A 144,179-nucleotide genomic window follows, 5' to 3' on the forward strand; every position below is an offset into this window, starting at 1 on the left:
ATATCTTGCAATCACGCTGAACTGCGACAAATGGCTCACGTCTGTTGACTCATCCAAAGCCAGAGAAAAGAACGGCGCTGCATTTATGTCCTTCACTTGCGTTTCCTCCACTTTGTTTGCCATTACGATGGTACGATCATGAACAGTTCTTGCCGACAGAGGCATGTCTTGTATCCGTTTGATTATCTTGTCTTTGTTCGGAAGATCATCAAAAAGTTCATTGGCTACATCCAGCATGAACGTTTTAGCATACTCGCCATCTTTGAATGGTTTTCCGTTCCTCACTATTGCTAAAGAACCAGCAAAGCTAGCCGAATTATAGTCACCTTGCCGGGTCCATACGCGGAGTTGCTGCTGGCTAGCTTGCACCCTGCTCAGAAGCTCTTGGCACGCTTTCTTTCTGCTGTCTCCCGCAGGGTATTTTGATGCAAAGGTAGCGTGGCGCGTGTCGAAGTGCCGCTTTACATTCGACCGTTTCAACGATGTAATTTTGTCATTGCAAATTAGACACACTGCAGAACCCGCTCTCTCCACAAAGGCGAATTCTTCGGTCCATTCGTCCTGAAATGTACGATACTCGTCGTCTTTTTTTCTTTTCGCCATCTTCGTCGAAGGGTTAGCTTTGAGCTAATGACCGAGCAGACGCAGTCTCAGACTGATTCAAAAGGGGGCGTTTACCTGTTTTACCCAGCAACGGCAAACGTAGGCCAGTATCATCCAATTAAAATAATGGACAATTGCTCCTGCAGCCCTGAACAGGACATGCGCAGTGAAAAATCGATGGATGGATTAAAACAAGTGAGAATATTTTGTTTTATCTGCGAGCCATATGCAATCATCAAAAGAGCCACATCTGGCTTGCGAGCCATAGGTTCCCGACCCCTGCAATAGAAGATCCACAAGGAGTGGAGTCTGAAATCAGCTTGTGAAAGTGAAAGTGCCGCAATGAGCCCATCCCTCATGAAACACGAACCGGATGAAAATCCCAGCTTGGACACTTTTAAAGGTATCGAGGTGACATATGAAGAGGTGAAGGTGAAATGTGAAGAGGTGATGGTGAAGAGGGAAGAAGTGAAGGTAAAATGTGAAGATGAAGATTCAACTCCAAAATGGGACCTTCACATCGTAAAGCAGGAGGAGAATTCTGACTGAGGCAGAGCGAGGCAACTCCCAGCAGTTTGTGGAAGTGGAGGTGTGGGTGGACTTCCTCCTAGACAATACAAAGTCAAGTGGAGACCCGGTAGATGTGTAAGCCAGAGACGATGTCGCTGCAATAGATGCACCTTTGTCACATGCCTTTAATGACAAGAATGTGAAGTTGACCACTTTGTGGGCCCGTGGGTTTGGTAGATCTCTAACCAGGAGCAAGAGCCAATAAGCTCCCAAGCATTCACTATGTTATCATAATAATTGCTTTTACACGGTGCTTGTTTAATCGCCTCAGCAACTCGGAGTTTTGTGTCGTACCTCGTCTGAAACGCTCGAAGAGCATCCCCAAGTAGCAGCTGCCCCTGTGTGGCACAAGGTGGTGGCCCTGCACCAGCCTGCATGTGGACAAGAGCCTTTCAGTAGGGGGCGATGATTGATGCGTCATCTCAGTTGTGTAGTTCGTAGGTAATCTTGATTCGAAGCTTTCGTGACTGCAGGAATCCACACTCTTGAGTTCTTTCGGTAAAGTCACCACGTGGGTAGAAACATAACAGATCACGGCGTTTAGATCACAACACGCACAATCGTCATCAGGTGGGACAACCACAGCAAGAGAAACTGCTGAAGTAGTAGGCGCCTACTCCAGCAGTTTCTTATTGCTGCTGTGCTTGTCCCACCTGATGACGATTGCTTGTGTTGCCATCGAAGCGCCCTCATCTATTTTTTGTAGCGTAATGTTTAGAATTTGATACATTTTGACCCAGACGCCAGCATGCAACGGCCTACTCGTTTTGAATGACGCAACAATAGTATGGTGTACATACACGGTTTAGCAGACGGTGCGTATTTGTAAAATAACTTCTTGTTAATACGATGTAACATGATGCAGTCAATTTCGCTGCAGTAATTCAATGTTGTTAATATGCCCGTCAATATGCCCGTCAATAATTTAGAATTAATACTTGTCTGATTGTGCGCGTACATGTAACATTTTGTCTGAGGGTCAAATATTGAATAAGTGATGTTAGGACAAAGTGTGTGTGTGTGTTTGGAAGTAACCTGTACAGAGAACTCGGGTGAGACCCGTTGTTCTTGTGATACAGGTCAAAGGGTGTTTTGTGTTTCACGAAGCGTCTGCCTCTGGAGCAACTCATTGTCTTTGAAATAGGGAGCACGCTCGGATCATTCATCAGTTACAAGGCATACCACTTGAAAGTTACACGTATAGGAGGAGGTACATTCTCTACAACACGAATTGTAGTTTGGCATACGTGTTGACGTAGATTTTGTCTAACTGAGACTAGAAAGGCACCTTGCTGATTGACGTCTGGATGTTCGTACCTATCGCTTGAAGCAAACCCCACTGCTGTTGTTGAGACGCTGTGCACCAATAAGGGTCCAACACATTGACGGCCTTCAGGCCAGGAAAGTCACAACATTTGCACACGAAGGACGCATTCACGCAAGCACCCCATGCTCCGTTTTGAAGTTTTAAAATGAAACATCTTTGAATTGTGTGGTGTTTTGAATTAGATGATTTTATTTCTTCATTAAAAGCTTGTATCAATTTACATCTGGAAGACTTCATTGCAAAGGACATTTCGTGTGAACTTTCTCTCGTCATTAAGTAGATGGCCTTGCCGGGGGTTTGGACACAAACAGTGTACACACAGTGTATACACACAGTGTACAAACACGCAGTGTGCACACACAGTGTACACACAATGTACACACAGTGCGCACACACACAGTGTACACTGTGTGTGTGCACACAGAGTGTACACACACTGTACACACAGTGTACACACAGTATACACACAGTGTACACACAATGTACACACACATTGTACACCCACAGTGTACACACACACAGTGTACACACAGTTTATACACAGTGTACACACACAATGTACACACACAATGTACACACACAGTGTACACACAAACAGTGTACACAGTGTACACACACAATGTATACACATAGTGTACACACACAATGTACACACACAGTGACACAACAACAACCGCCATTCGCCACTAAGTGGCGGTGACGTCACCACGACGCTTGTGCCAGGCACAGTGACACACAAAGACAAAGATCCCCCGTATAGCCTTAACAGACTGTAGGGGCAAGTGCTGTTAGCGAGCACCTATGAAGGCCGGAACGGTACACGAGGAGGTGGGTGGCCAGCACCACGCCCGACCGCCTGTGTCTCCCTAGTGGCGATGTTTACACCACACTAGGTACTCAGTGACACAGCGACACACAGTGACACACAGTGACACACACAGTGACACATGGTGTACACACACACAGTGTACACACACACGGTGTATACACAATAATGTCCACGTTGTTGCTGAGCTCACACACCCAAGGGAGGGAGCAATGGAGAATGAATCGAAATCAACTTAAACTCCAACTCTGTGACGTCACCACTCTGCATTACCTCATCGGCGTGAATCGCCAGTGGGAGGTGTACCTCGCTAGTGACGTCATGTCACCAAGGTATTCACCCCTCCCCCGTCCACCGCGCCCTTGTGCGTGACGTCACCTCCGCTTGGGTCACTGCCGATATCGTTCCAGTGGCAATCCTTATTTGGGCAAAGCTACGCCCAGTGACTGGCGAGTTGCGACGGGTTCAGCGCCGACGCCCCCATCCCTCGACGTGTGGGCCGGCCTCGTTAACATAATTTATTCAAATTTTGATTTAAAGCTTTCGTGACTGCAGTAATTCATATTCTTAGTTTTTTCGGTAAAGTCACGTTGAAGAGAAACAACAAAATAATAAAATATATATAAAACAATAAATAATTCTCACGACGTTTCGACCATAACTCAAACGGTCATCTTCAGTTGTGTTGGTTTGCATAAATTAATTTTTAAACGGCGCATTTATTTATTTATAAAAACGTTAGCGTCACGCGCAGCGATTTGGCAGTTTACCCAGGACTAGTCCATCTATATTTTGAAAAGAGGAGGGGGGAGACGAAATTTTTTTTTTATATATAATGTATGCTGTCTGAAAGCCAATGTAAGCATGAACAATCAATTAATAACTTAAATGTTTATCAAATCTTTCCAATGATTGCTAAGATAGAATCCATCTTCTCGGTTGAAATTGTCTCTGTGCTTGTATATGTGGTTAGCCTCATGAACCAATCTCTCATGGAAGCCAGATGGCTTACAAAGAACCTCTGTCTTGGAAAAGTCAATGGCATGTGAGCCTACTGAATTAGAACAATGATCTGCTACGGCCGAGATGTTGGTCCTACCGTGTTTAAGGTCTGCTTTGTGTTCACGAATGCGGTCCGAGACATGGCGTTTGGTTTCTCCAATGTAACTACTACCACAGAGGCAACTTAGTTTGTAGACACCAGGGTATTGTATGTCCGGAATCACATCTTTTACAGACGGAACCAGATCACGGATTTTATGTAATGTGTTGAAACGGACCTGGATCTTGTGTTTATTCAAGATTTTGGAGATCTTTTTTGTGATCCCAGCAATGTAGGGTAAAGTGATGGTTTTGAAAGGCTCCTCAAGAGGGTTCTTCTTCATGGTTTGAGTGATTGCTTTGCGAATTGTATAGTCGGAGTAACCATTAGCCCTAAGAGCTTGGTGTACGGCTTGAGTTCACTGCTTATGTGTTCCTGGTCGGATATGCATTGGGCTCTATGATACAGAGTCTTGATGAGAGAATTCTTCTGTGATGGATGGTGGTGGGAATCCGATTTCAGATAAGCATCCGTATGGGTAGCTTTCCTGTAAACAGAGTGGCTCATTGAACCATCAGGTCTCTTTTTAATTAGGACATCCAAGATACCTTTTTTGGATGTCCTAATTAAAAAGAGACCTGATGGTTCAATGAGCCACTCTGTCTACAGGAAAGCTACCCATACGGATGCTTATCTGAAACCGGATTCCCACCACCATCCATCACAGAAGAATTCTCTCATCAAGACTCTCTATCATAGAGCCCAATGCATATCCGACCAGGAACACATAAGCAGTGAACTCAAGCACGTACACCAAGCTCTTAGGGCTAATGGTTACTCCGACTATACAATCCGCAAAGCTATCACTCAAACCATGAAGAAGAACCCTCTTGAGGAGCCTTTCAAAACCATCACTTTACCCTACATTGCTGGGATCACAAAAAAGATCTCCAAAATCTTGAATAAACACAAGATCCAGGTCCGTTTCAACACATTACATAAAATCCGTGATCTGGTTCCGTCTGTAAAAGATGTGATTCCGGACATACAATACCCTGGTGTCTACAAACTAAGTTGCCTCTGTGGTAGTAGTTACATTGGAGAAACCAAACACCATGTCTCGGACCGCATTCGTGAACACAAAGCAGACCTTAAACACGGTAGGACCAACACCTCGGCCGTAGCAAATCATTGTTCTAATTCAGTAGGCTCACATGCCATTGACTTTTCCAAGACAGAGGTTTTTTGTAAGCCATCTGGCTTCCATGAGAGATTCGTTCATGAGGCTATCCACATATACAAGCACAGAGACAATTTCAACCGAGAAGATGGATTCTATCTTAGCAATCATTGGAAAGATTTGATAAACCATTTCAGTTCTTAATTGATTGTTCACGCTTACATTGGCTTTCAGACAGCATACATTATAAAAAAAAATTTCGTCTCCCCCCTCCTCTTTTCAAAATATAGATGGACTAGTCCTGGGTAAACTGCCAAATCGCTGCGCGTGACGCTAACGTTTTTATAAATAAATAAATGTGCCGTTTAAAAATAAATTTATGCAAACCAACACACCTGAAGATGACCGTTTGAGTTATGGTCGAAACGTCGTGAGAATTTTTATTGTTTTATATATATTTTATTATTTTGTTGTTTCTCTTCAACGTGACTTTACCGAAAAAACTAAGATTATAATTTATTCAGTTGGAGAGCCGCTCGTAGGAGGGAAGGGATGTCATACTACTTCCTGCTGTCGCGAGGTAACAGGAAGCTGCCGTGAGCGCGCTTGCACTGAAATCCGAGGTGAGAAATTCTCATCGTTGTGGTGGTGGTGGTTGTGGTGGTTGTTGTTGTTTACCAAGGTAGAGCCTCGCTCTCTCTCGTAGGGATGTCAGTTGAGTAGCAGCGAGCATGGGAATCGATGTCCAGGTTGGATCTTTACAACGCGGGGCCTAGCCACGTGGGGCCTTGCCTCCTGCCCTCGCCTGATTTGCATTCACTTTAATTTTCTCGCTTAAGTTTTATTTGTCTTCACCCGGCTCGCCACTTTGTAACTTTGTTTTATTGTAAATATTCACGCAGTTTTTATTTTAGTTCTTTTGTTAGCAGGCCAAGCCCGCTTGAGCTGCTATATCGCTCTTGTTATCAGAAGCGACCTGCCCACAACAACACAAGGTGAGGCTTTGTCAACGTGTGTGAATGTTTTGACTTAAAACTTTGGTGACTGCAGGAATTAATATTTTTGGTTCTTTCGGTAAAGTCACGTAGATAGAAAATAAAAAATAAAATAAAAATAAATTGTAAATAAAGCAAAAAAACTCACGTTTTGATCGCAACACAAGTGGTCTTTATTTAATGTAATTGTATTATCTGTTATTGTTATTTTCTATCTACGTAACTTTACTGAAATCAACAAGAATACGTGTGTCAATGTCTATCGGTCAAAGACACTCAGCGGAGAGACGCGTAAACTCCAAATATACAGCAGGCGTCAGGGTCGGGATCGAACCCACGACTTCCTGTATACCAGGTGAGGTAGTTAACATCTCACCACGGAGAGAGACACGCAAACTCCAGTTAGCCTCGGTTATGTTCGTTGATCCTCAATTAATTACTTGGTGAAGTGAGGAAGCATTCATGCCAAGCAGATGAAGGTGGCCAGGCGTGATTCTAGACACGCCACCGCCTGTTTACCCAGTGACAGTGTACAGTTTGTGTTTGCAGTAACGTCTATTAACTCTGTTGAACACGGAGGTTATATCATAACAATAGTTTACTTTTGTTTTCCTCTGGAACTCTTTATATGAATGGAAACAGGATGTGAACACAGCACACACATGCAGCTGAAGTCGGAACTGTTCATCCCAGCATTTAAGGAGATCTGAGCCTGGATTCACACCTCTAAGTTGCGATTGAACATTAATTTATGAATTAATTTATGAATTAACACAGATAGCATTGTTTTTAACACCCTTTGCTATGTCAGCTGAATTTAGCACTCATAAATATTCCTTTTGTAGCCTGACAGCCGAAATTGTGTGCTCGGAGTTTTGGGTGAACATTAATTTTGAAGATACGAGGGCTTCCAGGCATGTTTATAACCATTTGCCCTCTCATTGTGTGCCATAACAGCCCTGTGATGAATTTGGGAAAGTTTTTACTACATCATGAATATAGGCGTGTAAGTCACATGTGACTATATATGCATTCCTCTGTGCCTCGATACTGACGTGTAGATGGTGTGGATATTATTTTTTTCTGTCTGCAGCTGACACTTCCTCTGACGCTTCCTCCGCAGAATTGGTCTGATGGAGCAAATGCACTCAGCGCAGCTCGGTAGGACAAGGCTCCAATGCGACCGGTGTGCATACAGCACGGATCGGACTGGAGATTTGACACGGCACCAGAGAACTCACACAGGAGAGAAACCCTTCAAATGTACTGTGTGTAACAAGGCATTTGCATGGCCATCAGTTTTTCAGAACCACCAGAGAACACACACAGGAGAGAAACCCTTCAAGTGCAGTGTGTGTGCGAAGGCATTTTCAGATTTATCTACTCTTAAAAAACACCAGAGAACACACACAGGAGAGAAACCCTTCAGGTGCAGTGTGTGTGGGAAGGCGTTTGCACATTCATCTGCTCTTGTAATACACCAGAGAACACACACGGGAGAGAAACCCTTCAAGTGCACTCTGTGTGGGAAGGCGTTTGCACAGCAACATCTTCAAGTACACCAGAGAACACAGAAGCATCAGAAGATCCACAAGGAGTGGAGTCTGAAATCATCTCGTGAAAGTCAAAGTGCCACCATGAGCCCATCCCTCATGAAACACGAACCTGAAGAAAATCCCAGCTTGGACACTTTTAAAGTTATCGGGGTGAAATATGAAGAGGTGATGGTGAAGAGGGAAGAAGTGATGGTGAAGAGGGAAGAAGTGATGGTGAAATATGAAGAAGTGATGGTGAAGAGGGAAGAAGTGAAGAGGGAAGAAGTGAAGGTGAAATGTGAAGATGAAGATTCAACTCCAAAATGGGACCTTCACATCGACGGAGGCAACGTGAAGCAGGAGGAGAATTCTGACTGTGAGGCAGAGCGAGGCAACTCCCAGCAGTTTGTGGAAGTGTAGGTGTGGGTGGACTTCCTCCGAGACAATACAAAGTCAAGTCGAGACCCGGTAGATGTGTAAACTTCGCGTTTTAATAATTGTGTTTTTTTTATTTTATTTTGGGCACCTTTATAATACATGCCACAGGACCTGCACGAGCTTAATCCGGCACTGTCCAGTGCCCAACCAGGCTGTTGAAAACACCGTGAGTGGATATTCTTAGCTCTTTCGGTAAAGTCACGTTGAAGGGAAACAATAAAATAATAAAATACATATAAAACAATAAAAATTATCACGACGTTTTGACCATAACACAAACGGTCGTCATCAGGTGTGTCGAAACGTCGTGATAATTTTTATTGTGTTATATTTATTTTATTATTTTATTGTTTCCCTTCAACGTGACTTTACCGAAAGAGCTAAGAATATGAATTACTGCAGTCACGAAAGCTTTAAATCAAAATTTAACCGCGGGTGGAGTTGAGGGTGACGGTGGAGGGCGCGAAGGGGGCGAGTGATGCCGATGGGCGGTGAGGGGGTCATCCGAGATGATGCCCAGTGGGGAGACGAAGCAATGAAATCGCTCCCCGTGTCAGGCGCTGGGTGGATCACCGCACAGCGGCATCGTGGGAGGTGGCGACGGCACGTGGAGGTCTCTACCCGCCAGTGGATTGACCGTGGCTGTTGGTGATGACGACGACGATGGATGTTGCTCACTCAACTCTGCGACGTACGAAACGCCGGAGACGCACGGCGATGTGCGGGGTGTTCAGCGGCACGGTGGAGCCTATGGCCTCCTTGCAGCCGCTGTACAGCTGACGCACGACGTGGAGCAGGGCAGGGAGCACGCTGTCCACTATGTCCTGTCAGCTGCCGCTCAGCTGACCCATAGCCTGCAGTAGGGCAGGGAGCACGCTGTCCACTATGTCCTCACTGTGGCTACTGCACAGCTGACCCATAGCCTGCACTAGGGCAGGGAGCACGCTGTTCACTATGTCCTCACTGTGGCTACTGCACAGCTGACCCGCAGCGTGCAGGAGAGGAGTCGGCGCGCTGTCCATGAGCCAGGACATCCCGGGGGGCCAGGCTGGGCCGTCCCTCTCCTGTCCGTCTGCATGGCCGCTGGTGAACATCGGTCCCCAGGTGGCGACCGCTGCCGGTGGAGAGACGTCCTTCACGAGTCCCGAGTAGTTGTTGATCGTGGTGGTGGTGGCGGTGGAGCCGTTGATGTTCGAACCCCCACGCCGAGATCCTCCGAGGAGTCCCACCACCGGCTGCGTGAGCAGCAGAACCACAGTGAGCACAGCCGTGAAGATCGCCACGCTGGTGGTGGTGGTGGCGAAGTTCTCCGCAGACCTCGAAGTGGAGGAGCAGCGTGGGGCGAGGTGGTTGCCTCTCCCGGAGCCGACTCCACTCTGGTCGCTCCAATGGATGCAGCTTAGTCACAGGCCTTTAATGACAAGAATGTGAAGTTGAACACTCAGTTTCTAGGTGCAACCTGCATGGTTAGAGCGGCCAGTCTTTGTGGACCTGTGGGTTGGGTAGATCTCTAACCAGGAGCGAGAGCCAATAAGCTCCCAAGCATTCACTCAGTTTTAATGATTCCATTCTAGATTTGATGCTTTCGTGACTGCAATGATCCATACTCTTTTGTTCTATTCGGTAAAGTCACGTAGGTTAAAAGATAAAATAACAAAAATCACGATGTTTCGGCCACAACACAAGTGGCCTTCATCATGACAGCACGGTCCCTTCACCTGATGAAGGCCACTTGTGTTGTGGCCGAAACGTCGTGATTTTTGTTATTTAATTATTCCACTTATATGGTGCTTGCTTAATCGCCTCTGGCAATTCGGAGTTTTGTGTCTCGTCTCAGACACACGAAGAGCATCCCCAAGTAGCAGCTGCCCCTGTGTGGCACAAGGTGGTGGCCCTGCACCGGCCTGCATGTGGACAAGAGCCTGTCAGTAGGGGGCGATGATTTATGCGTCATCTCAGTTGCGTAGTTTGTAGGTAATCTTGATTCAAAGCTTTTGTGACTGCAGGAATCCACACTCTTTAGTTATTTCGGTAAAGTCACCACGTGGGTAGAAACATAACAGATCACGGCGTTTAGATCACAACACAAGCAATCGTCATCAGGTGGGACAACCACAGCAAGAAGAAGATGCTGAAGTAGTAGGCGCCTACTCCAGCAGTTTCTTCTTCTTGCTGCTGTGCTTGTCCCACCTGATGACGATTGCTTGTGTTGCCATCGAAACGCCGTGATCTATTATTTGTAGCGTAATGTTTAGAATTTGCTACATTTTGACCCAGACGCCAGCATGCAACGGCCTACTCGTTTTGAATGACGCAACAATAGTACGGTGTACATACACTGTTAAGCTGACGGTGCGTATTTGTAAAATAACTTCTTGTTAATACGATGTAACGCGATGCAGTCAATTTCGCTGCAGTAATTCAATGTTAATATGCCCGTCAATGATAATTTAGAATGAATACTTGTCTGATTGTGTGCGTACGTGTAACATTTTGTATGAGGAACAAACATTGAATAAGTGATGTTAGGACAAAGTGTGTGTGTGTGTTTTGGAAGTAACCTGTACAGAGAACTCGGGTGAGACCCGTTGTTCTTGTGATACAGGTCAAAGGGTACTTTTGTGTTTCACGAAGCGTCTGCCTCTGGAGCAACTAATTCTCTTTGAAGTAGGAAGCATGCTCGGATCATTCATCAGTTACAAGGCATACCACTTGAAAGTTACACGTATAGGAGGAGGTACATTCTCTACAACACGAATTGTAGATTTGTCTTACGTGTTGACGTAGATTTTGTCTAACTGGGACTAGAAATGCTCCTTGCTGATTCACGTCTGGATGTTCGTACCTATTGGTTGAAGCAAACCCCACTGCTGTTGTTGAGACGCTGTGCACCAATAAGGGTCCAACACATTGACGGCCTTCAGGCCAGGAAAGTCACAACATTTGCACACGAAGGACGCATTCACGCAAGTACCCCATGCTCCGTTTTGAAGTTTTAAAATGAAACATCTTTGAATTGTGTTGTGTTTTGAATTAGATGATTTTATTTCTTCATTAAAAGCTTGTATCAATTTACATCTGGAAGACTTCATTGAAAAGGACATTTCGTGTGAATTTTCTCTCGTCATTAAGTAGATGGCCTTGCCGGGGGTTCGGTTCAATGCGGACACAAACAGTGTACACACACAGTGTACACACACAGTGTATACACACAGTGTACACACTGTGTACACAGTGTACACACACACATAGTGTATACACACATTGTACACACACACAGTGTACACACACAGTGTACACACACAGTGTACACACAGTGTACACACACAGTGTACACACACACAGTGCACACACACAGTGTACACACAGTGTACACACACACAGTGTATACACATAGTGTACACACACACAGTGTACACACCCAGTGTACACACACAGTGTATACACATAGTATACACAGTGTATACACACCGTGTACACACACAGTGTACACACACGGAGTGTACACACACAGTGTACACACACTGACACACACAGTGACACAGTGACACAACAACAACCGCCATTCGCCACTAAGTGGCGGTGACGTCGCCACGACGCTTGTGCCAGGCACAGTGACACATACAGTGACACACAGCGACACACAGTGACACACAGTAACACACACAGTGTATACACATAGTGTACACACACAAGTGTACACGCACAGTGTAGACCAGGGGTCGGGAACCTTTTTGACTAAGAGAGCCATGAAAGCAAAAAATTTGGAAATTTATTTCAGTGAGAGCCATATAATATATTTTAAAAGTGAATTCAACTAAATGTCAGTATAATAAGCCTCTGAATTTATTCTTTTAAATAATGTTGTTATAACACTCACCATTAATGCGACTTCTGGTGCTGCATGGATTTGCTGATGTCTTTGTAGTCGGGTTGGTACTTGGTGAGGTTAAGCTTCATGCAAGCGTTGAGGCTTTCATCCGTTAAACGTGATCGTAGGTTGGACTTGATGTTTTTAAGATGTGAGAATGACTGCTCACATGCATACGTAGATCCAAACATGGTCAATACAGCAATACTCACACGCTGCAGTGTGTGGTATGTGACAGGAAGCGCGTTCCAAGTTTTGAGAATCAGCTGGTCTTCGGGTTGGAGTTTTTTCATTTCTGTCCACATGTGCTTGCTCGCCAACTCCGCTTTCTGTCGTGTGATTCTTTCCAAATCTTCATTCAGTGACTTGAACTTATTCACCCACATGTCTGAGGCCTTCAGGTCAGCCACTTCTGCTTCAAAATCTCTGACGGAGACACCAGGGATGTAATTCAGGTCGGCTGTGTTCAGTGAACACTCGTTTGGATGGGTGATGAACTTAAAAAGACGAGTGTGCTCACGAAATTCTCCAAAGCGTGCTTTGAAGGACTGTAGGAGACTGGATGTGCAGCCAGCTAGCTGGTGGAGATCAAGGTTTTGAATGGGCTCACTTGCTGTGCATGCATCTTTAAATTGGCTCAGTTTTTCAAAATGTAGTAAACGACCTGTTTCAAGATCCGTGATGAAAAGCTCCAGCTTGTTTTCAAAAGCAAATACAGCTTGTTGAAGGGATAACACTGTATTTCCAATGCCTTGCATTTTCACGTTGAGCTGGTTCAGATGTTCAGTCAGATCTACGAGATAGTAAAACTTGAGGAGCCACTCGGTGTCTGCTAGCTCAGGATGCCCGACGCCTTTCATTTCAAGGAAAGTCCGGATTTCGTTCAGGCAAGCCGCAAAACGGCTAAGCACCTTCCCTCTTGACAACCAACGCACATTGCTGTGCAAAAGCAGACCAGGATAGTTATTTACAACTTCATCCAACAGTGTTTTAAACTGGCGATCATTTAAGGCTCGGGCAACAATAAAGTTGATCACACGAATGACCAGCGACATCACTTCGCCAAACTGCCTGTCACACATCTGAGCACAAAGTGCCTCCTGGTGTATAATGCAATGGAAACTTAGGATGGGTCTATTTTCATGTTCACGGAGAAGCGCCACAAATCCTTTGTTTTTCCCCACCATACACGGAGCACCATCAGTACACACTGAGAGAAGTTTATCCATAGGTAGACTTTTTTCTTGAGCAAACTCCATGAAAGACTTGAATAAATCCTCACCTCTTGTGGACCCTTTTAATGGCAGAACAGCAAGACTTTCTTCGCGCAGTGTGTCACCAACAGCATATCTTGCAATCACGCTGAACTGCGACAAATGGCTCACGTCTGTTGACTCATCCAAAGCCAGAGAAAAGAACGGCGCTGCATTTATGTCCTTCACTTGCGTTTCCTCCACTTTGTTTGCCATTACGATGGTACGATCATGAACAGTTCTTGCCGACAGAGGCATGTCTTGTATCCGTTTGATTATCTTGTCTTTGTTCGGAAGATCATCAAAAAGTTCATTGGCTACATCCAGCATGAACGTTTTAGCATACTCGCCATCTTTGAATGGTTTTCCGTTCCTCACTATTGCTAAAGAACCAGCAAAGCTAGCCGAATTATAGTCACCTTGCCGGGTCCATACGCGGAGTTGCTGCTGGCTAGCTTGCACCCTGCTCAGAAGCTCTTGGCACGCTTTCTTTCTGCTGTCTCCCGCAGGGTATTTTGATGCAAAGGTAGCGTGGCGCGTGTCGAAGTGCCGCTTTACATTCGACCGTTTCAACGATGTAATTTTGTCATTGCAAATTAGACACACTGCAGAACCCGCTCTCTCCACAAAGGCGAATTCTTCGGTCCATTCGTCCTGAAATGTACGATACTCGTCGTCTTTTTTTCTTTTCGCCATCTTCTTCGTCGAAGGGTTAGCTTTGAGCTAATGACCGAGCAGACGCAGTCTCAGACTGATTCAAAAGGGGGCGTTTACCTGTTTTACCCAGCAACGGCAAACGTAGGCCAGTATCATCCAATTAAAATAATGGACAATTGCTCCTGCAGCCCTGAACAGGACATGCGCAGTGAAAAATCGATGGATGGATTAAAACAAGTGAGAATATTTTGTTTTATCTGCGAGCCATATGCAATCATCAAAAGAGCCACATCTGGCTTGCGAGCCATAGGTTCCCGACCCCTGCAATAGAAGATCCACAAGGAGTGGAGTCTGAAATCAGCTTGTGAAAGTGAAAGTGCCGCAATGAGCCCATCCCTCATGAAACACGAACCGGATGAAAATCCCAGCTTGGACACTTTTAAAGGTATCGAGGTGACATATGAAGAGGTGAAGGTGAAATGTGAAGAGGTGATGGTGAAGAGGGAAGAAGTGAAGGTAAAATGTGAAGATGAAGATTCAACTCCAAAATGGGACCTTCACATCGTAAAGCAGGAGGAGAATTCTGACTGAGGCAGAGCGAGGCAACTCCCAGCAGTTTGTGGAAGTGGAGGTGTGGGTGGACTTCCTCCTAGACAATACAAAGTCAAGTGGAGACCCGGTAGATGTGTAAGCCAGAGACGATGTCGCTGCAATAGATGCACCTTTGTCACATGCCTTTAATGACAAGAATGTGAAGTTGACCACTTTGTGGGCCCGTGGGTTTGGTAGATCTCTAACCAGGAGCAAGAGCCAATAAGCTCCCAAGCATTCACTATGTTATCATAATAATTGCTTTTACACGGTGCTTGTTTAATCGCCTCAGCAACTCGGAGTTTTGTGTCGTACCTCGTCTGAAACGCTCGAAGAGCATCCCCAAGTAGCAGCTGCCCCTGTGTGGCACAAGGTGGTGGCCCTGCACCAGCCTGCATGTGGACAAGAGCCTTTCAGTAGGGGGCGATGATTGATGCGTCATCTCAGTTGTGTAGTTCGTAGGTAATCTTGATTCGAAGCTTTCGTGACTGCAGGAATCCACACTCTTGAGTTCTTTCGGTAAAGTCACCACGTGGGTAGAAACATAACAGATCACGGCGTTTAGATCACAACACGCACAATCGTCATCAGGTGGGACAACCACAGCAAGAGAAACTGCTGAAGTAGTAGGCGCCTACTCCAGCAGTTTCTTATTGCTGCTGTGCTTGTCCCACCTGATGACGATTGCTTGTGTTGCCATCGAAGCGCCCTCATCTATTTTTTGTAGCGTAATGTTTAGAATTTGATACATTTTGACCCAGACGCCAGCATGCAACGGCCTACTCGTTTTGAATGACGCAACAATAGTATGGTGTACATACACGGTTTAGCAGACGGTGCGTATTTGTAAAATAACTTCTTGTTAATACGATGTAACATGATGCAGTCAATTTCGCTGCAGTAATTCAATGTTGTTAATATGCCCGTCAATATGCCCGTCAATAATTTAGAATTAATACTTGTCTGATTGTGCGCGTACATGTAACATTTTGTCTGAGGGTCAAATATTGAATAAGTGATGTTAGGACAAAGTGTGTGTGTGTGTTTGGAAGTAACCTGTACAGAGAACTCGGGTGAGACCCGTTGTTCTTGTGATACAGGTCAAAGGGTGTTTTGTGTTTCACGAAGCGTCTGCCTCTGGAGCAACTCATTGTCTTTGAAATAGGGAGCACGCTCGGATCATTCATCAGTTACAAGGCATACCACTTGAAAGTTACACGTATAGGAGGAGGTACATTCTCTACAACACGAATTGTAGTTTGGCATACGTGTTGACGTAGATTTTGTCTAACTGAGACTAGAAAGGCACCTTGCTGATTGACGTCTGGATGTTCGTACCTATCGCTTGAAGCAAACCCCACTGCTGTTGTTGAGACGCTGTGCACCAATAAGGGTCCAACACATTGACGGCCTTCAGGCCAGGAAAGTCACAACATTTGCACACGAAGGACGCATTCACGCAAGCACCCCATGCTCCGTTTTGAAGTTTTAAAATGAAACATCTTTGAATTGTGTGGTGTTTTGAATTAGATGATTTTATTTCTTCATTAAAAGCTTGTATCAATTTACATCTGGAAGACTTCATTGCAAAGGACATTTCGTGTGAACTTTCTCTCGTCATTAAGTAGATGGCCTTGCCGGGGGTTTGGACACAAACAGTGTACACACAGTATACACACAGTGTACACACAATGTACACACACATTGTACACCCACAGTGTACACACACACAGTGTACACACAGTTTATACACAGTGTACACACACAATGTACACACACAATGTACACACACAGTGTACACACAAACAGTGTACACAGTGTACACACACAATGTATACACATAGTGTACACACACAATGTACACACACAGTGACACAACAACAACCGCCATTCGCCACTAAGTGGCGGTGACGTCACCACGACGCTTGTGCCAGGCACAGTGACACACAAAGACAAAGATCCCCCGTATAGCCTTAACAGACTGTAGGGGCAAGTGCTGTTAGCGAGCACCTATGAAGGCCGGAACGGTACACGAGGAGGTGGGTGGCCAGCACCACGCCCGACCGCCTGTGTCTCCCTAGTGGCGATGTTTACACCACACTAGGTACTCAGTGACACAGCGACACACAGTGACACACAGTGACACACACAGTGACACATGGTGTACACACACACAGTGTACACACACACGGTGTATACACAATAATGTCCACGTTGTTGCTGAGCTCACACACCCAAGGGAGGGAGCAATGGAGAATGAATCGAAATCAACTTAAACTCCAACTCTGTGACGTCACCACTCTGCATTACCTCATCGGCGTGAATCGCCAGTGGGAGGTGTACCTCGCTAGTGACGTCATGTCACCAAGGTATTCACCCCTCCCCCGTCCACCGCGCCCTTGTGCGTGACGTCACCTCCGCTTGGGTCACTGCCGATATCGTTCCAGTGGCAATCCTTATTTGGGCAAAGCTACGCCCAGTGACTGGCGAGTTGCGACGGGTTCAGCGCCGACGCCCCCATCCCTCGACGTGTGGGCCGGCCTCGTTAACATAATTTATTCAAATTTTGATTTAAAGCTTTCGTGACTGCAGTAATTCATATTCTTAGTTTTTTCGGTAAAGTCACGTTGAAGAGAAACAACAAAATAATAAAATATATATAAAACAATAAATAATTCTCACGACGTTTCGACCATAACTCAAACGGTCATCTTCAGTTGTGTTGGTTTGCATAAATTAATTTTTAAACGGCGCATTTATTTATTTATAAAAACGTTAGCGTCACGCGCAGCGATTTGGCAGTTTACCCAGGACTAGTCCATCTATATTTTGAAAAGAGGAGGGGGGAGACGAAAATTTTTTTTTTTATATAATGTATGCTGTCTGAAAGCCAATGTAAGCATGAACAATCAATTAATAACTTAAATGTTTATCAAATCTTTCCAATGATTGCTAAGATAGAATCCATCTTCTCGGTTGAAATTGTCTCTGTGCTTGTATATGTGGTTAGCCTCATGAACCAATCTCTCATGGAAGCCAGATGGCTTACAAAGAACCTCTGTCTTGGAAAAGTCAATGGCATGTGAGCCTACTGAATTAGAACAATGATCTGCTACGGCCGAGATGTTGGTCCTACCGTGTTTAAGGTCTGCTTTGTGTTCACGAATGCGGTCCGAGACATGGCGTTTGGTTTCTCCAATGTAACTACTACCACAGAGGCAACTTAGTTTGTAGACACCAGGGTATTGTATGTCCGGAATCACATCTTTTACAGACGGAACCAGATCACGGATTTTATGTAATGTGTTGAAACGGACCTGGATCTTGTGTTTATTCAAGATTTTGGAGATCTTTTTTGTGATCCCAGCAATGTAGGGTAAAGTGATGGTTTTGAAAGGCTCCTCAAGAGGGTTCTTCTTCATGGTTTGAGTGATTGCTTTGCGAATTGTATAGTCGGAGTAACCATTAGCCCTAAGAGCTTGGTGTACGGCTTGAGTTCACTGCTTATGTGTTCCTGGTCGGATATGCATTGGGCTCTATGATACAGAGTCTTGATGAGAGAATTCTTCTGTGATGGATGGTGGTGGGAATCCGATTTCAGATAAGCATCCGTATGGGTAGCTTTCCTGTAAACAGAGTGGCTCATTGAACCATCAGGTCTCTTTTTAATTAGGACATCCAAGATACCTTTTTTGGATGTCCTAATTAAAAAGAGACCTGATGGTTCAATGAGCCACTCTGTCTACAGGAAAGCTACCCATACGGATGCTTATCTGAAACCGGATTCCCACCACCATCCATCACAGAAGAATTCTCTCATCAAGACTCTCTATCATAGAGCCCAATGCATATCCGACCAGGAACACATAAGCAGTGAACTCAAGCACGTACACCAAGCTCTTAGGGCTAATGGTTACTCCGACTATACAATCCGCAAAGCTATCACTCAAACCATGAAGAAGAACCCTCTTGAGGAGCCTTTCAAAACCATCACTTTACCCTACATTGCTGGGATCACAAAAAAGATCTCCAAAATCTTGAATAAACACAAGATCCAGGTCCGTTTCAACACATTACATAAAATCCGTGATCTGGTTCCGTCTGTAAAAGATGTGATTCCGGACATACAATACCCTGGTGTCTACAAACTAAGTTGCCTCTGTGGTAGTAGTTACATTGGAGAAACCAAACACCATGTCTCGGACCGCATTCGTGAACACAAAGCAGACCTTAAACACGGTAGGACCAACACCTCGGCCGTAGCAAATCATTGTTCTAATTCAGTAGGCTCACATGCCATTGACTTTTCCAAGACAGAGGTTTTTTGTAAGCCATCTGGCTTCCATGAGAGATTCGTTCATGAGGCTATCCACATATACAAGCACAGAGACAATTTCAACCGAGAAGATGGATTCTATCTTAGCAATCATTGGAAAGATTTGATAAACCATTTCAGTTCTTAATTGATTGTTCACGCTTACATTGGCTTTCAGACAGCATACATTATAAAAAAAAATTTCGTCTCCCCCCTCCTCTTTTCAAAATATAGATGGACTAGTCCTGGGTAAACTGCCAAATCGCTGCGCGTGACGCTAACGTTTTTATAAATAAATAAATGTGCCGTTTAAAAATAAATTTATGCAAACCAACACACCTGAAGATGACCGTTTGAGTTATGGTCGAAACGTCGTGAGAATTTTTATTGTTTTATATATATTTTATTATTTTGTTGTTTCTCTTCAACGTGACTTTACCGAAAAAACTAAGATTATAATTTATTCAGTTGGAGAGCCGCTCGTAGGAGGGAAGGGATGTCATACTACTTCCTGCTGTCGCGAGGTAACAGGAAGCTGCCGTGAGCGCGCTTGCACTGAAATCCGAGGTGAGAAATTCTCATCGTTGTGGTGGTGGTGGTTGTGGTGGTTGTTGTTGTTTACCAAGGTAGAGCCTCGCTCTCTCTCGTAGGGATGTCAGTTGAGTAGCAGCGAGCATGGGAATCGATGTCCAGGTTGGATCTTTACAACGCGGGGCCTAGCCACGTGGGGCCTTGCCTCCTGCCCTCGCCTGATTTGCATTCACTTTAATTTTCTCGCTTAAGTTTTATTTGTCTTCACCCGGCTCGCCACTTTGTAACTTTGTTTTATTGTAAATATTCACGCAGTTTTTATTTTAGTTCTTTTGTTAGCAGGCCAAGCCCGCTTGAGCTGCTATATCGCTCTTGTTATCAGAAGCGACCTGCCCACAACAACACAAGGTGAGGCTTTGTCAACGTGTGTGAATGTTTTGACTTAAAACTTTGGTGACTGCAGGAATTAATATTTTTGGTTCTTTCGGTAAAGTCACGTAGATAGAAAATAAAAAATAAAATAAAAATAAATTGTAAATAAAGCAAAAAAACTCACGTTTTGATCGCAACACAAGTGGTCTTTATTTAATGTAATTGTATTATCTGTTATTGTTATTTTCTATCTACGTAACTTTACTGAAATCAACAAGAATACGTGTGTCAATGTCTATCGGTCAAAGACACTCAGCGGAGAGACGCGTAAACTCCAAATATACAGCAGGCGTCAGGGTCGGGATCGAACCCACGACTTCCTGTATACCAGGTGAGGTAGTTAACATCTCACCACGGAGAGAGACACGCAAACTCCAGTTAGCCTCGGTTATGTTCGTTGATCCTCAATTAATTACTTGGTGAAGTGAGGAAGCATTCATGCCAAGCAGATGAAGGTGGCCAGGCGTGATTCTAGACACGCCACCGCCTGTTTACCCAGTGACAGTGTACAGTTTGTGTTTGCAGTAACGTCTATTAACTCTGTTGAACACGGAGGTTATATCATAACAATAGTTTACTTTTGTTTTCCTCTGGAACTCTTTATATGAATGGAAACAGGATGTGAACACAGCACACACATGCAGCTGAAGTCGGAACTGTTCATCCCAGCATTTAAGGAGATCTGAGCCTGGATTCACACCTCTAAGTTGCGATTGAACATTAATTTATGAATTAATTTATGAATTAACACAGATAGCATTGTTTTTAACACCCTTTGCTATGTCAGCTGAATTTAGCACTCATAAATATTCCTTTTGTAGCCTGACAGCCGAAATTGTGTGCTCGGAGTTTTGGGTGAACATTAATTTTGAAGATACGAGGGCTTCCAGGCATGTTTATAACCATTTGCCCTCTCATTGTGTGCCATAACAGCCCTGTGATGAATTTGGGAAAGTTTTTACTACATCATGAATATAGGCGTGTAAGTCACATGTGACTATATATGCATTCCTCTGTGCCTCGATACTGACGTGTAGATGGTGTGGATATTATTTTTTTCTGTCTGCAGCTGACACTTCCTCTGACGCTTCCTCCGCAGAATTGGTCTGATGGAGCAAATGCACTCAGCGCAGCTCGGTAGGACAAGGCTCCAATGCGACCGGTGTGCATACAGCACGGATCGGACTGGAGATTTGACACGGCACCAGAGAACTCACACAGGAGAGAAACCCTTCAAATGTACTGTGTGTAACAAGGCATTTGCATGGCCATCAGTTTTTCAGAACCACCAGAGAACACACACAGGAGAGAAACCCTTCAAGTGCAGTGTGTGTGCGAAGGCATTTTCAGATTTATCTACTCTTAAAAAACACCAGAGAACACACACAGGAGAGAAACCCTTCAGGTGCAGTGTGTGTGGGAAGGCGTTTGCACATTCATCTGCTCTTGTAATACACCAGAGAACACACACGGGAGAGAAACCCTTCAAGTGCACTGTGTGTGGGAAGGCGTTTGCACGTTCATTTGCTCTTGTAATACACCAGAGGACACACACGGGAGAGAAACCCTTCAAGTGCACTCTGTGTGGGAAGGCGTTTGCACAGCAACATCTTCAAGTACACCAGAGAACACAGAAGCATCAGAAGATCCACAAGGAGTGGAGTCTGAAATCATCTCGTGAAAGTCAAAGTGCCACCATGAGCCCATCCCTCATGAAACACGAACCTGAAGAAAATCCCAGCTTGGACACTTTTAAAGTTATCGGGGTGAAATATGAAGAGGTGATGGTGAAGAGGGAAGAAGTGATGGTGAAGAGGGAAGAAGTGATGGTGAAATATGAAGAAGTGATGGTGAAGAGGGAAGAAGTGAAGAGGGAAGAAGTGAAGGTGAAATGTGAAGATGAAGATTCAACTCCAAAATGGGACCTTCACATCGACGGAGGCAACGTGAAGCAGGAGGAGAATTCTGACTGTGAGGCAGAGCGAGGCAACTCCCAGCAGTTTGTGGAAGTGTAGGTGTGGGTGGACTTCCTCCGAGACAATACAAAGTCAAGTCGAGACCCGGTAGATGTGTAAACTTCGCGTTTTAATAATTGTGTTTTTTTTATTTTATTTTGGGCACCTTTATAATACATGCCACAGGACCTGCACGAGCTTAATCCGGCACTGTCCAGTGCCCAACCAGGCTGTTGAAAACACCGTGAGTGGATATTCTTAGCTCTTTCGGTAAAGTCACGTTGAAGGGAAACAATAAAATAATAAAATACATATAAAACAATAAAAATTATCACGACGTTTTGACCATAACACAAACGGTCGTCATCAGGTGTGTCGAAACGTCGTGATAATTTTTATTGTTTTATATTTATTTTATTATTTTATTGTTTCCCTTCAACGTGACTTTACCGAAAGAGCTAAGAATATGAATTACTGCAGTCACGAAAGCTTTAAATCAAAATTTAACCGCGGGTGGAGTTGAGGGTGACGGTGGAGGGCGCGAAGGGGGCGAGTGATGCCGATGGGCGGTGAGGGGGTCATCCGAGATGATGCCCAGTGGGGAGACGAAGCAATGAAATCGCTCCCCGTGTCAGGCGCTGGGTGGATCACCGCACAGCGGCATCGTGGGAGGTGGCGACGGCACGTGGAGGTCTCTACCCGCCAGTGGATTGACCGTGGCTGTTGGTGATGACGACGACGATGGATGTTGCTCACTCAACTCTGCGACGTACGAAACGCCGGAGACGCACGGCGATGTGCGGGGTGTTCAGCGGCACGGTGGAGCCTATGGCCTCCTTGCAGCCGCTGTACAGCTGACGCACGACGTGGAGCAGGGCAGGGAGCACGCTGTCCACTATGTCCTGTCAGCTGCCGCTCAGCTGACCCATAGCCTGCAGTAGGGCAGGGAGCACGCTGTCCACTATGTCCTCACTGTGGCTACTGCACAGCTGACCCATAGCCTGCACTAGGGCAGGGAGCACGCTGTTCACTATGTCCTCACTGTGGCTACTGCACAGCTGACCCGCAGCGTGCAGGAGAGGAGTCGGCGCGCTGTCCATGAGCCAGGACATCCCGGGGGGCCAGGCTGGGCCGTCCCTCTCCTGTCCGTCTGCATGGCCGCTGGTGAACATCGGTCCCCAGGTGGCGACCGCTGCCGGTGGAGAGACGTCCTTCACGAGTCCCGAGTAGTTGTTGATCGTGGTGGTGGTGGCGGTGGAGCCGTTGATGTTCGAACCCCCACGCCGAGATCCTCCGAGGAGTCCCACCACCGGCTGCGTGAGCAGCAGAACCACAGTGAGCACAGCCGTGAAGATCGCCACGCTGGTGGTGGTGGTGGCGAAGTTCTCCGCAGACCTCGAAGTGGAGGAGCAGCGTGGGGCGAGGTGGTTGCCTCTCCCGGAGCCGACTCCACTCTGGTCGCTCCAATGGATGCAGCTTAGTCACAGGCCTTTAATGACAAGAATGTGAAGTTGAACACTCAGTTTCTAGGTGCAACCTGCATGGTTAGAGCGGCCAGTCTTTGTGGACCTGTGGGTTGGGTAGATCTCTAACCAGGAGCGAGAGCCAATAAGCTCCCAAGCATTCACTCAGTTTTAATGATTCCATTCTAGATTTGATGCTTTCGTGACTGCAATGATCCATACTCTTTTGTTCTATTCGGTAAAGTCACGTAGGTTAAAAGATAAAATAACAAAAATCACGATGTTTCGGCCACAACACAAGTGGCCTTCATCATGACAGCACGGTCCCTTCACCTGATGAAGGCCACTTGTGTTGTGGCCGAAACGTCGTGATTTTTGTTATTTAATTATTCCACTTATATGGTGCTTGCTTAATCGCCTCTGGCAATTCGGAGTTTTGTGTCTCGTCTCAGACACACGAAGAGCATCCCCAAGTAGCAGCTGCCCCTGTGTGGCACAAGGTGGTGGCCCTGCACCGGCCTGCATGTGGACAAGAGCCTGTCAGTAGGGGGCGATGATTTATGCGTCATCTCAGTTGCGTAGTTTGTAGGTAATCTTGATTCAAAGCTTTTGTGACTGCAGGAATCCACACTCTTTAGTTATTTCGGTAAAGTCACCACGTGGGTAGAAACATAACAGATCACGGCGTTTAGATCACAACACAAGCAATCGTCATCAGGTGGGACAACCACAGCAAGAAGAAGATGCTGAAGTAGTAGGCGCCTACTCCAGCAGTTTCTTCTTCTTGCTGCTGTGCTTGTCCCACCTGATGACGATTGCTTGTGTTGCCATCGAAACGCCGTGATCTATTATTTGTAGCGTAATGTTTAGAATTTGCTACATTTTGACCCAGACGCCAGCATGCAACGGCCTACTCGTTTTGAATGACGCAACAATAGTACGGTGTACATACACTGTTAAGCTGACGGTGCGTATTTGTAAAATAACTTCTTGTTAATACGATGTAACGCGATGCAGTCAATTTCGCTGCAGTAATTCAATGTTAATATGCCCGTCAATGATAATTTAGAATGAATACTTGTCTGATTGTGTGCGTACGTGTAACATTTTGTATGAGGAACAAACATTGAATAAGTGATGTTAGGACAAAGTGTGTGTGTGTGTTTTGGAAGTAACCTGTACAGAGAACTCGGGTGAGACCCGTTGTTCTTGTGATACAGGTCAAAGGGTACTTTTGTGTTTCACGAAGCGTCTGCCTCTGGAGCAACTAATTCTCTTTGAAGTAGGAAGCATGCTCGGATCATTCATCAGTTACAAGGCATACCACTTGAAAGTTACACGTATAGGAGGAGGTACATTCTCTACAACACGAATTGTAGATTTGTCTTACGTGTTGACGTAGATTTTGTCTAACTGGGACTAGAAATGCTCCTTGCTGATTCACGTCTGGATGTTCGTACCTATTGGTTGAAGCAAACCCCACTGCTGTTGTTGAGACGCTGTGCACCAATAAGGGTCCAACACATTGACGGCCTTCAGGCCAGGAAAGTCACAACATTTGCACACGAAGGACGCATTCACGCAAGTACCCCATGCTCCGTTTTGAAGTTTTAAAATGAAACATCTTTGAATTGTGTTGTGTTTTGAAATAGATGATTTTATTTCTTCATTAAAAGCTTGTATCAATTTACATCTGGAAGACTTCATTGAAAAGGACATTTCGTGTGAATTTTCTCTCGTCATTAAGTAGATGGCCTTGCCGGGGGTTCGGTTCAATGCGGACACAAACAGTGTACACACACAGTGTACACACACAGTGTATACACACAGTGTACACACTGTGTACACAGTGTACACACACACATAGTGTATACACACATTGTACACACACACAGTGTACACACACAGTGTATACACACAGTGTACACACTGTGTACACAGTGTACACACACACATAGTGTATACACACATTGTACACACACACAGTGTACACACACAGTGTACACACACAGTGTACACACAGTGTACACACACAGTGTACACACACACAGTGCACACACACAGTGTACACACACAGTGTACACACACAGTGTACACACACATAGTGCACACACACAGTGTACACACAGTGTACACACACACAGTGTATACACATAGTGTACACACACACAGTGTACACACCCAGTGTACACACACAGTGTATACACATAGTATACACAGTGTATACACACCGTGTACACACACAGTGTACACACACGGAGTGTACACACACAGTGTACACACACTGACACACACACAGTGACACAGTGACACAACAACAACCGCCATTCGCCACTAAGTGGCGGTGACGTCGCCACGACGCTTGTGCCAGGCACAGTGACACATACAGTGACACACAGCGACACACAGTGACACACAGTAACACACACAGTGTATACACATAGTGTACACACACAAGTGTACACGCACAGTGTAGACCAGGGGTCGGGAACCTTTTTGACTAAGAGAGCCATGAAAGCAAAAAATTTGGAAATTTATTTCAGTGAGAGCCATATAATATATTTTAAAAGTGAATTCAACTAAATGTCAGTATAATAAGCCTCTGAATTTATTCTTTTAAATAATGTTGTTATAACACTCACCATTAATGCGACTTCTGGTGCTGCATGGATTTGCTGATGTCTTTGTAGTCGGGTTGGTACTTGGTGAGGTTAAGCTTCATGCAAGCGTTGAGGCTTTCATCCGTTAAACGTGATCGTAGGTTGGACTTGATGTTTTTAAGATGTGAGAATGACTGCTCACATGCATACGTAGATCCAAACATGGTCAATACAGCAATACTCACACGCTGCAGTGTGTGGTATGTGACAGGAAGCGCGTTCCAAGTTTTGAGAATCAGCTGGTCTTCGGGTTGGAGTTTTTTCATTTCTGTCCACATGTGCTTGCTCGCCAACTCCGCTTTCTGTCGTGTGATTCTTTCCAAATCTTCATTCAGTGACTTGAACTTATTCACCCACATGTCTGAGGCCTTCAGGTCAGCCACTTCTGCTTCAAAATCTCTGACGGAGACACCAGGGATGTAATTCAGGTCGGCTGTGTTCAGTGAACACTCGTTTGGATGGGTGATGAACTTAAAAAGACGAGTGTGCTCACGAAATTCTCCAAAGCGTGCTTTGAAGGACTGTAGGAGACTGGATGTGCAGCCAGCTAGCTGGTGGAGATCAAGGTTTTGAATGGGCTCACTTGCTGTGCATGCATCTTTAAATTGGCTCAGTTTTTCAAAATGTAGTAAACGACCTGTTTCAAGATCCGTGATGAAAAGCTCCAGCTTGTTTTCAAAAGCAAATACAGCTTGTTGAAGGGATAACACTGTATTTCCAATGCCTTGCATTTTCACGTTGAGCTGGTTCAGATGTTCAGTCAGATCTACGAGATAGTAAAACTTGAGGAGCCACTCGGTGTCGGCTAGCTCAGGATGCCCGACGCCTTTCATTTCAAGGAAAGTCCGGATTTCGTTCAGGCAAGCCGCAAAACGGCTAAGCACCTTCCCTCTTGACAACCAACGCACATTGCTGTGCAAAAGCAGACCAGGATAGTTATTTACAACTTCATCCAGCAGTGTTTTAAACTGGCGATCATTTAAGGCTCGGGCAACAATAAAGTTGATCACACGAATGACCAGCGACATCACTTCGCCAAACTGCCTGTCACACATCTGAGCACAAAGTGCCTCCTGGTGTATAATGCAATGGAAACTTAGGATGGGTCTATTTTCATGTTCACGGAGAAGCGCCACAAATCCTTTGTTTTTCCCCACCATACACGGAGCACCATCAGTACACACTGAGAGAAGTTTATCCATAGGTAGACTTTTTTCTTGAGCAAACTCCATGAAAGACTTGAATAAATCCTCACCTCTTGTGGACCCTTTTAATGGCAGAACAGCAAGACTTTCTTCGCGCAGTGTGTCACCAACAGCATATCTTGCAATCACGCTGAACTGCGACAAATGGCTCACGTCTGTTGACTCATCCAAAGCCAGAGAAAAGAACGGCGCTGCATTTATGTCCTTCACTTGCGTTTCCTCCACTTTGTTTGCCATTACGATGGTACGATCATGAACAGTTCTTGCCGACAGAGGCATGTCTTGTATCCGTTTGATTATCTTGTCTTTGTTCGGAAGATCATCAAAAAGTTCATTGGCTACATCCAGCATGAACGTTTTAGCATACTCGCCATCTGTGAATGGTTTTCCGTTCCTCACTATTGCTAAAGAACCAGCAAAGCTAGCCGAATTATAGTCACCTTGCCGGGTCCATACGCGGAGTTGCTGCTGGCTAGCTTGCACCCTGCTCAGAAGCTCTTGGCACGCTTTCTTTCTGCTGTCTCCCGCAGGGTATTTTGATGCAAAGGTAGCGTGGCGCGTGTCGAAGTGCCGCTTTACATTCGACCGTTTCAACGATGTAATTTTGTCATTGCAAATTAGACACACCGCAGAACCCGCTCTCTCCACAAAGGCGAATTCTTCGGTCCATTCGTCCTGAAATGTACGATACTCGTCGTCTTTTTTTCTTTTCGCCATCTTCTTCGTCGAAGGGTTAGCTTTGAGCTAATGACCGAGCAGACGCAGTCTCAGACTGAATCAAAAGGGGGCGTTTACCTGTTTTACCCAGCAACGGCAAACGTAGGCCAGTATCATCCAATTAAAATAATGGACAATTGCTCCTGCAGCCCTGAACAGGACATGCGCAGTGAAAAATCGATGGATGGATTAAAACAAGTGAGAATATTTTGTTTTATCTGCGAGCCATATGCAATCATCAAAAGAGCCACATCTGGCTCGCGAGCCATAGGTTCCCGACCCCTGCAATAGAAGATCCACAAGGAGTGGAGTCTGAAATCAGCTTGTGAAAGTGAAAGTTCCGCAATGAGCCCATCCCTCATGAAACACGAACCGGATGAAAATCCCAGCTTGGACACTTTTAAAGGTATCGAGGTGACATATGAAGAGGTGAAGGTGAAATGTGAAGAGGTGATGGTGAAGAGGGAAGAAGTGAAGGTAAAATGTGAAGATGAAGATTCAACTCCAAAATGGGACCTTCACATCGTAAAGCAGGAGGAGAATTCTGACTGAGGCAGAGCGAGGCAACTCCCAGCAGTTTGTGGAAGTGGAGGTGTGGGTGGACTTCCTCCGAGACAATACAAAGTCAAGTGGAGACCCGGTAGATGTGTAAACTTTGCGTTTTAATAATTGTTTTTTTATTTTATTTTGGGCACCTTTATAATACATGCCACAGGACCCGCACGAGCTTAATCCGGCACTGTCTGGGATACCGTTCCAGTGCCCAACCAGGCAGTGTTGAAAACACCGCGGGTGGAGTTGAGGGTGACGGTGGAGGGCGCGACGGGGGCGAGTGATGCCGATGGGCGGCGAGGTGGTCATCCGAGAGGATGCCCAGTAGGGAGATGAAACAATTAAATCGCTCCACATGTCAGGTGATGTTGATATCGAAAACTGACACGTAACTGGCATGCCATAAATAGGAAATTAACTCTGCTTATTAGAATAAATGTATTCATATATGTTGATAAACTGTTTTCAAGCATATTTTGTGTCTCTAACGGCGACTACAGGGACCACGTGATTGTTTAAAAATGTCTTTGATTATAACTATAATTGCCTACAATTCGTCATGTGTAGCTTATTTAGACTATAATTTATTCACTACCCAAACTGTATTGACTTGAAAACATAGAGCTGATAGTTTTAAGCAGTTTTTTTATTTATACGTTTGAAAAAATATATTTGCACAAATTGAACTTGTTCAGATACAAGGTGAATTCACAAGGCTTTGTAAAAAATCCAATATTTCATAATTTTGACTTAAGGGAGAATATTTTTTTAAATGTTGGTAAAAATAAAGATTCAGAAATATATATTGTGCCGTGTCTACAATTTTACTGTAAAGTGGAATTGGTAAAAAAAAATAGATGGTTCAATGAGCCACTCTGTCTAGGGGAAAGCTACCCATATGGATGCTTACCTGAAACAGGATTCCCACCACCATCCATCCCAGAAGAATTCCCTCATCAAGACTCTGCACCATAGAGCCCAATGCATATCCGACCAGGAACACATAGCCAGTGAACTAAAGCACGTACACCAAGCTCTTAAGGCTAATGGTTACTCTGACTACACAATCCGCAAAGCTATCACTGCAACCATGAAGAAGGACCCTCTTGAGGAGCCTTTCAAAACCATCACTTTGCCCTACATTGCGGGGATCACAAAAAAGATCTCCAAAATCTTGAATGAACACAAGATCCAGGTCCGTTTCAACACATAACATAAAATCCGTGATCTGGTTCCGTCTGTAAAAGATGTGATTCCGGACATACAGTATCCTGGTGTCTATAAACTAAGTTGCCTCTGTGGTAGTAGTTACATTGGAGAAACCATACGACATGTCTCGGACCTCATTCGTGAACAGAATGCAGACCTAAAACACGGTAGGACCAACACCTCGGCCGTGGCAGATGACTTATAATTCAGTAGGCTCACATGACATTGACTTCTCCAAGACGGAGGTTATTTGCAATCCATCTGGCTACCATGAGAGATTCGTTCATGAGGCTATCCACATATACAGAGACAATTTCAACCGAGAGGAAGGAATTCTGGCTTAGGAATCATTGGAAGGATTTGATAAACCATTTCGGGTCTTAAATGATTGTTCACACTTATGGTGGCTTCCAGACTGCATCCATTATTTTCGTCTCCCCCCTCCTCTATCCCCAACATATATGGACTCGTCCATCTGAATGACTGTCAAATCGCTCTCCGTGGTGCTAACGTTAAAAAAACGCCACTTTTTTATTTTCTTGCTGTGGTTTTCACACCTGATGATGATTGCTTGTGTTGCAGTCGAAACGTCGTGAGAATTTTATTGTTTTATATTTTTATTATTTGATTGTTTCCCTTCTACGTGGTGACTTTACCAAAAGAACCAAGAATAGTTCATAGTTCCATTTATTTGGTATAGCCCTGTGAGCCATTCGGCTCTTGAATTGGGTGCAACCGCAACATACAAAAACATGAACAAGAAAACATCTTAAAGTGATTACGTGACTGTGCAAACAGAAAATCCAGGAAAAAAACATCAAAATATTCCTGAAATAGCACCGTACACCAACGCTGTGTGCAAAAATCCCAGTGGGATGCAAGTCAAACAACAACAACAACAACAACCACAAGACAACTAAGATTAAGGCCATCAGTCTAACTCCGTGCTACAATAAACAAAAACATGGCCAAACCAAAAAAACGTTTTCGAAATCACCAAAATAGAGCCATAAATGCAATGTAACCGTGATCATAGGGACTGTGACCGAACTTTTAACAATAAACTACATAAATAACATGTAACACCAAACCCTAGAGCCATAGCTGGCTGCAAATATGAATCCCTGCAGTCACGAAAGCTTTAAATCAACATTTATTATTACTCCGCTAACACCTTTCACTTTCACACGCCGCTATTTTTTTGCGACAAGAGGTTTCATTACCACAGGTTACACGTGCAGTGGGCCCAAGACGAGGCGAGACGGTTCGCTAGAGGCAACACGTTTATTCAACAAGGGAACCACAGCACAGAGGGGTGACGACCCCTCACAGCCGATAACCTCAGGAGGCAGTCCCTCCACACTACGGTGCCCTTACTCTGGTTCTAGCGCTAACCCTACACTGGTTATGTCTGAACCCGACCCTAGCCAGGGTCACTGGGCTCTTCGCTTCAGGGTCTTCAGAGTCTTCAGGGTAGTGCTCAGAGTCTTCTTCAGAGCTTCAGGTGGACAAGGACCGCCAAACCCGTTCAGGGGTCCGGCTTTTATCCCCGTTCCAGGGTCTCTCTGCCCCTGGCCAAGCCTTCTGGAACTCTCTAGGGGGCCCTGGAACATCCCTCAGCCCCCCCCCCCCTCCCCTCTTGGGGTCTGGGGGCCCTGTTCGTCCCACCTGGTCTGTACACCACCCCCTGTTGACGCATGTCCGCTTTACAGGTCAGCTCCCGTGGTAATACGCATACAGCCCAACATGGCGCTACATCATCCCCCCCCCCCCCCCCCCCGTAGCATCCAGGCGTCTGCTACGTTCACAGGAAGCCCTAGACGCATGCACGAATATGCTCAAGGTGCCATGTCATACGTTCGAGCGTATGGATGTCCCCGACTTATTTATTACCTTTACATGTAATCCAACTTGGCCTCAGATAAAACAAAAAAAGTAATAACTTTCATTCGGCCAGACACCCAGCCGTCGATACGACTTCACAGCCAGGGTGTTCAGACAAAAGCAAGTCAAATTCATCGAGAGCATTCACTGAGAGTCGTGTTTTTTGGAGAAACAAGATGCTGGATGTACTCAACTGAGTGGCAGAAACTAGGACTTCCACATCATAGGGGTTTCCCCTTTTTTTCTGGCAACAAAACTGAAACCTTTTGGCGTCCTCTGGTCGAGCACCAATTGGGTCGAGGCTCTAAAGAAAGCCGTCCCTTGGTCTGGACCAATCGGTTTCAAGGACAATGCCACATATATTATCATAGTGCGTGTGTTTTGTTTGCATTTTGACTGCAGGTATTGTGGTTAATGCAGTAGACATGAATCCTTGTAAAAAGGTTTCAGTTTTGTTGCCAGAAAAAAGGGGAAAAACCCCTATTATTATATTTTGGTACTGGCAAAGGAGGTCTAATGATGTAGATGACTTCCCCACGCTCATATTTTAATCCGGCTGAAAGAAAAAAATCATCCAATCCAAATCGATGTTATATCTGCCGAGTTTCCAAATCCAGAGGAAGACCCAAAATCTGTTTGCAGTAGTGACCGCAAATATGATTCATGGGCCATGCAGAAACCTTAATGTCAATGTAGCAGCATGTATGAAGGATATAGAGAGCAGCAAGAAATATCCGAGACAATTTATTAAAGACACACAAACTGGAGATGATGGATATCCTCGCTATAGAAGGTGAGCTCCAGCAGACGGTGGATACACAGCAAGACTGAAGATTAGAGGCAACGCGGAAATCGAAATGGACAACAGGTGGGTTGTTCCGTATTCTCCGCTTCTTTCTAAAATGTTTCAGGCGTAGATGTGTTGACCACGCTCCACCTCCTCCAGTCAGTGTGTGTATCATGGTGTGTGTGTCAGTGTGTGTGTCAGTGTGTGTCTGAGTGGCTGGGTCATGTAGCCCGCATGCCCAGCCACCGCTTGCCGAAACAGCTTTTGTTTGGCCGGATTGAGGGGGCTAAGCGGGCGCGGCACGGGCTAGAGAAGAGATGGAGTGATGTGGTACAGGAGGACGTGGAGCTGAGTGGACTTGCCGATGACTGGTACCAGCGGTGTCAAGATCGGCCTCTGTGGAGGAGGCTCGTGAAGGATGCTACTGGGCAGTTGGAGGCAGTCGCCCTCCAACAACAACGGAGGGCGGAGGAGCGACGCTCACAACAGCGAGCGGAGCGCCGGGTGGCTAAAGCACAGCAGGTTGGCACAGTAGGGGGCACAGGTGGTGCATCAGCCAGTCATCTCAGTCAGTCGACCCGTGGCACCTGGGTCTGCCCCGTGACCTCCTGCCAGCGGGCGTTCGACACTTCACGTGGCCTCAGGGTGCACATAGCCTGGCACAAGCGTCGTGGTGACGTCACCGCCACTTAGTGGCGAATGGCGGTTGTTGTTGTTGTCTGAGTGTGTGTGTGTCAGTGTGTGTGTCAGTGTGTGATTAACTCTCTGCTTTATTGACCTGGTCAAGGCCTATGATACCATCAGTAGGCCTGGGCTCTGGGTTGTTCTTCGTGCTTTTGGAGTACCTGACCCTCTGCTCACGATCATTAAGGACCTTCATGATGGTGAGCGGGCCCGGGTAAAACTACGTGGCCGGGAGTCAGAGCCATTCCCTGTACACCTTGGGGTGCGACAGAGATGTCCTCTGGCTCCCATATTATTTAACATCTATTTTGACCACGTAGTTCGTGAAGCCTTCAATAGCTGTACCGGGGGAATCTCCATATGGTACAGATATAATGGGAGGCTGATCAATGCCCGGGTGCGGTCAAGGGATGGCTCCCTATTGCTCAACCACGTTATGTATGCTGATGATTTGGTAATAGCTGCTCAGTCAGAGGAGGAGTTGGAGACGCTGCTGCTGAGACTGGAGCGTGCCACTAAGAAGTGGGGCCTTACCATCAGCCCCACCAAAACTAAGCACCTGCCTGGGTATTTTGTACCATCGGACACTCCACCCCCACAACTCCCAATCGTTGATGGGGCAGTTGTGGAGAGAGTGGAGAGTTTCCCATATCTGGGCAGTGTGCTTATGACTGGCTCCAGTTTAACAGCAGAGGTCTCACTCCGAATCAGTCGAGCGGCAATATCTTTTCATCGGTTGCGTAACGCTGTGTGGAAGCTACCTGGTCTGTCGCTCCGCACTAAGGTTCAGGTCTTCTTGGCCATGGTCATTCCCTCCCTTCTCTACGCTTGCGAAACGTGGACCCCCCTAATGGAACATCTTCGCCGGTTAGAAACATTTAGTCTGGCCTGCCTACGATCCATCCTGGGTTTAAGCAGACTGGATTGTGTGAAAGATCTGGGCAAGGTCCCATCAGTGAGCTCCTCCGGCGGGCAAGGCTGCGATGGCTGGGTCATGTAGCGCGCATGCCCAGCCACCGCATGCCGAAACAGCTTTTGTTCGGCCGGATTGAGGGGGCTAGGCGGGCGCGGCACGGGCTAGAGAAGAGATGGAGTGATGTGGTACAGGAGGACGTGGAGCTGAGTGGACTTGCCGATGACTGGTACCAGCGGTGTCAAGATCGGCCTCTGTGGAGGAGGCTCGTGAAGGATGCTACTGGGCAGTTGGAGGCAGTCGCCCTCCAACAACAACGGAGGGCGGAGGAGCGACGCTCAGAAAAACGAGCGGAGCGCCGGGTGGCTAAAGCACAGCAGGTTGGCACAGTAGGGGGCACAGGTGGTGCATCAGCCAGTCATCTCAGTCAGTCGACCCGTGGCACCTGGGTCTGCCCCATGACCTCCTGCCAGCGGGCATTCGACACTTCACGTGGCCTCAGGGTGCACATAGCCTGGCACAAGCGTCGTGGTGACGTCACCGCCACTTAGTGGCGAATGGCGGTTGTTGTTGTTGTTGTCAGTGTGTGTGTCAGTGTGTGTGTGTCAGTGTGTGTCTGAGTGACTGAGTGTATGAGTGAGTGACTGAGTGACTGTCTGAGTGAGTGACTGAGTGTCTGAGTACGTGTCTGAGTGACTGAGTGTCTGAGTGTCTGAGTGAGTGTCTGAATGAGTGACTGAGTGTCTGAGTGAGTGACTGAGCGAGTGACTGAATGAGTGTCTGAGTGAGTAACTGAGTGACTGAGTGAGTGTCTGAGTGAGTAACTGACTGACTGTGTCCGAGCGAGCGAGTGAACCACTCCCAACGCCCTCACCCGCTGGCCTGGAGTCTCCTCACCCTCCTCCTCACCACCCTACACCTCACCACCCAGCCCCTCCTCACCACCCTACACCTCACCACCCAGCCCCTCCTCACCACCCTACACCTCACCACCCAGCCCCTCCTCACCACCCTACACCTCATCTGCTCCTCCTCACCCTGCATCTCCCCTCCAGCTGGTGTATCTCAGCCATGATGTCGTCTATCTGCTTGAGAATCCGGCACTCCTCCACCCTCTTGAGACTCGCCACCCTCTCCTCCTCCTCCACCTCCTCCTCGTCGCCCGACTTGCAGTCGCCATCATCGGCTGCACTGCGTGATCTCCGTAGTCCCCTCCTCCTCCTCCTCGTCCTCTTCTTCTTCTTCCTCCTCCTCCTCCTTCTCCTCGTCCGCCACCTCCTCATCGTCTCGTGCTATGTCGACACTCGGCTGCAGGCGGCTGGCGTAAAATTTCAGCAGCAGCCTGCGGACGCCCCCCGTAGACTCCACCACCTCCTCCTCCTCCTCCTCGTTCCTCTGCTCCTTCACCTCGTCACCCTCCACCACTACCTCCCCCTCCTCCTCCTCGTCGTCCCTCCGCTCCTTCACCTCGTCACCCTCCACCACCACCTCCCCCTCCTCCTCCTCGTCGTCCCTCCGCTCCTTCACCTCGTCACCCTCCACCACCTCCTCCGGCGTTGAAGACGACGACGACGACGACGATGCGTCCGAGAACGACCAACAGTTGGACGACGATGACGACGCTCTCTGCTGCCGGTATTGTTGCTGAATTTGTTTCCGTCGCTGCCGCTGCTTCTCCAGGGCGCGACCCCGGCGCCTCTCGGTGGGTGGCGGCGGCTCAGCCAGCGGCCGCGGCATCAGCGAGGAGAAGTGGAACGTCGCCCCACGCGGGGCCGAGCGCCGCTTGCCCGCGACCGCCGGCGCCAGCAGCGTCGGAGGAGGAGCCGGCGGCGTCGGAGGAGACGGAGGAGGCGGAGGAGGCGGAGGAGCGTGGCAGGTAGAGGAGCCCGGGCAGGGATTGGGATTCGGTCCCGCCGGGCAATCCGCCGCCGCCGCTGCCTCCCGCCGCTTGCTTAGCGGTGACCGCCCGGCCAAAACCTCCTCCTCCTCTTCCTCCGCCGCCGCCTCGGCCTCCTCTTCCCCTCCTCCTCTCGCTCCTCCTCCTCCGCCCCTCCTGCTGCTCCCCCTCCTGCCCACGCCCTGCCACCAAAAGTCGAAGTGTCTCTTCCGCGCCGCACGCGGTCCAACCGCGGCCTCCCTGCGTCTCTCCGCCTCCTCCGCCTCCTCCTTGCCCGCCGCCTCGTCAGCGCCGAGCGCCGGCCCCGACTCTCCGCCGCCGTCTCCACGCTCCGGGGCGACCCTCGGGCCGATTCCCGGCGTCGGCGTCGTCCGGGCGCCGCCGCTGCCGCCGCTGCCGCCGCGGGAGCTCTCCTGGGGGGGCGCCGCCGCCGCCGCCGCCGGAGTCTCCCGGCAGCGGCGCCCCCCCTCGAGAGCCCGGAACGTCACGGGGCGACGAAGATGACGGTCGCGGCGGGGAGGCCCCGGCGCGGGCCCCGGCCCCCTGGCGTCGTCATCGTGGAGCGGGCGAGCGACCTTGAAGGGCGCCGCGTGGGACTCGGCTCCTCCTCCTCCGGCGTCGTCCGCGGAGCGCTTGGGCACCCGGATGGGCCAGGAGGAGCGAGCCCTCACGGAGGGGGCGGCCGTGGCCGTGGCCGGGGCCGGGGCCCGGGCCGGGGGAGGCCGTCTGGGAGGCCACTGGTGAGGGGGGAGGGCCGGAGGAGAGGGAGGAGACGCGGGATCAGATTCCAGCATTCAGCACGCAAACGTCCTGGTAGTGGTGGTGGTATTGGTGGTAGTGGTGGTGGTCAGTGATTGTAGTGATGTTGGTAATGGTGGTGGTGATGGTAGTGATTGTAGTGTACGGTAGTAGTGGTGGTGGTGGTATTGGTGGTAGTGATGGTAGTGTATGGTAGTAGTGGTGGTGGTGGTGGTAATGGTGGAAGTGGCGGTAGAAGTGGTGGTGGTGATGGTGCTAGTGGTGGTGGTAGTAGTGGTGGTGTAATGGTGGTGGTAGTGTTGCTGGTAGTAGTGGTGGTAATGGTGGTGGTGGTAGTGATGGTAGTGTATGGTAGTAGTGGTGGTAATGGTGGAAGTGGTGGAAGTGGTGGTGGTGCTAGTGGTGGTGGTAGTAGTGTTGGTGTAATGGTGGTGGTAGTGTTGGTGGTAGTAGTGGTGGTAATGGTGGTGGTGTCCGGCAAAACAACCCCCTACCTCCTTGTGGTGCCGGACGGGCAATGCTGCCGTGGGCAGTGCCGGGGGGGAGGGCCAATTCGGATTGGCCTTTCCCCTCATGGCGTTTGTAACCACCACAGTGGCTAAGTGGGAGCTCTGGACAGGTGTGAAGGGCTGGAAACCCCTCCACCTCCAATTAATTACCACTAAACCACGACCACAACATTTTATAAATAAGCTTGTGCCGGAGGCCCCGGGGGGACAGGCGTCTATGACGTCTCCTGACCAAACCCCATTTGGCGGAGCCAGGAGACTGAATCCTTCCTCTCGGGGCTCCTCCAAAAACAACAAAAAAAACACTACGTGTGGCCACGTGGAATGTTCGAATGCTCACTGCGGAGGAGAGGCTGCCACTCCTCTGTCAAGAGCTGGACCGGTACCGCCTGGATCTCTGTGGTAATAAGGAGGTCCTGTGGACCGGCTCTGGCTCCTGCCACCATGAGGGGTGGACAGTCCTCTATACGGGGCAGGAGACTGCCAAACAACAGGGTGTGGCTCTTTTTCTGAATAAAAGAATGAAGGGCTGTGGGAGCGTGGTGATGAGGTGTGGGAAGCTGTAAGCTCCAGGCTACTTTGGGCTCGCCTTCCCATCAACCACAGGCGAGGAGTGGTGGTCATGGTAACTTATGCCCCCACCAAAGACGAACATCCGTGGAGGGATGCAAGCAAGGCCAATGAGTCAAATGCCTTCTATGACCTCCTGTCACAGGTGCTGGCTAAAGTGGCCCCTCGGGATAGTCATCTTGTTGGGTGACTTCAATGCCCAAGTTAGTCATGATGCTGGCACCTGGTCTGGAGTAATTGGAAGGCATCGGGCAGATCAGCTCAATAACAACGGCAGGAGGCTGCTAAATTTTTGTGCAGCCCATGGGCTTGTAATTACCAACACACTGTTCCGGCATCGGAGCATCCACACCACATCATGGATGCATGCCGGGTCCAAGCAAGAACATCTGCTGGACTACATAGTGACTGAACAGCGAATGCGAGCCCATGTCCTTGACACCAGGACCGACCGCGGAGCTGATCTGCCCACTGACCATCGACTTGTCATCTGTAAGATGCACCTGCAATTCTTCCACTCCGGTGGTGGGTGTACACCCAGGACCCCATTCAAACCCATAGTGGCATGGTCTCAGCTAGCTGATGAAAGTTACAAACGAGAATTTCATCATCGCTTGCGGCTGGGATTGGCATCGTCTCCCACTCCTCTTGATGTCGAGGGGAAATGGGCGAGGTTTAGGACTGTCGCTCATGTAGTTGCAATGGCTGCTTTGGGTACACGGTCCAGACCTCCCCAGAGACCCTGGCTGACAAGAGGAGGTGTTCAAGCTGGCTGAGAAAAATCGACAGGCCCACTCTCATTGGCTACAGCGTCCCACGTCGGAGAATGAGGAGGCTTACCGCAGCCTTCGCTCGGAGGTTCGGGGAGCCGTGAGGCGCTGCAAGGATGGGTGGTGGTCGCGGGTTGCTGAGGAGATGGAGTCTGCCTCAGTGGCCCGCGATCACAAATCTCTATTTAACTCCATCAAAAAAGTAACCTGCAGCGCCACACCTATTACCGTCATTAGGGGAAAGAACGGTGATCCAATATCCGACCCCGAGGAACAGGTTTGCAGATTTTCTGAGCATTCCTGAGGTCCTAGTAAAGGGGAAATCCCTCAGCCAGGAAAACGTGGGACAAAGTGGGGATGACCCTGCTGAGGTTGCGGTGCCTCAAATATTGGAGGAAGTCACCCACTGTGATTGGCTGGCTGAGGTGCCATCCGTTGACGACAGCAAGTTGGCACAGTAGGGGGCACAGGTGGTGCATCAGCCAGTCGTCTCAGTCAGTCGACCCGTGGCACCTGGGTCTGCCCCGTGACCTCCTGCCAGCGGGCGTTCGACATTTCACGTGGCCTCAAGGTGCACATGGCCTGGCACAAGCATCGTGGTGACGTCACCGCCACTTGGTGGCGAACTGCGGTTGTTGTTGTTGACAGTGGAGCTGCTGGTAGTATATTTGGAGTGTGAGTGTCTCTCGCCTCGTGGTCACGTGGATTTGTTTCTGGTTCCTCCGGTTTCCCCCCCTCCAGATTTAGAATTAACATCACGCATTTAAAATATTTAACTGCAATACATTTCCACACGATGAAGTCACTTTGTGTTGAGCTTTCATTTGTGATGGGCAGGTCGCTTGTGACATTAAAGACTATCAGTACACAGTACACATTAAAGACTATCAGTACACTCACCATACTTAATAACCATTACTACAGTCTACATTATAGACTGTCAGTACACTCACCATACAAAATAACCATTACTACAGTCTACATTATAGACTGCCAGTACACTCACCATACTTAATAACCATTACAACAGTCTACATTATAGACTGTCAGTACACTCATTCAGCTTAATAACCATTACTACAGTCTACATTATAGGCTGTCAGTACACTCACCATACTTAATAACCAGGCTACAGTCTACATTATAGACTGTCAGTACACTCACCATACTTAATAACCAGGCTACAGTCTACATTATAGACTGTCAGTACACTCACCATACTTAATAACCATTACTACAGTCTACATTATAGACTGTCAGTACACTCACCCAGCTGAATAACCAGGCTACAGTCTACATTCTAGACTGTCAGTACACTCACCATACTTAATAACCATTACTACAGTCTACATTGTAGACTGTCAGTACACTCACCATACTTAATAACTATTACTACAGTCTACATTATAGACTGTCAGTACACTCACCATTCTTAATAACCAGGCTACAGTCTACATTATAGACTGTCAGTACACTCACCCAGCTGAATAACCAGGCTACAGTCTACATTATAGACTGTCAGTACACTCACTCAGGTTAATAACCATTACTACAGTCTACATTATAGACTGTAAGTAAACTCACCATACTTAATAACCAGGATACCGTCTACATTGTAGACTGTCAGTACACTCACCATACTTAATAACTATTACTACAGTCTACATTATAGACTGTCAGTACACTCACCATTCTTAATAACCAGGCTACAGTCTACATTATAGACTGTCAGTACACTCACCCAGCTGAATAACCAGGCTACAGTCTACATTATAGACTGTAAGTAAACTCACCATACTTAATAACCAGGATACCGTCTACATTATAGACTGTCAGTACACTCACCATACTTAATAACCATTACTACAGTCTACATTATAGACTGTCAGTACACTCACCCAGCTGAATAACCAGGCTACAGTCTACATTCTAGACTGTCAGTACACTCACCATACTTAATAACCATTACTACAGTCTACATTATAGACTGTCAGTACACTCACCATACTTAATAACCATTACTACAGTCTACATTATAGACTGTCAGTACACTCACCCAGCTGAATAACCAGGCTACAGTCTACATTCTAGACTGTCAGTACACTCACCATACTTAATAACCATTACTACAGTCTACATTATAGACTGTCAGTACACTCACCATTCTTAATAACCAGGCTACAGTCTACATTATAGACTGTCAGTACACTCACCATACTTAATAACCAGGATACCGTCTACATTATAGACTGTCAGTACACTCACCATACTTAATAACCATTACTACAGTCTACATTATAGACTGTCAGTACACTCACCCAGCTGAATAACCAGGCTACAGTCTACATTCTAGACTGTCAGTACACTCACCATACTTAATAACCATTACTACAGTCTACATTATAGACTGTCAGTACACTCACCATACTTAATAACCATTACTACAGTCTACATTATAGACTGTCAGTACACTCACCCAGCTGAATAACCATTACTACAGTCTACATTATAGACTGTCAGTACACTCACCATACTTAATAACCATTACTACAGTCTACATTATAGACTGTCAGTACACTCACCATACTTAATAACCATTACTACAGTCTACATTATAGACTGTCAGTACACTCACCATACTTAATAACCATTACTACAGTCTACATTATAGACTGTCAGTAAACTCACTCAGGTTAATAACCATTACTACAGTCTACATTATAGACTGTCAGTACACTCACCATACTTAACCATTACTACAGTCTACATTATAGACTGTAAGTACACTCACTCAGGTTAATAACCATTACTACAGTCTACATTATAGACTGTCAGTACACTCACCATACTTAACCATTACTACAGTCTACATTATAGACTGTCAGTAAACTCACTCAGGTTAATAACCATTACTACAGTCTACATTATAGACTGTCAGTACACTCACCATACTTAATAACCATTACTACAGTCTACATTATAGACTGTCAGTACACTCACCATACTTAATAACCAGGCTACAGTTTACATTATAGACTGTCATTACACTCACCATACTTAATAACCAGGCTACAGTCTACATTATAGACTCTCAGTACACTCACCATACTTAATAACCATTACTACAGTCTACATTATAGACTGTCAGTACACTCACCATACTTAATAACCATTACTACAGTCTACATTATAGACTGTCAGTACACTCACCATACTTAATAACCATTACTACAGTCTACATTATAGACTGTCAGTAAACTCACTCAGGTTAATAACCATTACTACAGTCTACATTATAGACTGTCAGTACACTCACCATACTTAACCATTACTACAGTCTACATTATAGACTGTAAGTACACTCACCATACTTAATAACCATTACTACAGTCTACATTATAGACTGTCAGTACACTCACCATACTTAATAACCATTACTACAGTCTACATTATAGACTGTCAGTAAACTCACTCACCATACTTAACCATTACTACAGTCTACATTATAGACTGTCAGTACACTCACCATACTTAATAACCATTACTACAGTCTACATTATAGACTGTCAGTACACTCACCATACTTAATAACCAGGCTACAGTTTACATTATAGACTGTCATTACACTCACCATACTTAATAACCAGGCTACAGTCTACATTATAGACTGTCATTACACTCACCATACTTAATAACCATTACTACAGTCTACATTATAAACTGTCAGTACACTCACTCAGCTTAATAACCATTACTACAGTCTACATTATAGACTGTCAGTACACTCACCATACTTAATAACCAGGCTACAGTCTACATTATAGACTGTCAGTACACTCACAATACTTAATAACCATTACTACAGTCTACAATATAGACTGTCAGTAAACTCACCATACTTAATAACCATTACTACAGTCTACATTATAGACTGTCAGTACACTCACCATAATAAATAACCATTACTACAGTCTACATTATAGACTGTCAGTACACTCAGCTTAATAACCAGGCTACAGTCTACATTATAGACTGTCAGTACACTCACTCAGCTTAATAACCATTACTACAGTCTACATTATAGACTGTCAGTACACTCACCATACTTAATAACCAGGCTACCGTCTACATTATAGACTGTCAGTACACTCAGCTTAATAACCAGGCTACAGTCTACATTATAGACTGTCAGTACACTCACTCAGCTTAATAACCATTACTACAGTCTACATTATAGACTGTCAGTACACTCACCATACTTAATAACCAGGCTACCGTCTACATTATAGACTGTCAGTACACTCACCATACTTAATAACCATTACTACAGTCTACATTATAGACTGTCAGTACACTCACCCAGCTGAATAACCAGGCTACAGTCTACATTCTAGACTGTCAGTACACTCACCATACTTAATAACCATTACTACAGTCTACATTATAGACTGTCAGTACACTCACCATACTTAATAACCAGGCTACAGTCTACATTATAGACTGTCAGTACACTCAGCTTAATAACCAGGCTACAGTCTACATTATAGACTGTCAGTACACTCACTCAGCTTAATAACCATTACTACAGTCTACATTATAGACTGTCAGTACACTCACCATACTTAATAACCAGGCTACCGTCTACATTATAGACTGTCAGTACACTCACCATACTTAATAACCATTACTACAGTCTACATTATAGACTGTCAGTACACTCACCCAGCTGAATAACCAGGCTACAGTCTACATTCTAGACTGTCAGTACACTCACCATACTTAATAACCATTACTACAGTCTACATTATAGACTGTCAGTACACTCACCATACTTAATAACCAGGCTACAGTCTACATTATAGACTGTCAGTACACTCACCCAGCTAAATAACCAGGCTACAGTCTACATTATAGACTGTCAGTACACTCACTCATCTTAATAACCATTACTACAGTCTACATTATAGACTGTCAGTACACTCACTCAGGTTAATAACCATTACTAGTCTACATTATAGACTGTCAGTACACTCACCAAGGTTAAGAACAAGGCTACAGTCTACATTATAGACTGTCAGTACACTCACTCAGGTTAATAACCATTACTACAGTCTACATTATAGACTGTCAGTAAACTCACCATACTTAATAACCATTACTACAGTCTACATTATAGACTGTCAGTACACTCACCATAATAAATAACCATTACTAGAGTCTACATTATAGACTGTCAGTACACTCAGCTTAATAACCAGGCTACAGTCTACATTATAGACTGTCAGTACACTCACTCAGCTTAATAACCATTACTACAGTCTACATTATAGACTGTCAGTACACTCACCATACTTAATAACCATTACTACAGTCTACATTATAGACTGTCAGTACACTCACCATACTTAATAACCATTACTACAGTCTACATTATAGACTGTCAGTAAACTCACTCAGGTTAATAACCATTACTACAGTCTACATTATAGACTGTCAGTACACTCACCATACTTAACCATTACTACAGTCTACATTATAGACTGTCAGTACACTCACCATACTTAATAACCATTACTACAGTCTACATTATAGACTGTCAGTACACTCACCATACTTAATAACCATTACTACAGTCTACATTATAGACTGTCAGTACACTCACTCACTATACTTAACCATTACTACAGTCTACATTATAGACTGTCAGTACACTCACCATACTTAATAACCATTAATACAGTCTACATTATAGACTGTCAGTACACTCACCATACTTAATAACCAGGCTACAGTTTACATTATAGACTGTCATTACACTCACCATACTTAATAACCAGGCTACAGTCTACATTATAGACTCTCAGTACACTCACCATACTTAATAACCATTACTACAGTCTACATTATAAACTGTCAGTACACTCACTCAGCTTAATAACCATTACTACAGTCTACATTATAGACTGTCAGTACACTCACCATACTTAATAACCAGGCTACAGTCTACATTATAGACTGTCAGTACACTCACAATACTTAATAACCATTACTACAGTCTACATTATAGACTGTCAGTACACTCACCATACTTAATAACCAGGCTACAGTCTACATTATAGACTGTCAGTACACTCACAATACTTAATAACCATTACTACAGTCTACATTATAGACTGTCAGCACACTCACCATACTTAATAACCATTACAACAGTCTACATTATAGACTGTCAGTGCACTCACCATACTTAATAACCATTACTACAGTCTACATTATAGACTGTCAGTACACTCACCATACTTAATAACCATTACTACAGTCTACATTATAGACTTTCAGTACACTCACCCAGCTTAATAACCAGGTTACAGTCTACATTATAGACTGCTAGTACACTCACTCAGCTTAATAACCATTACTACAGTCTACATTATAGACTGCCAGTACACTCACCATACTTAATAACCATTACTACAGTCTACATTAAAGACTATCAGTACACTCACCATACTTAATAACCATTACTACAGTCTACATTATAGACTGTCATTACACTCACCATACTTAATAACCAGGCTACAGTCTACATTATAGACTCTCAGTACACTCACCATACTTAATAACCATTACTACAGTCTACATTATAAACTGTCAGTACACTCACTCAGCTTAATAACCATTACTACAGTCTACATTATAGACTGTCAGTACACTCACCATACTTAATAACCAGGCTACAGTCTACATTATAGACTGTCAGTACACTCACTCAGCTTAATAACCATTACTACAGTCTACATTATAGACTGTCAGTACACTCACCATACTTAATAACCAGGCTACAGTCTACATTATAGACTGTCAGTACACTCACAATACTTAATAACCATTACTACAGTCTACATTATAGACTGTCAGCACACTCACCATACTTAATAACCATTACAACAGTCTACATTATAGACTGTCAGTGCACTCACCATACTTAATAACCATTACTACAGTCTACATTATAGACTGTCAGTACACTCACCATATTTAATAACCATTACTACAGTCTACATTATAGACTTTCAGTACACTCACCCAGCTTAATAACCAGGTTACAGTCTACATTATAGACTGCTAGTACACTCACTCAGCTTAATAACCATTACTACAGTCTACATTATAGACTGCCAGTACACTCACCATACTTAATAACCATTACTACAGTCTACATTAAAGACTATCAGTACACTCCCCATACTTAATAACCATTACTACAGTCTACATTATAGACTGTCAGTACACTCACCATACTTAATAACCAGGCTACAGTCTACATTATAGACTCTCAGTACACTTACCATACTTAATAACCATTACTACAGTCTACATTAAAGACTATCAGTACACTCACTCAGCTTAATAACCATTACTACAGTCTACATTATAGACTGTCAGTACACTCACTCAGGTTAATAACCATTACTAGTCTACATTATAGACTGTCAGTACACTCACCAAGGTTAAGAACAAGGCTACAGTCTACATTATAGACTGTCAGTACACTCACTCAGGTTAATAACCATTACTACAGTCTACATTATAGACTGTCAGTAAACTCACCATACTTAATAACCATTACTACAGTCTACATTATAGACTGTCAGTACACTCACCATAATAAATAACCATTACTACAGTCTACATTATAGACTGTCAGTACACTCAGCTTAATAACCAGGCTACAGTCTACATTATAGACTGTCAGTACACTCACTCAGCTTAATAACCATTACTACAGTCTACATTATAGACTGTCAGTACACTCACCATACTTAATAACCATTACTACAGTCTACATTATAGACTGTCAGTACACTCACCATACTTAATAACCATTACTACAGTCTACATTATAGACTGTCAGTAAACTCACTCAGGTTAATAACCATTACTACAGTCTACATTATAGACTGTCAGTACACTCACCATACTTAACCATTACTACAGTCTACATTATAGACTGTCAGTACACTCACCATACTTAATAACCATTACTACAGTCTACATTATAGACTGTCAGTACACTCACCATACTTAATAACCATTACTACAGTCTACATTATAGACTGTCAGTAAACTCACTCACCATACTTAACCATTACTACAGTCTACATTATAGACTGTCAGTACACTCACCATACTTAATAACCATTAATACAGTCTACATTATAGACTGTCAGTACACTCACCATACTTAATAACCAGGCTACAGTTTACATTATAGACTGTCATTACACTCACCATACTTAATAACCAGGCTACAGTCTACATTATAGACTCTCAGTACACTCACCATACTTAATAACCATTACTACAGTCTACATTATAAACTGTCAGTACACTCACTCAGCTTAATAACCATTACTACAGTCTACATTATAGACTGTCAGTACACTCACCATACTTAATAACCAGGCTACAGTCTACATTATAGACTGTCAGTACACTCACAATACTTAATAACCATTACTACAGTCTACATTATAGACTGTCAGTACACTCACCATACTTAATAACCAGGCTACAGTCTACATTATAGACTGTCAGTACACTCACAATACTTAATAACCATTACTACAGTCTACATTATAGACTGTCAGCACACTCACCATACTTAATAACCATTACAACAGTCTACATTATAGACTGTCAGTGCACTCACCATACTTAATAACCATTACTACAGTCTACATTATAGACTGTCAGTACACTCACCATACTTAATAACCATTACTACAGTCTACATTATAGACTTTCAGTACACTCACCCAGCTTAATAACCAGGTTACAGTCTACATTATAGACTGCTAGTACACTCACTCAGCTTAATAACCATTACTACAGTCTACATTATAGACTGCCAGTACACTCACCATACTTAATAACCATTACTACAGTCTACATTAAAGACTATCAGTACACTCACCATACTTAATAACCATTACTACAGTCTACATTATAGACTGTCAGTACACTCACCCAGAATTAATAACCATTACTACAGTCTACATTATAGACTGTCAGTACACTCACCATACTTAATAACCAGGCTACAGTCTACATTATAGACTGTCAGTACACTCACCATACTTAATAACCAGGCTACAGTCTACATTATAGACTGTCAGTACACTCACCATACTTAATAACCAGGCTACAGTTTACATTATAGACTGTCATTTCACTCACCATACTTAATAACCAGGCTACAGTCTACATTATAGACTCTCAGTACACTCACCATACTTAATAACCATTACTACAGTCTACATTATAAACTGTCAGTACACTCACTCAGCTTAATAACCATTACTACAGTCTACATTATAGACTGTCAGTACACTCACCATACTTAATAACCAGGCTACAGTCTACATTATAGACTGTCAGTACACTCACAATACTTAATAACCATTACTACAGTCTACATTATAGACTGTCAGTACACTCACCATACTTAATAACCAGGCTACAGACTACATTATAGACTGTCAGTACACTCACCATACTTAATAACCATTACTACAGTCTACATTATAGACTGTCAGTACACTCACCATACTTAACCATTACTACAGTCTACATTATAGACTGTCAGTACACTCACCATACTTAATAACCAGGCTACAGTCTACATTATAGACTGTCAGCACACTCACCATACTTAATAACCATTACAACAGTCTACATTATAGACTGTCAGTGCACTCACCATACTTAATAACCATTACTACAGTCTACATTATAGACTGTCAGTACACTCACCATACTTAATAACCATTACTACAGTCTACATTATAGACTTTCAGTACACTCACCCAGCTTAATAACCAGGTTACAGTCTACATTATAGACTGCTAGTACACTCACTCAGCTTAATAACCATTACTACAGTCTACATTATAGACTGCCAGTACACTCACCATACTTAATAACCATTACTACAGTCTACATTAAAGACTATCAGTACACTCACCATACTTAATAACCATTACTACAGTCTACATTATAGACTGTCAGTACACTCACCCAGAATTAATAACCATTACTACAGTCTACATTATAGACTGTCAGTACACTCACCATACTTAATAACCAGGCTACAGTCTACATTATAGACTCTCAGTACACTTACCATACTTAATAACCATTACTACAGTCTACATTAAAGACTATCAGTACACTCACTCAGCTTAATAACCATTACTACAGTCTACATTATAGACTGTCAGTACACTCACCATACTTAATAACCATTACTACAGTCTACATTATAGACTTTCAGTACACTCACCCAGCTTAATAACCAGGCTACAGTCTACATTATAGACTGCTAGTACACTCACTCAGCTTAATAACCATTACTACAGTCTACATTATAGACTGCCAGTACACTCACAATACTTAATAACCATTACTACAGTCTACATTATAGAGTGTCAGTACACTCACCCAGAATTAATAACCATTACTACAGTCTACATTATAGACTCTCAGTACACTCACCATACTTAATAACCAGGCTACAGTCTACATTATAGACTGTCAGTACACTCACCATACTTAATAACCATTACTACAGTCTACATTATAGACTTTCTGTACACTCACCCAGCCTAATAACCAGGCTACAGTCTACATTATAGACTGCTAGTACACTCACTCAGCTTAATAACCATTACTACAGTCTACATTATAGACTGCCAGTACACTCACTATACTTAATAACCATTACTACAGTCTACATTAAAGACTATCAGTACACTCACCATACTTAATAACCATTACTACAGTCTACATTATAGACTGTCAGTACACTCACCCAGAATTAATAACCATTACTACAGTCTACATTATAGACTCTCAGTACACTCACCATGCTTAATAACCAGGCTACAGTTTACATTATAGACTGTCATTACACTCACCATACTTAATAACCAGGCTACAGTCTACATTATAGACTCTCAGTACACTCACCATACTTAATAACCATTACTACAGTCTACATTATAAACTGTCAGTACACTCACTCAGCTTAATAACCATTACTACAGTCTACATTATAGACTGTCAGTACACTCACCATACTTAATAACCATTACTACAGTCTACATTATAGACTGTCAGTACACTCACCCAGAATTAATAACCATTACTACAGTCTACATTATAGACTCTCAGTACACTCACCATGCTTAATAACCAGGCTACAGTTTACATTATAGACTGTCATTACACTCACCATACTTAATAACCAGGCTACAGTCTACATTATAGACTCTCAGTACACTCACCATACTTAATAACCATTACTACAGTCTACATTATAAACTGTCAGTACACTCACTCAGCTTAATAACCATTACTACAGTCTACATTATAGACTGTCAGTACACTCACCATACTTAATAACCAGGCTACAGTCTACATTATAGACTGTCAGTACACTCACAATACTTAATAACCATTACTACAGTCTACATTATAGACTGTCAGTACCCTCACCATACTTAATAACCAGGCTACAGACTACATTATAGACTGTCAGTACACTCACCATACTTAATAACCATTACTACAGTCTACATTATAGACTGTCAGTACACTCACCATACTTAATAACCAGGCTACAGTCTACATTATAGACTGTCAGTACACTCACAATACTTAATAACCATTACTACAGTCTACATTATAGACTGTCAGTACCCTCACCATACTTAATAACCAGGCTACAGACTACATTATAGACTGTCAGTACACTCACCATACTTAATAACCAGGCTACAGTCTACATTATAGACTGTCAGCACACTTACCATACTTAATAACCATTACAACAGTCTACATTATAGACTGTCAGTACACTCACCATACTTAATAACCATTACTACAGTCTACATTATAGACTGTCAGTACACTCACCATACTTAATAACCATTACTACAGTCTACATTATAGACTTTCAGTACACTCACCCAGCTTAATAACCAGGCTACAGTCTACATTATAGACTGCTAGTACACTCACTCAGCTTAATAACCATTACTACAGTCTACATTATAGACTGCCAGTACACTCACCATACTTAATAACCATTACTACAGTCTACATTAAAGACTATCAGTACACTCACCATACTTAATAACCATTACTACAGTCTACATTATAGACTGTCAGTACACTCACCCAGAATTAATAACCATTACTACAGTCTACATTATAGACTGTCAGTACACTCACCATACTTAATAACCAGGCTACAGTCTACATTATAGACTCTCAGTACACTTACCATACTTAATAACCATTACTACAGTCTACATTAAAGACTATCAGTACACTCACTCAGCTTAATAACCATTACTACAGTCTACATTATAGACTGTCAGTACACTCACCATACTTAATAACCATTACTACAGTCTACATTATAGACTTTCAGTACACTCACCCAGCTTAATAACCAGGCTACAGTCTACATTATAGACTGCTAGTACACTCACTCAGCTTAATAACCATTACTACAGTCTACATTATAGACTGCCAGTACACTCACAATACTTAATAACCATTACTACAGTCTACATTATAGACTGTCAGTACACTCACCCAGAATTAATAACCATTACTACAGTCTACATTATAGACTCTCAGTACACTCACCATACTTAATAACCAGGCTACAGTCTACATTATAGACTGTCAGTACACTCACCATACTTAATAACCATTACTACAGTCTACATTATAGACTTTCTGTACACTCACCCAGCCTAATAACCAGGCTACAGTCTACATTATAGACTGCTAGTACACTCACTCAGCTTAATAACCATTACTACAGTCTACATTATAGACTGCCAGTACACTCACCATACTTAATAACCATTACTACAGTCTACATTAAAGACTATCAGTACACTCACCATACTTAATAACCATTACTACAGTCTACATTATAGACTGTCAGTACACTCACCCAGAATTAATAACCATTACTACAGTCTACATTATAGACTCTCAGTACACTCACCATGCTTAATAACCAGGCTACAGTTTACATTATAGACTGTCATTACACTCACCATACTTAATAACCAGGCTACAGTCTACATTATAGACTCTCAGTACACTCACCATACTTAATAACCATTACTACAGTCTACATTATAAACTGTCAGTACACTCACTCAGCTTAATAACCATTACTACAGTCTACATTATAGACTGTCAGCACACTCACCATACTTAATAACCATTACAACAGTCTACATTATAGACTGTCAGTGCACTCACCATACTTAATAACCATTACTACAGTCTACATTATAGACTGTCAGTACACTCACCATACTTAATAACCATTACTACAGTCTACATTATAGACTTTCAGTACACTCACCCAGCTTAATAACCAGGTTACAGTCTACATTATAGACTGCTAGTACACTCACTCAGCTTAATAACCATTACTACAGTCTACATTATAGACTGCCAGTACACTCACCATACTTAATAACCATTACTACAGTCTACATTAAAGACTATCAGTACACTCACCATACTTAATAACCATTACTACAGTCTACATTATAGACTGTCAGTACACTCACCCAGAATTAATAACCATTACTACAGTCTACATTATAGACTGTCAGTACACTCACAATACTTAATAACCATTACTACAGTCTACATTATAGACTGTCAGTACACTCACCATACTTAATAACCAGGCTACAGACTACATTATAGACTGTCAGTACACTCACCATACTTAATAACCATTACTACAGTCTACATTATAGACTGTCAGTACACTCACCATACTTAACCATTACTACAGTCTACATTATAGACTGTCAGTACACTCACCATACTTAATAACCAGGCTACAGTCTACATTATAGACTGTCAGCACACTCACCATACTTAATAACCATTACAACAGTCTACATTATAGACTGTCAGTGCACTCACCATACTTAATAACCATTACTACAGTCTACATTATAGACTGTCAGTACACTCACCATACTTAATAACCATTACTACAGTCTACATTATAGACTTTCAGTACACTCACCCAGCTTAATAACCAGGTTACAGTCTACATTATAGACTGCTAGTACACTCACTCAGCTTAATAACCATTACTACAGTCTACATTATAGACTGCCAGTACACTCACCATACTAAATAACCATTACTACAGTCTACATTAAAGACTATCAGTACACTCACCATACTTAATAACCATTACTACAGTCTACATTATAGACTGTCAGTACACTCACCCAGAATTAATAACCATTACTACAGTCTACATTATAGACTGTCAGTACACTCACCATACTTAATAACCAGGCTACAGTCTACATTATAGACTCTCAGTACACTTACCATACTTAATAACCATTACTACAGTCTACATTAAAGACTATCAGTACACTCACTCAGCTTAATAACCATTACTACAGTCTACATTATAGACTGTCAGTACACTCACCATACTTAATAACCATTACTACAGTCTACATTATAGACTTTCAGTACACTCACCCAGCTTAATAACCAGGCTACAGTCTACATTATAGACTGCTAGTACACTCACTCAGCTTAATAACCATTACTACAGTCTACATTATAGACTGCCAGTACACTCACAATACTTAATAACCATTACTACAGTCTACATTATAGAGTGTCAGTACACTCACCCAGAATTAATAACCATTACTACAGTCTACATTATAGACTCTCAGTACACTCACCATACTTAATAACCAGGCTACAGTCTACATTATAGACTGTCAGTACACTCACCATACTTAATAACCATTACTACAGTCTACATTATAGACTTTCTGTACACTCACCCAGCCTAATAACCAGGCTACAGTCTACATTATAGACTGCTAGTACACTCACTCAGCTTAATAACCATTACTACAGTCTACATTATAGACTGCCAGTACACTCACTATACTTAATAACCATTACTACAGTCTACATTAAAGACTATCAGTACACTCACCATACTTAATAACCATTACTACAGTCTACATTATAGACTGTCAGTACACTCACCCAGAATTAATAACCATTACTACAGTCTACATTATAGACTCTCAGTACACTCACCATGCTTAATAACCAGGCTACAGTTTACATTATAGACTGTCATTACACTCACCATACTTAATAACCAGGCTACAGTCTACATTATAGACTCTCAGTACACTCACCATACTTAATAACCATTACTACAGTCTACATTATAAACTGTCAGTACACTCACTCAGCTTAATAACCATTACTACAGTCTACATTATAGACTGTCAGTACACTCACCATACTTAATAACCATTACTACAGTCTACATTATAGACTGTCAGTACACTCACCCAGAATTAATAACCATTACTACAGTCTACATTATAGACTCTCAGTACACTCACCATGCTTAATAACCAGGCTACAGTTTACATTATAGACTGTCATTACACTCACCATACTTAATAACCAGGCTACAGTCTACATTATAGACTCTCAGTACACTCACCATACTTAATAACCATTACTACAGTCTACATTATAAACTGTCAGTACACTCACTCAGCTTAATAACCATTACTACAGTCTACATTATAGACTGTCAGTACACTCACCATACTTAATAACCAGGCTACAGTCTACATTATAGACTGTCAGTACACTCACCATACTTAATAACCATTACTACAGTCTACATTATAGACTTTCAGTACACTCACCCAGCTTAATAACCAGGCTACAGTCTACATTATAGACTGCTAGTACACTCACTCAGCTTAATAACCATTACTACAGTCTACATTATAGACTGCCAGTACACTCACCATACTTAATAACCATTACTACAGTCTACATTAAAGACTATCAGTACACTCACCATACTTAATAACCATTACTACAGTCTACATTATAGACTGTCAGTACACTCACCCAGAATTAATAACCATGACTACAGTCTACATTATAGACTGTCAGTACACTCACCATACTTAATAACCAGGCTACAGTCTACATTATAGACTCTCAATACACTTACCATACTTAATAACCATTACTACAGTCTACATTATAGACTCTCAGTACACTCACCATACTTAATAACCAGGCTACAGTTTACATTATAGACTGTCAGTACACTCACCATACTTAATAACCAGGCTACAGTCTACATTATAGACTCTCAGTACACTCACCATACTTAATAACCATTACTACAGTCTACATTATAAACTGTCAGTACACTCACTCAGCTTAATAACCATTACTACAGTCTACATTATAGACTGTCAGTACACTCACCATACTTAATAACCAGGCTACAGTCTACATTATAGACTGTCAGTACACTCACAATACTTAATAACCATTACTACAGTCTACATTATAGACTGTCAGTACACTCACCATACTTAATAACCAGGCTACAGACTACATTATAGACTGTCAGTACACTCACCATACTTAATAACCATTACTACAGTCTACATTATAGACTGTCAGTACACTCACCCAGAATTAATAACCATTACTACAGTCTACATTATAGACTGTCAGTACACTCACCATACTTAATAACCAGGCTACAGTCTACATTATAGACTCTCAGTACACTTACCATACTTAATAACCATTACTACAGTCTACATTAAAGACTATCAGTACACTCACTCAGCTTAATAACCATTACTACAGTCTACATTATAGACTGTCAGTACACTCACCATACTTAATAACCATTACTACAGTCTACATTATAGACTTTCAGTACACTCACCCAGCTTAATAACCAGGCTACAGTCTACATTATAGACTGCTAGTACACTCACTCAGCTTAATAACCATTACTACAGTCTACATTATAGACTGCCAGTACACTCACCATACTTAATAACCATTACTACAGTCTACATTAAAGACTATCAGTACACTCACCATACTTAATAACCATTACTACAGTCTACATTATAGACTGTCAGTACACTCACCCAGAATTAATAACCATGACTACAGTCTACATTATAGACTGTCAGTACACTCACCATACTTAATAACCAGGCTACAGTCTACATTATAGACTCTCAATACACTTACCATACTTAATAACCATTACTACAGTCTACATTATAGACTCTCAGTACACTCACCATACTTAATAACCAGGCTACAGTTTACATTATAGACTGTCAGTACACTCACCATACTTAATAACCAGGCTACAGTCTACATTATAGACTCTCAGTACACTCACCATACTTAATAACCATTACTACAGTCTACATTATAAACTGTCAGTACACTCACTCAGCTTAATAACCATTACTACAGTCTACATTATAGACTGTCAGTACACTCACCATACTTAATAACCATTACTACAGTCTACATTATAGACTGTCAGTACACTCACCCAGAATTAATAACCATTACTACAGTCTACATTATAGACTGTCAGTACACTCACCATACTTAATAACCAGGCTACAGTCTACATTATAGACTCTCAGTACACTCACCATACTTAATAACCATTACTACAGTCTACATTATAGACTATCAGTACACTCACTCAGCTTAATAACCATTACTACAGTCTACATTATAGACTGCCAGTACACTCACAATACTTAATAACCATTACTACAGTCTACATTATAAACTGTCAGTACACTCACTCAGCTTAATAACCATTACTACAGTCTACATTATAGACTGTCAGTACACTCACCATACTTAATAACCATTACTACAGTCTACATTATAGACTGTCAGTACACTCACCCAGAATTAATAACCATTACTACAGTCTACATTATAGACTCTCAGTACACTCACCATGCTTAATAACCAGGCTACAGTTTACATTATAGACTGTCATTACACTCACCATACTTAATAACCAGGCTACAGTCTACATTATAGACTCTCAGTACACTCACCATACTTAATAACCATTACTACAGTCTACATTATAAACTGTCAGTACACTCACTCAGCTTAATAACCATTACTACAGTCTACATTATAGACTGTCAGTACACTCACCATACTTAATAACCATTACTACAGTCTACATTATAGACTGTCAGTACCCTCACCATACTTAATAACCAGGCTACAGACTACATTATAGACTGTCAGTACACTCACCATACTTAATAACCATTACTACAGTCTACATTATAGACTGTCAGTACACTCACCATACTTAACCATTACTACAGTCTACATTATAGACTGTCAGTACACTCACCATACTTAATAACCAGGCTACAGTCTACATTATAGACTGTCAGTACCCTCACCATACTTAATAACCAGGCTACAGACTACATTATAGACTGTCAGTACACTCACCATACTTAATAACCATTACTACAGTCTACATTATAGACTGTCAGTACACTCACCATACTTAATAACCATTACTACAGTCTACATTATAGACTGTCAGTACCCTCACCATACTTAATAACCAGGCTACAGACTACATTATAGACTGTCAGTACACTCACCATACTTAATAACCATTACTACAGTCTACATTATAGACTGTCAGTACACTCACCATACTTAACCATTACTACAGTCTACATTATAGACTGTCAGTACACTCACCATACTTAATAACCAGGCTACAGTCTACATTATAGACTGTCAGCACACTCACCATACTTAATAACCATTACAACAGTCTACATTATAGACTGTCAGTACACTCACCATACTTAATAACCATTACTACAGTCTACATTATAGACTGTCAGTACACTCACCATACTTAATAACCATTACTACAGTCTACTTTATAGACTTTCAGTACACTCACCCAGCTTAATAACCAGGCTACAGTCTACATTATAGACTGCTAGTACACTCACTCAGCTTAATAACCATTACTACAGTCTACATTATAGACTGCCAGTACACTCACCATACTTAATAACCATTACTACAGTCTACATTAAAGACTATCAGTACACTCACCATACTTAATAACCATTACTACAGTCTACATTATAGACTGTCAGTACACTCACCCAGAATTAATAACCATTACTACAGTCTACATTATAGACTGTCAGTACACTCACAATACTTAATAACCATTACTACAGTCTACATTATAGACTGTCAGTACACTCACCCAGAATTAATAACCATTACTACAGTCTACATTATAGACTCTCAGTACACTCACCATACTTAATAACCAGGCTACAGTCTACATTATAGACTGTCAGTACACTCACCATACTTAATAACCATTACTACAGTCTACATTATAGACTTTCTGTACACTCACCCAGCCTAATAACCAGGCTACAGTCTACATTATAGACTGCTAGTACACTCACTCAGCTTAATAACCATTACTACAGTCTACATTATAGACTGCCAGTACACTCACCATACTTAATAACCATTACTACAGTCTACATTAAAGACTATCAGTACACTCACCATACTTAATAACCATTACTACAGTCTACATTATAGACTGTCAGTACACTCACCCAGAATTAATAACCATTACTACAGTCTACATTATAGACTCTCAGTACACTCACCATGCTTAATAACCAGGCTACAGTTTACATTATAGACTGTCATTACACTCACCATACTTAATAACCAGGCTACAGTCTACATTATAGACTCTCAGTACACTCACCATACTTAATAACCATTACTACAGTCTACATTATAAACTGTCAGTACACTCACTCAGCTTAATAACCATTACTACAGTCTACATTATAGACTGTCAGTACACTCACCATACTTAATAACCAGGCTACAGTCTACATTATAGACTGTCAGTACACTCACAATACTTAATAACCATTACTACAGTCTACATTATAGACTGTCAGTACCCTCACCATACTTAATAACCAGGCTACAGACTACATTATAGACTGTCAGTACACTCACCATACTTAATAACCATTACTACAGTCTACATTATAGACTGTCAGTACCCTCACCATACTTAATAACCAGGCTACAGACTACATTATAGACTGTCAGTACACTCACCATACTTAATAACCATTACTACAGTCTACATTATAGACTGTCAGTACACTCACCATACTTAACCATTACTACAGTCTACATTATAGACTGTCAGTACACTCACCATACTTAATAACCAGGCTACAGTCTACATTATAGACTGTCAGCACACTCACCATACTTAATAACCATTACAACAGTCTACATTATAGACTGTCAGTACACTCACCATACTTAATAACCATTACTACAGTCTACATTATAGACTGTCAGTACACTCACCATACTTAATAACCATTACTACAGTCTACATTATAGACTTTCAGTACACTCACCCAGCTTAATAACCAGGCTACAGTCTACATTATAGACTGCTAGTACACTCACTCAGCTTAATAACCATTACTACAGTCTACATTATAGACTGCCAGTACACTCACCATACTTAATAACCATTACTACAGTCTACATTAAAGACTATCAGTACACTCACCATACTTAATAACCATTACTACAGTCTACATTATAGACTGTCAGTACACTCACCCAGAATTAATAACCATTACTACAGTCTACATTATAGACTGTCAGTACACTCACCATACTTAATAACCAGGCTACAGTCTACATTATAGACTCTCAGTACACTTACCATACTTAATAACCATTACTACAGTCTACATTAAAGACTATCAGTACACTCACTCAGCTTAATAACCATTACTACAGTCTACATTATAGACTGTCAGTACACTCACAATACTTAATAACCATTACTACAGTCTACATTATAGACTGTCAGTACACTCACCCAGAATTAATAACCATTACTACAGTCTACATTATAGACTCTCAGTACACTCACCATACTTAATAACCAGGCTACAGTCTACATTATAGACTGTCAGTACACTCACCATACTTAATAACCATTACTACAGTCTACATTATAGACTTTCTGTACACTCACCCAGCCTAATAACCAGGCTACAGTCTACATTATAGACTGCTAGTACACTCACTCAGCTTAATAACCATTACTACAGTCTACATTATAGACTGCCAGTACACTCACCATACTTAATAACCATTACTACAGTCTACATTAAAGACTATCAGTACACTCACCATACTTAATAACCATTACTACAGTCTACATTATAGACTGTCAGTACACTCACCCAGAATTAATAACCATTACTACAGTCTACATTATAGACTCTCAGTACACTCACCATGCTTAATAACCAGGCTACAGTTTACATTATAGACTGTCATTACACTCACCATACTTAATAACCAGGCTACAGTCTACATTATAGACTCTCAGTACACTCACCATACTTAATAACCATTACTACAGTCTACATTATAAACTGTCAGTACACTCACTCAGCTTAATAACCATTACTACAGTCTACATTATAGACTGTCAGTACACTCACCATACTTAATAACCAGGCTACAGTCTACATTATAGACTGTCAGTACACTCACAATACTTAATAACCATTACTACAGTCTACATTATAGACTGTCAGTACCCTCACCATACTTAATAACCAGGCTACAGACTACATTATAGACTGTCAGTACACTCACCATACTTAATAACCATTACTACAGTCTACATTATAGACTGTCAGTACCCTCACCATACTTAATAACCAGGCTACAGACTACATTATAGACTGTCAGTACACTCACCATACTTAATAACCATTACAACAGTCTACATTATAGACTGTCAGTACACTCACCATACTTAATAACCATTACTACAGTCTACATTATAGACTGTCAGTACACTCACCATACTTAATAACCATTACTACAGTCTACATTATAGACTTTCAGTACACTCACCCAGCTTAATAACCAGGCTACAGTCTACATTATAGACTGCTAGTACACTCACTCAGCTTAATAACCATTACTACAGTCTACATTATAGACTGCCAGTACACTCACCATACTTAATAACCATTACTACAGTCTACATTAAAGACTATCAGTACACTCACCATACTTAATAACCATTACTACAGTCTACATTATAGACTGTCAGTACACTCACCCAGAATTAATAACCATGACTACAGTCTACATTATAGACTGTCAGTACACTCACCATACTTAATAACCAGGCTACAGTCTACATTATAGACTCTCAATACACTTACCATACTTAATAACCATTACTACAGTCTACATTATAGACTCTCAGTACACTCACCATACTTAATAACCAGGCTACAGTTTACATTATAGACTGTCAGTACACTCACCATACTTAATAACCAGGCTACAGTCTACATTATAGACTCTCAGTACACTCACCATACTTAATAACCATTACTACAGTCTACATTATAAACTGTCAGTACACTCACTCAGCTTAATAACCATTACTACAGTCTACATTATAGACTGTCAGTACACTCACCATACTTAATAACCAGGCTACAGTCTACATTATAGACTGTCAGTACACTCACAATACTTAATAACCATTACTACAGTCTACATTATAGACTGTCAGTACACTCACCATACTTAATAACCAGGCTACAGACTACATTATAGACTGTCAGTACACTCACCATACTTAATAACCATTACTACAGTCTACATTATAGACTGTCAGTACACTCACCCAGAATTAATAACCATTACTACAGTCTACATTATAGACTGTCAGTACACTCACCATACTTAATAACCAGGCTACAGTCTACATTATAGACTCTCAGTACACTTACCATACTTAATAACCATTACTACAGTCTACATTAAAGACTATCAGTACACTCACTCAGCTTAATAACCATTACTACAGTCTACATTATAGACTGTCAGTACACTCACCATACTTAATAACCATTACTACAGTCTACATTATAGACTTTCAGTACACTCACCCAGCTTAATAACCAGGCTACAGTCTACATTATAGACTGCTAGTACACTCACTCAGCTTAATAACCATTACTACAGTCTACATTATAGACTGCCAGTACACTCACAATACTTAATAACCATTACTACAGTCTACATTATAGACTGTCAGTACACTCACCCAGAATTAATAACCATTACTACAGTCTACATTATAGACTCTCAGTACACTCACCATACTTAATAACCAGGCTACAGTCTACATTATAGACTGTCAGTACACTCACCATACTTAATAACCATTACTACAGTCTACATTATAGACTTTCTGTACACTCACGCAGCCTAATAACCAGGCTACAGTCTACATTATAGACTGCTAGTACACTCACTCAGCTTAATAACCATTACTACAGTCTACATTATAGACTCTCAGTACACTCACCATGCTTAATAACCAGGCTACAGTTTACATTATAGACTGTCATTACACTCACCATACTTAATAACCAGGCTACAGTCTACATTATAGACTCTCAGTACACTCACCATACTTAATAACCATTACTACAGTCTACATTATAAACTGTCAGTACACTCACTCAGCTTAATAACCATTACTACAGTCTACATTATAGACTGTCAGTACACTCACCATACTTAATAACCATTACTACAGTCTACATTATAGACTGTCAGTACACTCACCCAGAATTAATAACCATTACTACAGTCTACATTATAGACTCTCAGTACACTCACCATGCTTAATAACCAGGCTACAGTTTACATTATAGACTGTCATTACACTCACCATACTTAATAACCAGGCTACAGTCTACATTATAGACTCTCAGTACACTCACCATACTTAATAACCATTACTACAGTCTACATTATAAACTGTCAGTACACTCACTCAGCTTAATAACCATTACTACAGTCTACATTATAGACTGTCAGTACACTCACCATACTTAATAACCAGGCTACAGTCTACATTATAGACTGTCAGTACACTCACAATACTTAATAACCATTACTACAGTCTACATTATAGACTGTCAGTACCCTCACCATACTTAATAACCAGGCTACAGACTACATTATAGACTGTCAGTACACTCACCATACTTAATAACCAGGCTACAGTCTACATTATAGACTGTCAGCACACTCACCATACTTAATAACCATTACAACAGTCTACATTATAGACTGTCAGTACACTCACCATACTTAATAACCAGGCTACAGTCTACATTATAGACTGTCAGCACACTCACCATACTTAATAACCATTACTACAGTCTACATTATAGACTTTCAGTACACTCACCCAGCTTAATAACCAGGCTACAGTCTACATTATAGACTGCTAGTACACTCACTCAGCTTAATAACCATTACTACAGTCTACATTGTAGACTGCCAGTACACTCACCATACTTAATAACCATTACTACAGTCTACATTAAAGACTATCAGTACACTCACCATACTTAATAACCATTACTACAGTCTACATTATAGACTGTCAGTACACTCACCCAGAATTAATAACCATTACTACAGTCTACATTATAGACTGCCAGTACACTCACCATACTTAATAACCATTACTACAGTCTACATTAAAGACTATCAGTACACTCACCATACTTAATAACCATTACTACAGTCTACATTATAGACTGTCAGTACACTCACCCAGAATTAATAACCATTACTACAGTCTACATTATAGACTGTCAGTACACTCACCATACTTAATAACCAGGCTACAGTCTACATTATAGACTCTCAGTACACTTACCATACTTAATAACCATTACTACAGTCTACATTAAAGACTATCAGTACACTCACTCAGCTTAATAACCATTACTACAGTCTACATTATAGACTGTCAGTACACTCACCATACTTAATAACCATTACTACAGTCTACATTATAGACTTTCAGTACACTCACCCAGCTTAATAACCAGGCTACAGTCTACATTATAGACTGCTAGTACACTCACTCAGCTTAATAACCATTACTACAGTCTACATTATAGACTGCCAGTACACTCACAATACTTAATAACCATTACTACAGTCTACATTATAGACTGTCAGTACACTCACCCAGAATTAATAACCATTACTACAGTCTACATTATAGACTCTCAGTACACTCACCATACTTAATAACCAGGCTACAGTCTACATTATAGACTGTCAGTACACTCAGTATACTTAATAACCATTACTACAGTCTACATTATAGACTTTCTGTACACTCACCCAGCCTAATAACCAGGCTACAGTCTACATTATAGACTGCTAGTACACTCACTCAGCTTAATAACCATTACTACAGTCTACATTATAGACTGCCAGTACACTCACCATACTTAATAACCATTACTACAGTCTACATTATAGACTCTCAGTACACTCACCATACTTAATAACCATTACTACAGTCTACATTATAAACTGTCAGTACACTCACTCAGCTTAATAACCATTACTACAGTCTACATTATAGACTGTCAGTACACTCACCATACTTAATAACCAGGCTACAGTCTACATTATAGACTGTCAGTACACTCACAATACTTAATAACCATTACTACAGTCTACATTATAGACTGTCAGTACCCTCACCATACTTAATAACCAGGCTACAGACTACATTATAGACTGTCAGTACACTCACCATACTTAATAACCATTACTACAGTCTACATTATAGACTGTCAGTACACTCACCATACTTAACCATTACTACAGTCTACATTATAGACTGTCAGTACACTCACCATACTTAATAACCAGGCTACAGTCTACATTATAGACTGTCAGCACACTCACCATACTTAATAACCATTACAACAGTCTACATTATAGACTGTCAGTACACTCACCATACTTAATAACCATTACTACAGTCTACATTATAGACTGTCAGTACACTCACCATACTTAATAACCATTACTACAGTCTACATTATAGACTTTCAGTACACTCACCCAGCTTAATAACCAGGCTACAGTCTACATTATAGACTGCTAGTACACTCACTCAGCTTAATAACCATTACTACAGTCTACATTATAGACTGCCAGTACACTCACCATACTTAATAACCATTACTACAGTCTACATTAAAGACTATCAGTACACTCACCATACTTAATAACCATTACTACAGTCTACATTATAGACTGTCAGTACACTCACCCAGAATTAATAACCATGACTACAGTCTACATTATAGACTGTCAGTACACTCACCATACTTAATAACCAGGCTACAGTCTACATTATAGACTCTCAATACACTTACCATACTTAATAACCATTACTACAGTCTACATTATAGACTCTCATTACACTCACCATACTTAATAACCAGGCTACAGTTTACATTATAGACTGTCAGTACACTCACCATACTTAATAACCAGGCTACAGTCTACATTATAGACTCTCAGTACACTCACCATACTTAATAACCAGGCTACAGTCTACATTATAGACTGTCAGTACACTCACAATACTTTATAACCATTACTACAGTCTACATTATAGACTGTCAGTACACTCACCATACTTAATAACCAGGCTACAGACTACATTATAGACTGTCAGTACACTCACCATACTTAATAACCATTACTACAGTCTACATTATAGACTGTCAGTACACTCTGGTTAATAACCATTACTACAGTCTACATTATAGACTGTCAGTACACTCACCATACTTAATAACCATTACTACAGTCTACATTATAGACTGTCAGTACACTCACCATACTTAATAACCATTACTACAGTCTACATTATAGACTGTCAGTACACTCACCATACTTAATAACCAGGCTACAGTCTACATTATAGACTGTTAGTACACTCACCATACTTAATAACCATTACCACAGTCTACATTATAGACTGTCAGTACACTCACCATACTTAATAACCATTACTACAGTCTACATTATAGACTGTCAGTACACTCACCATACTTAATAACCAGGCTACAGTCTACATTATAGACTGTCAGTACACTCTGGTTAATAACCATTACTACAGTCTACATTCGTGTAGGAACAACCACAAAGCACACAGATGTAGTTTTATATCACTCCCATTGTTTCCCTCCACGATGTCTCCTTTAAGCAATAAATTACTCGCGGGGTGTAAAGAAAACAGTCATCTCGACGAATACTGGCACATCTTATGCCCCTCACGAGGTAAACTATTCACAAATTAAATCGTTTGTATTTTGTCAATGACCATAGCCTCAGCACTGCCCCATAGACTCAGCACTGTCCCATAGACTCAACACTGTGCCATAGACTCAGCACTGCCCCATAGACTCAGCACTGTCCCATAGACTCAGCACTGCACCATAGACTCAACACTGCCCATAGACTCAACACTGCACCATAAACTCAGCACTGCCCCATAGACTCAGCACTGCCCATAGACTCAGCACTGTCCCATAGACTCAGCACTGCCCCATAGACTCAGCACTGCCCCATATACTCAGCACTGCCCCATAGACTCAGCACTGCCCCATAGACTCAGCACTGCCCCATAGACTCAGCACTGCACCATAGACTCAACACTGCCCCATAGACTCAGCACTGCCCATAGACTCAACACTGCCCCATAGACTCAACACTGCACCATAGACTCAGCACTGCCCCATAGACTCAGCACTGCCCATAGACTCAACACTGCCCCATAGACTCAACACTGCACCATAGACTCAACACTGCCCCATAGACTCAGCACTGCCCCATAGACTCAGCACTGCCCATAGACTCAACACTGCCCCATAGATTCAGCACCGCCCCATAGACCCAACACTGCCCATAAATTCAACAGTGCATATTTAAACTATCTGCGAATCACGGGCTGGACATTTGAGGCCACTTTTTACCTCATGTTTTCCCTCACGAGAGGCGATCTCGCACCCCTGGGGGGTCGTCATCGTCGTTAATTTCTGCTCCGAAAAAAATCAAATCCGCACCTCACGACTCTCAAAATGGCGCCTGGCCGAGGAGGAGCCTCAAAAATTTTGCGGGAAAAAAAAAATCCCGCGTCACGTGGCTAGGGAGGAACCAAATCTGATTGGCTCCAAGTCGCCGCTTGGACCAATCAGAGAGCTCCAAGCGCCTCGCCTCACAGCAGCTCCGCTCCTGCACTGACAGATCACTGCAGAAGGTCTCTCGTCTGTAGTTGAATAGTGTAATAGTGTGTGTATCTGTGTGTCTGTGTGTATGTGTATTTATCTCTGTGTGTGTATGTGTATCTGTGTGTATGTGTGTGTATCTGTGTGTATGTGAGTATGTATCTGTGTATGTCTCTGTGTGTCTCCGTGTGTGTCCGTGTGTGTACGTGTGTGTGTCTCTGTGTGTGGTGTGTGTCTCTGTGTGTGATGTGTGTGTGTGTCTCTGTGTGTGTCTCTGTGTGTGTCTCTGTGTGTGTGTCTCTGTGTGTGGTGTGTGTCTCTGTGTGTGTGTCTCTGTGTGTGTCTCTGTGTGTGATGTGTGTGTCTCCGTGTGTGATGTGTGTGTCTCTGTGTGTGTGTCTCTGGGTGTGTCTCTGTGTGTGATGTGTGTGTGTCTCTGTGTGTGATGTGTGTGTCTCTGTGTGTGTGTCTGTGTGTGTGTATGTGGGGAGCGGTAGTGTAGTGATTAGCGCTACGCCGCGCTACGATTCTCTGAACCGGTCCTGGGCCTCCCCTAGGTCGACTCAGCCTCAAATGAGTACCTGGTGTGGTGGTGTGTAGTAAACATCACCACTGGGGGAGACAAAGGCGGTCGGGCGTGGTACTGGCCACCCACCCCCTTGTGTACCACAGTGCCGGCCCTTATAGGTGCTGCTACTCTCTTACAGCACTTGCCCCTACAGATTGTTAAGGCTGTACGGGGGATCTTTGTGTGTGATGTCTGTGTGTGTCTTGTGTGTGTGTGATGTCTGTGTGTGTGTGATGTCTGTGTGTGTGTGATGTGTGTGTGATGTCTGTGTGTGTGATGTCTGTGTGTGTGTGATGTCTGTGTGTGTGTGTGATGTCTGTGTGTGATGTCTGTGTGTGTGTCGTGTGTGTGTGATGTCTTTGTATGTGTGATGTCTGTGTGTGTCTTGTGTGTGTGTTGTGTGTGTGATGTCTGTGTGTGTCTTGTGTGTGTGTGATGGCTGTGTGTGTGATGTCTGTGTGTGTCTTATGTGTGTCTGTGTGTGTGTGATGTGTGTGTGATGTCTGTGTGTGTCTTGTGTGTGTGTGTGTGATGGCTGTGTGTGTGTGATGTCTGTGTGTGTCTTGTGTGTGTGTGATGGCTGTGTGTATGTGATGTCTGTGTGTGTCTTGTGTGTGTCTGTGTGTGTGTGATGTCTGTGTGTATGATGTGTGTGTGATGTCTGTGTGTGACTTGTGTGATGTCTGTGTGTGTGTCTGTGTGTCTTGTGTGTGTGATGTCTGTGTGTGTGATGTCTGTGTGTGTGTCTTGTGTGTTTGTGATGTCTGTGTGTGTCTTGTGTGTGTGATGGCTGTGTGCGTGTGATGTCTGTGTGTGTCTTGTGTGTGTGATGTGTGTGTGATGTCTGTGTGAGTCTTTTGTGTGTGTGTGTGATGTCTGTGTGTGTATTGTGTGTGTGTGTGATGGCTGTGTGTGTTATGTCTGTGTGTGTCTTGTGTGTGTCTGTGTGTGTGATGTCTGTGTGTGTCTTGTGTGATGTGTGTGTGATGTCTGTGTGTGTGTGATGTCTGTGTGTGTGTCGTGTGTGTGTGATGTCTGTGTGTGTGTGTGATGTCTGTGTGTGATGTCTGTGTGTGTCGTGTGTGTGTCTTGTGTGTGTGTGTGTGATGGCTGTGTGTGCGTGATGTCTGTGTGTGTCTTGTGTGTGTGTGTGATGGCTGTGTGTGTGTGATGTCTGTGTGTGTCTTATGTGTGTCTTGTGTGTGTGTGATGGCTGTGTGTGTGTGATGTCTGTGTGTGTCTTGTGTGTGTGTGATGGCTGTGTGTATGTGATGTCTGTGTGTGTCTTGTGTGTGTCTGTGTGTGTGTGATGTCTGTGTGTATGATGTGTGTGTGATGTCTGTGTGTGTCTTGTGTGATGTCTGTGTGTGTGTCTGTGTGTCTTGTGTGTGTGATGTCTGTGTGTGTGTCTTGTGTGTTTGTGATGTCTGTGTGTGTCTTGTGTGTGTGATGGCTGTGTGCGTGTGATGTCTGTGTGTGTCTTGTGTGTGTGATGTGTGTGTGATGTCTGTGTGAGTCTTTTGTGTGTGTGTGTGTGATGGCTGTGTGTGTATTGTGTGTGTGTGTGATGGCTGTGTGTGTGTGATGTCTGTGTGTGTCTTGTGTGTGTCTGTGTGTGTGATGTCTGTGTGTGTCTTGTGTGATGTGTGTGTGATGTCTGTGTGTGTGTGATGTCTGTGTGTGTGTCGTGTGTGTGTGATGTCTGTGTGTGTGTGTGTGATGTCTGTGTGTGATGTCTGTGTGTGTCGTGTGTGTGTGATGTCTTTGTGTGTGTGATGTCTGTGTGTGTCTTGTGTGTGTGTTGTGTGTGTGATGTCTGTGTGTGTCTTGTGTGTGTGTGTGATGGCTGTGTGTGTGTGATGTCTGTGTGTGTCTTATGTGTGTCTGTGTGTGTGTGATGTGTGTGTGATGTCTGTGTGTGTCTTGTGCGTGTGTGTGTGTGATGGCTGTGTGTGTGTGATGTCTGTGTGTGTCTTGTGTGTGTCTGTGTGTGTGTGATGTGTGTGTGATGTCTGTGTGTGTCTTGTGTGTGTGTGATGGCTGTGTGTATGTGATGTCTGTGTGTGTCTTGTGTGTGTCTGTGTGTGTGTGATGTCTGTGTGTATGATGTGTGTGTGATGTCTGTGTGTGTCTTGTGTGATGTCTGTGTGTGTGATGTCTGTGTGTGTGATGTCTGTGTGTGTGATGTCTGTGTGTGTCTTGTGTGTTTGTGATGTCTGTGTGTGTCTTGTGTGTGTGTGTGTGATGGCTGTGTGCGTGTGATGTCTGTGTGTGTCTTGTGTGTGTGATGTGTGTGTGATGTCTGTGTGAGTCTTTTGTGATGTGTGTGTGATGTCTGTGTGTGTCTTGTGTGTGTGTGTGATGGCTGTGTGTGTGTGATGTCTGTGTGTGTCTTGTGTGTGTCTGTGTGTGTGTGATGTGTGTGTGTGTGATGGCTGTGTGTGTCTTGTGTGTGTGTGATGGCTGTGTGTATGTGATGTCTGTGTGTGTCTTGTGTGTGTCTGTGTGTGTGTGATGTCTGTGTGTATGATGTGTGTGTGATGTGTGTGTGTCTTGTGTGATGTCTGTGTGTGTGTGTGTCTTGTGTGTGTGATGTCTGTGTGTGTGATGTCTGTGTGTGTGTCTTGTGTGTGTGTGTCTTGTGTGTTTGTGATGTCTGTGTGTGTCTTGTGTGTGTGTGTGATGGCTGTGTGCGTGTGATGTCTGTGTGTGTCTTGTGTGTGTCTGTGTGTGTGTGATGTCTGTGTGTGTCTTGTGTGATGTGTGTGTGTGTGATGTCTGTGTGTGTGTCTTGTGTGTGTGATGTCTGTGTGTGTCTTGTGTGTGTGTGTGATGTCTGTGTGTGTCTTGTGTGTGTGTGTGATGTCTGTGTGTGTGTCTGACAGGTGATCCGCTCTTTTGAAATCGGATGAGGTAATCTCGCAGATCCTCATCGTTTGAGCAGCGTTAAGCCCCTCGCACAGATTTGAATATTCCCCAAGCTTCCTAATCACTGCCAGGCTCAGACGTTAACATCTCCTAGCCACCGTGATGATGATGGTGGTGGTGGAACCCACGACCTCCTGCTGTATACCAGGCGAGGTAGTTAACATCACCTAGCCACCGTGATGATGATGATGGTGGTGGTGGAACCCACGACCTGCTGTATACCAGGTGAGGTAGTCAACATCTCCTAGCCACCGTGATGATGATGTTGGTGGTGGAACCCACGACCTCCTGCTGTATACCAGGCGAGGTAGTCAACATCTCCTAGCCACCGTGATGATGATGATGGTGGAACCCACAACCTCCTGCTGTATACCAGGCGAGGTAGTCAACATCTCCTAGCCACCGTGATGATGATGGTGGTGGAACACACGACGTCTTGCTGTATACCAGGTGAGGTAGTCAACATCTCGCTCACCCCCAGGCTTGGTTGCAGGATGTCCACGAAGGGTCCCAAGTACTCGTTTGGCCTACTGCTGGATTCTCCTCCCCGGCGCACAAAGACCAGAGCCAAGCTACACAGCACCACCACCTCCTCCGCCTCCTCGTCTTTGCTCAGCTCCACGCCCGCGGCACGCCACTCCAGGATGCAAGGTCGGAGAGAGTGCAGGAGGGCAATCAGCGGCGGAGCCAGGGGGCGGGGGGGTGACAGGGTTAGACAATTGTCACCCCTGAAAAAAAATCGAAAAATCTGAAACATTGTGCGTGTAAGTGCACGACACTTGGTCTGGCGGACTTCGTGTAACTGCACCGTCAGAGCGTGTCGCCAAACCGATGGCGTCTGGTTCAACAAGCCTGACTCTCTAATCATCTTCTTTGGTTCTTTCGGTAAAGTCACCACCACGTAGAATGAGAATAAAATAATAAAATAAAACAATAAAATTCTCACGACATTTCGGCCGCAACGCAGGTGGCCTTCTTCAGGCCACCTGTCGTCCAAACAGGTCTGTCCCTTTAAACCTGAAGAAAGCCACTTGTGTTGTGGCCGAAACTTCGTGAGAATTTTATTGTTTTATTATTTTATTCTCATTCTACGTGGTGACTTTACCGCAAGAACCAAAGAAGATGAATCCTTGCAGTCACGAAAGCTTTAAATCGAAATCTCTAATCATTTTTGAAGTTAACATTTGTTGAATGTCACCCCGGGCTGAAAATCCTGGCTCCGCCCCTGAGGGGGATGACGCCTCTCCGCGGATTATTTTGATGTTGACGGATTACCGTACTTTGGATCCTCTTGCTCCTTATCCTTTGGTTCTTTCGGTGAGGTCACGTGGACTGCTCCTACGTCAGCTCCTACGTCGGCGGTCCACCTTCTGTGTTCGTTTCACACCTGGTGACGGTTGCTTGTGTCGCGATCCAAACGTCGTGATCCATTAAAATGTTTTCGTACCTACGTGAGTTTTTGCCGAAATAACTCAACAACACGAATTCCTGCGGTCACGGCAGTTTTAAGGAACAGATTGCATCTCGCTGCTCTCCGCTCCCTGCGGAGCGTTAAGGCCCCAACAAGCCCACGGCTTTCCATTCCGGGCACCGTTCTGTGATATTGCGTCGAGCGAATGTGTGGCCCTACGCAGCCTCTCCACCCCCCCCCCCCCCCTTTCAAAAATCAGCTCGCACCCTCCGCTAGGGTCTTGTCAAAGGGGAGCACCGTTAATCCTGCCGAACAGGATTTTTGCAGAAGACCTCGCTGGGGTTGGTGGGTGGGAGACGAGAGGGAGGCGTCGTTCCTCGCCAGCTGTCGAAGTATGCAAGCTCTCTCGCTTCTGTTTTTGGTGAAGCCTCTCTCTTGAACGATGTCGGTCTTCTGGTGCCCGCGTCCACTGGGGACGCCATCGCACTCCCCACGTGCCACGTTAGAACAGGGCCGAGAGCGTGAGAAGCCTCAAAGAAAACGGATCGCTTTAATTAAGTCTCCGTCCGCCGCCCCCCCGTTTCTCTTGTTCCCAGAGTCGGGTTGGGCCGACCGGAGCGGCAACGCCGACACCGCCACAACCACCAGCGGCGGCGGCAGGGCCCGCGGCGGCGGTGGTGGCGGTGGCGGCTGCGGTGATGCTCCCACCGTGGTGATGCCAGGCTTCTCCTCCTGGGCCCCGCGGGTGCCCCTCCCCGCTTCCCGGTTCCGTGCAGCGCCGGGCAGCTCGCGGCGGCAACGCCAGAGGCATGCGCCCGGCAGCAGCAGCAGGGCCACCACGTCCACCGGTAGACTCACACAGAGTCCCGTAGACTCACACAGAGACCCGTAGACTCACACAGAAACCCATAGACTCACACAGAGACCCACAGACTCACACAGAAACCCATAGACTCACCACCCTTCATAGACTCACACAGAGACCCGTAGACTCGCACAGAGACCCATAGACTCACACAGAGACACATAGACTCACACAGAGACCCGTAAACTCACACAGAGACCCATAGACTCACACAGAGACCCATAGACTCACCACCCTTCATAGACTCACACAGAGACCCGTAGACTCGCACAGAGACCCATAGACTCACACAGAGACCCATAGACTCACACAGAAACCCATAGACTCACACAGAGACCTGTAGACTCACACAGAGACCCATAGACTCACACAGAAACCCATAGACTCACACAGAGACCCACAGACTCACACAGAAACCCATAGACTCACCACCCTTCATAGACTCACACAGAGACCCGTAGACTCGCACAGAGACCCATAGACTCACACAGAGACACATAGACTCACACAGAGACCCGTAAACTCACACAGAGACCCATATACTCACACAGAGACCCATAGACTCACCACCCTTCATAGACTCACACAGAGACCCGTAGACTCGCACAGAGACCCATAGACTCACACAGAGACACATAGACTCACACAGAGACCCGTAAACTCACACAGAGACCCATAGACTCACACAGAGACCCATAGACTCACCACCCTTCATAGACTCACACAGAGACCCGTAGACTCACACAGAGACCCATAGACTCACACAGAGACCCGTAGACTCACACAGAGACCCATAGACTCACACAGAGACCCGTAGACTCACACAGAGACCCATAGACTCACACAGAGACCCGTAGAATCACACAGAGACCCATAGACTCACACAGAGACCCATAGACTGACACAAAAACCCATAGACTCAGACAGAGACCCGTAGACTCACACACAGAGACCCATAGACTCACACAGAGACCCGTAGACTCACACACAGAGCCCCGTAGACTCACACAGAGACCCGTAGACTCACACAGAGACCCATAGACTCACACAGAGACCCGTAGACTCACACACAGAGCCCCGTAGACTCACACAGAGACCCGTAGACTCACACAGAGACCCGTAGACTCACCACCGTTCATCGACTCACGACAGGAGGCAGCACCCCGTCTCTCTTGTGGCCCCGCAGCGACCTCGTTCTCCACGACTGACGACGCCGACGCCGGCGACGACGACGAGGAGGAGGAGGTGGAGGCGAGGTCGGTGGTGGTGGCGTTGGCAGAGGGCCGAGGTATCGCTCGGGGCGAGGTCGGCCTGGCCAGCATCGACCTGCGCTGCCCCGAGCTGGTCCTGTGTCAGTTCCCCGACAGCCAGCCCTACGTCAAGGTCAGCCTCCTTCTCTCTCCGTGCATGAACATAAAGGGCCCCCCCCCCCCGTGCAGTGCGTGTTATGAAGCGGGCCCTGAATTAAAAACTAAAACACGCACATTCTTCACCTGTGCGGTATAGCGATTGTCATTTTTGTCACTTGCCGTACGGCCGGATAATGCGACGCATTTCTAACCTAAGTTTGCTTGTGGCTGTGGTTGTTTTGATTTAAAGCTTTCGTGACTGCAGTAATTAATATTCCTAGCTCTTTCGGTAAAGTCGCGTTGAAGGGAAACAATAAAATAATAAAATATATATAAAACAATAAAAATTCTCACGACGTTTCGACCATAACACAAACAGTCGTCATCAGGTGTGTCGGTTTGCATTTATGTATTTATTTTTAAAGGGTGCATTTATTTATTTATAAAACGTTAGCACCACGGGCAGCGATTTGACAGTTTATTTAGAAGGACGAGTCCATCTATGTTCTGAAAAGAGGAGGGGGGAGACGAAAAATTAATGTATGCTGTCTAAATGCCACCGTAAGCGTGAACAATCAATTAAGACCTGAAATGGTTTATCAAATCCTTCCAATGATTGCTAAGCCAGAATCCATCTTCTCGGTTTAAATTGTCTCTGTGCTTATTATTTTATTATTTCCCTTTAACGTGACTTTACCGAAAGAGCTAAGAATATGAACCACTGCAGTCACGGAAGCTTTAAGTCAAAATTTGATGCTTTTCTTGCTCGTGTTTTTGTTGGTTTGTTGCGGTTGCACTCCGATTCAAGAGCCGGATGGCTCACAGGACTATACCCAAAATAAACTGAAAACTGAAACTGAACCTTCAACACACTCGGCCGTTCGTAAAAGCTGAAGGGCGGTTTCGTACTCTGGTAAGAGAGCGGAATCACCGAACCGGAATTGATCGCTTGAAAGCGTTTAGCGCGGGGCCCTTGAAAGTGCGGGGCCCCGTAGCCACGTAAGTAGCTACGTGCCAATGTGTGCGTGTCGTTATTCTGACGGTATGCAGTATATATACATTGACAGGTTAGGTTAGTCTTAAACTATTAAACACTAGTTTTTTTTATTTTATCTTACCTCATGCACCTAGCTTGGCACAGCAGTCAACCCACTGCACCTGTGTCTGTCCCGTGACCTCCTCCTGGTGCACCTAGCCTGGCACAGCAGTCAACCCACTGCACCTGGGTCTGTCCCGTTACCTCCTCCTGGTGCACCTAGCCTGGCACAGCAGTCAACCCACTGCACCTGGGTCTGTCCCGTGACCTCCTCCTGGTGCACCTAGCCTGGCACAGGAGTCAACGCACTGCACCTGGGTCTGTCCCGTGAGCTCCTCCTGGTGCACCTAGCCTGGCACAGCAGTCAACCCACTGCACCTGGGTCTGTCCCGTGACCTCCTCCTGGTGCACCTAGCCTGGCACAGCAGTCAACCCACTGCACCTGGGTCTGTCCCGTGACCTCCTCCTGGTGCACCTAGCCTGGCACAGCAGTCAACCCACTGCACCTGGGTCTGTCCCGTGACCTCCTCCTGGTGCACCTAGCCTGGCACAGGAGTCAACGCACTGCACCTGGGTCTGTCCCGTGAGCTCCTCCTGGTGCACCTAGCCTGGCACAGCAGTCAATCCACTGCACCTGGGTCTGTCCCGTGACCTCCTGCTGGTGCACCTAGCCTGGCACAGGAGTCAACGCACTGCACCTGGATCTGTCCCGTGACCTCCTCCTGGTGCACCTAGCCTGGCACAGGAGTCAACGCACTGCACCTGGGTCTGTCCCGTGACCTCCTCCTGGTGCACCTAGCCTGGCACAGCAGTCAACCCACTGCACCTGGGTCTGTCCCGTGACCTCCTCCTGGTGCACCTAGCCTGGCACAGCAGTCAACCCACTGCACCTGGGCCTGTCCCGTGACCTCCTCCTGGTGCACCTAGCCTGGCACAGCAGTCAACCCACTGCACCTGGGCCTGCCCCGTGACCTCCTCCTGGTGCACCTAGCCTGGCACAGCAGTCAACCCACTGCACCTGGGTCTGTCCCGTGACCTCCTCCTGGCGCACCTAGCCTGGCACAGCAGTCAACCCACTGCACCTGGGTCTGTCCCGTGACTTCCTCCTGCTGCACCTCAGCCTGTTGTTCTCGTTGCTGGCGCTGCTGCTGCTGCTGCTTGTTCAGGCGATCACCAAGCTGCAGGTGCTACGCCCACTGGAGGTGGTGATGCCCCACACGGCCTGCAACCCAAACGCCAGCAAAATGTTCACCCTGCTGAGGGACTACTTCCCTGTGAGCACGCACGGACGGCATCGCCACTACTCACCACGCGGAGACTCCTAGACTCATCACACAGAGACTCCTAGACTCATCAGACAGAGAGCCATAGACTCATCACACAGAGACCCATAGACTCATCACACAGAGAGCCATAGACTCATCACACAGAGAGCCATAGACTCATCACACAGAGACCCATAGACTCATCACACAGAGACCCATAGACTCATCACACAGAGACCTATAGACTCAGCACACGGAGACTCCTAGACTCATCACGCAGAGACCCATAGACTCATCACATACAGACCCATAGACTCATCACACAGAGACCCATAGACTCATCACACAGAGAGCCATAGACTCACCACACAGAGACCCATAGACTCACCACACAGAGACCCATAGACTCATCACGCAGAGACCCATAGACTCATCACACAGAGAGCCATAGACTCACCACACAGAGACCCATAGACTCACCACACAGAGACCCATAGACTCATCCTGCAGAGACCCATAGACTCATCACAAAGAGACCTATAGACTCATCACACAGAGACCCATAGACTCATCACACAGAGAGCCATAGACTCATCACACAGAGACTCCTAGACTCACCACACAGAGACCCATAGACTCACCACACAGAGACCCATAGACTCACCACATAGAGTCCCATAGACTCACCACGCAGAGACCCATAGACTCATCACATACAGACCCATAGACTCACCACACAGAGACCCACAGACGCATCACACAGAGACCCATAGACTCACCACGCAGAGACCCATAGACTCATCACATACAGACCTATAGACTCACCACACAGAGACCCACAGACCACACAGAGACCTATAGACTCATCACGCAGAGACCCATAGACTCATCACGCAGAGACCCATAGACTCATCACACAGAGACCCATAGACTCATCACACAGAGACCCACAGACTCACCACACAGAGACCCATAGACTCACCACACAGAGACCGATAGACTCATCACACAGAGACCCACAGACGCACCACAGTGGGTGCTGCCACCTCGTGGTGAGTGCGTGTGCAGGAGGCCCACGTGACCACGGTGCTGAGGAAATACTTCAACGAGGAGCGGGGCATGGACGCCGTGCGAAGGCTCTGCGTGCCCCACATGGCCACCGTGCTCATGGACGTGCAGGGGAAGTGAGTGGGTGTGTGTGGGTGAGTGTGTGGGTGTGTGTGGGTGAGTGGGTGGGTGAGTGAGTGTGTGGGTCTATGGGTGTGTGTGTGGGTGGGTGAGTGGGTGGGTGAGTGGGTGAGTGAGTGTGTGGGTGAGTGTGTGGGTATGTGGGTGAGTGGGTGAGTTTGTGGGTGATTGTGTGGGTGAGTGTGTGGGTGAGTGTGTGGGTGAGTGTGTGGGTGAGTGTGTGGGTCTATGGGTGAGTGTGTGGGTGAGTGGGTGAGGAGCTCACCGGTGAGCTCCTCCGGCAGGTAAGGCTGCGTTGGCTGGGCCATGTAGCCCGCATGCCCAGCCACCGCATGCCCAAACAGCTTTTGTTCGGCCGCATCGAGGGGGCTAAACGGGCACGGTACGGGCTAGAGAAGAGATGGAGTGGTTAGGGTTAGGGTTACCCACTCACTCACCCACCCACCCATCCACTCACCCATCCACTCATCCACCCACTCACCCATCCACTCACCCACCCCCCTCTCACCCTCCCACTCACCCTCGCCCCTGCCCACCACCCCCAGATACTACTGCCTGGCTTCGCTGGCGGCGCTGCTGCAGTATGTGGAGTTCATCCAGGGCGTGGTGCTCGCCCCGGCCTCCGTGCGCGTCTCCTTCTGCGGCAGTGAGCGCACCGCCATGATCGACGGCACCACGGCCGCCAACCTGGAGCTGCTGCGCAACTCCCACGACCCTCGGTAGACGATGCCTCCTCCTCCTCCTCCCTCGCTAGCGGGGATAGCCACTCCCCCTTCTGTGTGTTGGTGTGTGTGTGTTGGTGTGTGTGGTGTGTGTGTGTGGGTGTTGGTGTGGTGTGGGTGTGTGGGTGTGTGTGGTGTGTGTGGTTGTGTGTGGAGCCAGGAGATTGAATATCTACCCTCGGGGCTCCTCCAGAAACAACGAAAAACCACTACGGGTGGCCACGTGGAATGTTCGAACGCTCACTGCGGAGGAGAGCCTGCCACTCCTCTGTCGGGAGCTGGACCGGTACCGCCTGGATCTATGTGGCATTTAGGAGGTCCGGTGGACCGGCTCTGGCTCCTGCCACTATGAGGGGTGGACAGTCCTCTACTCGGGGCAGCAAACTGCCAAACAACAGGGAGTGGTTCTTCTTTTGAACAAAAGAATGAAGGGGGCGTGGGAGCGTGGCGGTGAGGTGTGGGAAGCTGTAAGCCCCAGGCTACTTTGGGCTCGCCTTCCCATCAACCCGAGGCGAGGAATGGTGGTCGTGGTTACTTATGCCCCCACCGAAGATGAACATCCGTGGAGGGATGCAGGCAAAGCCGATGAGTCAGATGCCTTCTATGACCTCCTGTCACAGGTGCTGGCTAAAGTGGCCCCTCGGGATAGAGTGGCCCCTCGGATAGGTCATGCAACCCGCATGCCCAGCCACCGCATGCCGAAACAGCTTTTGTTCGGCCGGATTGAGGGGGCTAAATGGGTGCGGCACGGGCTAGAGAAGAGATGGAGTGATGTGGTACAGGAGGACGTGGAGCTGAGTGGACTTGCCGATGACTGGTACCAGCGGTGTCAAGATCGGCCTCTGTGTAGGAGGCTCGTGAAGGACGCTACTGGGCAGTTGGAGGCAGTCGGCCTCCAACAACAACGGAGGGCGGAGGAGCGACGCTCACAACAACGAGCGGAGCGCCGGGTGGCTAAAGCACAGCAGGTTGCCACAGTAGGGGGCACAGGTGGTGCATCAGCCAGTCATCTCAGTCAGTCGACCTGTGGCACCTGGGTCTGCCCCGTGACCTCCTGCCAGCGGGTGTTCGACACTTCACGTGGCCTCAGGGTGCACATAGCCTGGCACAAGCGTCGTGGTGATGTCACCGCCACTTAGTGGCGAATGGCGGTTGTTGTTGTTGTTTTGTGGTTTGTGTTGGTGTGTGTGTGTTAGTGTGTGTGTTGGTGTGTGTTGGTGTGTGTGGGGGTGTGTGTGGGTGCGAGTGTGGTAGTGTGTGTGTGTGTTGGTGTGTGTGCGTGTATGTGTGGGTGCGAGTGTGGTATGAGTGTGTGTGGGTGTGTGTTGGTGTGTGTGTGTGTGTGACCCTCCTCCACCCGTGTGTGTGCATGTGTGTGTGTGTGTGCGTGCGAGCGTGCACCCAGGAGCTCCCACTCGCTATTCGGGGTGCTCAACTACACGAGGACGCGTGGAGGAGCGCGCCGGCTCAGAGCCAACATCCACGAGCCGCTGGTGGACGAAGAGACGCTCAGAGGCCGTCTCGACTGTGTGGATGAGCTGATGCAGGAAGACAACTTCTATAGAGTGCAGGCCGGTGGGTGGGTGGGTTGGTGGGTGGGTGGCTGAGTGGGTGGGTGGGTATGTGGGTGGGCGGGTGAGTGGGTGCGTGAGTGGGTGAGTGAGTGCGTGAGTGGGTGAGTGAGTGGGTGGGTGGTTGAGTGGGTGAGTGAGTGGTTGCGTGGGTGGGTGAGTGGGTATGTGGGTGGGTGAGTGGGTGGGTGGGTGATGGGGCAGTTGTGGAGCGAGTGGAGAGTTTCCCATACCTGGGCAGTGCGCTCATGACCGGCTCTGGTTTAACAGCAAAGATCGCACTCCGAATCAGTCGAGCGGCAATGTCTTTTCATCGGTTGCGTAACGCTGTGTGGAAGTTACCTGGTCTGTCGCTCCGCACGAAGCTTTGGGTCTTCCCTCCCTTCTCTACGCTTGTGAAACGTGGACCCCCCAAATGGAACATCTTCGCCGGTTAGAAATATTTAGGCTGGCCTGCCTACGATCAATCCTGGGTTTAACCAGGCTGGATTGTGTAAGGAGCTCACAAATCCTCGAAAAATCTGGACAAAGTCCCATCGGTGAGCTCCTCCGGCAGGCAAGACTGCGTTGGCTGGGCCATGTAGCCCGCATGCCCAATCACCACATGCCCAAACAGATTTTGTTCGGCCGGATCGAGGGGGCTAAACGGATGCTGCTTGTGCTAGATAAGAGATGGAGTGATGTGGTACAGGAGGACGTGGAGCTGAGTGGACTTGCCGATGACTGGTACCAGCGGTGTCAAGATCGGCCTCTGTGGAGGAGGCTCGTGAAGGACGCTACTGGGCAGTTGGAGGCAGTCGCCCTCCAACAACAACGGAGGGCGGAGGAGCGACGCTCACAACAATGAGCGGAGCGCCGGGTGGCTAAAGCACAGCAGGTTGGCACAGTAGGGGGCACAGGTGGTGCATCAGCCAGTCATCTCAGTCAGTCGACCCGTGGCACCTGGGTCTGCCCCGTGACCTCCTGCCGGTGGGCGTTCGACACTTCACGTGGCCTCAAGGTGCACATGGCCTGGCACAAGCGTCGTGGTGACGTCACCGCCACTTAGTGGCGAATGGCGGTTGTTGTTGTTGTGTATGTCTGTGTGTGTGTGTCTGTGTGTATATGTGTGATGTCTGTGTGTATGTGTGTGCAGCTATCAGTCAGTTTCTGGATGTAGACCACCTGCTCTCAATGCTGATTCAAATCCCTAAGACAGAGACGGTGAGATGATCACTTTAATCATCATCAGCATCACCTCGCTCAGCACCACACAGTACCCCTTCATCACGTTAAACAGGGGTGGGGAACGTCCAGCCTCTGGCCCTGCCAAGGCAACCGCAGGCGGGACTCGAAATTCAATAAATCTAGGTAGAGCAATCCTGGAAGAGCAGTTGTGAGTAGCAACAACATCATCAATACCGGCTAACATCACCAAACGCCTCGCCAAAGAGAAGCAGTTCCAGGCCATCACATTAGGGGCGAGTTAATTAAACGTTTGACCAGATATAACGGGCTAATTTTTAAGTTGATCAATTTTGTATGGCCCGCGAATGATGTTGTAAATATCCAAATGGCCCTTGGTAGAAAAAAGGTTCCCCACCCGTGATGTAGAGAGAGAGGCTATTTAGTGATCTATTTATTTGTCTATATTTATCTCTACATGTATCTATCTATATTCGGTAAAGTCACGTAGAAGGGAAATAATATAAATATAAAAGAATAACATTTTCTTGCTGTGGTTTTCACACCTTGATGATGATTGCTCGTGTTGCAGTCGAAACTTCGTGATAATTTTATTGTTTTATATTTTTATTATTTTATAGTTTCCCTTTCTACGTGGTGACTTTACCGAAAGAACCAAGAATATTAATCCCTGCAGTCACGAAAGCTTTAAATCAAAATGTATCTATCTATGTATCTGTCTATCCATCTACCCTGTTCCAGTTGAGAACTGCTGAGTCTAAGATCAACTACGCCATCCACCTCAAGCATGTCCTGGAGTTGGTGTCTCCACTGCAGGTTACATCGCCTGCCCAAGATCACTGTCATCACTAATTATTGTTCATCGCTATGATCACTAGTTATCATTAATCACTGTCATCACTAATTATTGTTAATCACTATCATCACTAATTATTGTTAATCACTATCATCACTAATTATTGTTAATCACTATCATCGCTAATTATTGTTGATCACTGTCATCACTAATTATTATTGATCACTGTCATCACTAATTATTGTTGATCACCCATCATCACTAATTATCGCTAATCACTATCATCACTAATTATTGTTAATCACTATCATCACTAATTATTGTTAATCACTATCATCACTAATTATTATTAATCACTATCATCACTAATTATTGTTAATCACTATCATCACAAATTATTATTGATCACTGTCATCACTAATTATTGTTAATCACTATCATCACCAATTATTATTAATCACTATCATCACTAATTATTGTTAATCACTATCATCACTAATTATTGTTAATCACTATCATCACTAATTATTGTTAATCACTATCATTACTAATTATTGTTGATCACTATCATCACTAATTATTATTAATCACTATCATCCCTAATTATTATTGATCACTGTCATCACTAATTATTGTTAATCACTATCATCACTAATTATTATTAATCACTATCATCACTAATCGTTAATCACTGTCATCACAAATTATTATTAATCACTATCATCACTAATTATTATTAATCACTGTCATCACTAATTATTGTTAATCACTATCATCACTAATTATTGTTAATCACTGTCATCACTAATTATCGTTAATCACTATCATCACTAATTATCATTAATCACTATCATCACTAATGATTGTTAATCACTATCATCACTAATTATTATTGATCACTATCACCACTAATTATTGTTGATCACTATCATCACTAATTATCATTAATCACTATCATCACTAATTATTGTTAATCACTATCATCACTAATTATTATTGATCACTGTCATCACTAATTATTGTTGATCACCATCATCACTAATTATTATTAATCACTATCATCACTAATTATTGTTGATCACCATCATCACTAATTATTATTAATCACTATCATCACTAATTATTATTAATCACTATCATCACTAATTATTGTTAATCACTATCATCACTAATTATTATTAATCACTATCATCACTAATTATTGTTAATCACTATCATCACTAATTATTGTTAATCACTATCATCACTAATTATTGTTGATCACTGTCATCACTAATTATTGTTGATCACTATCATCACTAATTATTATTGATCACTGTCATCACTAATTATTGTTAATCACTATCATCACGAATTATTGTTAATCACTATCATCACTAATTATTGTTGATCACTATCATCACTAATTATTGTTGATCACTATCATCACTAATTATTATTATTAATCACTGTCATCACAAATTATTGTTAATCACTATCATCACTAATTATTGTTAATCACTATCATCACTAATTATTGTTAATCACTATCATCACTAATTATTATTAATCACTGTCATCACTAATTATCGTTAATCCCTATCATCACTATCATCACTATCATTATCATTAAGCTGCCACTGGGGGTGCCCCTGGCAACAGCAGACTCACACACACAGACAGCTGCCACTGGGGGTGCCCCTAAGCCACAGCAGACTCACACACAGAGACAGCTGCCACTGGGGGTGCCCCTAGGCAGCAGCAGACTCACACACAGAGACAGCTGCCACTGGGGGTGCCCCTAGGCCACAGCAGACACACACAGAGACAGCTGCCACTGGGGGTGCCCCTAGGCAACAGCAGACTCACACACAGAGACAGCTGCCACTGGGGGTGCCTCCACAACACCCACAGGTAGGGTGAGTGGCAGGTGAGGTGAGTGGTGCGGTGAGGGGTTGGTGAGGGGTGGGTGAGTGTTGAGTGAAGGGTGAGGTGAGTTGAGTGGTCAGGTGGTGCGTGGTGAGTTGGGTGGTGAGGTGGTGCGTGGTGAGTTGGGTGGTGAGGTGAGTGGTGAGGTGGTGCGTGGTGAGTTGGGTGGTGAGGTGAGTGGTGAGGTGAGTAGTGAGGTGAGTGGTGAGGTGGGTGGTGAGGTGAGTGGTGAGGTGAGTGGTGAGGTGAGTGGTGAGGTGCGTGGTGAGGTGAGTGGTGAGGTGGGTGGTGAGGTGAGTGGTGAGGTGGTGAGTGGTGAGGTGAGGGGTTGGTGAGGGGTGGGTGAGTGTTGAGTGAAGGGTGAGGTGAGTTGAGTGGTGAGGAGAGTGGTGAGGTGGTGCGTGGTGAGGTGGGTGGTGGGGTGAGTGGTGAGGTGGTGAGTGGTGAGGTGGTGAGTGGTGAGGTGGTGAGTGGTGAGGTGAGGGGTTGGTGAGGGGTGGGTGAGTGTTGAGTGAAGGGTGAGGTGAGTTGAGTGGTGAGGTGGTGAGTGGTGAGTGACAGGTGCAGGTGTCACCCTCACCTATCTCTCCCCTGCTGTGTTCCCAGCGAGCGCTTAGCCCCTGCAAGACTCCACTGCTGACAGCCTACCAGAGCTCCCTGTTGGACTGCAGGTGACGAGGAGACCAGGCTGGTGGTGGTGGTGGGGGTGGTGGTGGTGGTGATGGTGGTGACTGTGGTGACGGTGGTGGGGGTGTGGGTGGTGGTGGGGGTGGTGGTGGTTTGTGATGGTGGTGGAGGAAGAGGTGGTGGTGGTGGTGTGGGTGGGGGTGGTGGAGGAGGTGGTGGTGATGGTGGGGGTGGTGACAGTGGTGGTGGTGGTGGGGGTGGAGGTGGGGGTGGTGGTGTGGGTGGTGGTGGGGGTGGTGGTGGTGGTGGGGGTGATGGTGGTGACGGTGGTAGTGGTGGTGCTGGTGGTGGGGGTGGTGGTGGGGGTGGTGGTGACGGTGGTGACGGTGGTGACGGTGGTGGTAGTGGGGGTGGTGGTGTGGGTGGTGGTGGGGGTGGTGGTGATGGTGGTGGTGGTGACGGTAGTGAGGGTGATGGTGGTGATGGTGGGGGTTGTGACGGTGGCAAAAACAACCCCCTACCTCCTCTTTGGTGCTGGATGGCAACGCTGTGGTGGGCAGTGCCATGGGGGGAGGTGCCTATTTAGATTTTTGGCTTTTCCCTTCATGACGTTTGTAGCCACCACAGCGGCCAATTGGGGGCTCTGGATGGGTGCGAGGGGCTGGTAACCCATCCACGTTCAATTAATTATCACCAAACCATGAATGAAAAATGTAATTAATAAGCTTGTGCCAGAGGCCCCGGGGGGATAGGCATCTATGACGTCTCCTGGCCAAACACTATTTGGCGGAGTCAGGAGACTGAATCCTTCCCCTCGGGGCTCCTCCTTTAACAACGAAAAGCCACTACGGATGGCCTCGTAGAATGTTCGAATGCTCACTGCGGAGGAGAGGTTGCCACTTCTCTGTTGGGAGCTGGACCGGTACCGCCTGGATCTCTGTTGTAATCAGGAGGTCCGGTGGACCGGCTCTGGCTCCTGCCACTGTGAGGGGTGGACAGTCTTCTACTCAGGGGAGGAGACTGCCAAACAACAGGGAGTGGCTCTTCTTCTAAACAAAAGAATGAAGGGGGCGTGGGAGCGTGGTGGTAAGGTGTGGGAAGCTGTAGTCCCCAGGCTACTTTGGGCTCGCCTTCCCATCAACCGGAGGTGAGGAGTAGTGGTCGTGGTTACTTATGCCCCCACCGAAGATGAACATCCGTGGAGGGATGTAGGCAAGGCCGATGAGTCAGATGCCTCCTATAACCTCCTGTCACAGGTGCTAGCTAAAGTGGACCCTCGGGATAGAGTCATCTTGTTGGGTGACTTCAATGCCCGAGTTGGTCATGATGCTGGCACCTGGTCTGGAGTGATTGGAAGGCATGAGCCAGATCCGTTCAATAACAACGGCAGGAGGCAGCTAGATTTTTGTGCAGCCCATGGGCTTATAATTACCAACACGCTGTTCCGGCATCGGCGCATCCACACAACATCATGGATGCATGCCAGGTCTAAGCAAGGCCATCTACTGGATGTTATAGTGACGGAACAGCGGATGCGGGCCCATGTCCTTGACACCAGGACCTTCCATGGTACTGATCTGCCCACTGACCATTGACTAGTCATCTGTAAGATGCGCCTGCCATTCTTCCACTCCGGTAGTGGGTGTACACCCAGGACCCCATTCAAACTCATAGTGGCCTGGTCTCAGTGCGGCTGGGGTTGGCATCGTCCCCCACTCCTCCTGATGTCGAGGGACAATGGGCGAGATTTAGGACTGTGGCTCATGCAGCTGCAATGGCTGCTTTGGGTACACGGTCCAGACCTCCCCAGAGACCTTGGCTGACAGAGGAGGTGTTCAGGCTGGCTGAGAAAAAGCGACAGGCCCACTCTCATAGCCTACAGCATCCCACGTCGGAGAATGAGGAGGCTTACCGCAACCTTCGCTCGGAGGTTTGGAGAGCCGTGAGGCGCTGCAAGGATGGGTGGTGGTCGCGGGTTGCTGAGGAGATGGAGTCTGCCTCAATGGCCCGCGATCACAAATCGCTCTTTAACTCCATAAAAAATATAACCAGCAGCGCCACACCTATTACCATCATTAGGGGAAAGAACAGTGATCCGATCTCCGACCCCGAGGAACAGGTTTGCATATCTGCTGAGCATTTCTGTGAGGTCCTGGGGGAGGGAAAATCCCTCAACCTGGAAAACATCGTGGGCCAAAGTGGGGATGACACTACTGAGGCTGCGGTGCCTCAAATATTGGAAGAAGTCACCCCCTGTGAGTAGCTGGCTGAGGTGCCATCTGTTGAGGAAGTACTGAAGGCGATCCAGAGTCTGAGACCAGGAAAGGCACCGGGCAGAGACGATCTCCCAAGCAAAATGCTGAGGGAGGGTGGCGTTTGTTCACAAACTGCCCTACATGACATCATAACAACAGTCTGGACCACTGGATGGGTTCCGCAGGATTGGAAGAATGCCCTGGTGGTCCCCCTCTTTGTAGTAAGGGGACCGCACAGACTGTAACAACTACAGGGGTATCTCACTCCTCAGTGTGCCGGGAAAGGTCCTGGCAAGGATTATTCAACATCGCCTTTCAAGGCACGCTTAGGAGAGGCATGCGGAACCCCAATGCGGTTTCAGGAAAAGGCGTTCCTGCAACATGTCATATTTTCTGTCTACAGTATAGTATAGGTGTAGGGAATTCCAACAAGACCTACATCTCCGCTTTATTGACCTGGTCAAGGCCTATGACACCATCAGTAGGCCTGGGCTCTGGGTTGTTCTTCGTGCTTTCGAAGTCCCTGACCCTCTGCTCATGATCATTAAGGACCTTCATGATAGTGAGCGGGCCCAGGCAAAACTACGTGGCCGGGAGTCGGAGCCATTCCCTGTACACCTTGGGGTGCGACAGGGATGACCTCTGGCTCCCACATTATTAAACATCTATTTTGACCACGTAGTTCGTGAAGCCTTCAGTAGCTGTACCGGAGGAATTCCCATCTGGTACAGATAGAATGGGAGGCTGATCGATGCCCGGGTGCGGTCAAGGGATGGCTCCCGATTGTTCAACCATGTAATGTATGCCGATGATCTGGGAATTGCTGCTCACTCAGAGGAGGAGTTGGAGGCGCTGCTGCTGAACCTGGAGCTTGCCACTAAGAAGTGGAGCCTTACCCACTGAAACTAAGCACTTGCCTGGGTATTTTCTGCCATCGGACACTCCACCCCCACAACTTCCAATTGGTGATGGGATAGTTGTGGGGAGAGTGGAGAGTTACCCATACCTGGGCAGTGTGCTCATGACCGGCTCCGGTTTAACAGCACTCGGAATCGGTCAAGCGGCATTATATTTTCATCGGTTGCGTAACGCTGTGTGGAAGCTACCTGGTCTGTCGCTCCGCACTAAGCTTCAGGTCTTCTCGGCCACAGTCATTCCCTCCCTTCTCTATGCTTGTGAAACGTGGACCCCCCTAATGGAACATCTTTGCTGGTTAGAAACATTTAGGCTGGCCTGTCTACGATCCATCCTGGGTTTAACCAGGCTGGATTGTGTGAGGAGCTCACAAATCCTTGAAAGATCTGGACAAAGTCCCATCAGTGAGCTCCTCCGGCAGGCAACACTGCGTTGGCTGGGTCATGCAGCCCGCATGCCCAGCGATCACATGCCGAAACAGCTTTTGTTCAGCCGGATCAAGGGGGCTAGAGAAGAGATGGAGTGGTGTGGTACAGGAGGCACGGGCTAGAGAAGAGATGGAGTGACGTGGTACAGGAGTACGTAGAGCTGAGTGGACTTGCCGATGACTGGTACCAGCGGTGTCAGGATCGGCCTCTGTGGAGGAGGCTCGTGAAGGACGCTACTGGGCAGTTGGAGGCAGTCGCCCTCCAACAACAACGGAGGGCGGAGGAGCGATGCTCACAACAACGAGCGGAGCGCCGGGTGGCTAAAGCACAGCGGGTTGGCACAGTAGGAGGCACAGGTGGTGCATCAGCCACTCATCTCACTCAGTCCCCCCCTGGCACCTGGGTCTGCCCCGTGACCTTCGTGCCAGCGTGCGTTCAACACTTCACGTGGCCTCGAAGTGCACATGGCCTGGCACAAGCGTCGTGGTGACGTCACCGCCACTTAGTGGTGAACGGCGGTTGCCGTCGTCGTTGTTGTTGTCGGCGACGGTGGCGGCGTCGATGGCGGCGGCGACACCACAACCCCCACCGCGTCTCCTCCCCCGCTGTCCCCGTGCCAGGTTCCCTGCGATCCTGGGCAAGCTGCGCACGGTGCTGACCGACGATTTGCCCTTCCGCAAGGGCAACCTCCTCTCGGCCAGGACACGGCGCTGCCACGTCGTGCGCCCCGGCCTCAACGGCTTCCTGGACCTCGCTCGGCGCATCCTCTCCGAGGCCGTCGGAGACATCGAAGGCACGGCACGGCTGACCCACCCGTAGCCCTCCCCGGCCGTCTTTGTATCTCTCTTTTCCTCTCTCTCTCTCTACCGCCTGCTGCTGTACGTTTGGAGTTTGCGTGTCTCTCTCATCATCGTCATCATCACGGTGGCTGCGAGATGTCAACTACCTCGCCTGGTACGCAGGAGGTCGTGGGTTCCACCATCATCTCCCCCCCCCTCTCCTCCTTTCTCCCCCACTCTTCCCCCTCTCTCCCCTGCCCAATCTCTCTCTCTCAGAGACCAACAAACAGCTCTCCGTGATTCACAACCTGCCCACTCTCTCTCTCCCAGAGATCATCAAACAGCTCTCTGTGATTCACAACCTGCCCATTCTCTCTCTCCCAGAGATCAACAAACAGCTCTCCGTGATTCACAACCTGCCCATTCTCTCTCTCCCAGAGATCATCAAACAGCTCTCCGAGATTCACAACCTGCCCATTCTCTCTCTCAGAGATCATCAAACAGCTCTCCGAGATTCACAACCTGCCTATTCTCTCTCTCAGAGATCATCAAACAGCTCTCCGAGATTCACAACCTGCCCATTCTCTCTCTCCCAGATATCATCAAACAGCTCTCCGAGATTCACAACCTGCCCATTCTCTCTCTCCCAGAGATCATCAAACAGCTCTCCGTGATTCACAACCTGCCCATTCTGTCTCTCAGAGATCATCAAACAGCTCTCCGTGATTCACAACCTGCCCATTCTCTCTCCCAGAGATCATCAAACAGCTCTCCGTGATTCACAACCTGCCCACTCTCTCTCTCCCAGAGATCATCAAACAGCTCTCTGTGATTCACAACCTGCCCATTCTCTCTCTCCCAGAGATCAACAAACAGCTCTCCGTGATTCACAACCTGCCCATTCTCTCTCTCCCAGAGATCATCAAACAGCTCTCCGAGATTCACAACCTGCCCATTCTCTCTCTCAGAGATCATCAAACAGCTCTCCGAGATTCACAACCTGCCCATTCTCTCTCTCAGAGATCATCAAACAGCTCTCCGAGATTCACAACCTGCCCATTCTCTCTCTCCCAGATATCATCAAACAGCTCTCCGAGATTCACAACCTGCCCATTCTCTCTCTCCCAGAGATCATCAAACAGCTCTCCGTGATTCACAACCTGCCCATTCTGTCTCTCAGAGATCATCAAACAGCTCTCCGTGATTCACAACCTGCCCATTCTCTCTCCCAGAGATCATCAAACAGCTCTCCGTGATTCACATCCTGCCCATTCTCTCTCTCAGAGATCATCAAACAGCTCTCCGTGATTCACAACCTGCCCATTCTCTCTCTCCCAGAGATCATCAAACAGCTCTCCGTGATTCACAACCTGCCCATTCTCTCTCTCCCAGAGATCATTAAACAGCTCTCCGAGATTCACAACCTGCCCATTCTCTCTCTCCCAGAGATCATCAAACAGCTCTCCGAGATTCACAACCTGCCCATGTCCATGAGCTACAGCGCCGTGCGTGGCTTTTACATCCAGACGTCCGCTCACTCCCTGCAGCCCGAACAGCGTCTGCCAGAGGTCTTCATCAAGGTCAACGCACAGAGACTCACAGATTCACCACACAGAGACTCACAGACTCACCACACAGACTCATAGACTCATCGCACAGAGACCCATAGACTCATCGCACAGAAACCATAGACTCATCGCACAGAGCCCACAGACTCACCGCACAGAGACTCATAGACTCATCACATAGAGACCCATAGACTCATCACACAAAGACCCATAGACTCATCACACAGAGACCCATAGACTCATCACACAGAGACCCATAGACTCATTGCACAGAGACCCATAGACTCATCGCACAGAGACCCACAGACTCACCACACAGAGACTCATAGACTCACACAGAGACCCATAGACTCATCACACAGAGACCCATAGACTCATCACACAGAGACCCAGAGACTCATCACACAGAGACCCATAGACTCACCACGCAGAGACCCATAAACTCATCACATAGAGACCCACAGACTCACCACGCAGAGACCCATAGACTCATCACACAGAGACTCAGACTCACCACTCATAGACTCACCACTCACAGACTCACCACTCATAGACCCAGAGTCTATGTGTGAGTCTATGTGTATAGGTGTGAGTCTGTGTCTAGGTGTGAGTCTATGTGTATAGGTGTGAGTCTGTGTCTATGTGTGAGTCTATGTGTCTAAGTGTGAGTCTGTATCTATGTGTGAGTCTGTGTCTATGTGTGAGTCTATGTGTGAGTCTATGTGTCTAGGTGTGAGACTATGTGTGAGTCTGTGTCTACGTGTGAGTCTATGTGTCTAGGTGTGAGGCTATGTGTGAGTCTATGTGTCTACGTGTGGGTCTGTGTCTATGTGTGAGTCTATGTGTCTATGTGTGAGTCTATGTGTCTATGTGTGTGTCTATGTGTGAGTCTATGTGTCTACGTGTGAGTCTATGTGTGAGTCTATGAGTCTATGTTTGAGTCTATGTGTCTACGTGTGAGTCTATATGTGAGTCTATGTGTGAGTCTATGTGTCTATGTGTGAGTCTATGTGTCTATGTGTGGGTCTATGTGTTTATGTGTGAGTCTATGTGTATCTGTGTGTGAGTCTATCTGTGAGTCTATGTGTCTATGTGTGAGTCTATGTGTCTATGTGTGTGTCTACGTGTGAGTCTATGTGTGAGTCTATGTGTCTATGTGTGAGTCTATGAGTCTATGTGTGAGTCTATGTGTCTATGTGTGAGTCTATGTGTGTGTCTACGTGTGAGTCTATGTGTGAGTCTATGTGTCTATGTGTGAGTCTATGAGTCTATGTGTGAGTCTATGTGTCTATGTGTGAGTCTATGTGTTTATGTGTGAGTCTATGTGTGAGTCTATGTGTCTACGTGTGAGTCTCACCCCTCACCCCACCACTCACCACACCCCTCACTCACCCCTCACCACCCCTCACTCACCACTCACCACCCCTCACTCACCACTCACCACCCTCACTCACCACTCACCACACCCCTCACTCACCACTCACCACCCCTCACTCACCACTCACCACCCCTCACTCACCACTCACTCATCACTCACCACTCACCACCCCTCACTCACCACTCACCACCACTCACTCATCACTCACCACCCCCCACTCACCAATCACCACCACTCACCCCACCACTCACCACTCACCACCCTCACTCACCACTCACCACCCTCACTCACCACTCACCACTCACCACCCCTCACTCACCACTCACCACCCCTCACTCACCACTCACCACCCCTCACTCACCACTCACCACCCTCACTCACCACTCACCACTCACCACCCCTCACTCACCACTCACCACCCCTCACTCACCACTCACCACCCCTCACTCACCACTCACCACCCCTCACTCACCACTCACCACCCCTCACTCACCACTCACCACCCCTCACCACCCCTCACTCACCACTCACCACACCCCTCACTCACCACTCACCACCCCTCACTCATCACTCAACACCCCTCACTCACCAGGTGAGCAAACGTGGGAACCTTCTCAGCTACACCACCATGGACCTCATGAGGCTGAACTGCCGCAGCCAAGAGGCCGTGGAGGAGATCTACCTCATGTCCAACGTGTGAGGGAACACCCCTGCCCCAGGCAGAGTGTGGTGGACTAATCTCCATCTGTTCCTTGACTCACTGCCGCTTCTACCTGTGGGGGTTGCAGAGGAACCCCCTGGCTATGCCCTGCACTACTATACACTACACTATACACTACACTATACACTACACTACACACTACACTATACACTACACTATACACTACTATACACTACACTATACACTACACTATACTACTATACACTACACTATACACTACATTATACACTACTATACACTACACTATACACTACACTATACATTACTATACACTACACTATACACTACTATACACTACACTATACACTACACTATACACTACACTATACTCTACACTACTACACACTACAATATACACTGCAATATACACTACACTACTATACACTACACTATACACTACACTTCTATACACTACACTATACACTACACCATACACTACACTATACACTACACTACTATACACTACACTATACACTACAATATACACTACACTATACACTACACTATACACTACACTATACACTACTATACACTACACTATGCACTACACTATACACTACACTATACACTACATTATACACTACTATACACTACACTATACACTACACTATACACTACACTATACACTACTGTACACTACTACACTACACTATACACTACACTATACATTACACTATGCACTACACTATACACTACACTATACACTACTATACACTACACTATACATTACACTATGCACTACACTATACACTACTATACACTACTGTACACTACTACACTACACTATACACTACACTATACACTACACTATACACTACTATACACTACACTATACACTACACTATACACTACACTCTACACTACACTATACCCTACATTATACTCTACTGTACACTACACTATGCACTACACTATACACTACACTATACACTACTGTACACTACACTATACACTACACTATGCACTACACTATACACGATACACTACAGTATACACTACACTATACACTACACTATACTACTATACACTACACTATACAGTACTGTACACTACTACACTACACTATACATTACACTATACACTACACTATACACTACTGTACACTACTACACTACACTATGCACTACACTATACACTACACTATACTCTACTGTACACTACACTATGCACACTATACACTACTGTACACTACTCTTTACACAACACCCTTTGGGGGGGGGGGGGAGGGTGACCCCCGCTCTGTCTCCGTGCCCAGGGTGTTGTCTAAGCTGTTTGCGGAGATCCGGGAGGACATTGTGTGTCTCTACAAGCTTGCTGACGCAGTGTCCATGGTGGACATGCTGCTGGCATTTGCTCACCGCACCACGCTCACCAAGTCCGGTACGCGGTGGGTGGGTGGGTGAGTGAGTGGGTGAGTGAGTGGGTGAGTGGATGGGTGGGTGAGTGAGTCGGTGGGTGAGTGAGTGGGTGAGTGGGTGAGTAGGTGGGTGGGTGAGTGAGTGAGTGAGTGGGTGGGTGGGTGAGTGAGTGAGTGGGTGGGTGGGTGAGTGAGTGAGTGGGTGGGTGGGTGGGTGAGTGAGTGGGTAAGTGGGTGAGTGAGGGAGTGAGTGAGTGGGTGGGTGGGTGGGTGAGTGAGTGAGTGAGTGGGTGAGTGGGTGAGTGAGGGAGTGAGTGAGTGGGTGGGTGGGTGAGTGAGTGGGTGGGTGAGTGAGTGAGGGAGTGAGTGAGTGGGTGAGTGGATGAGTGAGTGAGTGAGTGGCCTTCACCCCCCGTGACCTCCCCCCGTGACCTCCGCCCCCGTGACCTCCGCCCCCGTGACCTTCACCCCTGTGACCTCCCCATGTGACCTCCGCCACCATGACCTCCGCCCCCGTGACCTCCGCCCTGTGACCTCTACCCCGCGACCTCCCCCCTTGACTCCTCCCCCCCATGACCTCCCCCCCGTGACCTCCCCCCCTTGACCTCCACCCCCATGACCTTCACCCCCGTGACCTCCCGTGACCTCCCCCCCACTGTCTGTGGTGAGCTGCAGTCCGTCCGGAATTCTCTGACACGCTGGCCCTCAAAGGGGCTCGCCACCCCATCCTGGAGCGGGTGCTGGGCTGGCCGCTGGTGCCTAACGACGTCTTCCTGTCGGACGCCTCCAACTTCCTCATTGTCACGGGGCCCAACAACAGCGGCAAGTCCACGCTGCTGAGACAGGTGGCACTCTGCCAGGTGATGGCACAGATCGGTGAGTGGGTGGGGGGGTGAGTTGGTGAGTGAGTGAGTGGGTGGGTGAGTGAGTGAGTGAGTTGGTGAGTGGGTGGGTGAGTTGGTGAGTGAGTTGGTTGGTGAGTGAGTGGGTGAGTTGGTGAGTGAGTGGGTGGGTGAGTGAGTGAGTGAGTTGGTGAGTGAGTAGGTGAGTAAGTAAGTGAGTGAGTGTTTGAGTGAGTGAGTAGGTGAGTAAGTGAGTGAGTGAGTGTTTGAGTGATTGAGTGAGTAGGTGAGTAAGTAAGTGAGTGAGTGTTTGAGTGAGTGAGTGAGTAGGTGAGTAAGTAAGTGAGTGTTTGAGTGAGTGAGTAGGTGAGTAAGTGAGTGAGTGAGTGTTTGAGTGAGTGAGTAGGTGAGTAAGTAAGTGAGTGAGTGTTTGGGTGCTACCACTGCTTCAGGTTGCTTCGTGCCAGCCGACTTTGCCTGCGTGAGGATCGCTGATCAGATCTTCACTCGCATCGGTGTGGACGACGACATCCAGCCACTCTCCTCCACCTTCACCATCGAGATGAGAGAGGTGGGTGGGGAGTGAGAGGGTGGGTGGGTGAGTGGGTGGGTGGGTGGGTGAGTGGGTGGGTGAGTGGTTGGTTGGGTGTGTGAGTGGGTGGGTGTGTGAGTGGGTGGGTGAGTGGTTGGTTGGGTGTGTGAGAGAGTGAGTGGGTGGTTGAGTGAGAGGGTGGGTGAGTGGGTGGGTGGGTGTGTGAGTGGGTGGGTGAGTGAGTGGGTGGGTGAGTGGTTGGGTGGGTGAGTGGGTGGGTGTGTGAGTGGGTGGGTGAGTGGTTGGTTGGGTGTGTGAGAGAGTGAGTGGGTGGTTGAGTGAGAGGGTGGGTGAGTGGGTGGGTGGGTGTGTGAGTGGGTGGGTGAGTGAGTGAGTGGGTGGGTGAGTGGTTGGGTGGGTGAGTGGGTGGGTGAGTGGTTGGGTAGGTGGGTGAGTGGGTTGGTGAGTGGGTGGGTGAGTGGGTGGGTTAGTGGGTGTGTGAGTGGGTGGGTGAGTGGGTGGGTGAGTGAGAGGGTGGGTGAGTGGGTGGGTGGGCTGGTGTGTGAGTGGGTGGGTGAGTGGGTGGGTGGGTGTGTGATTGAGTGGGTGAGTGGGTGTGTGAGTGAGTGGGTGGGTGAGTGGGTGGGTGAGTGGTTGGGTGGGTGAGTGGGTGGGTGAGTGGTTGGGTAGGTGGGTGAGTGTGTTGGTGAGTGGGTGTGTGAGTGGGTGGGTGAGTGGGTGGGTGGGTGAGTGGTTGGGTGGGTGAGTGAGTGGGTGAGTGGGTGGTTGAGTGAGAGGGTGGGTGAGTGGGTGGGTGGGTGAGTGAGTGGGTGGGTGAGTGAGTGAGTGGGTGAGTGGTTTGGGTGGGTGAGTGGGTGGGTGAGTGGGTGGGTGGGTGAGTGAGTGGGTGGGTGAGTGGTTGGGTGGGTGAGTGGGTGGGTGAGTGGGTGGGTGAGTGAGTGGGTGGGTGAGTGGTTGGGTGGGTGAGTGGGTGGGTGAGTGGTTGGGTAGGTGGGTGAGTGGGTTGGTGAGTGGGTGTGTGAGTGGGTGGGTGAGTGAGTGAGTTGGTGAGTGGGTGGGTGTGTGAGTGGGTGGGTGAGTGGGTGGGTGAGTGAGTGGGTTGGTGAGTGAGTGAGTTGGTGAGTGAGTGAGTTGGTGAGTGGGTGGGTGTGTGTGTGGGTGAGTGGGTGGGTGACCCCCGGTGACCCCCATGACCCCAGGTGAACTACATAGTTCGCACAGCCACCGACCGCTCTCTGGTGATCATCGACGAGCTCGGGAGGGGCACCGGGGTCCACGAGGCCCTGGGGATCTGTCACTCGGTCTGTGAGTGTCTCCTGCAGCGCAAGGTGGTGACCACTCACACTCACCACTCACACTCACCACTCACACTCACCACCCTCACCACCCTCACCACCCCTGTGTGTCTCCCCCCCCCCCCCCCCAGACGTTCACCATCTTCGCCACCCACCACCTGGAGCTGAGCCACCTCTCTACCCTCTACCCCAACGTCTCCAACAGCCACTTCCTGGTGGAGTCGCGCAATCAGCAGCAGCAGCAGCAGCAGCTGCCCTGGGCCGGCCGTCGTGACGGTAAAGCCGCTGGTGCCGACGACTCGCGGACGGTGCCACGTGTGACGTGCACGTACAAGCTGGTGCAGGGGCACACGCCGGACACGCACTACGGTACTACGCGTGTGTGTGTGTACGTGTGTGTATGTGTACGTGTGTGTGTTCTTCGTGCTTTTGGAGTACCTGACCCTCTGCTCACGATCATTAAGGACCTTCATGATGGTGAGCGGGCCCGGGTAAAACTACGTGGCTGGGAGTCAGAGCCATTCCCTGTACACCTTGGGGTGCGACAGGGATGTCCTCTGGCTCCCACATTATTTAACATCTATTTTGACCACGTAGTTCATGAAGCCTTCAATAGCTGTACCGGGGGAATCTCCATATGGTACAGATATAATGGGAGGCTAATCGATGCCCGGGTGCGGTCAAGGGATGGCTCCCTATTGCTCAACCACGTTATGTATGCTGATGATTTGGTAATAGCTGCTCAGTCAGAGGAGGAGTTGGAGACGCTGCTGCTGAGACTGGAGCGTGCCACTAAGAGGTGGGGCCTTACCATCAGCCCCACCAAAACTAAGCACCTGCCTGGGTATTTTGTACCATCGGACACTACACCCCCACAACTCCCAATCGGTGATGGGGCAGTTGTGGAGAGAGTGGAGAGTTTCCCATACCTGGGCAGTGTGCTTATGACTGGCTCCAGTTTAACAGCAGAGGTCTCACTCCGAATCAGTCGAGCGGCAATATATTTTCATCGGTTGCGTAACGCTGTGTGGAAGCTACCTGGTCTGTCGCTCCGCACTAAGCTTCAGGTCTTCTCGGCCACGGTCATTCCCTCCCTTCTCTACGCTTGCGAAACGTGGACCCCCCTAGTGGAACATCTTCGCCGGTTAGAAACATTTAGGCTGGCCTGCCTACGATCCATCCTGGGTTTAACCAGACTGGATTGTGTGAGGAGCTCACAAATCCTTGAAAGATCTGGGCAGGGTCCCATCGGTGAGCTCCTCCGGCAGGCAAGGCTGCGATGGCTGGGTCATGTAGCCCGCATGCCGAAACAGCTTTTGTTTGGCCGGATTGAGGGGGCTAAGCAGGCGCGGCACGGGCTAGAGAAGAGATGGAGTGATGTGGTACAGGAGTACGTGGAGCTGAGTGGACTTGCCGATGACTGGTACCAGCGGTGTCAAGATCGGCCTCTGTGGAGGAGGCTCATGAAGGATGCTACTGGGCAGTTGGAGGCAGTCGCCCTCCAACAACAACGGAGGGCGGAGGAGCGATGCTCAGAACAACGAGCGGAGCGCCGGGTGGCTAAAGCACAGCAGGTTGGCACAGTAGGGGGCACAGGTGGTGCATCAGCCAGTCATCTCAGTCAGTTGACCCGTGGCACCTGGGTCTGCCCAGTGACCTCCTGCCAGCGGGCGTTCGACACTTCACGTGGCCTCACGGTGCACATAGCCTGGCACAAGCGTCGTGGTGACGTCACCGCCACTTAGTGGCGAATGGCGGTTGTTGTTGTTGTTGTTGTGTACGTGTGTGTGTGTGTACGTGTGTGTGTGTGTGTACATGTGTGTGTGTGTGGTCCGGCAAAACAACCCCCTACCTCCTCGCGGTGCCGGACAGGCAACTCTGTTGTGGACAGTGCTTTGGGGGGAGATCCAATTTTGATTGGCTCCTCCCCTCATGGCAAATGTGTCTACCACAGGGGCTAAACGGGGGCTCTGGACAGGTGCGAGGGGCTGGTAACCCTTCCACCTTCAATTAATTACCACGAAACCACGAGTTAAACCGAAATATGTAACTAATAAGCTTGTGCCGGAGGCCCCGGGGGGACAGGCGTCTATGACGTCTCCTGACCAAACCCCATTTGGCAGAGCCAGGAGACTGAATATCTACCCTCGGGGCTCCTCCAGAAACAACGAAAAACCACTACGGGTGGCCACGTGGAATGTTCGAACGCTCACTGCGGAGGAGAGGCTGCCACTCCTCTGTCGGGAGCTGGACCGGTACCGCCTGGATCTCTGTGGTATTCAGGAGGTCCGGTGGACCGGCTCTGGCTCCTACCACCATGAGGGGTGGACAGTCCTCTTCTCACGGCAGGAGACTGCCAAACAACAGGGAGTGGCTCTTCTTCTAAACAAAAGAATGAAGGGGGCGTGGGAGCGTGGTGGTGAGGTGTGGGAAGCTGTAAGCCCCAGGCTACTTTGGGCTCGCCTTCCCAACAACCGGATGTGAGGAGTGGTGGTCGTGGTTACTTATTCCCCCACCGAAGACGAACATCCGTGGAGGGATCCAGGCAAGGCCGATGAGTCGGATGCCTTCTATGACCTCCTGTCACAGGTGCGAGCTAAAGTGGCCCCTCGGGATAGTCATCTTGTTGGGTGAATGCCCGAGTTGGTCATGATGCACCTGGTCTGGAGTGATTGGAAGGAATGGGCCAGACCAGCTCAATAACAACGGCAGGAGGCTGCTACATTTTTGTGCAGCCCATGGGCTTGTAAATACCAACACGTTGTTCCGGCATCGGTGCATCCACACAACATCATGGATGCATGCCGGGTCCAAGCAAGAACATCTGCTGGACTACATAGTGACGGACCAGCGGATGCGAGCCCATGTCCCTGACACCAGGACCTACCGTGGAGCTGATCTGCCCTCTGACCATCGACTTGTAATCTGTAAGATGCACCTGCAATTCTTCCACTCCGGTGGTGGGTGTACATCCAGGACCCCATTCAAACCCTTAGTGGCATGCTCTGCCGGCTGGGATTGGCATCGTCCCCCACTCCTCCTGATGTCGAGGGTAAATGGGCGAGGTTTAGGACTGTGACTCATGCAGCTGAAATGGCTGCTTTGGGTACGCGGTCCAGACCTCCCCAGAGACCCTGGCTGACAGAGGAGGTGTTCAGGATGGCGACAGGCCCACTATCATCGGCTACAGAATCCCACGGCGGAGAATGAGGAGGCTTACCGCAGCCCTCGCTCGGAGGTTCGGAGAGCCGCGAGGCGCCGCAAGGATGGGTGGCGGTCGCGGGTTGCCGAGGAGATGGAGTCTGCATCAGTGGCCCGCGATCACAAATCGCTCTTTAACTCCCATCAAGAAAGTAACCTGCGGCGCCACAACCAATTACCATCATTGGGGGAAAGAACGGTGACCCGATCTCCGACCCCCAGGGAACAGGTTTTCAGATTTGCCGAGCATTTCCGCGAGGTCCCGGTAGTGGGAGGGGGGAAACCCCTCGGCCCGGAAAAACTCATCGCGGCACAAAGTGGGGACGGCCCTGCCGAGGCCGCCGGCGCCTCAAACATCGTGAAGAAGAAGCCGTCGCCTTCCGCGACGCGGTCGGCGTCTCACGGCCACCTCCCCCTCCCACCCCCCCTCCCCCTCCCCCTCCGCGTGCCCCGCGTCCAGGTCTGGAGATGGCCACGCTGTCATCGCTGCCGCCCTCCCTGCTGCGCGACGCCACGGGGCTGCTGGCTCGGATCGGCGGCAAGAGCTGGGTAACAACGCTGACCCCCGCCGACACCCCCGCCGCGACCCCCCCGCGACCCGCCCGTGACCCCCCCCCCCGTGACCCCTCCGCGACCCCCCCCAGATGGAGCGTCAGGCCGACTCCGCGCCCGTGCTGCGCCGAGCGGCCGTCCACCGCCTCGCGACGCGGCTGGGCCAGGCGGCGCGACACTCGCGGCTGGACGGAGCCAGCCTGGCCACGTACCTGGGGTCGCTGAGACAGCGGTACCTCGACGAGCTGGAGCACATCGCTGACGCCACCGCTAACACCCACTGAACAACACCACCACCAACACCACCACCGCTAACACCCACTGAACGACACCACCACCAACACCACTAACACCCACTGAACGACGCCGCCACCACCACTACCACCGCTAACATCCACTGAACGACACCAACACCACCACCGCTAACACCCACTGAGCGACACCGCCACCAACACCACCACCACTAACACCCACTGAACGACACCACCACCAACACCACCGCTAACACCCACTGAACGACACCACCACCACCACTACCACCGCTAACACACACTGAACGACACCACCACCAACACCACCACCGCTAACACCGCTAACACCCACTGAACGACACCACCACCACCACCGCTAACACCCACTGAACGACACCACCACCACCACCGCTAACACCCACTGAAGGACACGACCACCAACACCACCACCACCGCTAACACCCACTGAACGACACCACCACCACCACCACCGCTAACACCCACTGAACGACACCACCACCACCACCGCTAACACCCACTGAAGGACACGACCACCAACACCACCACCACCGCTAACACCCACTGAACGACACCACCACCAACACCACCACCACCGCTAACACACACTGAACGACACCACCACCAACACCACCACCACCGCTAACCCCCACTGAACGACACCACCACCAACACCACCACCGCTAACACCCACTGAACAACACCACCACCAACACCACCACCACCGCTAACACCCACTGAACGACACCACCACCACCACCGCTAACACCCACTGAACGACACCACCAACACCACCACCACCGCTAACACCCATTGAACGACACCACCACCAACACCACCACCAACACCACCGCTAACACCCACTGAACGACACCACCACCGCTAACACCCACTGAACGACACCACCAACACCACCACCACCGCTAACACCCACTGAACGACACCACCAACACCACCACCACCGCTAACACCCACTGAACGACACCACCACCAACACCACCATAAACACCACCACCACCGCTAACACCCACTGAACGACACCACCACCACCACCGCTAACACCCACTGAACGACACCACCACCAACACCGCTAACACCCACTGAACGACACCACCACCAACACCACCACCGCTAACACCCACTGAACGACACCACCACCAACACCACCACCGCTAACACCCACTGAACGACACCACCACCAACACCACCACCGCTAACACCCACTGAACGACACCACCACCAACACCACCACCGCTAACACCCACTGAACGACACCACCACCAACACCACCACCGCTAACACCCACTGAACGACACCACCAACACCACCACGATCCAACACCACCAATGCTAGCACCACCACCACCAATTCCAGCACCACCACCACCACGGTGGAGGGGTAAGCATGTGGGTACCATTGTGTGGTGTGGGGTAGGCTGACGGAGGTCCTGATTAGCCAGACGATGATGTTATTTCGTGCTGTGTTGTTGGATATATAAACATAAAGTTTACTGTCAAACTGGCTCAGTGATTGAGTAATTTCGTGAGCAAGCGACTGAGTAAGCAGCTGAGCTCCTGAGTGAGTCACTGGCTGAGTGAGTGAGTCACTGGCTGAGTGAGTGAGTGACTGGCTGAGTGAGTGACTGGCTGAGTGAGTGAGTGAGTGGTTGAGTGAGTGAGTGAGTGATTGGCTGAGTGAGTGAGTGGCTGAGTGAGTGACTGGCAGAGTGACTGGCTAAGTGACTGGCTGAGTGAGTGAGTGACTGGCTGAGTGAGTCACTGGCTGAGTGAGTGAGTGACTGGCTGAGTGGGTGACTGGCTGAGTGAGTGAGTGACTGGCTGAGTGAATGACTGGCTGAGTGAGTCACTGGCTGAGTGGGTGACTGGCTGAGTGAGTGACTGGCTGAGTGAGTGACTGGCTGAGTGAGTGAGTGCCGAGTGAGTGATTGAGTCCGTAATAGAGGTTTTGTTGGTTTAGATGGCGTAAATATATAAATGTTGTGTCGTTAAAATCAGCCAGCCTAGATGCATGAGGTCACTGAGACAGACCCAGCAGGTGCCGGGGTTGTACTGCTGTGCCAGGCTAGGTGCATGAGGTCACAGATACAGACCCAGCAGGTGCCATGGGTTGTACTGCTGTGCCAGGCTAGGTGTATGAGGTCACTGAGACAGACCCAGCAGGTGCCGTGGGTTGTAGTGCTGTGCCAGGCTAGGTGCATGAGGAGGTCACAGAGACAGACCCAGCAGGTGTCATGGGTTGTACTGCTGTGCCAGGCGAGGTGCATGAGGTCACAGAGACAGACCCAGCAGGTGCCATGGGTTGTACTGCTGTGCCAGGCTAGGTGCATGAGGTCACAGAGACAGACCCAGCAGGTGCCATGTGTTGTACTGCTGTGCCAGGCTAGGTGCATGAGGTCACAGAGACAGACCCAGCAGGTGACGTGGGTTGTACTGCTGTGCCAGGCTAGGTGCACGAGGAAGTCACGTGACAGACCCAGCAGGTGGCGTGTGTGTTGTACTGCTGTGCCAGGCTAGGTGCACCAGGAGGTGACAGAGACAGACCCAGCAGGTGCCGTGTGTTGTACTGCTGTGCCAGGCTAGTTGCATGAAGTCACGTGACAGACCCAGCAGGTGACGTGTGTGTGTTGTACTGCTGTGCCAGGCTAGGTGCATGAGGAGGAAGTCACGTGTGTGTGGTGTTGAACAAGGCGTGGTCGTCAACAGCTGTGGTGGAATTGCTGTGGCTCCGTGCCGTGCCCTCTGTGCTGGTCACCAGGGGTCAGCGCCACACACACACAGCTCGGACAAAGCGCCCTGACGAGTATTTATTAACTCTGGGCTTGCACAGTATCACAGAAACAAGTTGGGTTATTAAATGCATTCTAGATTTAAAGCTTTCGTGACTGCTAGGATCCATACTCTTGGTTCTATTGGGTAAAGTCACGTAGTTGAAAATAAAATAACAAAAAATCACGACGTTTCGGCCACAACACAAGCGGCCTTCATCAGGTGAAGGGACGAGACTGTCTGGAGGACAGCGCTGGAGTGGAAGAAGCCACGCTTAGATCACGACCTTTAAGCTGTGTGAGAAGAAAAACACCAAGCGCCTTGACAAAGGAATTAGCATATAATTTAGCATTGAAATGGCTCATTGAAATAGCTAAGTTAAAGTATACACATCCGCAGAGGTACCCCTTGACAAAGGAATTTGCATGGAATTTAGCATTGAAATAGCTGAGTGATTAGCTTGTAACTGGTCACAGAAATAGCTATGTTAAAGTTAGAGCATATACATTCACCGAGGCACCTAGTACTCATCAAACAGGAGAATTTAGCGAAACACAACCACGCTCAGACAGCGGACCTTTAAACTGTGTGCGAGCAAACAAGGTGTTCTGACAAAGAAATTAGCATAAAAATTAGCATTTGATTGGCGGATTTTCGGAAAGAGGTGGTGTACGTGCCGGTGGACTTGCCGTTTGGCGCGGGGGGGGGGGGGAGTTTACCTATTGATGGTGTGAGAAGGGAATTTATAAGAGCTGCAAAAGTTTGGTGTACCACTATTTGAAAAAGTATACTGTACCATTGAAATTAGTTTAATGTTTAGTTCGATTTAGAAAATCTTTCCAATGGTTGCTTAATTTGAAACCATCCTCTCGGTTGAAATTGTGTCTGTGTTTGTAGATCTGAATTGCTTCATGAACAAATCTCTGATAAAAGCCCGTGGGTTTGCAAAGAACCTTGGTATCGGAGAAAATTATATTGTGATCCCCCACAGCGTTGTAACAGTGATCAGCCACGGCAGAAGAATTCGTTTTACCGTGTTTCAAATCTGATTTGTGCTCGCGAATTCGGTCAGAGGCATGTCGCTTTGTCTCACCGATATAGCAATCACCGCAGGTACAACTCAATTTGTAAACCCCGGGGTACTGTAAATCAGGAATGACATCCTTCACGGATGGGATCAGATCACGAATTTTGTGTACTGTATTGAACCGGACCTGGATCTTGTGTTTGTTTAGAATTTTGGAAATCTTTTTAGTAACGCCTGCTATATATGGAAGTGTGATGGTTTTGACCGGAGTATCAAGTGGTTGTTTCTGTATGGAGGGAGAGACAGCTTGGCGGATGGTACGGTCAGACTAACCATTCCTTTTGAGGGCCAGGTGTACGTGTTTTAATTCACTGGTCAGGTGGTGTTGGTCCGAAATGCAATGAGCCCTATGGTATAAAGTTTTGATGAGAGAATTCTTTTGGGCTGGGTGGTGGTGGGAATCAGGTTTCAAGTAGGAATCTGTGTGGGTGGGTTTCCTGTAGACAGAATGCCCCAATGAGCCATCAGGTCTCCTCTCAAACAGAACATCTAAGAATGGTAGCTTGCCATCTTTCTCCAAAGTGTCATCCACATATCTCTTCCACAGAGAAGGTCTGAGGGTGGAAGTCTGGATGGCGTCTGATTCAAATTTCTCCATGAAAATATTGGCTATCACTGGTGATAAGGGGGATCCCATGGGGGTACCCTCATTTTGTTTGTAGAAGGAGCCATTCCAAGTAAAGTAGGTATTGTTGAGGCAGTGCCTAACCAGTGCAGGTGTGTCGGGTCTAGTCCATGTTGGACTAAATTTTCAATTATTTCAATGGTGTCAGGTACTGGGACCTTGGTGAACAAAGAGACCACATCGAAGCTGACAAGGATATCGTCAGGGGACAGTACAACGTCTTTGACCATAGAGACCAATTGGGCTGAGTTAAGTACTGCTGAGGTGGTCTTGCCAGTGAAAGGCAGCAAGGTATCTGACAGAAAACGGGCTAGTCTATAGGTAGGGGAGTTGATCGTGGATACGATGGGTCGAAGTGGGGTGCCTTCTTTATGAATCATGGGAAGACCACAGAATCTAGGGGGTCTTGCAGCAGAAGGTTTTAGGGAGGGACGTTTAGTTGGGTCGATTAGGGAGGTCGAACTTGTGATGATCTTGTTGGTTTTTATCGCTAGGCTATTAGTAGGGTCATTTTTTTATTTTTGAGTAACTTCCATCGTTGAGCAGATTCTGGATTTTGTTGTTGTATGAATCTTTATCCATAATAACAGTAGCGTTGCCTTTATCGGCTGAGAGGATGACTATATCACTTCTGTTTTTTTTAAATTCGCGAGTTCAGAGCGTTCATTTTTGCTGATAACACAGAGACACACAGAGAGAGATACACACATACAGTGAAGGAAAAAAGTATTTGATCCCCTGCTGATTTTGTACGTTTGCCCACTGACAAAGAAATGATCAGTCTATAATTTTAATGGAAGGTTTATTTGAACAGTGAGAGACAGAATAACAACAAAAAAATCCAGATAAACGCATGTCAAAAATGTTATAAATTTATTTGCATTTTAATGAGGGAAAAAAGTATTTGACCCCTCTGCAAAACATGACTTAGTACTTGGGGGCAAAACCCTTGTTGGCAATCACAGAGGTCAGACGTTTCTTGTAGTTGGCCACCAGGTTTGCACACATCTCAGGAGGGATTTTGTCCCACTCCTCTTTGCAGATCTTCTCCAAGTCATTAAGGTTTCGAGGCTGACGTTTGTCAACTTGAACTTTCAGCTCCCTCCAGATTTCCTATGGGATTAAGGTCTGGAGACTGGCTAGGCCACCCCAGGACCTTAATGTGCTTCTTCTTGAGCCACTCCTTTGTTGCCTTGGCCATGTGTTTTGGGTCATTGTCATGCTGGAATACCCATCCACCATCCATTTTCAATGCCCTGGCTGAGGGAAGGAGGTTCTCACCCAAGATTTGACGGTACATGGCCCCGTCCATCGTCCCTTTGATGCGGTGAAGTTGTCCTGTCCCCTTAGCAGAAAAACACCCCAAAGCATGTTTCCACCTCCATGTTTGACGGTGGGGATGGTATTCTTGGGGTCATAGGCAGCATTCCTCCTCCTCCAAACACGGCGAGTTGAGTTGATGCCAAAGAGCTCCATTTTGGTCTAATCCGACCAAAACACTTTCATCCATTTGTCCTCTGAATCATTCAGATGTTCATTGGCAAACTTCAGACGGGCATGTATATGTGCTTTCTTGAGCAGGGGAACCTTGCAGGCGCTGCAGGATTTCAGTCCTTCACGGTGAAGTGTGTTATCAATTGTTTTCTTGGTGACTATGGTCCCAGCTGCCTTGAGATCATTAACAAGATCCTCCCGTGTAGTTCTGGGCTGATTCCTCGCCGTTCTCATGATCATTGCAACTCCACGAGGTGAGATCTTGCATGGAGCCCCAGGCCGAGGGAGATTGACAGTTTTTTTTGCGTTTCTTCCATTTGCGAATAATCGCACCAACTGTTGTCACCTTCTCACCAAGCTGCTTGGCAATGGTCTTGTAGCCCATTCCAGCCTTGTGTAGGTCTACAATATTTGTCCCTGACATCCTTGGAGAGCTCTTTAGTCTTGGCCATGGTGGAGAGTTTGGGATCTGATTGATTGATTGCTTCTGTGGACAGGTGTCTTTTATACAGGTGTAGTGTTGTAAGGACAAGCAGACTTCTTTAGGAGGCACACTCTGTTTATTGTATTATTTCCTTATACAACGCTTAACACACACAGAGGGATATTCGGTCCCCTCACTCGATACCCTAGCGAGGTACAGCCTCCGGACCTGGCGGGACTCTCACGTCTACCGCCAACCTCCTTGATACCTAAGGAGGTACAACCTCCGGACATGGCGGGACTCACACGTCTACCGCTATCCTAGTCCTCCGGCTAGGACCTAGGGGAGTCTATCTGACCCACCGCTGGCCCGGTGGGTCCTGACCACTGGGTATGCCGAGCCTTAGCCCTTAGAAGGGCTGAAAGGCTGGTCCAGGGTCCTAGCTAGGCTTCAGCCCAGTCTTCTATCTTCGTGCAGGGAGAGAACTCCCCGAGGTCCGTTGGGTCACCCGTCTTATACCCCTTCGTGGCCAGGTAGAACCAATCATACATTCCCACGTGGAACCGTCTGATTGGTTCGCACCAAACCCTGGCCACGATCCGTTTCACCTCGACTGACCCCGTTGTACCCAGGGGTAATGCTGCACTGCCCTGGTTGCAACGCAGGTTACGCAACAGCGCGTAGTTAACACCTCTACACAGGTAACGAGCTGAGATAAGGGGCACTCCCTTTAAGAGTGTGCTCCTAATCTCAGCTCGTTACCTGTATAAAAGACACCTGGGAGCCAGAAATCTTTCCGATTGAGAGGGGGTCAAATACTTATTTCCCTCATTAAAATGCGAATCAATTCATAATTTTGTCTCTCACTGTTCAAATAAACCTACCATTAAAATTATAGACTGATCATTTCCTTGTCAGTGGGCAAACGTACAAAATCAGCAGGGGATCAAATACTTTTTTCCCTCACTGTAGGCACACAGAGAAACAACGCCTCTGTGTCGAGGCCTTAAATAGAGAGAGAGGGGGGCAGAGAGAGAGGGGAGGGGGTGTAGAGAAATCCGCGAGTCAATGCAAGGCTGTAGCCATGGAGTCAACATTGGTGGGGACCAAATCTACCAGGCGGTCTGGGGTCCCCCCCCCCCAGAAAGAAAAATCTAAATTTGAAAACTAATTTCCTGACATTTCCTAAAATATTGAAACATTTCACTAACACATGGGATGGAATTTTTTTTATTTGATACAATAATGTATAATATTGTATTGTATTACATTGCTCTGTTGTTTATTTTTTTAACTTTTCTTGTTTCATAGTATGTAATGGCAGAGATTAGGGATTCATAAAGTACAAGGCAATCATATAAACAAAAATCTACGTATTGTTACATGAAGACAAGTCCACATTTTGTGGCCAAGGTTTAGCAAGTTGTTTTTATTAACATAGCATAGCAATTATTATTTAAAAAAATATTTATTTTTATAGCAATATATTGGGGGGGGCATTTTGACCATATTTGATTATTGTGGGGGGATATGTCCCCCACCAATATATTATAATTATTATAACATATTATAATTAATATTATAATATGTTATAATAATTATAATATATAATTATTATTATTATAGCAGCTCCGTGTCGCCTCATCTCGATCCCGCAATCCCAAACAGGTGAAAGTCCGCATCGAACCGAACCCCCGGCAAGGCCATCTACTTAATGACGAGAGAAAATTCACACGAAATGTCCTCAACGAAGCCTTCCGGATGTAAAATGAAATAAGCTTTTAATGAAGAAATAACAATAATCTAATTCAAAACACAACACGATTCAAAGATGTTTCATTTTAAAACTTCAAAACGGAGCATGGGCCGCTTGCGTGAATGCGTCCTTCATGTGCAAATGTTGTGACTTTCCTGGCCGAAGGCCCTAAAATGCTTGGACAAGATGGCGCCGATGATGGCAGCCTCGGCCGGTTGGTGCGCCCTGTTTTGTCCAGTTGTTCAACACACTCGTGCTGGTGAGAGAGGCCTGCTGTTCATCACACCCGTGCTGGTGAGAGAGGCCTGCTGTTGAGGGGCCTGCTGTTCATCACACCCATGCTGGTGAGAGAGGCCTGCTGTTCAGCACACCCGTGTTGAGGGGCCTGCTGTTCAGCACACCCGTGCTGGTGAATGGGGCCTGCTGTTGAGAGGCCTGCTGTTCAGCACACCTGCGCTGGTGAGAGAGGCCTGCTGTTGAGGGGCCTGCTGTTCAGCACACCTGCGCTGGTGAGAGAGGCCTGCTGTTGAGGGGCCTGCTGTTCAGCACACCCGTGCTGGTGAGAGAGGCCTGCTGTTCAGCACACCCGTGTTGAGGGGCCTACTGTTCAGCACACCCGTGCTGGTGAGAGGGGCCTGCTGTTCAACACACCCGTGCTGGTGAGAGGGGCCTGCTGTTCAGCACACCCGTGCTGGTGAGAGGGGCCTGCTGTTCATCACACCCGTGTTGGTGAGAGGGGCCTGCTGTTCAGCACACCCGTGCTGGTGAGAGGGGCCTGCTGTTCAACACACCCGTGCAGGTGAGAGAGGCCTACTATTCATCACACCCGTGCTGGTGAGAGGGGCGTGCTGTTCATCACACCCGTGTTGGTGAGAGGGGCCTGCTGTTCACCACTCCTGAGCTGGTGAGAGAGGCCTACTGTTCATCACACCCGTGCTGGTGAGAGGAGCCTGCTGTTCAGCACACCCATGCTGGTGCGAAGATGGCGCCGATGATGGTAGCCTCAGCTGGTCTGTGCGCCCTGTTTTGTCTTGTTTTGTCTGTCAATTCAGTGTTTTGACAAGATTTCCGGAGTTCTCTAACAAGAGACGAACTTTTAAATATCAGGGAAACAACTCCTGCGGATTTATTTCCTACTTTTCTGCTTCCAGCGGCAGAATTAGTAGGCATTCTAGTCAATGCCGCGCTAGGCTTTGCTCAAGCAGCGAAACTCCGCCAAAGGGGTAAACGGTCGGGGGCTCTAGTACGGCTACACAGACGTGGGATCCGAACAGTGCTTCCGAGCTTTTTCCTCTCCAACGTACGTTCACTGTACAACAAAATGGATGAACTTCAGCTACTGATGGTAAAAAACAAAGACTTTCTTTCAGCTTCTGTTTTGTGCTTCACGGAAACATGGCTGTGTGATTTTATTCCGGACACTTCGCTACAACTATCAGGATTCCATCTTGTAAGATCGGATCGTGACATAGCACTCTCCGGCAAGACGAAAGGCGGTGGTATTTGTTTTTACATTAACAGTGGCTGGTGTGTAGATGTCACAGTGATTCTGCAACATTGTTCTCCACTCCTTGAATCAATTTTTATAACCTGTAAACCGTTTTACTCGCCTCGCGAGTTCGCGTCGCTCATTTTGGTCAGAGTTTATTTGCCGCCTTGTCCACAGGTTAAAGAGGCCCAACGCATGCTCACCGATCAGATTCTGAGTGTGGAGCGAGCAAATCCAGATTCGTTGGTTATCGTACTTGGCGACTTTAACAAAGGTAATCTCAGCCACGAACTCCCCAAATACATACAATTCAATTTTGATTTAAAGCTTTCGTGACTGCAGTAATTCATATTCTTAGTTTTTTCGGTAAAGTCACGTTGAAGAGAAACAACAAAATAACAAAATATATATAAAACAATAAAAAATTCTCACGACGTTTAGACCATAACTCAAACGGTCATCATCAGGTGTGTTGGTTTGCATAAATTTATTTTTAAACGGCACATTTATTTATTTATAAAAAAACGTTGGCGTCACGCGCAGCGATTGGCAGTTTGCCCAGGACTAGTCCATCTATTTTTTTTTAAAAGAGGAGGGGGGAGACGAAATTTTTTATAATGTATGCTGTCTGAAAGCCACTGTAAGCGTGAACAATCAATCAAGAACTGAAATGATTTATCAAATCTTTCCAATGATTGCTAAGATAGAATCCATCTTCTCGGTTGAAATTGTCTCTGTGCTTGTATATGTGGATAGCCTCATGAACGAATCTTTCATGGAAGCCAGATGGCTTACAAAGAACCTCCTTCTTGGAAAAGTCAATGTTTTATATATATTTTGTTATTTTGTTGTTTCTCTTCAACGTGACTTTACCGAAAAAACTAAGAATATACATACAATTCATTAAATGCGCAACCAGAGAAGGGAACACTCTGGATCACTGCTACACTACAGTCAGTAGAGCCTACCACGCCGTCCCCCGAGCAGCACTAGGACACTCTGACCATGCCATGGTCCACCTGATTCCTGCATACAGGGAGAAACTAAAACTCTGTAAACCTGCTGTGAGGACATCTAAACAGTGGACCAGTGTGGCTGTGGAAGATTTGCGGGCGTGCTTAGACTGTACTGACTGGGATATGTTCACGACTGCTACCAATAGTCTGGATGAACTCACAGAGGCTGTGACGTCCTACATCAGCTTCTGTGAGGACTGCTGTATCCCAACACGTACCAGGGTGAACTTTAACAACAATAAGCCCTGGTTCTCAGCAAAGCTCAGAAGGTTGAGGTTGGAGAAGGAGGAAGCGTTTAGGAGTGGGGATAGAGACAGATTCAAGGAGTCGAAGAACAGGTTTAGCAAAGCGGTGAGAGAGGCTAAACGACTGTACTCAGAGAGACTAAAACACCAGTTCTCTACTAACGACGACGCTGCTTCTGTCTGGAGAGGGCTCAGGCAGATCACCAACTACAAACCCAGAGCCCCCCACACCACTAACGACTCCCGCCTAGCCAACGACCTGAACGAGTTCTACTGTAGATTTGAAAGACAATTGGACTGTCCTGAACCACCCCTTCCCACCCAAGAGGCCCCACCCCCCACCCATACTACAGAGACGACTCTCTCCTTTCAGGAGGGAGAAGTTAATAGACTTTTCAAGAGGCTGAATCCACGCAAAGCAGCCGGGCCGGACTCTGTCTCTCCAGCCATCCTCAGGCACTGCGCTGACCAGCTGTCTCCGGTGTTCACCAACATCTTTAACACCTCCGTGGAGACATGCCATGTACCAGCCTGTCTCAAGTCCTCCACCATCATCCCTGTGCCCACAAAGCTAAGGCCAACAGGACTAAATGATTACAGACCGGTCACCCTTACATCTGTGGTAATGAAGTCTTTTGAGCGCCTGGTCCTGGCACACCTCAAAGCCATCACAGACCCTCTCCTGGACCCCCTTCAGTTTGCCTACAGAGCCAACAGGTTTGTGGACGACGCAGTTAACATGGCCCTCCACTTCACCCTACAGCATCTGGATGCCCCAGCATCCTACGCCAGGATCCTGTTTGTGGACTTCAGCTCTGCCTTCAACACCATCATCCCTGCCCTGCTTCAGGACAAGCTCTTCCAGCTGAACGTGCCCTACACCACCTGTAAATGGATCACAGACTTCCTGTCTGACAGGAAGCAGTGCGTTAAGCTGGGAACACAAATCTCCGACTCCAAGTCCATCAGCACCGGAACTCCTCAGGGCTGCGTCCTTTCCCCACTGCTCTTCTCCCTGTATACCAACAGCTGCACCTCCAATCATCTGTCCGTCAAACTCTTGAAGTTTGCGGACGACACCACCCTCATTGGGCTGATCTCTGGTGGGGATGAGTCTGACTATAGGTGGGAAGCTGACAACCTGGTGACCTGGTGTAGCCAGAACAACTTAGAGCTAAATGCTCTAAAGACAGTTGAGATGGTTGTGGACTTCAGGAAGAATACAGCCCCCCTCAACCCCATCACACTGTTAGACTCCCCAGTCAAAATTGTAGAGTCCTTCCGCTTCCTGGGCACTATTCTCTCCCGGGACCTCAAGTGGGAACTGAACATCAGCTCCCTCACCAAGAGAGCTCAACAGAGGATGTACTTTCTACGGCAGCTGAAGAAATTCAACCTGCCAAAGACAATGATGGTGCAATTCTATACAGCGATCATTGAATCCATCCTCACCTCCTCCATAACCGTCTGGTACGCTGCTACCACTGCCAAGGACGAGAGCAGACTGCAGCGTATCATCCACACTGCTGGGAAGGTAATTGCCTGCAATCTACCAACCCTCGAGGACCTGCACACGACAAGGTCCATGAGGCGAGCGAGGAAGATTATGGCCGATTCCTCCCACCCTGGACACTCTCTGTTTCAGCTACTCCCCTCTGGCAGAAGGCTTCGGTCCATCAGGACCAAAACCTCACGCCATAAAAACAGTTTCTTCCCATCTGCTGCTGGCCTGTTAAACGAGGCCAAGGGCTAACACTGATTTTAACATTTTATCTACATGATGACACCTTGCCGATATTAACTATGTTAACCTGTTTGTATTTTTTATTTTTAAATTATATCTTAAAGCTATTTTATATTCGATATTTATTCAATTTTATATACTTCAGCCCCTTGGTGTTAGTTAGACTTTTAACCCTTATTATTATAGTAAGACTTGTTTAAAACTTATTTAAGATTTTAGATTCCTATATGTTGAATGTATGCACCATCCTGCCAAAGTAATTTCCGTGTCGGTGTGAAATTTCATGGCGAATAAAACCCTTTCTGATTCTGATTCATTCTCAATAGGAATCGATTCTGAACGCTCTCCTTTTCTAACACAATCGATTCTCATGGTAGGTATCCCAATGGGATTCGATTCTATGCGCTTTAAATCACTAGCTAGATCGATTCCTATGTTAGAACAAATCGCCATAATCAATTCCCATGTTATCGAAAATGTATTCGATTCCATTTTACACTCACGACCAACGTCAATTCCAATGCAGTCTCAATAGGGATCGATGCCATCGGCTACATTTTTGACCACTATCGATTCGCATTTGTTATCCACATAGGAATCGATCCGAGTTTTTAATTAAACCTTGAATCGATTTCCTCAGCACGTGACTTGGGTGAGGCGGACGCGTGGCTGCGTGTGGGGTTAATGGCGATGTCGAAACTCTACAAACTTGGCCTACTCTTCCCCTTCATCCTGCCTCTCCTCCTCCTCCACCACCTCGTCACGTGCAGCAGCCACGGTGAGCAGAGCCCGAGGTGGTCGATAAATCGGGTGCCAGGTTGTGATTGTGGGGTGAGTGGTGGTGCAGTGGTTAGCGCACTGTGTGGGGAGTGGTGGTGCAGTTGTTAGCGCACTGTGTGGAGAGTGGTGGTGCAGTGGTTAGCGCACTGTGTAAGTGTGAGTGGAGAGTGGTGGTGCAGTGGTTAGCGCACTGTGTGAGTGTGGAGTGGTGGTGCAGTGGTTAGCGCACTGTGTGTGTGTGTGGGGAGTGGTGGTGCAGTGGTTAACGCACTGTGTGTGTGTGGAGTGGTGGTGCAGTGGTTAGCACACTGTGTGTGGAAGTGTGTGGGGAGTGGTGGTGCAGTGGTTCACGCACTGTGTGTGTGAGTGAGGAGTGGTGGTGCAGTGGTTAACGCACTCTTGAATGTTTTTCCCCATCTGCCCAGCTCCGCTGTTCCCACTGAATGTTCGTTTGGAGTCTCGAGACCTCCTGGCGACCCTTTGCTGGGACCCCGTTGAAGCGGCTCCCAGTGGGGATGGAGGGGATAGACCCCCACTTGTTGATCCTTTCACCATCAACTCGACCACCACGACCACGACCAACTCAACGTTCCTGAATGTTACATACACAGTTCAGAGCAAACTGTGAGATGCTCACTCACTCAGCCACTCACTCACCAACCCACTCACTCACCCACTCACTCACTAACCCACTCACTTACCCACTCACTCACCAACCCACTCACCCACTCACTCACCAACCCACTCACCCACTCACCCACTCACTCACCCACTCACCAACCCACTCACCAACCCACTCACCAACCCACTGACCCACCCACTCACCAACCCACTCACCAACCCACTCACTCACCAACCCACTCACTCACCCACTCAATCACCCACTCACCCATTCACCCACTCACTCACCAACCCATTCACCCACTCACCAACCCACTCACCCACTCACTCACCAACCCACTCATCCACCAACCCACTCACACACACACACGTCTCTCTCACCCACTGGCTCCTCACCACCCTCACCACTCCTCCCTGTGTCTCTGTCTGCGCAGCTTCAGACGAGCCCGCTGGCAGACCGTCTGCGCTTCCACAACGGAGACACGGTGCGACGTCTCCTCGGCGCTGGACGATCCCGGTGACCGCTACCTCCTCCGTGTGAGATTCTCCTTCTCATCCTCGCCGTCGCGATCCTCACGCTGGGTCGCCGTTGTAGTCCTGCCCTTGATGGAAAGTGAGTGGCACGAGATTGTACATATGCCTCTGTCTTTATGTGTGTCTCTCTCTCTGTGTCTCTGTGTGTGTCTTTCTCTGTGTCTCTGTGTGTGTGTCTCTCTGTGTCTCTCTCTTTGTGTCTCTGTGTGTGTGTGTCTCTCTGTGTCTCTCTCTCTGTGTCTCTCTTTGTCCGTGTCTGTCTGGTGCTCACTAACAGCACTTGCCCCAACGGTCTTTTTCAGGCTACACGGAGGATCTTTGTCATCTTTGTCTGTGTGTGCCGCTGTGTATGTCTGTGACTCTTTCTGCCTGTGTGTGTGTCTTCGGCTCACAGGGGGAGATCACACAAACTCCACTCGCTCTGTAGGACAGGGGGAGATCACACAAACTCCACTCACTCTGTAGAACAGGGGGAGATCATACAAACTCCACACACTCTGTAGGACAGGGGGAGATCACACAAACTCCACTCACTCACTCTGTAGGACAGGGGGAGATCACACAAACTCCACTCACTCACTCTGTAGGACAGGGGGAGATCACACAAACTCCACTCACTCACTCTGTAGGACAGGGGGAGATCACACAAACTCCACTCACTCACTCACTCTGTAGAACAGGGGGAGATCACACAAACTCCACTTACTCACTCTGTAGGACAGGGGGAGATCACACAAACTCCACTCACTCTGTAGGACAGGGGGAGATCACACAAACTCCACTCACTCTGTAGAACAGGGGGAGATCACACAAACTCCACTCACTCACTCTGTAGGACAGGGGGAGATCACACAAACTCCACACACTCTGTAGGACAGGGGGAGATCACACAAACTCCACTCACTCACTCTGTAGGACAAGGGGAGATCACACAAACTCCACTCACTCACTCTGTAGCACAGGGGGAGATCACACAAACTCCACTCACTCACTCTGTAGGACAGGGGGAGATCACACAAACTCCACTCACTCTGTAGGACAGGGGGAGATCACACAAACTCCACTCACTCACTCTATAGCACAGGGGGAGATCACACAAACTCCACTCACTCACTCTGTAGGACAGGGGGAGATCATACAAACTCCACTCACTCACTCACTGTAGGACAGGGGGAGATCACACAAACTCCACTTACTCTGTAGGACAGGGAGAGATCACACAAACTCCACTCACACACTCTGTAGGACAGGGGGAGATCACACAAACTCCACTCACTCACTCTGTAGGACAGGGAGAGATCACACAAACTCCACTCACTCACTCTGTAGGACAGGGGGAGATCACACAAACTCCACTCACTCTGTAGGACAGGGGGAGATCACACAAACTCCACTCACTCTGTAGGATAGGGGGAGATCACACAAACTCCACTCACTCACTCTGTAGGACAGGGAGAGATCACACAAACTCCACTCACTCACTCTGTAGGACAGGGGGAGATCACACAAACTCCACTCACTCTGTAGGACAGGGGGAGATCACACAAACTCCACTCACTCTGTAGGACAGGGGGAGATCACACAAACTCCACTCGCTCTGTAGGACAGGGGGAGATCACACAACCTCCACTCACTCTGTAGGACAGGGGGAGATCACACAAACTCCACTCACTCACTCTATAGAACAGGGGGAGATCACACAAACTCCACTCACTCTGTAGAACAGGGGGAGATCATACAAACGCCACTCACTCTGTAGGACAGGGGGAGATCACACAAACTCCACTCACTCACTCTGTAGGACAGGGGGCGATCACACAAACTCCACTCACACACTCTGTAGGACAGGGGGAGATCACACAAACTCCACTCACTCACTCTGTAGGACAGGGGGAGATCACACAAACTCCACTCACTCACTCTGTAGGACAGGGGGAGATCACACAAACTCCACTCACTCTGTAGAACAGGGGGAGATCATACAAACGCCACTCACTCTGTAGGACAGGGGGAGATCACACAAACTCCACTCACTCACTCTGTAGGACAGGGGGCGATCACACAAACTCCACTCACACACTCTGTAGGACAGGGGAGATCACACAAACTCCACTCACTCACTCTGTAGGATAGGGGGAGATCACACAAACTCCACTCACTCTGTAGGACAGGGGGAGATCACACAAACTCCACTCACTCACTCTGTAGAACAGGGGGAGATCACACAAACTCCACACACTCACTCTGTAGGACAGGGGGAGATCACACAAACTCCACTCGCTCTGTAGGACAGGGGGAGATCACACAAACTCCACACACTCTGTAGGACAGGGGGAGATCACACAAACTCCACTCACACACTCTGTAGGACAGGGGGAGATCACACAAACTCCACTCACTCACTCTGTAGGACAGGGAGAGATCACACAAACTCCACTCACTCACTCTGTAGGACAGGGGGAGATCACACAAACTCCACTCACTCTGTAGGACAGGGGGAGATCACACAAACTCCACTCACTCTGTAGGATAGGGGGAGATCACACAAACTCCACTCACTCACTCTGTAGGACAGGGAGAGATCACACAAACTCCACTCACTCACTCTGTAGGACAGGGGGAGATCACACAAACTCCACTCACTCTGTAGGACAGGGGGAGATCACACAAACTCCACTCACTCTGTAGGACAGGGGGAGATCACACAAACTCCACTCGCTCTGTAGGACAGGGGGAGATCACACAACCTCCACTCACTCTGTAGGACAGGGGGAGATCACACAAACTCCACTCACTCACTCTATAGAACAGGGGGAGATCACACAAACTCCACTCACTCTGTAGAACAGGGGGAGATCATACAAACGCCACTCACTCTGTAGGACAGGGGGAGATCACACAAACTCCACTCACTCACTCTGTAGGACAGGGGGCGATCACACAAACTCCACTCACACACTCTGTAGGACAGGGGGAGATCACACAAACTCCACTCACTCACTCTGTAGGACAGGGGGAGATCACACAAACTCCACTCACTCACTCTGTAGGACAGGGGGAGATCACACAAACTCCACTCACTCTGTAGAACAGGGGGAGATCATACAAACGCCACTCACTCTGTAGGACAGGGGGAGATCACACAAACTCCACTCACTCACTCTGTAGGACAGGGGGCGATCACACAAACTCCACTCACACACTCTGTAGGACAGGGGAGATCACACAAACTCCACTCACTCACTCTGTAGGACAGGGGGAGATCACACAAACTCCACTCACTCACTCTGTAGGACAGGGGGAGATCACACAAACTCCACTCACTCACTCTGTAGGATAGGGGGAGATCACACAAACTCCACTCACTCTGTAGGACAGGGGGAGATCACACAAACTCCACTCACTCACTCTGTAGAACAGGGGGAGATCACACAAACTCCACACACTCACTCTGTAGGACAGGGGGAGATCACACAAACTCCACTCGCTCTGTAGGACAGGGGGAGATCACACAAACTCCACACACTCTGTAGGACAGGGGGAGATCACACAAACTCCACTCACACACTCTGTAGAACAGGGGGAGATCACACAAACTCCACACACTCTGTAGGACAGGGGCAGATCACACAAACGCCACACACTCTGTAGGACAGGGGGAGATCACACAAACTCCACTCACTCTGTAGGACAGGGGGAGATCACACAAACTCCACACACTCTGTAGGACAGCGGGAGATCACACAAACTCCACTCACACTGTAGAACAGGGGGAGATCACACAAACTCCACACACTCTGTAGGACAGGGGGAGATCACACAAACTCCACTCACTCTATAAAACAGGGGGAGATCACACAAACTCCACTCACACACTCTGTAGAACAGGGGGAGATCACACAAACTCCACTCACTCTGTAGAACAGGGGGTGATCATACAAACTCCACTCACTCTGTAGAACAGGGGGAGATTACACAAACTCCACTCACTCTGTAGGACAGGGGGAGATCACACAAAGTCCACTCACTCATTCTGTAGGACAGGGGGAGATCACACAAACTCCACTCACACACTCTGTAGAACAGGGGGTGATCATACAAACTCCACTCACTCTGTAGAACAAGGGAAGATCACACAAACTCCACTCACTCTGTAGGACAGGGGGAGATCACACAAAGTCCACTCACTCACTCTGTAAGAAAGGGAGAGACCACACAAACTCCACTCACACACTCTGTAGAACAGGGGGAGATCACACAAACTCCACTCACACTGTAGAACAGGGGGAGATCACATAAACTCCACTCACTCTGTAGGACAGGGGGAGATCACACAAACTCCACTCACACATTCTGTAGGACAGGGGGAGATCACACAAACTCCACTCACTCACTCTGTAGGACAGGGAGAGATCACACAAACATCCCTCGCCATGACCCCCCCTCTCCCGTGTCTCAGCTGTGCTCAGCGCTCCGTCGTTCACCCTGAGGCTCGACAAACTGACGCGGGGGGAGGAGGAGGAGGAGGGCGATGGTGGTGAGGATGAGGAGTGCGGTGTTGTGGGTGACGATGAAGACAACGACGATGATGGCTACAACGACGACGGCGATGACGATGACCGTGACGGCGGTGACGATGACCGCCGTGATGACGGTGGTCCTGGGGTGGCTGGGGAGTTGGAGGCGGCGGTCGACGGAGAGCCGGAGGTGCGGAAGCTGTCGTTGTTGGTCTCCGTCGGGCGGGGGTGGAGGGCGCTGGTGGCCCACGACGTGAAGTATCACCATCAGGTTGACATCTCAACAAGAGGCGGCGTTAGACTCACGGTGAGAGGTTGCCGGAGTTGTGACGGGGGTCGGGAGGTTGTGGCGGGAGATGTGTGTGGTTGAGTGGGTGGGTGGCGATGCTGCTACTGATGATGATGATGATACTACCAATGACACTACTACTGATGATGCTGCTACTACTGATGATGATGCTGTTGCTGCTACTACTACTGCTACTACTAATGATGATGATGATACTGATGATGCTACTACCAATGACACTACTACTGATGATGCTACTACTACTGATGATGATGCTGTTGCTGCTACTACTACTGCTGCTACTACTGATGATGATGATGCTTACTGCCAGGAGCGCTTCATCGGATGCCGGTACCAACACCGAATGATGCTTCTGCCGGGACGCGAGGATGAGTACTGCGTCCGCGTGAGAATGGTAGCCGACTTGCCACGGTGGAAGGCAGGGGAGTGGTCTCCACTGTCGTGTGTCTCTGTCCCTCCACCATACAGCACCGGGGGTGAGTGGGTGGCTGGGTGAATGAGTGAGAGGTATTTTTGTGCGTGTGAAGTGGGTCTCTGTGTGAGTAGCCTTGTGGGTCTCTATGAGTGGTCTATGGGTCTCTGTGTGAGTAGTCTTGTGGGTCTTTGAGTGGTCTATGGGACTCTGCGTGAGTAGTCTATAGGTTTCTATGAGTAGTCTATGGATTTCGATTTAAAGCTTTCGTGACTGCAAGGATTCATCTTCTTTGGTTCTTTCGGTAAAGTCACATAGAATGAGAATAAAATAAATTGATAAAATAAAATAACACAATAAAATTCTCATGACGTTTCGGCCACAACACAAGCGGCCTTCATCAGGTGAAGGAACGAGACTGTCTGGAGGACAGCGCTGGAGCGAACACAGCCACGCTCAGACCAGCACTGTCCTCCAGACAGTCTCGTCCCTTCACCTGATGAAGGCCGCTTGTGTTGTGGCCGATACGTCGTAAGAATTTTATTGTGTTATTTTATTTGATCAATTTATTATTTTATTCTCATTCTACGTGGCTTTACCGAAATTACCAAAGAAGATAGTCTATGGGTCTCTATGAGTACTCTATGGATCTCTGCGTGAGTAGTCTTGTGGGTCTCTGAGTAGTCTATAGGTCTCTGCGTGAGTAGTCTATGGATCTCTATGAGTAGTCTATGGGTCTCTATGAGTAGTCTATGGGTCTCTTATGAGTAGTCTATGGGTCTCTATGAGTAGTCTATGGGTCTCTGTGAGTAGTCTATGGGTCTCTGCGTGAGTAGTCTATGGGTCTCTGCGTGAGTAGTCTATGGGTCTCTATGAGTAGTCTATGGGTCTCTATGAGTAGTCTATGGGTCTCTATGAGTAGTCTATGGGTCTCTATGAGTAGTCTATGGGTCTCTGCGTGGTCTTCCCACCCAGCCCCTCGTGTGGGTGTCGACACGGACGGCCAGGTCACGGCGGTGGTCGGCCAGAAGGTGGCGCTGCTGCGCTGCGTCTTGTGGGGTGCGGCCGTGGTGGTGGTGCAGGCCAACTGGCTGAAGGCCTCCCGTGACTACGTCTGGGCGGGGGCCAATTTGGCCACGCTCAGCCCGCTGCACGGCACGGCGTACTCCAACTCGTCCCTCGCGGGCCGACTGCGGTTCCGCGTTGGGGGGCCTCCCGGCGACGTCTCGCTGGAGCTGCTGGACGTGCGTCCTGGCGACGGGGGCCTCTTCCTCTGTCACATTGTCACCTTCCCCCACGGTAACTTCGAGGGGAGGGTCAACCTCTCTGTCATCGGTGAGAATTGACACTGCCCCACGCAGAGACCCATAGACTCATCATGCAGAGACCCATAGACTACTCACGCAGACACCCATAGACTACTCACACAGAGACCCATAGACTACTCACACAGAGACCCATAGACTCACACAGAGACTCATAGACTACTCACACAGAGACCCATATACTACTCACACAGAGACCCATATACTACTCACACAGAGACCCATAGACTACTCACACAGAGACCCATAGACTCATCACACAGACACCCATAGACTCATCACACAGACACCCATAGACTACTCACACAGAGACCCATAGACTCACACAGAGACCCATAGACTCATCACACAGAGACCCATAGACTACTCACACAGACACCCATAGACTACTCACACAGACACCCATAGACTACTCACACAGAGACCCATAGACTACTCACACAGACACCCATAGACTACCCACACAGAGACCCATAGACTACTCACACAGAGACCCATAGACTCACACAGAGACCCATAGACTACTCACACAGACACCCATAGACTACTCACTCAGAGACCCATAGACTCACACAGAGACCCATAGACTACTCACACAGAGACCCATAGAATACTCACACAGAGACCCATAGACTCATCACACAGAGACCCATAGACTACTCACACAGAGACCCATGGACTACTCACACAGACACCCATAGAATATTTACACAGAGACCCATAGACTACTCACACAGACACCCATAGACTACTCACACAGACACCCATAGACTACTCACAAAGAGACCCATAGACTACTTACACAGAGACCCATAGACTACTCACACAGACACTCATAGACTACTCACACAGAGACCCATAGATTACTCACACAGAGACCCATAGACTCATCACACAGACACCCATAGGCTACTCACACAGACACCCATAAACTACTCACACAGAGACCCATAGACTCATCACACAGACACCCATAGACTACTCACACAGAGACCCATAGACTACTCACACAGACACCCATAGACTACTCACACAGAGACCCATAGACTACTCACACAGAGACCCATAGACTCATCACACAGAGACTCATAGACTCACACTGAGACCCATAGACTACTCACACAGACACCCATAGACTACTCACACAGACACCCATAGACTACTCACACAGAGACCCATTGACTCATCACACAGACACCCATAGACTACTCACACAGAGACCCATAGACTCATCACACAGAGACCCATAGACTCACACAGAGACCCATAGACTCACACAGAGACCCATAGTCTACTCACACAGAGACCCATAGACTCACACAGACACCCATAGACTACTTACACAGAGACCCATGGACTCATCACACAGACACCCATAGACTACTCACTCAGAGACCCATAGACTACTCACACAGAGACCCATAGACTCATCACACAGACACCCATAGACTACTCACACAGAGACCCATAGACTCATCACACAAACACCCATAGACTACTCACACAGAGACCCATAGACTCATCACACAGAGACCCATAGACTACTTACACAGAGACCCATAGACTACTCACACAGACACCCATAGACTACTCACACAGACACCCATAGACTACTCACACAGAGACCCATAGACTACTTACACAGAGACCCATAGACTACTCACACAGACACCCATAGACTACTCACACAGACACCCATAGACTACTCACACAGAGACCCATAGACTACTCACACAGAGACCCATAGACTCATCACACAGACACCCATAGACTACTCACACAGAGACCCATAGACTCATCACACAGACACCCATAGACTACTCACACAGAGAGCCATAGACTCACACAGAGACCCATAGACTCATCACACCGAGACAGATAGACTACTCACATAGAGACCCATAGACTACTCACACAGAGACCCATAGACACACCACACAGACACCCATAGACTACTCACACAGAGACCCATAGACTACTCACACAGAGACCCATAGACTCATCACACAGAGACCCATAGACTGACACAGAGACCCATAGACTACTCACACAGAGACCCATAGACTCACACAGACACCCATAGACTCATCACACAGACACCCATAGACTACTCACACAGACACCCATAGACTACTCACACAGAGACCCATAGACTACTCACACAGAGACCCATAGACTCACACAGAGACCTATAGACTCATCACACCGAGACCCATAGACTACTCACACAGAGACCCATAGACTCACATGGAGACCCAAAGCTCATTATCTTCTGCAGATGTAGATGCCACTGGTTCTTCACGCTCTGCAGATGTAGATGCCACTGGTTCTTCACGTTCTGCAGATGTAGATGCCACTGGTTCTTCACGCTCTGCAGATGTAGATGCCACTGGTTCTTCACGTTCTACAGATGTAGATGCCGCTGGTTATTCACGCTCTGCAGATGTAGATGCCGCTGATTCTTCACGTTCTGCAGATGTAGATGCCACTGGTTCTTCACGCTCTGCAGATGTAGATGCCACTGGTTCTTCACGTTCTGCAGATGTAGATGCCACTGGTTCTTCACGTTCTGCAGATGTAGATCCCACTGGTTCTTCACGCTCTGCAGATGTAGATGCCACTGGTTCTTCACGTTCTGCAGATGTAGATGCCACTGGTTCTTCACGTTCTGCAGATGGAGATGCCACTGGTTATTGACGTTCTCTTCACGTTCTGCAGATGTAGATGCCACTGGTTCTTCACGCTCTGCAGATGTAGATGCCACTGGTTCTTCACGCTCTGCAGATGTAGATGCCACTGGTTCTTCACGTTCAGCAGATGTAGATGCCGCTGGTTATTCACGTTCTACAGATGTAGATGCCACTGGTTCTTCATGTTCTGTAGATGTAGATGCCACTGGTTCTTCACGTGCTACAGATGTACATGTCACTGTTTTTTCGTATTCTGTTGATATTAATGTCACTGGTTCTTCTCGTTTTGCAGATGTAGATGCCACTGGTTCTTCACGCTCTGCAGATGTAGATGCCACTGGTTCTTCACGTTCTACAGATGTAAATGCAACTGGTTCTTCACGTTCTACAGATGTAGATGCCACCACCGCCGTCTGTTGCACGCCGGTTGAACTCACGACTTTCGGTCCGAACAGGCAACTGGACACACGAACAGGTTTGTTCGCATCTCTGAATGTTGCATGTGTGTGTGTCCGTGTACGTGTGTGTGTGTGCGTGTCCGTGTACGTGCACGTGTGTGTGTTGCTTTGTGTGTGTCCGTGTCATTGTGTGTGTGTTGGTGCGTGTGTGCGTGTCCGTGTGTGTGTCCGTGTGCATGCATGTGTGTCCGTGTGTGTGCGTGTGTGTGCGTGTGTGTGTGTCCGTGTGTGTGTGTGTGTGTGTCCGTGTGCGTGTGTGTGTGTTCGTGTGCATGTGTGTGTGTTTCCATGTGCGTGTGTGTGTGCGTGTGTGTGTCCCTGTTCTGGCCACCCATCCCCTCGTTTGTCACAATCACGGCCTTCTCAGCTGCTGACACTCGCTAACGGCACCCGCCCCGACAGTCCGCCGTGGCCTTCACGGGGGAACTTTGTCTCCGTCCGTCCCTCCGTCTCGCTCCCTCGACCCGCAACGCCCGGGTGCAAGCGCCGCGAGCCTCAAAGGGCGCCTAGCCTGGCGCGTGTGGTCATCGCGGCGGTTGTCGTCGTGCTACGGCGGCACGCTGACGCCACGCGGGGGACCGTTTGGCCACGCAGAGAATTCTGCGGCGGCAGCGGCGGCGGGCCGGGCCAGCTGGGCCGCGATCCTCGCCGTGTCCCTCGCCCTGGTGGCCACGCTGCTGCTGCTGCTGCTGCTCTACTGCCACCCCCGTCAGCGTCAGCGTCAGCGTCGTCACGAGCCCTGGGGCCCCTCGTGAGTCGCTCGCTTCTCTCGGACGTCGGGCGGACGTCGGCGGTGCCCGCGGGGTCGTCTGTGTGACGACCTGCCACTGTGCCCCCCCCCACCACTACCCCACCACCCCCCCACTACCCACATGCGTGCAGGGAGGATCCCCCCACGCTCCCCAAGGCACCGCGGAGAAACGCGGAGGGCGACCGTGGCTCCGTGAGTGGCACACCGCCAGGACACAGAGGCCCAGTCCATCCGTGTCTCTCTCCGTATTCTGTGTAGTGTGTAGTGTATAGTAGTGTAGTGTATAGTAGTGTAGTGTGTAGTGTAGTGTATAGTGTAGTATATAGTAGTGTAGTGTATATACAGAGACACAGTTAGACTCGACCTAAAGCTTTCGTGACTGCAGGAATTCATTTTCTTTGGGTCTTTCGGTAAAGTTGTGCCCACTTTGTTTATGACCCTTGGGCTACACCCAACTTTAAAACTTTAAAACAGCCTGCTGCTTCAGCGGCTTTCATCCCCCTCTTTTCTCCTCCTGATGACGATTGCCAAAATAATACCCACAGACTCACCACACAGAGACCCATAGACTCACCACACAGAGACCCACAGACTCACCACACAGAGACCCATAGACTCACCACACAGAGACCCACAGACTCACCACACAGAGACCCATAGACTCACCACACAGAGACCCACAGACTCACACAGAGACCCACAGACCCACCACACAGAGTACCACAGACTTACCACACAGAGACCCATAGACTCACCACACAGAGAGACCCACAGACTCACCACACAGAGACCCATAGACTCACCACACAGAGACCCACAGACTCACCACACAGAGACCCATAGACTCACCACACAGAGACCCACAGACTCACCACACAGAGACCCACAGACTCACCACACAGAGACCCATAGACTCACCACACAGAGACCCACAGACTCACACAGAGACCCACAGACCCACCACACAGAGACCCAGAGACTTACCACACAGAGACCCATAGACTCACCACACAGAGAGACCCACAGACTCACCACACAGAGACCCATAGACTCACCACACAGAGACCCACAGACTCACCACACAGAGACCCATAGACTCACCACACAGAGACCCACAGACTCACACAGAGACCCACAGACTCACCACACAGAGACCCACAGACTCACCACACAGAGACCCATAGACTCACCACACAGAGAGACCCACAGACTCACCACACAGAGACCCACAGACTCACCACACAGCGACCCACCGACTCACCACACAGAGACGCATAGACTCACCACACAGAGACCCACAGACTCGCCACACAGAGACCCACAGACTCACCACACACAGAGACCCACAGACTCACCACACAGAGACCCATAGACTCACCACACAGACACCCACAGACTCACCACACAGAGACCCACAGATTCATGTTGTATATATAGGTGTTATGAAAATTGATGAAAATAATGAAAATTAAATGAAATTTGAGATTTGCATAATTTATCCGAAATTATGTTAATTAGTGTAATTATGCGCATAAATTATGCTGATTCGAGAGATAATCGTATTAATTTATGCGAGTGGGCGTGGTTAGGATAATGCAGGTCGTTATGGATTATCAGGTCGAGCCTCGGTGACGAGGATTGTGTTATGAATTGGAATGACGCAATTAATCGTATGCAGTGATGCAGGCGTTGTGAGCGTGAATGAGAGAGAGTCGATTCGACTCTGCTCTTTAATTCCGTATTATCGATAAGGATACGATTACTCTCGATTGAACATTACGAATTATGTGTGTTATGGATTATGTGTGGTGATAGTGTACTTATGATAGGTCCCCAGGATTCAGATCTCATACGCAGAACAATATTATGCAGAATTTCAGGAAGAATCACACACAAACCTTCTGCTTTAATCAATTTTATTTTCTAGCTAACTTTAATTTTTGGATAATATGAAACTCAATCTCGGGATTTTGGAATTTCAACACAGCGTTAACATGATACCATCACGATTGCGTTGTTTCACCTCGATAGCGGCACCTATGGTTAATTCCCGACGCGTAACGCAATCGATCGGTTGTTGAGAGAGAGAGATTAAAAACATGCGAACTATTCTATCAAAACCTTAACCTTATAATGTAAATTCGTATTTAAACATTGCCCACACAGTACCACATCCATTCATAGACCTTCAAGTAAATTCTTATCACGTTTTTAACAGTAGGGCGATTGGTTATTATGCAACTCAATGACAGCAGTATTTTTCGTTATGAATTGATTTTTAATGCACCACCTTGGAGTGGCAACCCTTCTTGATTATCCCGATATGCGTATCTGTGTCTTCGTTATCACTGGTTCAATTCTTTGCGTAAAGCAGACGCCGAGGTTAGCATCTCTTGTGTCCAAAATGTGTTTCCTGTGTGTTGCGGCGCGGTGGGGGAGTGAGGGGGAGAGTGTGGAGGAGGGGTTGCATACGACCGGCTGCCAGTTTCTGTCCACCGCTGGCTGGATGAGTCAGCACGACACTCGCCGTCGTCGCACCGATGGGTGTTGAGTGCGGGGCCGCTGCCCTCTCAGCGCTGGTGACGCGAAGTTGCGCACTGTGGCACGCTGGTGGCACGCTGTTGGCACGCGCTGGTGCTGGTGGCGCGCTGGTGGCGCGCTGTTGGCACGCACTGGTGCTGATGCTGATGGCACGCTGGTGGCGCGCGCTCCCTCTCCTTGAAGATGCGCGAACGCGCCCGTGCTGATTCGCTGATAGCAGTTTCTCTCCACTGCTGGCTGAGCTGCTGCACGCTCTTGCTTGGCGTTGCTGGCCGCGCTCTTTCTCCTTGAAGATGCGCGAACGCGCCCGTGCTGATTCGCTGACAGCAGTTTCCTCCACTGCTGGATGAGCTACGCCGGCGCGCGCTCTTTCCGCTACTGTAGTATCTGCCGCTGCGCTCGCCGGCGACAGGTCAAGTTTTTCTTCTGCTGAGTGAGCCGAGTCGCACGCGCTCTCTTTGTTGAGGTTGTTGGCGGCTCTCTGACAGCAGGTTTCCTCCACTGCTGTATGACTCAAGTCGCACGCGCTTGGTCACTGGTTTGCTGAAGTTGTTGGCGGCTGCTCGTGCTTTTCCGCTGCTGGTTGAGCCACGTTGCACGTGCTTTCTTTGTGGAGATGCTCGAGCGCTCTCAGCGCTGATTCGCTGATACTTTGTTGGTGGCTGGCCAACCTTTTTCTTCAGTTGAGTGAGTTGAGTCGCACGTGCTCTCTCTGTTGAAGTGCGCGAACGCGCCCGTGCTGGTTCGCTGACAGCAGGTTTCCTCCACTGCTGTATGACTCACTTTTGTTGATACATCGCGACTCAGCGATCCTCACTACTCAGCGAGGCTCGGAGCCAGCCGCTCCATGCGACTGCTCGTCCTGTGGACGTCTTGACTCGCTGATGTCTTGACTCTTGACTTAACTTCTCTGACAGCAGGTTTCACTGAACTTTTGAAAATGCGGCTGACCGTTATATTCAAAGACAATTCTCTCTGCGCAGTGGAAAAGGGGGAGGGCGGGGTCTGTGTGTGTGAGTTCGTGTGTGTACAGATGGCTCCTGCGATAACGATCTGTTTGCCCTGGCGTGAAATTCCTCTCTCGCGCTCTTCGGGAGAGACAAAGGTGGTCGGGAGTACCTATCTCTTTATACTTTCGACTTATTTTTCTCAAATACCATTTGGTCCCATGTTCGCCAAGACTCGTGTTTGTAACTACGTCCTCCCGACACCTCTCGGTTTTACCGAGGTTCGAATTGTTATGATGGAATTATTAAAAAGAAAAATAATTATCATCCTGAGTTTAAGAGGTCCATTTCTTGATTGTTGGAATCCATATCCCTTGGTTCTGTAAGGTTCTATAATGGAATGTCGTGTAAGGTGAACACGTTATTACTAATGTTATATTGCAATTTCTTTAAAACTTTGTTTGCCTGGTTGCCGTGTGTGGGGTGGGGTGTGTCTCCTCATCAAACCCGGCTGGCTTTTCCAGATGGCCCCTTGTGATAAGGTGTAATTCCTGCTTCCCCGCGAGCGAGAGAGGCAAAGGTGGTCGGGGTTGCTTGGGATATTGTTTAAACTCTTTCGCAAGTTTGCCCGTTGTCTCATTCCTTCTCGAAAACCTTTGATGTGACTGTATTTTGTCTCAAAGCTTTGTTTTAACAGTAAGTATTAAAGGTGAAAATCATTTGATAGCGAATTAATCATTGGATAATAATTCACTGATGTGTCTGGTGGCCTGTTCTTAATTGGAGTGAGCGTTAGGACCGCTAATTTCATCTTATTCTTGTTGTTGCCTTTTAATTTTTTTGTTGTTTTACTGGCAAATAAGGAAAAAAATATGTATACGATTTACCCTGTTGGCGTCTCCGTGTCTAGTCTCTTGGTGTTCTGACCTCGGAGGGACCTTTCCTAAGGGGCCCATCAAACTCTTGTTCATCTGGAGATTTTCGCCGATAGCTGTTACATCCTCGCCTTGAGAGTTTTATTATTTATTTATGGCCTGTTTATGATCTCCATCTGTGTTTGCGGGTTTTTGGGTTTGTGTGTTTTTATGCATTATTTCCTTTATTATTAAAATATATATCGGCAGATATTATTGTTAATATCAATTTTGGAAAAGGCTCATATACAACAAGAGAGAGAGACACGGAGAGAGAGAGACACACGGGGAGAGAGACACACGGAGAGAGACACAGGGAGAGAGGGACACGGGGAGAGAGGGACACGGGGAGAGAGAGACACGGAGAGAGAGAGACACACGGGGAGAGAGACACGGGGAGAGAGAGACACGGGGAGTGAGAGACACGGGGAGAGAGACGGGGAGAGAGACACATGGGGAGAGAGACACACGGGGAGAGAGACACACGGGGAGAGAGACACATGGGGAGAGAGACACATGGGGAGAGAGACACATGGGGAGAGAGACACATGGGGAGAGAGACACACGGGGAGTGAGAGACACATGGGGAGAGAGAGACACGGGGAGAGAGACACACGGGGAGAGAGACACACGGGGATAGAGAGACACACACAGAGACTTACACACTCACATGGAGCCATGAACACACATTGACTAACACACACACATCGACTAACACACATATGGACTGACACGCACACTTGGACTTACACACATGGACGTACACACACAGACATCTGGCGTTGCCCGGGCAAAAAAGACATAGACACACATCGACTTACACACACACACGGACCTAAATGCACAGACATGGACTCAAAGACACACACATCGACTCACACAGCAATCCCCGATGATGCCACAGCTAGACCAATTTTCTCTCTCTGGGGAACCTTAGCGAGGAGCAGTTTGAAAACAAAAGTCTTCCTAGTACTGGCAGGTGCATCAAGGAAACAGAAAAGACTCGATTTGTAGTCTCAATGTCTCCCAAGATTTTCGTTTAGGCTTCTATTTGTGCATCCATAAGCTTTGGTTAATTTTCCTAAGTAAATTTAAGAAGCTGTAAAGCATAACAGCATATTTAACGTAGGATCTCTTAAGCAAGGGGCATGCAGGTTGTCCCTGTGGGGGCGTTGGTAGTCCCGTAGACGTGAGGTCTTTTCCACCAATGGAGTGCAGTTTTGTCCTGAAGGAGGATGCGGGCCCAGTCTGAAGGTGACATCAGAAAAGTTGACGTCGAGGTTCATCTTCTTTGGTTCTTTCGGTAAAGTCACCGCCGTGTAGAGTGAGAATAAAATAATAAAATAACGCGATAAAATTCTCACGACGTTTCGGCCACAACGCAAGCGGCCGTCTTCAGGTGAAAGGTACAGAAACTGTCGGGACGACGTGGTGGTGACTTTACCGAAAGAACCAAAGAAGATGAATCCTTGCAGTCGCGAAAGCTTCAAGTCGAGGTTTGTCTTTTGCCATCGAGCTCCGTGGAGGATGTCCTCGCTCATTGCCCTCTTTGTATTTTGTGCCAGAGTCCCGCGGGTTTAGATCACAGACTGCCGGGGCAAGCGCTGTTAGCGCCTATCGAGGCCGGCAACGGCACACGCGAGGGGGTTGAATGGCCAACGCGACGCCCGGGCTGTTGATGTCTGCACACGGCACCGGTTACTCAGCCAAGGCCGAGTTTGGTCGCTCGATCTAGGGAAGAATTAGAACCGCCTTTAGATAATCGACGGCGATGTTGGCCAGGAGTGGGAACTAACCTTGGGTGGGCGTGTAGCACGGCGCGCTCACCGCCGCTCCACCGCTGCTCCCCCCAAGCACCAAGGCTTCGGGGATCTGTCGGGGCGGCCGCGGGCTCCTCGCTGTCGAGGTGGGGAGAGAAAAAACTCAACCAGAGGAGCCAGCACTGAGCAAGGTGCCTGCGTGCCCGTCTTTGTGTGCGAGCGTGACGTCTGTCTTTGTGTGCGTGACGTGTCTTTGTGTGCGAGCGTGACGTCTGTCTTTGTGTGCGTGACGTCTGTCTTTGTGTGCGAGCGTGACGTCTGTCTTTGTGTGCGTGACGTCTGTCTTTGTGTACGTGACGTCTGTCTTTGTGTGTGTGACGTCTGTCTTTGTGTGCGAGCGTGACTTCTGTCTTTGTGTGAGCATGACGTCTGTCTTTGTGTACGAGCGTGACGTCTGTCTTTGTGTGTGTGACGTCTGTCTTTGTGTGCGAGCGTGACGTCTGTCTTTGTGTGCGAGCGTGACGTCTGTCTTTGTGTGCGAGCGTGACGTCTGTCTTCTTTGGTTCTTTCGGTAAAGTCACCACCACGTAGAATGAGAATAAAATAATAAATTGATAAAACAAAATAACACAATAAAATTCTCACGAATTTTCGGCCACAACACAAGCGGGCCTTCATCAGGCGAAGGGACGAGACTGTCTGATGAAGGCCGCTTGTGTTGTGGCCGAAACGTCGTGAGAATTGTATTGTGTTATTTTATTTTATCAATTTGTTATTTTATTCTCATTCTACGTGGTGGTGACTTTACCGAAAGAACCAAAGAAAATGAATCCTTGCAGTCACGAAAGCTTCAAATCGAAATGTGACGTCTGTCTTTGTGCGCGTGGCCGTGGTGGGGGGGGGGGGGGGCGGGGGAGCCACGCCGACAGTATGAGAGGGAACTGGGGGGGCCGTCCGTTTGGAGCAGCGAGGTCTCCGTTGTGCCGCTGGAGTCTTCGCCACCGTCTCGGCGTCGCCGGCCAGGCGGTCTACCGGCTGCCCTGACCGGGAACCGTAGCGAGCAAGTGTGAACTGTTAAGGCCGTTTTAATAAACAGAGCGCCTCCTGCTCTTAGTGTCTCTCCGAGTCAGTTAGTACACCTGCATCGGGAAAGATAAGGCATCGTTTTCCTTTAGCCAGGCGAGGTTTGCGTGTCACGGTCGTGTATTGCAGCACAGTTATTTTGGATTTTGTGTTTGTTTTTGCTGTTGGCCAAGTGTAGATATTCGGCGGAAATCATGCACACCCAGAATGTGTGTGGCCTATAGATGGTCTAAAAAAAGTAGTCCACTCACACCGCAGGCTGAGTCTCCTGTCATTACCCCCCATGGTCACTAGTCCACTCACACTGCAGGCTGACTCTCCTGTCATTACCCCCCATGGCCACTAGTCCACTCACACTACAGGCTGATTCTCCTGTCATTACCTCCTGTGGCCACTAGTCCACTCACACTGCAGGCTGATTCTCCTGTCATTACCTCCCATGGTCACTAGTCCACTCACACTGCAGGCTGACTCTCCTGTCATTACCCCCCGTGGCTCTAGTCCACTCACACTGCAGGCTGACTCTCCTGTCATTACCTCCCATGGCCACTAGTCCACTCACACTGCAGGCTGACTCTCCTGTCATTAACCCCCGTGGCCACTAGTCCACTCACACTGCAGGCTGACTTTCCTGTACCTCCCATGGTCACTAGTCCACTCACTCACACTGCAGGCTGACTCTCCTGTCATTACCCCCCTGTGGCCACTAGTCCACTCACACTGCAGGCTGACTCTCCTGTCATTACCTCCCGTGGCCACTAGTCCACTCACACTGCAGGCTGACTCTCCTGTCATTACCTCCCGTGGCCACTAGTCCACTCACTGCAGGATGACTCTCCTGTCATTACCTCCCGTGGCCACTAGTCCATGCATGGGTGAATGAGTGGGTGTGTGACTGAGTGGGTGAGTGGGTAAATGAGTGGGTGGGTGAGTGAGTGGGTGTGTGACTGAGTGGGTGGGTAAATGAGTGGGTGGGTGGGTGGGAGAGTTGGTGGGTGAGTGGCTAAGTGGGTTGGTCAGTAGGTCCGAGCGTCTGCGTGAGTTACACGCCTGGACATGTGACCAAGTCCAGAGACATGGTCACAATGCCGCTGTCGAGTGTGGCGATTTTGTAACATGCAACCCAAACTGTGGAAGTGCGGAGTGGAACAACAACAACATCAGTTTAACACGTATTTATTCATAATGAGGATTTCTGGGTACGATCGCGTAAGTAAAAATGTGTCGCAAACCTCACACCACCCGACACGGCCAATCGGTAAAAAAAATTGTGACGTTGAAGAGTGAATTAATATTTAAAATTTGAGTGCGACGCATCGCTGGAAATTCCCAATCAACATCATAAACAACGCGATTATATTCTTTGGGTTTTTCGGTAAAGTCGCACAGAACAATAAAATCATAAAGTGAATACAAAAATAATTTAAAATATCACGACGTTTCGATCGCAACACAAGCGGTCGACATCAGGAAAAGGGTGGCAGGGGAGATCGAAACTTCGTGGGTTTTTTGTATTTTATTGTTCTATCTGCGTGACTTTACCCAAAGAATATGAATTCCTGCGGGCACGAAAGCTTTTAAATCAACAACATTATAAACACCATCAACAACATCAACACCATCAACACCATCAACATCATCATTATCAACAACACCATCAACAACATCAACACCATCAACATCATTATCAACAACACCATCAACATCATCAACACCATCAACAACATCATCATCAACAACATCATCAACAACATCAACATCATCAACATCTCTTCTAGATTTAAAGCTTTCGTGACTGCTAGGATCCATACTCTTTGGTTCTATTGGGTAAAGTCACGTAGGTGAAAAAATAACAAAAAATCACGACGTTTCGGCCACAACACAAGCGGCCTTCATCAGGTGAAGGGACGAGACTGTCTGGAGGACAGCGCTGGAGTGGAAGAAGCCACACTTAGATCACGACCTTTAAGCTGTGTGAGAAGAAAAAGACCACGCGCCTTGACAAAGGAATTAGCATATAATTTAGCATTGAAATGGCTCATTGAAATAGCTAAGTTAAAGTATACACATCCGCAGAGGTACCCCTTGACAAAGGAATTAGCGCTGGAGTGGAAGAAGCCACGCTTAGATCACGACCTTTAAGCTGTGTGAGAAGAAAAAGGCCAAGTGCCTTGACAAAGGAATTAGCATATAATTTAGCATTGAAATGGCTCATTGAAATAGCTAAGTTAAAGTATACACATCCGCAGAGGTACCCCTTGACCAAGGAATTAGCATCAAATTTAGCATTGAAATAGCTGAGTAATTAGCTTGTAACTGGTCACAGAAATAGCTATGTTAAAGTTAGAGCATATACATTCACCGAGGCACCTAGTACTCATCAAACAGGATAATTTAGCGAAACACAACCACGCTCAGACATCGGACCTGTGTGCGAGCAAACAAGGTGTTCTGACAAAGAAATTAGCATAAAAATTAGCATTTGATTGGCGGATTTTTGGAAAGAGGTGGTGTACATGCCGGTGGACTTGCAGTTTGGCGTGGGGGGGGGGGGGGAAAGGGGGGAGGGGGAGTTTACCTATTGATGGTGTGAAAAGGGGGAATTTATAAGAGCTGCGAAAGTTTGGGGTACCACTACTTGAAAAATATACTGTACCACTGAAATTAGTTTAATGTTTAGTTCGATTTAGAACATCTTTCCAATGGTTGCTTAATTTGAAACCATCCTCTCGGTTGAAAATGAATTCTTCTGCCGTAGCTGATCACTGTTACAACGCTGTGGGGGATCACGATATAATTTTCTCCGATACCAAGGTTCTTTGTAAACCCATGGGCTTTTGAGAGATTTGTTCATGAAGCAATTCAGATCTACAAACACAGACACAATTTAAACGGAGAGGATGGTTTCAAATTAAGGAACCATTGGAAAGATGTTCTAAATCGAACTAAACATTAAACTAATTTCAATGGTACAGTATATTTTTCAAGTAGTGGTACCCCAAACTTTCGCAGCTCTTATAAATTCCCCCTTTTCACACCATCAATAGGTAAACTCCCCCTCCCCCCTTTCCCCCCCCCGCCCCGCGCCAAACTGCAAGTCCACCGGCACGTACACCACCTCTTTCCTAAAATCCGCCAATCAAATGCTAATTTTTATGCTAATTTCTTTGTCAGAACACTTTGTTTGCTCGCACACAGGTCCGATGTCTGAGCGTGGTTGTGTTTCGCTAAATTCTCCTGTTTGATGAGTACTAGGTGCCTCGGTGAATGTATATGCTCTAACTTTAACATAGCTGTTTCTGTGACCAGTTACAAGCTAATCACTCAGCTATTTCAATGCTAAATTCTATGCTAATTCCTTGGTCAAGGGGTACCTCTGCGGATGTGTATACTTTAACTTAGCTATTTCAATGAGCCATTTCAATGCTAAATTATATGCTAATTCCTTTGTCAAGGCACTTGGCCTTTTTCTTCTCACACAGCTTAAAGGTCGTGATCTAAGCGTGGCTTCTTCCACTCCTGCGTTAATTCCTTTGTCAAGGGGTACCTCTGCGGATGTGTATACTTTCACTTAGCTATTTCAATGAGCCATTTCAATGCTAAATTATATGCTAATTCCTTTGTCAAGGCAATTTGTGTTTTTCTTCTCACACAGCTTAAAGGTCGTGATCTAAGCGTGGCTTCTTCCACTCCAGCGCTGTCCTCCAGACAGTCTCGTCCCTTCACCTTATGAAGGCCGCTTGTGTTCTGGCCGAAACGTCGTGATTTTTTGTTATTTTATTTTCAACTACGTGACTTTACCCAATAGAACCAAAGAGTATCAACAACATCATCATCAACAACAACATCATCAACAACATCAACATCATAAACAACATCATCAACAACATCATCAACAACATCAACAACATCAACAACAACATCATCATCAACTACCACTACTGCTACAACCACTACTACTCCTACTACTGCTGCTGCTGCCTCAGCTGCCTTAGCTGCCACTGCTGCCGCTGCCACAGCTGCCGCTACTGCCGCTGCTGCAGCTGCTGCTGCTGCTGCCGCAGCTGCCACAGCTGCCACTGCCACTGGCGCTGCCACTGGTGGTGCTGCTGCTGCCACTGCTGCTGGCGCTGCTGCTGCCGCTGCCGCTCCAGGCATCTCTGCGACAGGAAGTGCTCCCTGCCCCAGCCGCCATTCCTGAAGCTGTCGTGCAACTCGCGGTGAGCCCAGAGAGCGGCGAGCAGAACCTTGGCGGCAAACCGATCCTGGCTCAGCGCCGTCCTGAGGCAGCAGCAAGCACGGACACACGCCCGCCACAGACGCTCAACAAAGATACAAAGGTCCACCGTGTAGCCTTAACATACCGTAGGGGCGAGTGGTGCCGTTAGCGAGCGCCTGTGAAGGCCGGTAACGGCACGCGAGGGGGTGGGTGGCCAGAACCACGCCCGGCCGCCTTTGTCTCCCTAGTGGCGATGTTTGCTACACACAGCACCGGGTACTCATTTGAGGCTGAGTCGACCTAGGGGAGACTCAGAACCGGTTCAGATAATCATCACTGGTGTTGGCCATTGAGCGGGAATCGAACCCGGGTCGCCAGGTTCCTAGCGCGGCGTAGCGCTAACCGCTACACTACCGCTCCCACATACAAGTACACACTCACAGATACACACACAGACACACACAGACACACACACAGACACAAAGACAAAGATCCCCCATATAGCCTTAACAGACTGTAGGGGCAAGTGCTGTTTGCGAGCACCTATGAAGGCCAGACACACACACACACAGACACACACACATACACACACAGATACACACAGACACACACACACACAGATACACACACACACACACACAGACACACACACAGATACATACAGATACACATAGACACATACACACAGACACAAACACAGATACACACAGACACACACACAGATACACACACGCAGATACACACACACACACACAAAGCCAAAGATCCCCAGCTGTGTAGCCTCAGCGGAATGTAGGGGTAAGTGCTGTTAGTAGCGAGCAGTAGCGCCTATGACAGCCGGCGCTGTGACATACCACGTGGTGGGTGGTCAGCACCACGCCTGGTGAGTGGTGGTGAGTGTGGGTGGTGAGCGTGGTGAGAGTGATGAGAGTGGTGAGTGTGGGTGGTGAGAGTGATGAGAGTGGTGAGTGTGGTGAGAGTGGTGAGCGTGGTGAGTGAGAGTGGTGAGTGTGTGTGGTGAGTGTGGGTGGTGAAAGTGGTGAGAGTGGTGGTGAGTGTGGGTGGTGAGAGTGGTGAGCGTGGTGAGCGTGGTGAGCGTGGTGAGAGTGGTGAGAGTGGTGAGGGTGGTGAGCGTGGTGAGAGTGGTGAGTGTGGTGAGAGTGATGAGAGTGGTGAGAGTGGTGAGTGTGGTGAGGGTGGTGAGCGTGGTGAGAGTGGTGAGCGTGGTGAGCGTGATGAGTGAGTGAGTGGTGAGTGAGTGGTGAGTGAGAGTGGTGAGTGAGTGGTGAGTGTGAGTGGTGAGTGAGAGTGGTGAGTGGTGAGTGAGAGAGTGGTGAGTGAGTGAGAGTGGTGAGTGAGTGGTGAGTGTGAGTGGTGAGTGATGGTGGTGAGTGTGAGTGGTGAGTGAGAGAGTGGTGAGTGTGAGTGAGTGTGTGTGGTGAGTGTGAGTGGTGAGTGAGTGGTGAGTGAGTGTGGTGAGTGGTGAGTGAGTGTGGTGAGTGTGAGTGTGAGTGGTGAGTGTGTACTTCCCCCCCACCCACCGGCTGGTGTGGATGTCCACGACTCGCCCCACGCCACCGCTGGCCTGCAGGCGCTGAGCGTTGGCGGCGCTGCCGCACACCAGCGCAGTGAGCGCCCAGAGCACCGCCGACACCCTGTCCTCACCCAGCCGGGAGGCCTCACCACCACCCTCACCACCCTCACCACCCTCACCACCCTCACCACCCTCAGCACCCTCACCACCACCCTCACCACCACCCTCCTCACCACCCTCGCCACCCTCACCACCCTCACCCTCACCACCCTCACCACCCTCACCACCCTCACCACCACCCTCCTCACCACACTCACCCTCACCACCCTCACCACCCTCACCCTCACCATCACCACCACCATCACCACCCTCCACACCACCCTCACCACCCTCACCACCCTCGCCAACAACCGGCAGCATCAGGGTGAGGATCCTCACGCCGTTGTACAGCCCTGGGGAGTGCGGGGAGACGGTGGTGAGCGGCCTCCATCACCACCCCCATCACCACCTGAATCATCATCGTCATGACCTCCATCACCACCCCCATCACCACCTGAATCATCACCTCCATCACCACCTCCATCACCACTCCCATCACCACCTGAATCATCATCATCACCTCCATCACCACCATCATCACCTCCATCCACATCTCCATCATCACCTCCCTCCCATCACCTCTATCACCACCCCCATCACCACCTCCCTCCCATCACCTCTATCACCACCCCCATCGCCACCTCCCTCCCCCCCATCACCTCTATCACCACCCCCATCACCACCTCCCTCCACCCCCCATTACCACCTCCCCCGCGTCCCACCGATGAGTCTCTGGCTGTTGGGGTCATTCCGAGCGAGGACTCGCACAGCGTTGACCGAGGTGAACGCCAGCAGCCGTCGATGGCTCCGCAGCTGCTTCAGGAGGCAGGGCAGCCCCCCGCTGTGAGCGACAACCACGCCTGCCAACGCCGACCACTGCTCGCGACGACGCACGGCAACAAGACAGCACCACGCAGACGGCGCGTCACACGGTGAGCGTTGCTAGGGAGCGTTGCTAGGGAGCGTTGCTAGGGAGTGTTGGTAGGGAGCGTTGGTAGGGAGCGTTAGTAGCGAGTGTTGCTAGGGAGCGTTGTTAGGGAGCGTTGGTAGGGAGCGTTAGTAGCGAGCGTTGCTAGGGAGCGTTGGTAGCGAGCGTTGCTAGCGAGTGTTGGTAGGGAGCGTTGCTAGGGAGCGTTGTTAGTGAGCATTGCTAGCGAGCGTTGCTAGCGAGCGTTGCGAGCGAGCGTTGCTAGCGAGCGTTGGCAGGGAGCGTTGCTAGGGAGCGTTAGTAGCGAGCATTGCTAGGGAGCGTTAGTAGCGAGCGTTGCTAGGGAGCGTTAGTAGCGAGCGTTGCTAGCGAGCGTTGGTAGCGAGCGTTGGTAGGGAGAGTTAGTAGCGAGTGTTGCTAGGGAGCGTTGTTAGGGAGCGTTGGTAGGGAGCGTTGTTAGGGAGCGTTGGTAGCGAGCGTTGCTAGCGAGCGTTGGTAGGGAGCGTTGCTAGGGAGCGTTGTTAGCGAGCGTTGCTATGGAGCGTTGCTAGCGAGCGTTGCTAGCGAGCGTTGGCAGGGAGCGTTGCTAGGGAGCGTTAGTAGTGAGCGTTGCTAGGGAGCGTTAGTAGCGAGCGTTGTTAGGGAGCGTTAGTAGCGAGCGTTGCTAGGGAGCGTTAGTAGCGAGCGTTGCTAGCGAGCGTTGGTAGCGAGCGTTGGTAGGGAGCGTTGGTAGCGAGCGTTGGTAGGGAGCGTTGGTAGCGAGCGTTGGTAGGGAGCGTTGGTAGGGAGCGTCGATAGCGAGCGTTGGTAGGGAGCGTTGGTAGGGAGCGTCGATAGCGAGCGTTAGTAGCGAGTGTTGCTAGGGAGCGTTGGTATCGAATGTTACTAGGGAGCGTTGTTAGGGAGCGTTAGTAGCGAGCGTTGGTAGCGAGCGTTGCTAGGGAGCTTTAGTAGCGAGTGTTGCTAGGGAGCGTTGTTAGCGAACGGGGGCAGGAGGAGCGACGCTCACAACAACGAGCGGAGCGCCGGGGTGGCTAAAACGCGGCGAGTTGGCGCAGTAGGGGGCACGGGTGGTGGTGCAACGGCCGGCGGTCATCTCCTCAGTCGGTTGACCCCACGGCACCTGGCGGGTCCGCACCGCGACCTCCTGCCGGCCCTAGACGTGCACACGGCCTGGCGCGGGTGTTGGTTTTATGGTGCAGTGAGCCCCCACCTCGGTGTCTCTGCTGGCCAGGGTGTAGATGATGCTGGTTGCCGATTCCAGGACGACCGGGTTGTGTGACTGCTGCAGCAGGGACACGTAGCAGCTGACCGCGTCGGGTTGGTACAGCAGCTCACAGCCTGCACAACGCCCGTACATCATAAACTACTACACACCACACTACCATACACTACACTACTATACACAATACTATACACTACTACACTACTATACAGTACTATACACTACACTACTATACACTGCAGAATACACTACACTACTATACACTACACTATACACTACTATACACTACACTATACACCACACTACCATACACTACACTACTATACACTGCAGACTACACTACACTCTATACCATACACAACACATTATATTACACTATAAACTACACTACAGACTACACTAAACTACTATACTACACTATACACTACACCACCCTACCATACACTACACTGATAATACGTTTTTCCCCTTTTTCTGGCAACAAAACAGCTGTGTTAAGATGTTAAAACACCAAACTGAAACCTTTTACAAGGAATCTGTACCAGTACACTACACTATACACAACACTATACACTACACTATACACTGCTATACACTATAAACTACACTATACACTACTATACACTACACTATACAAGACACTATACACTACACTATACACTACACTATATACTACTATACACTACACTACTATATACTACACTATACACTACACTACTATACACTACACTACTATACACTATACACTACTATACACTATACACTACACTAGTAGACACTACACTACACACTACTACACTACACTATACACTACACTATACACTACATTATACACTACACTACACACTAGTGCTGTACTAGTGACGAATTGGCCACGTTCTGTTTACGTGACAACCCTTACTAGGTGGCTGTGTCGGGTGGTGGTGGGTTTTAACGACTCAACATTTATATATTTACGTGATCTAACCCAAAAAAACTCTATTATGTACACTATACACGACTATACACTAACTATACATTACACTACACACGACACGAATATACACTACACTGTACACTACACTGTACACTACACTATACACTACACAGAGAGAAGTAGGCGCGCAGTTTCAGGACTCACTGTGAGGAGGAGGAGGGAGGGGTATGAGGAGGGGGGTGAGGGGGAGAAGAGTGAGAAGGAGGGGGTGAAGGAGGGGGAGGAGGAGGTCGAGGAGGGGGAGGAGGGGGGGAGGAGGATGAGCAGGAGGTGGAGGAGGAGGCGAGGATGAGAAGGAGGAAGGGAAGGAGGCTGCTGCTGTATCTGTGAGTGCTGCGACTCAGGACTGACCGCGGGGAGGAGGGAGGGGGAAGGGAGGGGGGAGGGAGGGGGAGAGGGGGTGAGTGAGGGTGTGAGTGAGGGTGTGAGTGAGGGTGTGAGTGAGTGAGTGTGTGTGAGTGAGGGTGTGAGTGAGGGTGTGAGTGAGGGTGTGAGTGAGTGAGTGAGGGTGTGAGTGAGGGTGTGAGTGAGGGTGTGAGTGAGTGTGTGAGTGAGGGTGTGAGTGAGGGTGTGAGTGAGGGTGTGAGTGAGGGTGTGAGAGGGGTGTGAGTGAGTGAGGGAGTGAGTGAGTGAGTGAGGGAGTGAGTGAGGGAGTGAGGGAGTGAGTGAGGGAGTGAGTGAGAGGGGAGTGAGTAAGGGAGTGAGTGAGGGTGTGAGTGAGAGGGGAGTGAGTGAGGGAGTGAGAGGGGAGTGAGTGAGGGTGTGAGAGGGGAGTGAGGGTGTGAGTGAGGGTGTGAGTGAGGGGGGGTGACAGTGGCCACCTGTTTTACGGGTCGTGATGTGCACGCTCAGCTGGTGCATGATGCAGACTGCATCCTCCACCGCCTGCGGACACAGACAGACCACGGCAGATGAAGGCAAAGATCCCCCGTGTAGCCCGTGGCAGACCGTAGGGGACAGTGCTGTTAGTTGCTCATGAGGGGGTGGATGGCCAGCGCCGCGGACATTACACACACACACATACACGCAGACATACACACACACATACATACACACACGCACACATACACACACACATACATACACACACATACATACACACACGCATACATACACACCTACACACACGTGGACATACACACACGCATACATACACACGCGCACACATACATACATACATACACACATACACACACGTACACATACACACATACACACGCGCACACACACATACACACATGCACACACAAGCACCTTGGTGTGGGGGTCACCTGAGTCTCGGTGTTGTGCCCTTTGAGTGCCGAGCGGATGAAGTGCAGCACGCAGTCCACCAGCCCCTCGCACTGCCGCACGCTCAGCCACATGTTCGAGCTCAACTCCCTGGAACGTCACGAACGTCACGTCAACCACGACGTCACCGCCGTGACGTCAACCCTGACGTCACCGCCGTGACGTCAACCCTGACGTCAACCCTGACGTCACCACCGTGACGTCAACCCTGACGTCACCGCCGTCACGTCAACCCTGACGTCACCGATGTCACATCAACCACGACGTCACCGCCGTGATATCAACCACGACGTCACCGCCGTGACGTCAACCACGACGTCACGGACGTCACAACAACCACGACGTCACCGCCGTGACGTCAACCCTGACGTCACTGACGTCACATCAACCACGACGTCACCGACGTCACATCAACCACGACGTCACCGCCGTGACGTCGTGGTTGACGTCACCGCCGTGACGTTAACCACGACGTCACAACAACCATGACGTCACCGCTGTGACGTTGTGGTTGACGTCACCGCCGTGACGTCAACCAGGACGTCACCGACGTCACATCAACCACGACGTCACCGACGTCACATCAACCACGACGTCACCGCCGTGACGTCTGCCTCGGCGCGCCTTACCGCAGGCACTTCAGGGTGTTGCAGAATGCCGCGGAGGGCGAGGAAGGCGAGCAGGGCAAGGCGGGCGAGGTGAGCGAGGTGAGCGAGGTGGATGAGGTGGGCAAGGAGGGTGAGGTGAGCGAGGTGAGCGAGGTGGATGAGGTGGGCGAGGTGGATGAGGTGGGCGAGGAGGGTGAGGTGGGCGAGGAGGGTGAGGTGAGCGAGGTGGGTGAGGTGGGCGAGGTGAGCGAGGTGGGTGAGGTGAGCAAGGTGGATGAGGTGAGCGAGGTGGATGAGGTGAACGAGGTGGATGAGGTGAGCGAGGTGGATGAGGTGAACGAGGTGGGTGAGGTGGGCGAAGTGGATGAGGTGAACGAGGTGGATGAGGTGAGCGAGGTGGATGAGGTGAGCGAGGTGGATGAGGTGAGCGAGGTGGATGAGGTGAACGAGGTGGGTGAGGTGGGCGAGGCTCCCCGGTTGCTGATCCAGCCGCTCTCCGGCACCATCACGAGCTCCACCAGTGC

At 47.7% G+C, this 144,179-nt stretch overlaps 4 protein-coding genes across 4 annotated transcripts in view; 2 read left to right on the forward strand and 2 right to left on the reverse strand.

The window, feature by feature from the left end:
* Positions 1-31,419: 31,419 nt before the first annotated feature.
* LOC142921674 (uncharacterized) lies at positions 31,420-66,795 on the reverse strand. Its single transcript, XM_076062977.1, has 3 exons — positions 66,684-66,795; positions 35,663-36,829; positions 31,420-31,425 (listed from the first exon to the last, which is right to left on the reverse strand). The coding sequence occupies exons 1-3, from the start codon at positions 66,732-66,734 to the stop codon at positions 31,420-31,422; spliced, it is 1,224 nt and encodes a 407-aa protein (XP_075919092.1). The 5' UTR covers positions 66,735-66,795.
* A 1,956-nt stretch (positions 66,796-68,751) lies between these two features.
* LOC142921675 (mutS protein homolog 4-like) lies at positions 68,752-101,989 on the forward strand. The gene is made up of 21 exons (XM_076062978.1): positions 68,752-70,416; positions 70,925-71,082; positions 72,439-72,690; positions 73,894-74,090; positions 76,259-76,366; positions 77,426-77,541; positions 78,091-78,264; positions 79,673-79,842; positions 80,974-81,041; positions 81,765-81,839; positions 84,334-84,398; positions 88,573-88,750; positions 90,183-90,311; positions 92,270-92,373; positions 93,654-93,778; positions 94,431-94,631; positions 95,050-95,168; positions 96,350-96,478; positions 96,577-96,814; positions 100,107-100,195; positions 100,291-101,989. The coding sequence occupies exons 1-21, from the start codon at positions 70,412-70,414 to the stop codon at positions 100,480-100,482; spliced, it is 2,892 nt and encodes a 963-aa protein (XP_075919093.1). The 5' UTR covers positions 68,752-70,411; the 3' UTR covers positions 100,483-101,989.
* Positions 101,990-113,755: 11,766 nt separating this feature from the next.
* LOC142921666 (uncharacterized) lies at positions 113,756-130,144 on the forward strand. The gene is made up of 9 exons (XM_076062971.1): positions 113,756-113,911; positions 114,339-114,537; positions 114,969-115,147; positions 119,528-119,892; positions 120,206-120,371; positions 121,283-121,642; positions 124,714-124,797; positions 125,183-125,531; positions 125,663-130,144. The coding sequence occupies exons 1-9, from the start codon at positions 113,818-113,820 to the stop codon at positions 125,787-125,789; spliced, it is 1,923 nt and encodes a 640-aa protein (XP_075919086.1). The 5' UTR covers positions 113,756-113,817; the 3' UTR covers positions 125,790-130,144.
* An 8,674-nt stretch (positions 130,145-138,818) lies between these two features.
* Positions 138,819-144,179, reverse strand: part of LOC142921676 (uncharacterized) — an 11,639-nt gene continuing 6,278 nt past the window's right edge. The window contains exons 3-9 of the mRNA XM_076062979.1: positions 143,677-144,179; positions 143,029-143,137; positions 142,579-142,642; positions 140,770-140,897; positions 139,351-139,504; positions 138,871-138,981; positions 138,819-138,829 (exon numbers count right to left, since the gene is read on the reverse strand). The exon at positions 143,677-144,179 is cut by the window's right edge and continues 62 nt beyond it. Coding sequence (XP_075919094.1) covers positions 138,819-138,829; positions 138,871-138,981; positions 139,351-139,504; positions 140,770-140,897; positions 142,579-142,642; positions 143,029-143,137; positions 143,677-144,179 — 1,080 coding nt within the window. The remainder of the gene's footprint in view (positions 138,830-138,870; positions 138,982-139,350; positions 139,505-140,769; positions 140,898-142,578; positions 142,643-143,028; positions 143,138-143,676) is intronic.

The sequence above is a fragment of the Petromyzon marinus genome, unplaced genomic scaffold, assembly GCF_048934315.1.
Source record: "Petromyzon marinus isolate PM22_M1 ecotype Great Lakes invasive population unplaced genomic scaffold, UKy_Petmar_22M1.pri1.0 PM_G_Scaffold_83, whole genome shotgun sequence".
Classification (NCBI taxonomy): domain Eukaryota; kingdom Metazoa; phylum Chordata; class Hyperoartia; order Petromyzontiformes; family Petromyzontidae; genus Petromyzon; species Petromyzon marinus.

Coding starts and splice junctions, on each gene's coding strand:
- LOC142921674 (XM_076062977.1), bottom strand. CDS start 66,734: ATGACGACCCCCCAGGGGTGCGAGATCGCCTCTCGTGAGGGAAAACAT. Junction 36,830..66,683: donor CTCGTGAGGGAAAACATGAG/GTAAAAAGTGGC, acceptor CCCCCTCACCAG/TGGCCTCCCAGACGGCCTCC.
- LOC142921675 (XM_076062978.1), top strand. Junction 79,843..80,973: donor CTTCTATAGAGTGCAGGCCG/GTGGGTGGGTGG, acceptor ATGTGTGTGCAG/CTATCAGTCAGTTTCTGGAT. Junction 93,779..94,430: donor CACCACGCTCACCAAGTCCG/GTACGCGGTGGG, acceptor GGTGAGCTGCAG/TCCGTCCGGAATTCTCTGAC.
- LOC142921666 (XM_076062971.1), top strand. CDS start 113,818: ATGGCGATGTCGAAACTCTACAAACTTGGCCTACTCTTCCCCTTCATC. Junction 113,912..114,338: donor CGTCACGTGCAGCAGCCACG/GTGAGCAGAGCC, acceptor CCATCTGCCCAG/CTCCGCTGTTCCCACTGAAT. Junction 120,372..121,282: donor TCCACCATACAGCACCGGGG/GTGAGTGGGTGG, acceptor CTTCCCACCCAG/CCCCTCGTGTGGGTGTCGAC.